Below are 144,179 nucleotides of genomic sequence, written 5' to 3'. Positions count from 1 at the left end.
AGGCGTCTGCCCTCAACTATGGCCAAGGGACGGTGCTAGCGGCCCTTCTGTCCATCAGGACAGCCCCTAAGGAAGGGGGCATGTTTGTGATCCAGGCAACCACGAGAGGGAGCTATTGTAAGTAAATATGCATCAGGTGGCAGGCGCTTTGCTATGTGGTGACCTCCTGGCTCTGCAGTTGAGCCCGTTCCCTGTGAAATGGAAATCAGGAAGACCGCAGCAGGGAAGGGGCAAAACTGAAATATGGCTTTAACAAGAGCATTCTACCAGGGAGGTGCACTTTGCATTTAAAGGTAGTCTGACTTGAGGTCAGAATCAATGTGACGATTCCTAACAGAATCCCGAGTAATGACATAAAGCCATGTCATTCTGCACCTTCACCCCCAATATTGATGATGGGATCTGGGTGGGCCCTGGCATTGGTGTTCAGGGAAAGCCCCTCGGTAGCCACTGAGGCAGGACACCAGACTCATAATCCTGCCACTGGTGTGACATTGGAGGGTGGCAGGGATCTATTTGGATTAGAAGATGATGACAAAGGAGAATTTGAGGTGACCCCAACAATTCAAGGCTCGGGGGAAGGGGACAGCACCATCTAATGGGATAAAGAAAGCAAAGGTGACACTGAGCTACAGTGATCTGGTTTGCTTTGGAGTCCTAGCAGGACATCTGGGCAGAGCCGGTCAGTGGGCTTTGGAGCCCATATAAGATAGGCAGGTTATTGTTCTAGAGCAGCGGTTCTCAACCTGTGGGTCGCGACCCCTTTGGCGGTCGAACGACCCTTTCACAGGGGTCGCCTAAGACCATCCTGCATATCAGATGTTTACATTACGATTCATAACAGTAGCAAAATTACAGTTATGAAGTAGCAACGAAAATAATTTTATGGTTGGGGGTCACAACATGAGGAACTGTATTTAAAGGACCAGAAGGTTGAGAACCACTGTTCTAGAGGCTATAATTTCCACGTGGCCAATAGCGTATGAATAGACTCCGTTCAGAATGAAATGAAAGTACTAAGATGATAATGAAGTCTAACTGGCACTTCAGCGGTACATCTAGATTCAGGTTTAACTAACCCCTCGAGGTGCTTCCATGATGGTTCCTTATTTAATCTTTACAATGACCTTGTCATGGAACTGAGCTGCAAGGCTCTACATCATGTGAATTACCTAAGGTCACACACACGTGGGGTGCAGACTGGGACTCTCCAGCCAGCTTTGTGGACTCCATGACATCGTTACCTCCTCATTGAAAAGCAAACAAAAGTGCCTATCCAAACAGCCAGAAAAGAGGGCAAAAAATGGATATTGCTATTGACACTGTGAAATGTAGATATCTAGCTTCTTAATGTTGTGTGGATAATAATTCTGCTTCTTAAACCTTGAGAATCCAAGTGAACTAGAGTTCAAAGACAACAGTCACAGCATGGGAGTTAGCGGAGTGTTTTGTTTTTAATTCCTCCATGTCATTGCTGCGTAGCCTGTGCGCAATTTCAGCTCAATATTTTATTTGGGGCTCAGCTCACTAAAACACAGGTTTTTCTTCTTTCCATTTTAATAATTCCACAGTGACCCCTGCCGGGAAGGAAGGACTGCGCAGCCCCGGCCCTGCAGGAGAGCGCCGCCTGGCGGTGGAGAGCGCGAGGCGCTGGTGGCACAGGCTGCGGACCCCTCCCTCCTTGTGGCTGCCCGTGTACAGGTGAGTGGCGCTCTCCCAGGACGATCTATACGCTCTCCGGCTCCCCTGCAGCCAGGTCCCAAGGCAGCACGACCTCGGCCGGTGAAGGGGACCCCGCATGTCCTTGTCGCTCCCGTTCTAGCTCCCTCTCCGCCGAGGCTTGCAGTCCCCAGCCCCCTCCTCCACGCCGCCTGCAGGACGCCGCCGGGGCTTCTCCGCGGCCGCGGACGCTCGCTCAGTGGGAAAGGAGCCTGAGCGGCCCCTGGCAGCACCGGGGACCGACCGCTTCCGCAGAAACGCCACCTGTTCTGCGGCTGCCTGTCCTCGCGGCAGGACAGCGACGGATGTGGGGCAGTTTGCACTGTGGGAAGTGGGGGCCGCTTGAATATAACGGGAGCTGAAGACCTGCCAGTTACGAGTTCGTGCGGCGGCAGCTCTGGAAACGGTGCCACAGACTGGAGGACAAGCAGCCTGGCCACAGCGCGTGGGGCCGGCGCCCCTGTCGCTGGGAATCCCTGCTCCTGGGAACGCTCTGCTTTCTGTGGGAGGAACTGGGGTCCCACGTGGTCTGTCAAATGCGGTGTTGCTTTTTAATCCCTTTTCTTCATGGTTGTTGGTATCCCTTGGCTCTCTGTTCAGCCTCTCTCTGATGTTGAAGTGCCCCCTAGTCCAGTGATGGCGAACCTTTTGAGCTCTGTGTGTCAGCATTTTGAAAAACCCTAACTTAACTCTGGTGCTGTGTCACATATAGAAATTTTTTGATATTTGCAACCATAGTAAAACAAAGACATATTTTTGATATTTATTTTATATATTTAAATGCCATTTAGCAAAGAAAAATCAACCCCCAAAATGAGTTCTTTTTGTGTGTCACCTCTGACACGCATGTCATAGTCTCTGTGCCCAAATATTTACTTGACCCAGAAATATCCCTATATTTACTTTGGTTTCTGCCCCATTTTAGGTGGCCGGCCCTTGGGAACACAATGGGGAACACATTTGTTAAATTCAGATCCCCGCGGCAGGAGAGTTTTATCAAGATAAATGGACGTTCATTTCTCTCTGGAATAGGCGCTGTGTGTATTGAGGCCCCACGAGCAGGAAAATGCAGCGTCTTGACCTGTGGTGACTTCACACTTAGGCACAAACCTTCCCCCAAGGTTATCCGATGATACAACTCGGCCTCATGCCACCCCCAACACCCCAACCCGTCAGTTCCCACCACCCTTTTATTTTACTTTATTTTTTTCACCAAACACATTTTATTTTTTAAATGATTTTGTTTTATTGTCTAAAGTTTTACATGTCTCCTTTTTCCCCACCCCAGCCATTCCCTCCCGGGCAAGCCCCCACCGCCCCAGTGTCCGTGCCCATTGGGGGGGCGGGTAGAGAGCACCCAAAGGACTTGTATGCGTGCATATCAGCATAACCCGCCACCCTTTAGGATGTGTCCCAAAAAGATGCCTTTGGAAAAGTCCTGGGTTTTCAAGAAAATGTTTCTTTATAGATGGAATGAGCCCTCTAGTGGCCGCTTTTGAAGTTACAGCCTCTAGTTTCATGAAGACAGTAGGTCCTTCCCATCCTTGACTTCTCTCTCTCGCCCTCATTTTTCACACCCACAGGCATCTTAAAGTCACCCTCTCGCCACCATCCCTCTGCTCATGGCCTGGTTGAGGTCTCAAGGTCCCAGCCTGAACAGCTGTGAGACCCTTATGGGCTCCAATTCCATACCGCGGATCCCAGAGGTCATTCTCCACATGATCTCACTCATTTTGGGATGTAATGAACAACATACGCTGATGAACAAAAATAGATGCAGAGACAGAGAAGCATCAAACCTCAGAGGCAAGGCAGGGAAGGGGGGGAGGGGGCAAGAGCTCAACCGAAGTACTTGTATGCCTGCATATGAGCATAACCAGTGGACACAGACAATAGGGGGGTGGGGGCATGTGCTGGGGGGTGGGAGTGGCCAGGGAGAGGTCAAGCGGGGGAGAAGGAGACATATGTATAACTTTCAACAATAAAAAATTAGAAGAAAAACTTGGAAGCAACCAAGATGTCTCCAGTAGGTGAATAGATTTTTAAAAGGCAAAACAGAAAATGGAATATTACTCAGTGCTAAGAAGAAATGAGCTAGCAATCCACGAAAAGACATGGGGGAAATTTAAATGCATATTACTCAATGGAAGAAGCCAGTCTGGAAAGCTAAATACTGTGTGACTGCAAGCATGTATATGACATTCTGGAAAAATTAAAACTATGGAGACAGTACACAGATCCTACCACCAGGGGTTAAGCAGGAGGGAGGGATGAACGGGAGCACTGAAGATTGTTAGGGCAGTGAAACCACTCTGTATCGTTCAATAATGGTGGGTTATACGTGTCACTATACGTTTATCCAGCCCACAGATCGCACGCCACCACGCGTGCACCCCAGCCCTGGCTGCTGTGGCTCAGTTGGTTGGGTGTCTTCCCACGCACCAAAAGGTCACTGATTCGGTTCCAATTCAGGGCACATGCCCGAGTTGCCCGCTCAATCCCCAGTAGAAGGCATCCTGGAGGCAGCTGATCAATGTTTCTATCTCTCCCTTCTTCTCTCTCTAAAATTAATAAAAACATTTTATTTTAAAAAAAGAAAAGAATGACCCCTAGTGTAGACTGTGGGTGCTGGGTGATGAGGATGCAACAATGTACATTTACAGTTGGAGCAAAGTGCCGCCCCTGGGTCAGACGTTGGAGCAAAGGGCCGCCCCAGGGTCAGACGTTGGAGCAAAGTGCCGCCCCTGGGTAAGACGTTGGAGCAAAGTGCCGCCCCGGGGTAAGACGTTGGAGCAAAGTGCCGCCCCAGGGTCAGACGTTGGAGCAAAGTGCCGCCCCTGGGTAAGACGTTGGAGCAAAGTGCCGCCCCTGGGTAAGACGTTGGAGCAAAGTGCCGCCCCTGGGTAAGACGTTGGAGCAAAGTGCCGCCCCGGGGTAAGACGTTGGAGCAAAGTGCCGCCCCAGGGTCAGACGTTGGAGCAAAGGGCCGCCCCTGGGTAAGACGTTGGAGCAAAGTGCCGCCCCTGGGTAAGACGTTGGAGCAAAGTGCCGCCCCTGGGTAAGACGTTGGAGCAAAGGGCCGCCCCTGGGTAAGACGTTGGGGCAAAGGGCCGCCCCGGGGTAAGACGTTGGAGCAAAGGGCCGCCCCTGGGTAAGACGTTGGAGCAAAGTGCCGCCCCTGGGTAAGACGTTGGAGCAAAGTGCCGCCCCGGGGTAAGACGTTGGAGCAAAGGGCCGCCCCGGGGTAAGACGTTGGAGCAAAGTGCCGCCCCGGGGTAAGACGTTGGAGCAAAGTGCCGCCCCTGGGTAAGACGTTGGAGCAAAGTGCCGCCCCGGGGTAAGACGTTGGAGCAAAGGGCCGCCCCGGGGTAAGACGTTGGAGCAAAGTGCCGCCCCGGGGTAAGACGTTGGAGCAAAGTGCCGCCCCTGGGTAAGACGTTGGAGCAAAGGGCCGCCCCGGGGTAAGACGTTGGAGCAAAGTGCCGCCCCGGGGTAAGACGTTGGGGCAAAGGGCCGCCCCGGGGTAAGACGTTGGAGCAAAGGGCCGCCCCGGGGTAAGACGTTGGAGCAAAGTGCCGCCCCGGGGTAAGACGTTGGAGCAAAGGGCCGCCCCGGGGTAAGACGTTGGAGCAAAGGGCCGCCCCGGGGTAAGACGTTGGAGCAAAGTGCCGCCCCGGGGTAAGACGTTGGAGCAAAGTGCCGCCCCGGGGTAAGACGTTGGAGCAAAGTGCCGCCCCTGGGTAAGACGTTGGAGCAAAGGGCCGCCCCGGGGTAAGACGTTGGAGCAAAGGGCCGCCCCGGGGTAAGACGTTGGGGCAAAGTGCCGCCCCTGGGTAAGACGTTGGAGCAAAGTGCCGCCCCGGGGTAAGACGTTGGAGCAAAGGGCCGCCCCGGGGCAAGACGTTGGGGCAAAGTGCCGCCCCTGGGTAAGACGTTGGGGCAAAGTGCCGCCCCTGGGTAAGACGTTGGAGCAAAGTGCCGCCCCGGGGTAAGACGTTGGAGCAAAGGGCCGCCCCGGGGTAAGACGTTGGGGCAAAGTGCCGCCCCTGGGTAAGACGTTGGAGCAAAGTGCCGCCCCTGGGTAAGACGTTGGAGCAAAGTGCCGCCCCGGGGTAAGACGTTGGGGCAAAGGGCCGCCCCGGGGTAAGACGTTGGGGCAAAGTGCCGCCCCTGGGTAAGACGTTGGAGCAAAGTGCCGCCCCGGGGTAAGACGTTGGAGCAAAGGGCCGCCCCGGGGTAAGACGTTGGGGCAAAGTGCTGCTCCGGGGTAAGACGTTGGAGCAAAGTGCCGCCCCGGGGTAAGACGTTGGGGCAAAGTGCTGCTCCGGGGTAAGATGTTGGAGCAAAGGGCCGCCCCGGGGCAAGACGTTGGAGCAAAGTGCCGCCCCGGGGTAAGACGTTGGGGCAAAGTGCTGCTCCGGGGTAAGATGTTGGAGCAAAGGGCCGCCCCGGGGCAAGACGTTGGAGCAAAGTGCTGCTCCGGGGTAAGATGTTGGAGCAAAGGGCCGCCCCGGGGCAAGACGTTGGAGCAAAGTGCCGCTCCGGGGTAAGACGTTGGAGCAAAGTGCCGCTCCGGGGTAAGACGTTGGAGCAAAGTGCTGCTCCGGGGTAAGATGTTGGAGCAAAGGGCCGCCCCGGGGCAAGACGTTGGGGCAAAGTGCCGCCCCTGGGTAAGACGTTGGAGCAAAGTGCCGCCCCGGGGTAAGACGTTGGAGCAAAGTGCCGCCCCGGGGTAAGATGTTGGAGCAAAGTGCTGCTCCGGGGTAAGACGTTGGAGCAAAGTGCCGCTCCGGGGTAAGACGTTGGAGCAAAGTGCTGCTCCGGGGTAAGATGTTGGAGCAAAGGGCCGCCCCGGGGCAAGACGTTGGGGCAAAGTGCCGCCCCTGGGTAAGACGTTGGAGCAAAGTGCCGCCCCGGGGTAAGACGTTGGAGCAAAGTGCCGCCCCGGGGTAAGATGTTGGAGCAAAGTGCTGCTCCGGGGTAAGACGTTGGAGCAAAGTGCCGCTCTGGTGTAAGATGTTGATAATAGGGGAGGCTATGCGTCAAGGGTTGGGGGACGAGGTATATAGGAAAGGAATTTCTGTAGCTCCTGCTTAATAATATTGCTGAGAACCTAAAAAATAAAGTCTGCTCTAAAAAAATAAAGTCTATGAAAAATGTTAGCTGTGGTTATTTGTTATCTAAAATCCCTCTAGCTTTAGATTCTGGTGTTACACGTAGCCAGTATGTATTTGTGGAGTGAAGTTAATGTTTCTGGAGCATTTGTGTTATCTTGGCCTCCGGTAGTGAATGTGCAGAGAAGTCATAATTCTACTACTGTGTTTAGCACGTCCATAGCACTTGCCCTGACGTTGCTTTTCCCTCAGCTGTTACATTTCTTGAGACTTTTCCACCCCACCCCCCACAATTGCTTTGTGTGCAGCTGATTACTATTATTATCCTTAATTTCCAACGGAGGAGACAGGCATGATGGGTCCTCATCTAGGAGGTGTTATTTGGGCATAAATAACACCTCAGGTCAAACAGGTGAGGTACAATTTGCATCTTGGCATTAAATTAGAACTAGACGCAGGAGAATGTTATTCCTGAAATAACAACCACCAAGTGGAAAAACCAGAGCGATCACAAGTGTTCCTGGACTTTCATAATAACTCAGCAATGAATTCAGACTTCGAGCCACGTGCTTATGGGTTGGACTGCTCTCAACCAGCAAGGCCCTGCGTCTCTGGGAGGTTCCTTGGGCTCAGTATCAGAGAACCTGGACCCTCCAGCTAACGCTGCACGGCCACAGCCATATAACCTTGACACATCCTTGAACCTTTCTAAACATCACTTCATCAGTTGTTGTTTGTTTGTTTGTTTTGTTTTTAATTTGTGGGGTGGAAATAACACTCTTTCTGATTTTTCCATCTCCAGGGCTAAGGAGAAAAAAAACATACATGTAGCATATGCAGATGAAAAGACAACTCCTATGGCTGTAACTAGATCAGTGCTTCTTTCTTCAGGTCTACACATACACAAAACTCAGCAACGGATAAACCTCCAGCCTTCAAGGAAGGGCCAAGACCCAGTGGTGTCAGAGGTAGACTCACTGAAGGCCACAGAGGCTACAGAATTACCCGAGATTTATTAGACCTCCATACGATGGTCACCATCATGGAGCACGGAAATGGAAAAGGCAAGCCCACTCAATGATTCAAAGGATTGAATACTTACTCAAAGCACATTCCTGCTGTTTAAATTATATTTCCACTAAACGCATTGTTAGCGCGAGGTTAGCTGTGACCGTTGGGTAACTCGGGCCCCATTCGCATGTGGAATAAGTTTTACGTCACTGACTCAGCAGAGCCCACTTTGATTAAGGTCGCCATCACCATTTGTGGGATAGTTTCGTGTTCTGAGCCTCACGCTGTGACGCACTGAGAATGGAAAATCATTCTTTCCAAAACCCACAGGTCCCATCTGTCCAAACTTGACAGGTACTTGATGGGTCCTCTTCAAGCGTCAGCATCATGAGGGGCCAGGGAAGAGGCGGAAGCTCGCCGGCTGGAGGAGGTGAGGGGCACGCTGCCGTGGGCGCTTGCATCAGGTTGGGAGAGAGGAGGACCGGGCAAAGGCAGGCACGTGCTGTCACTCAGGGGCCTTGCACCTCCGTTCATTTCTTACACGTCATGCTGTGGGCTCACGAGAGGTGAACTATGGAGAAAGCAGGAGGGGGTGTGTGGGAGTTTCCTATTCATCTTGGCAGCTGTTCTGTAAGTTTAGATTTCTTTCCAAATAAAATGTTAAAAACAAAAGCATGGTGCTTCATTCCCCATTCCCCTGCACAGCACCCAGGGTGATGCTGGGGCCGGATTCGATGGGGGGGGGGGGGAGGCGGGGATAGCTATGCTCCTTAAATGGAGGCAAAGGGTCAGATCTAACATGGCTGTTATTCCTACAAAACCTATATCCATATTGGTTTATACCAGAAATTCAACAACAACTGAGAATTGGTTTGAGGAGCCCCTACCAGCAACTCTTTTATCCCTAACCCTCCCTCCTCCCTCCACCACTTGGGAAAGGCGGGCTCCTCCATGAAATCATTGCTTGTTCCAATTTTTGTGTCAACCACTGCAAAGGCCCTCTCTCTCTCTCTCTCTCTCTCTCTCTCTCTCCCCCACATTGTTCTCGTGAAGTATGCCATTAGGGGCTCAGAATAATAAACCGCTGTCATAATTAGGCTCTGCAATGGATCTCCAAGACGCGCAGACACGGGAGAGGAGAAAGGCCCAGCAGGTCACGCCAGCCGTCTCCCTGCCAGCACAATTGGGCAGATCTGCTCTCAGGCTATAAACACTTAAACTATTCAGACAATTGCCTTGTATAATTTATAGTAAAACGTTTACCTTATTACTGGGTGATTCTTGAGGGTGGGAGGTGGGAAGTAAATCATGAGTAGCTTCCTAAAAACAAGTCCTCTCCTGTTTAGAATATATTTCCCATTCTGTGTGAAATAAGCCGAGCTTATTGTTATGCAAGAGTTGCCTCTCTGCATCTGATCATTTAACGTTTAGCCCTGACCCCAGCTGTCCCTCACATGATATTATAAATGTGGTTTGCAATAGTTCCAACTTCTTCGGGCTTAGATTTGAGCGTTGGTCTTGAACACAGTTGTAGGATATGATTCTGTCTTTGACCCAGACATCCAACCCCAAGTCTACATTCCCCGAGAGTGAAGCTAGAACGAACCCTGTAAGGCCTTCAGAGAACAGTCCTCAAGCTAGAGTACCTTGTCAGGCTGGGTGAGGCCCTTTCCGTCAGAACTGTGAAATGTCGGTGATGTGCCAGGACATGTAAATGCAGTAAAAATGGCAGCTACAACCATAACAATAACAAAAGCCACAAGTATTTTCACTGAAAAGAACTTGGAGGAAGTGTGAGGAGAATCACTGAAACGGAAGGGTTATTTCAGAGCCCAGAAATACATCCTTGGACTATGTGTTGATTATGTACAAAATGAAAACGTGGCTAATACAGGATGTCGTCAGATCAAGTCCAGTGACATGCGCGATGGCTGCGTCCTTCAAGGCCAGATGTTCACCTGTCACTCTGCCACGCCGGGCCCGGAGAGGCAGCCGGGAAAACAAAGTGTCCATATTCTCCATCTCTCTTGAGGTTTTTCTACTGGGCATGCACATTTTGCCTCTGCAATACATACAAATGCAGCTCTATGTACTCTGGGGAAAAAGAGCATCATAGCAAAGCTGTGCCCAGCCTTCCTTTACAAGTACTCTATTGCTTGAGCACATTGTGTCAGCAATCAGTCGTGGCAGAAACTCACATTCAGGAGCGTATCTTAGAACAAAAGTTCTGCCTTTGAAATTTTTCATCACTTGTCTTTGAACATGACTGCGTGGAAAATGTATGCAGACAGGGCTCTGTTTATAAATGGCCTGTGTTCCAAAAGTTTGTCCGTTGGTCAAAACTGAAATGTACTTCCCCAAAGCTCCAGTGTTGTAAACAATAGCTTACCTCCCCGGTAGCTCACCACAGCCCAGCCTGAGAGCTGGCATCTGCCTCCACCAGCTCTATACCCTGAAGGCCGACACCTGATGCTGAGCCACCAGTTCCGCCCGCCAGGCTACAGGCCCGCGATCCGGATTCGGAGTCCCGAGTCTGCAGGTGAGGATGGTCGTTTGCATGAAATGGTTGTCAATTTTTGATTATTCACTAAGTCTGAGGATTATGATGCTGAAAATAAGAGGTAAAGGTTCAGATGTATGAACTTAGCAACAGTAACAGGACATCATGTCGTTATAACAACAAATGGGAGGGGATTAGAAACCAAGTATCCTGGGAGAGACATAAACCCTTAGTCCGAACTGGGTGAACAGTAAGTTCTCAGCTGCTCCAGCTTCTCTGGAGGAAGAGGTGTGCAAGCAAAGTGAACATCCTTCTTGCTACTCTTCATCACTTTACAGATAATACGGACATTGCTCTGCTGGCCTGGGGGGAACTGTTTTGGTTGGTGTTGGGGTTGCCGAGAGTGTGGGCAGCCTCAGTCCAGATTAAATGGGGGGAGGGGGGGAGTGTTCCCACACAAGGCCAGGATGCTGGTTCCAGAGCTGGAGGCCAGGAGCCTCCAACGGCCACAGCAAAGCCTCCGGGTTTCACGAAGCCACTGGTATTGATGGGGCTCCCTTCCACTCTCCATGTGGGTGGCTTTCTGATCCGCCACCAGAAATCTGCATGTGCCTTCTGACTGTGGCGTCTGTCTCTCCTTCTTCCAGCTCCTTTGATCTGCCCACAGTGTAAATATTGGGAGGGCAGCCATTAGGGAAGAAGAGGGAGTCAGGAAGGAAGGAGAGAAAAGAACCCGACGGCCCAATTTCCCCCTGGGCTCTGGAGGTCAGAGTCGCGAGTAGGTGGGTAGACTGGATTGGCATCTGTGGGCCAAGTGCCTGGGGCACGAACTAGACACCTGCTTCCTGGGACGTGCAGGATCCAGTACTGGGGCGTTATTAGTACATTTCTTATGAAGTACTTCTTGATAAAGTGTTTGAAGTACTAAAAAAATGCTTAATCCAATACTGCTCAGTGTGAATGAACAACTCTGCCTGGCGAGAAACATTAGCAATCCCTTAAATTCTCTGCTGCAGTTGAAGGACCCACTTGCCAATTCTTGTACATTAAAAGAAAAAGACTAAATCCAGTATATTTGCTAACTTCTGCTCTGTCGCAGTGTAACTTCTGTTACACTGTGGGCAGATCGAAGGTGCTGGAAGAGCCCTGACCGGTTTTGCTCAGTGGTTAGAGCGTCGGCCTGTGGACTGAAGGGTCCCAGGTTCGATTCCGGTCAAGAGCATGTACCTTGGTTGCGGGCACATCCCCAGTAGGGGGTGTGCAGGAGGTAGCTAAATCGATGTTTCTCTCTCATCCATGTTTCTAACTATCTCTCTTCCTCTCCCTTCCTCTCTGTAAAAAATCAATAAAATATATATATTTTTTTTTAAAAAAAAAAGGTGCTGGAAGAAGGAGAGAGAGATGCCACAGTCAGAAGGAACATGCAGATTTCTGGCAGCTGGTCAGAAAGCCACCCGCATGGAAAGCAGAAGGGAGTCCCATCAATACCAGTGGCTTCGTGAGACCCGGAGGCTTTGCTGTGGCCGTTGGAGGCTCCTGGCCTCCAGCTCCGGAATATTTGTTTAATAAATGACGAGAATATTTGTTTAATATAAATTTTACCGGCTGCTTCAGTTTCTTCTACATCCGTAATTAAAGTAATCTTGCTCTGGGCCAAAACTTCACAGCAGCTTGACCCATTCACATCATTCAGTCATTCCTTTAGCCAATGTTTACTGAGTCACTACTGTGGAGACCCAGTCAAAGAGGGGCTATCAGCAGCATTCCCCTGACCTTGGCCATCACTCCTGAAACTTTGACTGACAGGTCATCCTGTACCAGAACCAGTGGGGATGTCAAAATCAAGACCAGTTTTCCTGTTAGCTTTTTTTTTTTTTCAAAGATAACATGTGAAAACCTGGGAAGTGAACTGGCTACCTTGTTTTCCAAGCTCTCTAAAAGACTTTTTTAATTTTACAGATAAAATAATTAAGTAATGTCTTTCCTAAGAGTATGACATATATCAGCCATGAGGGAAAGTTGTGTCCTCACCACCACTTCCCTGTACCGACTAGCAATGCTAGTAGTTGACTCTACAGGGAACTCCATTACACATGACCTGAGACACAGTTAATATCTCAGTCACTTGTAAGGTAGGAATTTGATTTTTCTTCTCTGGTTAACAGCTGCACAGAGTCATATTCCAAAACATTTCACTTCTCTGATCCTAAAACCACAAGCCATGTTATCCAGTGTGTGAATTAGCCAGGTCTTTTTGGCAGTTGCTTGCTTGTTTTCCATGAATATTCTGTGAAATATAAATATTGTGTGATAATGAAGGTGAGGCTTAAATCTGCTATTCTGATGCTCAACACTCAACTGCACTTCCCAACCTTGTCTGGGGCTTCTTAGGTGGGGGAAATTTTTTTTTTTTTTCAAGAAACAACCTTCTAAGATCAATGACACACAAAGTACTTCATTCAAAAAGAGGAGAGGAAAGCAAAGAAAAAAGATCAGACTGGAGGGCCTTGAAGCTAGAATTTTTGTTGTTGTTGTTAATCCTCACCTGAGGATATTTTCCCATTGATTTTCAGAATGAGTGGAAGGGAGGAGGAGAGACAGACAGAGAGAGAGAGAGAGAGAGACATTGATTGGTTGCCTCCTGCACACATCCCGACTGGGGCCAGGGATTAAGCCCACAACCGAGGCACCTTCCCTTGGCCAGAATCGAACCCAAGACCCTTTAGTCAATGGGCCAATGCTCCATCCACTGAGCCAAACCAGCCAGGCTGAAATTTTTATACTGTAATTTTACTTTTATCTTAGGTTATTTTCCAAGATCAGAAATAGGTAACAAAACAAATTGAGATTGAGGTTTCGAGTGCAGTATCTGGTATGTCTTGATTTTCCTTAAACAGGAAGCTGAGTGTTCCCATCCTCCCAGTGAATGGCCTTCTGACAGTCACTGGGACTTCTCTAGGTAGAAAGAAAACTCATGCCCTCAGATATAAGCAAGACATCTCCTTCTGAGATACTCACCTAGGTAAGCAAGTCAGGGAGCACTTCACTTCATGGCAAGATGGAGCCTTCATAGGCAGTGCACCCTGACACGCTGAGTCTGCTGTCACTTTCTATCCTACTAACCTTTTTTCTCAGACCTATCTTTCAACTGTGTTCACTCCCCGGAGTCTTCATATACTTATTTATAAGCAATATATTTGACCTATGCAAGGTGATTTGCCAAACTTTCTGTAACCCCAAGACTCAAGGTTGGAGCTAGGACATGGAAAATGTACAATAGAATTTTTGTTTGTTTTTGTCGAAGTTAATGTAATGAGAGTTTTCTACATTCTGGGCATTTTCCAATATGTGACCTTCTTTAAAGTGAGGCAGGTCCCACTATCCCTCCATGCACACATTGGCATCTCCATGAATCTGCTCTAGTCATGGTCCTTCCTCGCATCACTAACTGCTCTGGACAGAACATTTTCAAAATCCACAACTAGCTCTCATTTTTCCCGGTCTTACAAATTTTTTCTCTGGCCCCCACAATCTCTGCTACCCAGATCCATGACCCTTCGCTGTCCTTCAAAGACAGTCTTCTTCTAGAAATTACACAACAAGCTTCCTCCACTTTCTTGCCTCTTATTAACTGCTCCAGCCAATAAAAGCTGACTTCTGTTCCCACCAATATGCCAAGACTTCTGTTGTCATTATCACAAATGACCTCCAAGTTTCCATAGCAAAGCTCTTCTTCCCTTCCCTGTTAGTCATCATCTCAGCAGAGTTGGTAAAGATCAAAACTCAGTCCGTGCTCAAAACATCCTCATCTCTTCATATTACATTTCCCATCACTCCTTCTCTGTGTTTGGTCTCTCTTCAGGCTCAGACCTATCAATGTTGGGTGTTTCCGTGCAGAGAAAGTTACTCTCTCTAGCCACCTTCATAGGAAGCTAGATATTAATAAAGGAAGGAAAGGAACTCAGACATTAAGAAGCCTAACAAACTGCCGAAACCGGTTTGGCTCAGTGGATAGAGCGTCGGCCTGCGGACTGAAAGGTCCCAAGTTCGATTCCGGTCAAGGGCATGTACCTGGGTTGTGGGCACTTCCCCAGTAGGAGATGTGCAGGAGGCAGCTGATCGGTGTTTCTCTCTCATCGATGTTTCTAACTCTCTATCTCTCTCCCTTCATCTCTGTAAAAAAAAAAAAAAATCAATAAAATATATTAAAAAAAAAAAAAAAAAAAAGAAGCCTAACAAACTTGAAGCTGAATCCAACACTGGGCCTGCTTCACTAGGAAGCTACAGCTTCACACACTCCCCAGGGAACCACCTGTCCATTGGCAGGTGACTGGGGGGAGGGATCCTATATAATAAAAGCCTAATATGCTAAGTATCTGGTAGTCCAGTCGGCCATTCAACCAATCAAAGTGTAATATGCTAATGATATGCTAAGGCCTCTCAACTGCTCACTATGATGTGCACTGACCACCAGGGGGCAGATGCTCCAACCGGTAGGTTAGCTTGCTGCTGGGGTCCAGCTGATCAGGACTGAAAGAGGCAGGCTGGACATGCCCTGGAGCCCTTCCACAGTCCCTCCCCCGTTGGCCAACCTCCCACATCCCTCCTCAGCCCTGATCATGCACTGGGTGGGGTTCCTCAGTCTGGCTTGCGTCCTCTCACAATCCCGGCTGAGGGACACCTCCCACACCCCTCACAGCCCCCACACCTCTACCCCCAAGTGCACAAGTTTTGTGCACTGGGCCTCTAGTAGGACAATAACAGGGAAGTCCTCTGCTGCGGCATGCCCAGTAGAAGCCAAGAGGGCGGGGATATGCTTCTTTTGGAAGCCTGCACAGTAGGAACTAGATGGCGCCCAGGAGGGGCGGAGCCTAGCCTGGGAAAGGGTCCGATTGGATAAGGGACACAGAACCTGAGAGATCTAGGAAATGGATTGGTTGGGGAAATGCCCATCAGGAGCTTGTGAAGGATTGGGAAGTTGATTGGTTGGTTAGAGAAAGCGCCCGCCCTTCCTTTCCCAGCCTCGGGTGGTGGAACCAGGCTTTGCTGGGAGCCCTGGCACCCTCCCTGGCTCCTCGCAGTCCCTCCTCAGCTGGCCACTGGCACAGAAGGAGCTGACCACGGGTCAGGGGCTGGGCGGGACCGAGCCCATGACAGGTCGTTGGACGCTGGCTTCCCTGATGATGATGGGGGCGGGGGCATTCGTCACGGCGGAAACCGGGGGGAGGCGCCCAGGCAGTCCCCCCACTTCGGCCCCCTCCCCACTCGCTTTCGCCCAGCGTCTGCAGTAAACCTCGCCCGCTCCAGGTTCCCAGAATGCTTTCTCGGGGCTCCATGAAAGCAATCCACTCCCCGCAAGCCTGCTCTTCCTATGGCCGTAGATTTGGGGAGTCCGAAATGTGCCTCCTCTCAGATTGCTCCGGGCCATAGCCATTGTCTCCAGTGGTTGGACTTGGACATTCGATAGGCGTCGCAGACCTGTCAGCAGGTGAACCAGGCCCCTCCTCCCCAGCCTGTCCCTCCCCTCTCAGTCCTGTCTTCTCCATCCGTCCTTCTGCTCAAGCCAGAAAGTCTGGGAGTGAGTTCCGATTTGTCCCTGCCTTCATCCCATATCCAATCCACCAGCAAGTTCCTTCAACTTTTTTCTTTGAAAGATACTATAATGGCGCGAGGGCTCCTAGTAATTGGGCCTTTCTTCTCCAGCTTCATCAGAGACCACCCCCTTCAATGTACAGCCACGCCAGCCTCCCTTCTGCTCCTGGGACAGGTCCCTTCCTTTCTCCCTTCAGGCCTTCTCGCCCGGCCCCTCCTGAAGAGCTCTCACTGCCATCTCCACCCAGACGGCCCCTGCATATCTGTTATGTGTCAGAATACGTTCCTGCAATTCAGAATTTTCCCCTTACCAAGGACTTACCTGACTACCCATCAATCATATTTTATCTGTCATTATGTCTCATTTATTTTACCTTAGAGTATTTGTCCCCAGTTATAAATTCAGTTCTCTTTTGTTTAGTTATTTATTGTCCACATTCCTTCCTTGACCCTTAGCTTAAAGAATGAAAATACCATTTCAGTCTTGTTTAGTAAAATATACCCAATATACAGCACCATTTGTGACACAATTACTATTGTTGAATAAATGAGTCAATATTTTAGGTGAAGACACTGAGCCACCATGAGGGGGAACAGCTTATCAAGTTATGTTTACAATCCAGGCTCAGAATGCAGGTCTCAGACCAGGCTTACGCCTTTCCCACAGCACAGGGTCTTCCCTAAGGTGGCACAAATAAGGACTTAATCTTCTGCATGGGGATTAAAGAAATGTATCAATCAAGGCATGTTGCTTTAGAAAGGAATTCTTTTATACAAAATGTATAACTATTAAAATATGCATCAACAATTATCAGTTGGTAAGTATTAGTTGCTAGAAGATGCTCAAAGACAGGGCCATTGCCAGTGGGCATTCATAGCATAAGACATGCCCAGTCCATTGCACTTGCATCACCATGTGTGCCCTGCATACAGAGAGGCCCTGACAGCAGTCACTGAGTCTCCTGCACCCAGCCACCCCTGGGACAGGCATGCACTAGCATCAGCATGAAATTTGGCCCTTTTCAGCCAACCTTTTCAGCCAACCTTCAGAGCCCAGGCATGGCTGAGACAGACAGATATTTGCAAATGTGTACATGCATATGTAATTGAAATGCAGGCGTTTCCTATATACATGCATATATATAATAGATGTGAAAACGATCATGTATGTTCAGATGTGTATCTTTTAACAATTACATATATACAGTTTTAGCCAAATCTTTATATAGATAGGCACGCATGTCACATAGTACATACATGTAAACATACATAGGCATTTGGGTATATGTGTACACACACACATACACACACAAAGACTAATCCAACTTTTTGTTTTACATCTCTCCAAATATTTGCATGCATCCATTCAGTTCTTGAGAAAAAAGTTTTCTTCTATTTGGGCGGGGGGGGGGGGGGGGGGGGAGATTAAGACAATCTAATCTAATAAAAGAGAAACATGCAAATTGACCACACCTCCACTATGCCCCAAGCCACACCCTCTGGCCAATCAGAGCAACTATATGCAAACTAAACCAACCAACATGGTGGCCGGCAACCATGGCGCTGGATCAAGCAGGAGGCTTGGTTGCCCCGGCGATGGAGAAGCCAAGCTTCCCGCCTGCCCTGGCCAACTGTGGCCTCTGCTAAAAGCAATAAAGTTTTAATTATAGAAGATAAATAAATCCCAGATACCTGCTTCCAGCCAGCCTCCCTGGGAGCTTGGGTGGCTGTGGGCCGTGGCCAGCCTGCAAACAGCCATTAGCCCCTCACATAGGCTGGCCAGGCACCCCAATAGGGAACCCCAAACTGAAAGGGCTGTGGCCAGCCTGCAAACAGCCATCAGCACCTCACCCAGGCTGGCCAGGCACCCCAGCGGGACCCCCACCCTGATCCGGGACACCCTTCAGGGCAAACCAGCCAGCCCCCACCCATGCACCAGGCCTCTATCCTATATAATAAAGGGGTAATATGCAAATTGACCCTAACAGCAGAACGACTGGGAATGACTGGTCACTATGACACACACTGACCACCAGGGGGCAGACGATAAATGCAGGAGCTGCACCCTGGTGATTAGTGCGCTCCCACAGAGGGAGTTCTGCTCAGCCACAAGCCAGGCTGACGGCTGCCAGCACAGCGGTGGTGGTGGGAGCCTCTCCTGCCTCCTCAGCAGCGCTAAGGATGTCCGACTGCAGATTAGGCCTGCTCCCCGCTGGCAAGTGGACATCCCCCGAGGGCCCACGGACTGCCAGAGGGATGTCTGACCGCCAGCTTAGGCCCGATCCCTCAGGGAGCGGGCCTAAGTCAGCAGGTGGTCATCCCCCGAGGGGTCCCAGACTGCGAGAGGACACAGGCTGAGGGACCCCCTGGAGTGTACAAATTTTTGTGCACCGTGCCTCTAGTTCTATATAAAAACAGGCTAATATGCAAATAGACCGAAAGGTGGAACAACCACAACTGAACAACCAATCACTATGACATTCGCTGACCACCGGGGGCCATGCGCGGAACATGGCGGGAGTCAGCTGTGGCAGGATGGTGGAGCAGGTGAGCGGGGGCGCCAGATCAAGGCAGGGTGCCAGTCACTGTCATTGGGGCAAGCCTCTGGTGGTTACTGAAAATTCTTTTCTCCAGCGCACTGCGGTCCCACTCAGCACTCGCACCTGCTGCCGACAGTGGCCCCACTCGTACCCACAGCCGGCACTTGCACCTGCTGCTGGCTCCCGGCACTGGTTGCAATCATTCGGCGCTGTCAGCAGGTGCGAGCCGTGGCTGGCAGCCCCAATCGCCCCTTAGGGTTTCTACACCTCCCTCTGCTCCTGAGGGGTGATAGGGGCTGGCAGCCACCTCTCCCACCTGCTGTTGATGACGGCCCCGCTTGCATCCGCTGCTGGTGCCAAAACCACCTCTCACACCCACTGCCAGCACCAGTTCCGCTTGCACCACAGCCAGTGCTGGAGCCACCGCTCACACCCGCTGCCGGCACCCGGTGCCGGTCCCAATCGCTTGGTACTGTCCGTGGGTGTGAGTGGCAGCTGCCAGCCCTGATCACCCCTGAGGGCTTCTGCACCTCCCCGTCCTCCTGAGGGGCGATCGGGGCAGCAGCAGCCACTTGCACCCGCTGCTGGAGCCAGCCCCAATCTCACCACGCCATCAGTGGGTGCGAACGGGGCTGGCGCCATCAGTGCATGGAAGTGGTGTCAGCAGGAGCAGGGCACAGAGGATGGGCCGAGACCCACCCCTGTGTTCATTGCAGCCTCGCGGCCCACAGTTCTTTTCACGGTGCACAAATTTGTGCACGGACCTCTAATATATATACATATACTAGAGCCCCAGTGCACAAAAATTTGTACACTCCAGGGGGTCCCTCAGCCCGGCCTGTGTCCTCTCGCAGTCTGGGACCCTTCAGGGGATATCCACCTGTTGGCTTAGGCCTGCTCCTGGGGGATCAGGCCTAAGCTGGCAGTCAGACATCCCTCTGACAGTCCAGGAGTCCTTGGGGGATGTCCACTTGCCAGCGGGGAGCAGACCTAAGCTGCAGTTGGACATCTTTAGCGCTGCTGAGGATGCGAGAGAGGCTCCCACTACCACTGCTGTGCTGGCAGCTGGCAGCCTTGCTTGTGGCTGAGCAGAGCTCCCCCTGTGGGAGCGCACTAACCACCAGGGGGCAGCTCCTGCATTTATCGTCTGCCCCCTGGTGGTCAGTGTGTGTCATAGTGACCAGTTATTCCCAGTCGTTCTGCTGTTAGGGTCAATTTGCATATTACCCTTTTATTATATAGACTAGAGTCCTGGTGTATGGGTGGGGGCCAGCTGGTTTGCCCTGAAGGGTGTCCTGGATCAGGGTGGGGGTCCTGCTGGGGTGCCTGGCCATCCTGGGTGAGGTGCTGATGGCTGTTTGCAGGCTGGCCACAGACCCTTAAGGGTGAGAGTCCCCACTGGGGTGCCTGGCCAGCCTGGGTGAGGGGCTGATGGCTGTTTGCAGGCTGGTCAAGTCCCCCAGTGGGGACCCTCACCCCATGGGGGTTTGGCCAGCCTGGGTAAGGGGCTGATGGCTGTTTGCAGGCTGGCCACAGCCCCTTCAGGGTGAGAGGCCCTACTGGAGTGCCTGGCCAGCCTGGGTCAGGGGCTGAGGGCCATTTTCAGGCTGGCCACACCCCCTTCAGGGTGGGGGTCCCCACTGGGGTGCCTGGCCAGTCTGGGTGAGGGGCTGATGGCTGTTTTCAGGCTGGCCAAGCCCTCTGGCAACAGAAGCTCCCAGCCTATCCTTTTTTTTCTTTTTTTTATTCTGGGATTTATTTATCTTCTATAATTGAAACTTTGTAGCCTTGAGCGGAGCCCAGGTCTGGTCAGGGCAGGCAGGAAGCTTGGCTTCCTCCATCACCAGGGGTAACCCAAGCCTCCTGCTGGCTCCAGCGCCATGGCCCCAGCAGCTGGAAGCAGGCATGTGGGATTTATTTATCTTCCATAATTGAAACTTTGTAGCCTTGAGTGGAGCTGAGGGCCGGCAAGGCAGGAGGGAAGTTTGGCTTCCTCCATTGCCTCCAAGCCTCCTGCTTCCTCCAGCTCTATGGTCGCCGGCATCTTAGTTGGGTTAATTTGCATATTTGCTCCTGATTGGCTGGGGGGCATGGCTTGTGGGCGTGGCTTGTTGGTGTAGCGGAGGTACGGTCAATTTACATGTTTCTCTTTTATTAGATTAGACTAGAGGCCCGGTGCACAAAATTTGTGCACTCGGGGGGGAGGGGGGGCCCTCAGCCTGGCCTGTGCCCTCTCGCAGTCTGGGACCCCTTTGGGGATGTCCACCTGCTGGCTTAGGCCCACTCCCTGAGGGATTAGGCCTAAGCTGGCGGTCAGACATCCCTCTGGCAGTCCGTGGGCCCTCGGGGGATGTCCACTTGCCAGCGGGGAGCAGGCCTAAGCTGCAGTAGGACATCCTTAGCACTGCTGAGGAGGCAGGAGGGGCTCCCACCACCACCGCTGTGCTGGCAGCCGTCAGCCTGGCTTGTGGCTGAGCAGAGCTCCCCCTGTGGGAGCGCACTAACAACCAGGGGGCAGCTCCTGCATTTATCGTCTGCCTCCTGGTGGTCAGTGTGTATCATAGTGACCAGTGATTCCCAGTTGCTCTGCTGTTAGGGTCAATTTGCATATTACCCTTTTATTATATAGGACTAGAGGCCCGGTGCACAAAAATTTGTGCACTCGGAGGGGGGGTCCCCCAGCCCAGCCTGTGCTCTCTCACAGTCTGGGACCCCTCGGGAGATAACGACCTGCTGGCTTAGGCCCTGCTCCCGGGTGGCAGAGGGCACGCCCAATCCCTAGGTGCAGCCCCTGGTCAGGCTCAGAGCAGGGCCGATTTGGGAGTTGGGGTGCCGCCCCCTGTCATGCACAGAGCAAGGCGGATTGGGAGGTTGCGATGCCACCCTCAGTCACGCTCAGGGTAGGGCCGATTGGGGGATTGGGGCACCGCCCCCTGTCACACTCAAGGCAGGGTCGATGGGGAGGTTGTGGCGCCACCCCCTGTCATGCACAGAGCAGGGTGGATCAGGGGGTTGGGGCGCTGCACCCTGTCACACTCAGGGCAGGGCCAATGTGGAGGTTACGGCTCTATCCTGTCACACACAGAGCAAGGCCCGTGGAGGGGGGTTGGGGCGCTACCCCCTGTCATTCACAGAGCAGGGCCAATCAGGGGGTTGGGGCGCTGCCCCCTGTCACTCACAGAGCAGGGCCCATCAGGGGTGTTGGGGCTCTGTACCCTGTCACACACAGAGCAGGGTCGATCAGGGGGTTGGGGAGCTCCCCCCTGTCACATACAGAGCAGGGCCTATCAGGGGGTTGAGGAGCTCCCCCCTTTCACTCACAGAGTAGGGCCGATAGGGGAGTTGGGGCACCGCCCCCTGTCACACACAGAGCAAGGCCCATGGAGGGGGGTTGGGGCGCCACCCTCTATCACCCACAGAGCAGGGCTGATCAGGGGGTTGGGGTGCCGCCACTGTCTCACTCAGGGCAGGGCCGATGGAGAGGTTATGGCTCTACCCTGTCACACACAGAGCAGGGCCGATCAGGGGGTTGGTGCACTGCACCCTGTCAAACACAGAGCCGCAGGGCGATCAGGGGATTGGGGAGCTCCCCCCTATCAGGCACAGAGCAGGGCTGATCACGGGGTTGGGGCGCCTTCCCCTGTCACGAACAGAGCAGGGCGGATGGGGAGGTTGTGGCCCCGCCCCCTGTCACACACAGAGCCGCAGGGCGATCAGGGGGTTTGGGCGCTGCCCCCTGTCACGCTGATCTCGGTGCCGGGAGCCTCACTGCTCCGCTGATCCCGGTGCCGGGAGGCATATTACCCTTTTACTATATAGAATAGAGGCCTGGTGCACGGTTGGGGGCTGGCTGGTTTTCCCTGAAGGGTGTCCTGGATCAGGGTAGGGGTCCCACTGGGGTGCCTGGCCAAGTCTGGGTGAGGGGCTGAGGGCCGTTTTCAGGCTGGCGGGTGACTGAAGCTCCCAACTGCTCCTTTTTTTCTTTTTTTTTTTTCTATTCTGGGCCAGCTTTAGCTCTGAGGCCTCACTGCTGGAAGCAGGTTTCTGGCCTTTGTTTACCCTTCTGTATTTGATACAATGTTGCGGTCCATCTGGCTGAAGCCCGGCTGACTGAAAGCCGGTTTCTAGGGTTTTGTTTAGCTTCTATATTTGCAACATAGTTGCTTAGAGTTGAGGCTGAGAGGCCGGCAAGTCAGGCGGGGAATGTTGGAGTTTGCCATCACTGGAGCAAGCAAGCCTCCCTGCTCGCTTCAGTGCATGGCTGCTGGCCGCCATCTTGGCTGACAGTTAATTTGCATAAGGATATGCTGATTAGCCAGTGGGAAGGGTAGCGGTTGTATGCTAATTACCATGTTTCTCTTTTATTAGTGTAGATAGAGGCCTGGTGCATGGGTGGGGGCCGGCTGGTTTGCCTGAAGGGTGTCCTGGATCAGGGTGGGGGTCCTGCTGGGGTGCCTGGCCAGCCTGGTTGAGGGGCTGAGGGCCGTTTTCAACTGGCCACACCCTCTTCAGTGTGGGGGTCCCTGCTGGGGTGCTTGGCCAGCCTGGGTGGGGGCTGAGGGCCTTTTTCAGGCTGGCCACACCCCCTTCAAGGAGGGGGTTCCTGCTGGGGTGTCTGGCCAGCCTGGCTGAGTGGCTGATGGATGTTTGCAGGCTGGCCACAGCCCCTTCAGGGTGGGGGTCCCTGCTGGGGTGCCTGGCCAGCCTGTGAGGGGCTGATGGCTGTTTGCAGGCTGCCAAGCCCCCCAGTGGGGACCCTCACCCCTTGAGTGTGTGGCCATTCTAGGTGAGGGGCTGATGGCTGTTTGAAGGCTAGTCTCAGCCCCTTCAGGGTGCGGGTCCCCGCTGGGGTGCCTGGCCATCCTTGGTGATGGGCTTATGGCTGTTTGCAGGCTGGCCCCAGCCCCCAGCCACCCAAACTCCCAGGGAGGCTGGCTGGAAGCAGGTATCTGGGATTTATTTATCTTCTATAATTGAAACTTTGTTGCCTTTTGCGGAGGCCACTTCTGACCAGGCGGGAAGCTTGGCTTCCTCCATCACCGGGGCAACCAAGCCTCCTGCTTGCTCCAGCTATGTGGCTGCCGGCCACCATCTTGGTTGGGTTAATTTGCATATAATCGCTCTGATTGTTTGGTGGGCATGTCTTGGGTGTAGCGAAGTTATGGTCAATTACCATCTTTGTCTTTTATTAGTGTAGATATATTTTATTCATATTAAAGAGGTGATATGCAAATTAACCCTCGTGCCCTCTCAAGATGGCTGCCTATGACCAGGCTGGCAGGGGGGTTAGTGAGAAATGACCAAATGCCTGAACAAGCAGGATGCGTGGGGTGACTAGGCCAGCAGCGGGGTTAGTGTGGAATGACCAAACGACTGAACAGCAGGCTGTGTGGGGAGACCAGGCTGGCCGGGGGGCCGTGAGGGGCAACCAGGCCAGCAGGGGCACAGTTAGGGGTGACCAGGCTGGCAGAAGGGGCAGTAAGAATTGACCAGGTCAGTGAGGGGGCAATTAGGGGTGACAAGGCTGGCAGAGGGGGGCAGTTGGGGGTGACCAGGCTGTCGGGGGACCAGTTAGGGGCAACCAGGCTGGCAGGGGGGGGGCAGTTGGGGGCAACCAGGCTGGCAGGGGGGGGCAGTAGGAGGTGACCAGGCCAGCAGGGAGAGGGCAGTTAGGGGTTACCAGGCTGGTGGGGAGGGTGCAGTTGGGGGCGACCAGGCCAACAGGGGGGCATTTGGGGGTGATTAGGCCAGCATGGGGTCAGTTAGGGGCAATCAGGCCAGCACACAGAGGCAGTGAGGGGCAATCAGGCCGGTAGGGGGGGGGGCAGTTAGGGATGACCAGGCAGGCAGGCAGGTGAGCAATTAGGAGCCAGCAGTCCAGGATTGTGAGAGGGATGTCTGACTGCTGGTTTAGGCCAGGATCGGCCTAAACTGGCATTCGGACATCCCCCAAGGGGTCCCGGATTGGAGAGGGTGCAGGCTGGGCTAAGAGGACACCCCCCCACCCCATGCACAAATTTCGTGCACTGGGCCTCTAGTGTGTGTGTGTATATATATATATATATATATATATACACACACACACATATACATATATATATATATGTGTGTGTGTGTGTATTTACATACATAAAATCATATATATATGGCTAATATGCAAAGTGACCCCTCAGGAGTTCAACAGGGAGACCAGTTCAATTGCTCACTATGACATGCACTGACCACCAGGGGGCAGCACGGAATGAAGGAAGGCCCAGGTCAGCAGCCAGCAACCGGGGAAAGAAGGCCCCAGCCAGCAGCCAGAAGGCCCTAAGCAGCCCTGATTGCTGGCCAGGCCTAGGGACCCTACCCGTGCGTGAATTTCGTGCACCAGGCCTCTAGTATATCAATATTTCTTATAGTGTCTTTGTATACACTACACCAAAATATGAGGCAGTAAGCATTATTCTTTATATATCACTCTTTTAAAATCTATGTTGTTTAAATACCTATTTGTTTAGATATTTTTCAATGTCAATGCTATCTGCAAGCATTGGTGAATTTTTAAACAGTGGCAGGTTTTTTTTTTTAGACTGAATGGAAAAAGAAATGCTAAAAAAAAGAAAAAAGAACTGCCATATAAAGGGAGAGCCATCTTCATTTTCAGTGAATATGTCACAATAACTCCTGGACTCCCAGAAGAATGACAATATTAACTTCTAACTCATGCCAGTGAGTCTCCCCCTCCCTGAGTGATGTACATAACACTCAGGGGCAGTGCCAGACAGAATTACTCCACCCATGCTTATTTCATAAGCCAGTTTAAACTATCTCTGCCATTTGTGAGAACCAGAAAAATCATCATTACTTACAGAATTCAAAATCATTCTAATTTATTTATAGACGAGGGGCCCAGTGCACAAATTTGTGCACCTTGAAAGGAACTGTGGGCCATGAGGCTGTGGTGGGCACAGGGGCGGGTCTTGGCCCATCCTCCATGCCCCTGCCTGGCCCCTCCTGCCATAGCTCCTTGTCCCCTGTCTGCTGGCAGCCCTACTCCCACCACCACTCCCACGTGCTGATGGCACCAGCCCCACTTGCACCCGCTGACAGCGCAGAGAGACTGGGACCAGCACCAGTAGCAGGTGCAAGTGGTGGCTGCTGTCCCAATACCTTCTCAGGAACAGGGGGAGGTGGAGAACCCCTCAGGGATGATCAGGGCCAGCAGCCGCTGCTCAAATCCACTGACAGTTCTGAGTGATTAGGACCAGCGTCGGGCGCCCGCAGCAGGTTCAAGCAGTGGCTCCGGCACCAGCTGTGGGTGCGAGCAGAGCTGGCACCGGCAGTGGGTGTGAGCAGGGCTGGCGCTGGTAGCAGGTGCGAGTGCCAGGCAGGACCACAGCAGGACTGCGGCATGCAGTAGCAAAGAATTTTCAGTAACCACCAGAGGCTCGCCTCGATGACAGCGACCAGCACCCCAACTTGGCTTGGCACCCCTACTCACCTGCTCCACCATCTCGCCATGGCCGACACCCGCTATGTTCCACACTCTGCCACCTGCTGCCGATGCCAGCCATGTTCCACGCGCACCCCCTGGTGGTCAGCGCACGTCATAGCTACCTACTGTTCAGTTGTTCCGCCGTTCGGTCTATTTGCATATTAGCCTTTTATTATATAGGATATCTTTAGATAAATTACATGTATACATACATATATACAAAATAGAATTATTAGATATATCATGTGATTTTTACATATCCCTAACAACATTCACCCGTCCAATTGCCCCTTCCATTTTTCACAGTCATAGCTATACATTGGTGAGAAAATGGCCCTTCAAAGGCCAGAGTGGGACTCTTGGTAGTCCTTCTTCATGGCCATTTAAACGTGTTCTCTCTATGCCTCCCAGCTGACAGACAGGTCCAGGCTGGTTTTAACACTCCTGAAGACAGCTGCTAGCACTGGCCTTGGCTTGCTAGTTCCGAAACTCTGCACTCTAACTGAACATTTTTCTCTTTCCTCTTTCTCTGCATCCAACTTGAATATTCCTTCACTTAGTTTATGCTTTTTATAATGTGTGTGAGGTTAAACATTTCTCCACCCTCCTTGGTTTTTAACATATCTAATATATTGTCTTCTTAAGTTTTTGTTGGAATTTTTCTACCTACACTTGATCACTACTGAGCAAATGTCTCAATATATTTAATTCCTTCAATCAACCAAAATTCAGTTTCTATTATCATCTCTTTTGTGTGAGTCCCCAAATGGCTGATGGAGTCCCACCAAAGTCAAACTGGGGACCTGTCTCCTTACCCATTAATTTATTTCTTTCCATAGAACCCCAATACTACTGTTCTTCCCCCACCATGCTACACACCTGCACATGCATGTCCAGTTTCCTTTTACCATCACCCACACCTGCCCAACCCTCTGAGCTTGAGTCTCTTTGTAAGCATAGTGAGGTCACTGTCATGAACATATAAGTTGAGGTATGTGTTGACCTGAGTAAACCATCCTTGGTGGTCAAACAGCAAAAATGGCACTCAGGGAACACAGCTGTCTTACTGTCACCCAAGGGAAATGGATTTTTAAAAATTTGCTTATCTAAAATAAAATAAATCTGCTTACCTAAAAAAATAAGTTAAATTTTTGCTTATCTCAGATATATTCATTTCCATCATTTGCTTTATCTCTTTCTACCCAGATTTATAATTGTAACACACACCAACATTCACATTCACACTTGTGTTGATGATAGATGATAGAGATAAATGATAATTACCAAATATTGACACCTCCATCACCATATACCCTCGTAATTATAATATTCAAATTCAATAAAGATATTTCACAGATTAGTCATAAAAGTGACTAAATGACCAGTAAGAGCGAACTTACAGATTTCTCGTCCTACCTCAACCTCCACAAATAACACCATTCAGGTGGTTCTCTGTGTGGTTTCCCCCCAGTTCCTGCTGCCTGACCAAACTAACCCACCAACCAAACTAACCCACCAACCAAACTAACCCATGACCAAACTAACCCACCAACCAAACTAATCCACCAACCAAACTAATCCACCAACCAAACTAACCCACCAACCAAACTAATCCACCAACCAAACTAATCCACCAACCAAACTAACCCACGACCAAACTAACCCACCAACCAAACTAATCCACCAACCAAACTAACCCACGACCAAACTAACCCACCAACCAAACTAATCCACCAACCAAACTAACCCACGACCAAACTAACCCACCAACCAAACTAACCCACGACCAAACTAACCCACCAACCAAACTAACCCACGACCAAACTAACCCACTGAACACCATATAAGGAGATCGCAGCTCTCACCAAGTCCAAGGGCATGATTCCCTCCCTCTTACTTCACTTCTAGAATGGCCACACACAAAAAATATCTTATTTGTCAGATTGAAAGTTTATGATGTAAAATCAAACACTCTTAAGATTTTAGCACTTTGGAATCTTCAAAATTAATCAATACATCCAATAGGAACTATACTATCCCAAATCAGACATAAGACCATTACAAGAGTATACCATATATTTCTTCTATTTTTAAGTATATTTTCTACAACAGCAAACACAGCTCACCTCCTTCCTTCCGTGATTGCTGGTGGTAGATCAGGAAATGCATTGGAGTTAATGAGATTGATGCATTTCAACCACAGATACTTCCGAAATGTGGTGTGTGTAAAAGTGTCATGCACATCAGATATTCAGCCCATTGCCTTGTGATAAATATATGGTAGCCGCATAAGTACATTAGAAAGTGAGGGTAACCATCTGAAATTTATAAATGTTCAAACCTTTAATGAAAACAGCTTATATGTGAAATCTAAATGACATGTAATACACCAGAAAAGGGCTCTATTCCAAAATTCTACAGAAAGGAATTGCACTTACAGACGATATGAACTAATAAATACATCTAGCATTGTCTGGAGAACTTACTGGCATGCCATAATGTCATATCACAGCCAATATGCATAGAACCCATAATTATTTTTATAATCATCAAGCCAAAGGCAAGGAACTAAGTGAAGCAATATCAAAGTAAAACAAAAGGCAAATGAAACTACACAGAATTGTTTATAATATAATTAAAATGGCTTGAGAAACCAGCTAAAATCCTGAAGTTTTGTTGTACTTTTGTTTCTTTGGTGTGTTTTTTTACTACATGCAAGTCCTAACTGTCCCCAAACACTACAGTGACACTCATTATTCTATAGATATCTCAGACCCTTGCCATTCCTCTGGAAACCGCTCCCACGGAGACAAGGTTAGTGGAAAACACAAGATGTGTGGTGAAGACTGGGCAGTGTCTTCATCATGGGCAGCCGATGGGAGGCGCAGCCCCTCCATCCCACAGCATCTCTGTGCAGTCACGCAGTCTGCTGAGCCTTGCCCTGCCTCCACAGCAGCGTGGAGGTAAATGCTGCCCCTGGGCCAGAGTCACTGCCATGCTCCCTCCACGCCTCATGCCTTCACTAGCACACCCTCCCACGGGGAGGTCTCCAAAATTCGAGAACGAGGCTTCTCAGATGGGTTTGATTTCATTCACAATCTGTACCAAGCATCTTTGATATGCAAAATGTCTATGCTTGGCAATAATACAGGATCATCCCCTCCCACTCTTCAAAGACATTAAAGGAAATAGAAAATTTGTAAGTGTTAAAATAGTTGTTGTAAAGATGAAAAATCTGAGGAACAATAACTAAGGAATCAAATGATCAGAAGAACTACAACCCATACAATTTTGGAAAAGTTACAGTTTCATAGTCTTTAATAAAGTGAATCGATTATCATCCTCATATAGAAGTATTTTGTGCATATTAAAAGCACATTTCATCAATAAATTTTCATAAGCTGAACATATTAACAATATAATTTTAAATGGGAATTTTTAAATATCAAAAAGAATTATGTAGTAAGCTAAGGTTCTTGGTTTTTGTTTTATTTTCAACACTATTAAATATACAATTAACCCACTTTAAGTTCTGAAAATCCGATCTGCATTGTATGTATTTTGGTGTACAGATTTGCTACTTTTAAATATAGCTCAAGGTTATGTAAGCATGCGCAGTTACATTCTAAAGTCATGTGACCAAATGACTGTTGATGAGAACACGGGGAAGTGGACGTTCTCGGTTTTGCGTGGCCTTTTATTGTAATTATATAATTATTATTATAACTGATACGTTTGTGTGGCTCCTGCTACAAGAACAACTGCTATCTATTTTTAAATAATGAATAACTTGCTCAAAGGAGTCAGTGAACGTAGACATGGATATGTACATGTGGGGAGAAGAAATGGAGTAAATTCTCTGATACTTGTTTTTCATTCTTAATCAATTTCCAAAGATGTTTTTAAATAGCAACAGAAATGAATGCCAAGAAGAAGGCTTCGTTCGAGTCAAATCTTGATTGCCCCAGAGCATGGTATTATGCTGCTGCTATTCTGCCTTTAATGTTTGCAACCTGCATGAACTCTGGCAAGTACAATGAAGGAGACCTTGTTACCTGCTCCCTGAAGAACCAGGTTCTGGGTCGCACTTAAAAGATGAAAATATGTTGGGGTCCAGAGAGATTCCAGAACCTTCTTATTAGAGAAAATCACAAGTGAAATGGCTAATTCAAATAGCAACTAAAAAGTTACATCAACTAATTCCCTGCTAGGATCACTGGAGCAAATAACAATAAAATATGCTGTTTTCAAACTTCTCAAGAAAACGCCAGTGGCAACAGTGTGGTTAGTGGTGTAGCTGAATATGTCGCCCAACAACTAGGAATAGTAACCCAGAGAGCAAAGAAAAGAACACCCCTGCTGGGGCCAGGAAAAATGACCAGCCATACAGGACAGAAGGCGTGAAATCCAAGCAGTCTTTCATTCTCGTGTTTGTGTAGCTTTCCATGTCAGCCACTGCCTGGACCCAGATGACGTACAGTATCACCACCAGGGAAAACAGGATGCCTGCAGGACAGAAGGAAAGACCATTAGCCTTGCTGAAGATGTTTTCCCAAGAGCACTCACCAATCGTTTGCCTAATAATGCCTCTAAAAGTATAATTCTAGCTAAATCACCTTCTTTGTGTCAGACTCTTTGTTATGTACTTTATATGCAGCTCTATTGTGTTTAATTGTCAAAGCACTGAGATGAGGGATATAGAGTAGGAGCCAGGACAAGGCAACAGCTGACATGGAGGTGCTGAGAACTTGCGTGTGCCAGGCACTGTATTAGGAGCTTGTGAGCATAAGAGTCAAAGATCCCTGCCTGGTGGAATTGATTCTAACATTTACCCATCTTTACTGATGCCTGGTTTTGGACAAGCACTGTAACACATTATTTCTTTCATTATGTAATAAACTGATAAAATAGGTACTATTAACCCAGTTTTCAGCATGTGCAAACATAGTAATTTTATGCTCAGGTCTTTCTGACTAATATTGTTATATTATTATAACACAGATAACTAGAGCTAAATTTAAATATGGCCATGAAAATAAAAGCCAACATTAAGTACCAGACAAGAAAGAGATGAAAACACTAATGTAAAAGAATATATATTCATCTTTAAAATTAAAATATATATGTTGATGATTGGTTACAGCATAAAGATATACTGCCTTCTAATTTATAAGTTCTGTATAAATTCTGGAAATTAATCAGATGTCCTCCCATTCAGTGGGTTGTCTTTTCATTTTGTTGATGGTTTCCTTTGCTGTGCAAAAACTTTTTAGTTTGATGTAGTCCTATTTGTTTGTTTTCTTTTGTTTCTATTGCCTGAGGCGATATATGAGAAAAAATATTGCTATGATAAATGTCCATGATTTTACTACCTATGTTTTCTTCTAGGATATTTATGGTTTTTCGTCTAACATTAAAGTCTTTAATCCATTCCGAGTTTATTCTTTTACATGGTATAAAATAGTCTAGTTTTGGTTTTTTTGCACATATTTGTCCAATTTTCCCCACACCATTTATTGAATAGACTATCTTTACCCCATTGTATGTTTTTGCCTCCTCAGTCAAATATTAATTGATATAACATCCTGGGTTTACTTCTGGTCTTTCTGTTTGGTTCTATTGATTTATATATCTGTTTCTATGCCAGTGCCATGCTGTTTTGATGACTATGGCCTTGTAGTATAGTTTGATATCAGGTAGCATGATTTCTCCTATTTTGTTCTTCTTTATCAAGATTGCTGTGGCTATTTGGGGTCTTTTGTGTTTCCATATAAATTATTTGAATATTTGCTCTAGTTCTGTGGAATAATGCCAGTGGTATCTTGATAGTAATTGTGTTGAATCTATAGATTGCTTTGGGTGGTATGGACATTTTAATGACGTTAATTCTTCCTATCCATGAGGACAGTAGATGCTTCCACTTATTTGTATCTTCTTCAATTTTTTTCTTAAGTGTCCTATAATTTTCCAAGTATAGGTCTTTTACATTCTTCGTTATATTTATTCTTAGGCATTTTTTAAGCAATTGTAAATGGATTTTTTTTTAGATTAACTTTTTATAATACGTTATTGGTGTATAAAAATGCAACTGATTTCTGGATATTTATTTTGTATCCAGGTACTTTACTGAATTCATTTATCAGTTCTACTAGAAGTGGAATTGCTGAGTCATAAGACAGTTCCATTTTTAATTTTTTGAGTAAACTCCATACTGCTTTCCACAGTGGCTGCACCAGTCTACATCCCCACCAACAGCGCATTCCCACCAATAGTTCCCTTTTCTCCACATCCTCGCCAACACTTGTTTGTTGATTTATTGATGATAGCCATTCTGACAGGTTTGAGGTGATATCTTATTGTGGTTTTAATTTTCATTTACCTGATGATTAGTAATTTGAACACATCTATTGGCTAGCTGTATGTTTTCTTTGGAAAGGTGTCTATTCTGGTCCTTTGCCCATTTTTTTTTATTGGATTGGGGACACAGATTGGTGCAGCCACTATGGAAAATAGTATGCAGTTACCTGAGAAAAATAAAAAATGGAGCTACCTTATGACCCTAGCAATTCCACTTCTGGGAATATGTCCAAAGAAACTCAAAACCCTAATTCAAAAGAATATGTGCACCCCTATGTTCACTGAAGCACTATTTACAATAACCAAGATTTGGAAGCAGCCCAAGTACCCATCAGTACATGAGTGGATAAAAAAGCTGCGGTACATTTACACAGTGGAATACTACTCAGCAGTAAAAAAGAAGGAAATCTTACCTTTGCTACAGCATGGATGGACCTGGAGAGTATTATGCTAAGTGAAAATAGCCAGTCAGAGAAAGACAAGCACTAAATGATTTCACTTATATGTGGAATTTAATGAACAAAATCAAGTAACCAACAGTGATGACAGATTCATGGATACAGAGAACAAACTGACAGCTATCGGAGGATGGGTTTGGGGGCTGGGTGAGAAGGGTGAAGGGATTAAGCAAAGAAAAAAAAATAAAATAAAAACTCATGGACACAGACAACAGTATAGTGACTGCCAGAGGGAAGAGGGGGAGTTAGAAAAGGGTAAAAGGGGATAAAGGGTGATGGAAGGGGACTTGACTTGCGGTGGTGAACACACAATACAATACACAGATGATGTGTTGTAGAATTGTATACCTGAAACCTATGTAATTTTATTAACTAACTAGAGGTCGATGGCATGGATTTGTACAATGGTGGGGTCCCTCAGCCTCACCCCTTGGGGGACATAGCAGTGTGCGAAGCGGCAGGCTGCCGGGGAGGAGCCCGAGCCAGGGCCAGGCACCACTCTGCTCCCGCTCATCCCAGCCCCACTGCACCTGCTGCCACGGCTTGGTAGTGCTGCTGCAGAGGAGCCAGCCATGAGCCCTGCTTCTGGCTGTGCAGCGCTCCTGCTGTGGGAGCGCACTGACCACCAGGGGGCAGCTCCTGCATTGAGCCTCTACCCCCTGGTGGTCAGTGCGCATCATAGCTACCGGTTGACCAGTCAAGTGGTCAACCGGTTGCTTAGGCTTTTATATATATAGATATCACCCTCAATAAATTCAAAAAGGAAAAAAAGAAAGAAACATTGTCTTGTAGAAATGAGGGATGGGACTGAAAATAAAAGAGTCAGTGGAAGAGAAAACCACAGGTTTGAGATCAGGAGCATATTAAGCAAAGAAAGGGATTAATGAAGAAGGGAAGGAGTGATGGAGAGAGGGAGGGGAAAGAAGGGAGGCAAGAAGGAAAGGAAGGAAGGAAAGGAAAGGAAAGAGAAGGGAAGGGAAGGGAAGGGAATGGAAGGGAAGGGAAGGGAAGGAAAGGAAAGGAAAGGAAAGGGGAGGAAGGAAGGAAGGAAGGAAGGAAGGAAGGAAAATGTTTAATTACTGATTGGAAGATAACATCACAATTTATCAACAATTTCAATGTAACTTTAATCCACCTGTTCAAAAATGCTGTTGGAATTACGAGAGTAGAGAAAATACTATAGCGTTGCACAGTTGATCTTAAGAAATATGACAGAAGAGCTTCGTGAACGCTAGAATTGGAGACTATCACTAAGCACATACTTTTCCACGTGACTGTGACTGTAGTAACAGGAGGGAGAGGACCACATTGGGCTACCAATTCAGGAGCATGAACTAAGCTGATTCACTAGTGAGTGAGTGACAGGTCCCACACACAAACCACACATCCTGAGGAATTCAAATTTGTCATGAAGGAAAAAATACTTGAGGTGACTTGCTATTTGTCCAAAAGTTCAAGCCAAACATGTCAAGGAACTATTTACTCTTTGATTTAACAAACTGACCCATCAGGTATAAAATCTCCATGTTCTAAATGCTAGTGTGTTCAAAAGGGAACCAGAACTTTGGCCAGGAGCAGAGACGGAGGCATACTGGCAGGAGAGGATCACTTTTAAGAGCCATCTCCTGCAGTATTTAGGAGGTCCTCTCTCTCTTTCTTGGGTCATCAATTTCATAACCGATCTTAACAAGTAAACAGAAAAGAAGGGCCCATGAATATGTCAAGATGTCTCAGTATCAGAGCTTAACCTTTCTCATAATCGTGATGGGAGCCACAGAGATGGGAGCCACTCAGCATGCTTCACTGATAAGAAGCACCCTTCACACTGTGGTCTGTAATATAAATGCAAACGCTGGCATGCAGAATAGGGCAATCTAACCACTGAACAACATCACATCACGAAAACAGGAGTCACAGCCTGAGAGCAAGCTCTGGCAAAGCCACCTCAGATCCTGGCAACAACATGGCCAGGCCATGCGTCGTTTGGCAACTCTGTGCGTTTCAATGCATTTTTTTTTTTCAGCAAATGTGGAGACGGTGTTCTCTGCTGATGTAAAGGTTGACTCAGTGATTTATATACTATTTGCAAACCTTTGTTATTAGTTTGCATTGAGCCTCTACCCCCTGGTGGTCAGTGCGCATCATAGCTACCGGTTGACCAGTCAAGTGTGTTGACATGGTTTTTATCTTCATTGCATCAGGTGAATCTCCTGTGCTTGCAGATATTTTTATAAAAAATAAAATTGCCTCTGTGAAAAATTAGTAGCCTGATATACATTGTTTCAAAAGTTGCAAAATCCACTTCCTAATTTAGAGTGTTTAAAAAATGTATTGCTGGAAATCGTGTAGATGGTTCTTTTTTTTTTTTTTTTAAATATATTTTATTGATTTTTTACAGAGAGGAAGGGAGAGAGATAGAGAGTTAGAAACATCGATGAGAGAGAAACATTGATCAGCTGCCTCCTGCACATCTCCTACTGGGGATGTGCCCGCAACCCAGGTACATGCCCTTGACCGGAATCGAACCTGGGACCTTTCAGTCCGCAGGCCGACGCTCTATCCACTGAGCCAAACCGGTTTCGGCAGATGGTTCTTAATAAGGAAGAATTACTGATATTTCAATACTGCTGTTATTACAAGAGCAATTACATCCTGGAGGAAATGAATAATAGGTGTTTCTATCACTATAACATTTAACCTGTTCACTGACTGAAGACATAAACCATTTAGTTCTGTTTCACATCAGTTTTTATTATAGCTTATGCCTGGGGAAAAACAGTGTTCCCATGCCCATTGAAGTGTCAGAGTATTCCACCTGCTGTGTACGTGCGCATGCACACAGACACAGAGAGAAGTAAAATGAACTAACAAGCGTGGGGAAGTGTTTACACCAAGGCCAGTGGTGTAGCTGATAGAGCAGCAAGAACTTATGACAGGGTTCTGCACGAGGAATGTGGCCAAGAGAGCAGTCAGGGGACTGTTAGTACAGGCAAACCGATCAAATGAATAAATACATTGAGTTCATTGGAGCCAGGTTTTTCACTGCCTAAAAAAGGAGTTACAAATTTAAAATGGGGAAAGCTAGAATGAACCCTATGGTGTTTATTTGGGATTGAATATATCTGTGAATTTATGAAGATAGACAGAGGGGTAAATATAAAGTAAAAGTGTGTGTGTACTAAAACATACCTGTGTGTATATATCTAGATACATTTCCTGACTCTGTTCCCTGAGAGGATCTGGAATCAACAACACCCCAGTAGCACAGTGCACACTAAGTGTCCAGATCTTGGCTTCTAAATACCAGGAACCAGGATATGAATTCAAGTTGGAACAGAAAGTACAAGGGGAATCTGGAATATCTTGCTTTACCAAAAATAGAGATGTGCTCAAAGAATGATGGGGGTGTTTCAGGAGCCAGATTGATGGAGCTTCCCATAGCCAATTCTGAGACAATTTGTTATCAAACAAATAATAACAGTGGCACATTATATATCATTGAATAAAATAAGATCCATGAACCCACAGTGATATAAGTAAAAGAGTGAGTAAATGAGTGGGGAGAGGGGAAAGCTTTTCCTTATGAAATTGAAGGAAGAGTTAAATTTGAAATCCCCACTTGGCATTTATTTAAGTATAATTCAGGCAAGAAACAAAAATGGATGTTAAAACTAGTGGATGAAAATTAGACGAGTAATAAATATTTACACAGGCTCTGAGTTTCTTCACACAAAACACTTAATAATTGTAAAGAGAAAAATAGTAACTTTATGCTAAAGAAACCTAGCAAATACCACCTTCATCAAGTGATCAAAATTAACATCACCAGTGACGTGACAAATTGATGTCATCTCTTCATGAGATGCAATGGAAAGAACACAGCATCCCTACTATGATACTACAGCCAAAACAATGAGCCTAAATCCAGTCATGAGGATATAGCAGACAAACCGATTCAAGAACATTATAGAAAAGCATGGGCCTGTACTCTTCTAAAGAGTCAAGGTCATGAAGGGCAAAGAAGGACTTCTTCTGGTGTGATGGAGAATCAAATGACATAGCACCTAAATGCAAAGCATGTTCCAGGACTGGATCCTTTGGTTATAAAAGACATTATTAAGATAGCTAGTAAAACTCCAACGGGTCTTAGCAAAGGGACTTACAATGTCTATGTAAATCAGAAAACATTTCCAAATAAGAATATGAACAGCTCAAGAATAAGAGTGTGGTGGCAGCCTGTGGCCTATGTTGGGAGAGAGTATATGTGTTCAAACACCTAGTCCAGTGATGGCAAACCTTTTGAGCTCGGCGTGTCAGCATTTTGAAAAACCCTAACTTAACTCTGGTGCCGTGTCACATATAGAAATTTTTTGATATTTGCAACCATAGTAAAACAAAGACTTATATTTTTGATATTTATTTTATATATTTAAATGCCATTTAACAAAAAAAAATCAACCAAAAAAAATGAGTTCGCGTGTCACCTCTGACATGCGTGTCATAGGTTCGCCATCACTGACCTAGAAAGATACATCTGGCACCCCCCTCACCTGCTCCACCATCCCACCACTGCTGATGCCTGCCATGTTCCAGGCATGTCCCCTGGTGGTCAGCACATGTCATAGTGACTGGTTGTTTGGTTGTTCTGGTTGTTCCTCCGTTCAGTCTATTTGCATATTAGCCTTTTATTATATAGGACTAGAGGCCCTGTGCATGAAATTCGTGCACAGGTGGGAGTGTCCCTCAGCCTGACCTGCACCCTCTCCAATCGAGGACCCCTTGGGAGATGTCTGACTGCCGTCGGACATCCCTCTCACAATCTCGGACTGCTGGCTCCTAACTACTCATCTGCCTGCCTGCCTGATAGCCCCCTAACTGCTCCCCTTGCCAGCCTGATTGATGCCTAACAGCTCCCCTGCCAGCCCAATCACCCCCAACTGCCCTCCCCTGCCAGCCTGATCTCGCCCCCAACTGCCCTCTTCTGCTGGCCAGATGGCCCCCAAGTGCCCTCCCCTGCTGATCGATGTCCCCCAACTGTCCTCCCCTGCCAACCTGATCTTGCCCCCAACTGCCCTCTTCTGCTGGGCAGATGGCCCCCAAGTGTCCTCCCCTGCTGGCCAGATGGCCCCCAACTGCCCTCTCCTGTCAGCCTGATCACCCCAACTGCCCTCCCCTGCTGGCCTGATCTCACCCCCAACTGCCCTACCCTGCCAGCCTGATCTCACCCCCAACTGCCCTCCTCTGCAGGCCTGTTCTTGCCCCCAACTGCCCTCCCCTGCTGGCCTGATGGCCCCCAACTACCCTTCCCTGCAGGCCTGGTCGCCCCCAACTGCCCTCCCCTGCTGGCCTGATCTCACCCCCAACTGCCCTACCCTGCCAGCCTGATCTCGCCCCCAAATGCCCTCCCCTATAGGCCTGGTCACCCCCAACTGCCCCCCTGCTGGCCTGGTCTCCCCCAACTGCTCCCCTGTCAGCTTGTTGCCCCTAACTCCCCCCGCCCCTGCTGGCCTGGTTGCCCCTAACTGCCCCCCGCATTGGCCTGGTCGCCCCACGCAGCCTGCTGTTCAGTCGTTTGGTCGTCCCTCACTAACCCCCCTGCTGGCCTTGTCACCCCACGCAGCCTGCTGTTCGGTTGTCCATCCAGTTGTTTCGGTCATGACTGCCCTTGGCTTTTTATATATTAGGATACGTTTAAAGTAGTCTTGTATATATCATTTCTTTCATTAAAAATTTAGCTCTAAGGCCCTAGCTGGTTTGGCTCAGTGGATAGAGCATCAGCCTGCGGACCAAAGGGTCCAGGGTTCTATTCCAGTCAAGGGCACGTACCTGGGTTGCAGTCTCCTCTCCAGCCCGGGCCGTCAGGGTTTGTGCAGGAGGCAACCAATTGCTGTGTTTCTCTCATATCAATGTTTCTTTCTGTCTTTCCCTCTCTCTTCCACTCTCTCTAAAAATCAATGGAAAAATATCCTTGGGTGAGAATTAACAAAAAAACAAAAACAAAAAATAGCTCTAGGAACATAAGCTAGAACCTCTTAAAAATAATTAAAATCATGTTTTTGTAGTAGTTCTTTTTTCTTTAAATTAATATGCTATTGCTTTTTCTTATAATTATGCTCAGTTTTACATATCATATTTCAGAAATCATAAAACTAATACATAATGGCCAAACATAAGCATTCTTGGCTTATCTCCATTCTTTATTTTCTCAGAATCACTTTTCCATTAATTTATCTTCAATTTTCTAAGATAGTTTACATAGTTACATATAGTTTATATAGTTATAATTTCATAACTGTATATTTTCATTACATCTATCTGATTCTCAAATATTCATTGCTGCCCATACTTCATCATATTACTTTCCAAATATATTAAATGCCTCTTCCCTTTCATTTTCTGGGATCATATTTTTATTTAATCACCAAAACTCTATAATATCTATCAGATTTCTCAATATTCATTATTTTCTTAGATTGGCATAATAATTTTAGGCATTAAATATCCTAAACAATCAATTCTCTGTACCCTCTTGAGAAACAATTAGTGATAGAAAATGATCACAAGGGTTTATCCATCTCTACAAGTGCTGAGGGATTTGATCTGAAATGCAGAGCTCATTTAATGCCAAGAAAGTGTTTAGTCTCAACAACTGAGTTTCAGGAAAGAGAAGTGGTTGGAGATCACAGGCCTGCGTTCCAGCTGCCCTGGTTCTAGGTTCACTCTCTGGAAAGTTGACACTTTATTGGCTGACTAACCTTAAACAAGTTTTTTACTTCTTTCTCTATTTTTTACTGGAAAAGTAGAGATAACACAAGTTCCTGCCATAGCAAGCAGCCATGAAGAATTATTGGAGGTAAAGCCCTCACAGGCACCTGGAACCCGTGGTCAGCACTGGCCAGGGTTATATCCATCGTTGTTATTAAGTGAATGGCTAGCAAATAGTGTCCTCTACAATGTCTCAAAGCTTCAGAACTTCTCATTTCTGACTGGCCTGTTTCAGGACTGGCCAACAGGTAACTTGCCACTCTGTCTTCCAGTTCTGAGGGAAGTGAGGGGAAAATTGCTTCAATAGCTTCTGCCACCGTCTTACTGGAATTGCCCACCAGGGGGAAGCAGTCCCCTCACGGGCCCATTAGGGAACACTTCGGGGAAATAGCACCAGGTGACTCCAGACTTGAGCTTATTTGTATTAAGGACATTCTGTTTCAAATGTCCAGTCAAGCAAGCCTCCTGCCCTCCTCAGCAGCCCTGTGTGGGCAGCCGCCACTCCTCCCAGGACTCTGCACATGTCAACCTGATCACACAGATGGATCTGTTCCTATGCGTTTCTCTTTGTACATGAGAAAGTGTAAAGAAAAAAAAGTTCTCAGAAAAGCATAACAAAATTTCATAAAGAAACCAACATGCTTTAGCCACTCACTAATAGTTTGTTTGTTTGTTTGAGCAAAGTGACTATTTGGGGGAAGGGTGTGGAATGAAAAAGAATATTTACAAAGAAATGAACTCCCTTACAGTACTGAGTAAATAGATGTGAACGATACACATACTTTGGAAAAGGAAAAGGGAGCAAGTGGACACTCATTAGGACAAACCTAATCCCAAACCGGAGGTCCTATTTATAACCAGAAAGAATCTCTCCTTACACATCTGAGACTCCCTCTCAGGGTGAGATGAATTATGTCCCATAATAACATGGCATGAAAGGAAAAGATTCATTCGCCAGGCCTGTCGCTCTGGCTCTCAGGAAAACGGCGCAGACACATTTTTAAAAGGGGGTAGGGAACACTTATTCAAGTTGGAAACTCAACTTTTTCCAGAAAAGTTTCCCCAAAGCTGGCCTTTCACTCGCCAGACTCCCAGGGCAGGAGCTGGGCCCTGACCCAGGGTGCCTCCCAGGGCCACAGACCTGCCCCAGGGGGCCGAGGCCTCGCGCTCTCCTCTCTGGGAAACCAGCTCCTCTTCCTCACGGCACGCCCTCCATGCCAAAGCCTTCATCGGGGCTAAGATGCTGAGACTCCTAGACCTGCGCTTGGAGGTCCCTTGTCCCTTCCGCAGCCTTGCCCGGGACCTGCTCCCCCCTTAGTGCCAGACCGCCCCATGGGCACCCCATGGGAACCCGGGCAGGACAAGTCTGCGTCCACCAGTCTGTTACACACATTTCAACTGAGAGCGTTGTGAGGAAAAATAAACTTGCAAGGATGCATCTGATTAAGAAAATAATAAGGCTTTAAAATGTTTCTGTGAAGCCCTAACCGGTTTGGCTCAGTGGATAGAGCAGGGGTGGGCAAACTTTTTGACTCGAGGGCCACAATGGGTTCTTAAACTGGACCGGAGGGCCGGAACAAAAGCATGGATGGAGTGTCTGTGTGAACTAATATAAATTCAAAGTAAACATCATCACATAAAAAGGTACGGTTTTTTTTTTTTTTTTTTTAGTTTTATTCATTTCAAACGGGCCGGATCCGGCCCGCGGGCCGTAGTTTGCCCACGGCTGGGATAGAGCGTTGGCCCGTGGACTGAAAGGTCCCAGGTTCGATTCCGGTCAAGGGCATGTACCTTGGTTGCAGACTCCATCCCCAGTAGGGGTTGTGCAGGAGGCAGCTGATCAATGTTTCTAACTCTCAATCCCTCTCTCTTCCTCTCCGTAAAAATCAATAAAATATGTTTTAAAATAAAATAAAAAATATTTCTGTGAATAAAAACCCTTCACAGCTCCTTCCTCTTTAATATGAACCAAGGGTGACTTATTCCGCACTTACATTATATAAAATGTCAGGTGAAGGACATTAAAATTCCCCATGAAAATCTGAAAGAAGGCTGCCCACATTATAATAGAATATATGTAACATATAACATGTAGTATATGTCATAATAGAATATATAATATAATAATATATTGTATACAAAACAATAACTTTCCAGAACAAATCCCTAAGTGTAGCAGCTGGGGGCATGGAGTGCTGGCATAGCAGGCCAGTTCCCATCCCAAGAGGGGCCAGCTCCGGGCATGTGGGTGCGGGCCGCATGGGGGGGGGCAGGTGCCAGGCCTATGACTGAGCAGCACAGCCCCCGCCCCACCACTCGACAGGCCACGCAATGGGAGATTCTACTGTGAGAAGTGAATCTGCTGACATATAAGCACCCAGAGCGCTTATCCATCACCCTTTCTTCCCACCTCGCACCTCCAAGGAGCCAGAGCTGCGAATACAATGTCCAGCCCTACGCGTCGGTGACTATTCTGTTCCTACTAGTGAACCAGTGCATGATATTTGTGCACATTAAAAGGGAATTAATTAGAGGAAATATTTTAATATTGCTATTTGCCCTTTCTCTATAATAGAAGTGTCAGAGATGAAAGAAAATTGGTAAAATGTATATGAAAACCTTCCTCCTGTCAGTCTTGGGTGCGCCACTGGAACCAGAATCAAGTCCCTGCCCACCCACGTGCACCTCGAAATCATGCCTGGCCAGCCCCACGCCCGTCAAGCCCTGCCAGGTGGGGGGTGTGGCCTCAGGTCGCCTGGCCCAGTGCTGGGGCAGGGGGCGCAGCCTGAGGTCCCCTGTCAAGCCCCAAATGGCGGTGGATATGGCCTCAGCTTCCCCGGCCTGGTGCCGGGGCGGGGGCGTGGCCTCAGGTCCTTCAGCCTGGTGCCAGGGCAGGGGGCATGGCCTGAGATCCCCTACCCCAGCCCAGGGCCATGCAGCCTCAGGTCCCTGCTGATTGCTCATTAAGGCTCATTACGGAAACTCTGCCTTCACTGTTGGCGCAGCCATCTTGTGTTACCAAATCCCTGCCTCCACTGTGGGCTCAGCCATCTTGACTGTTATAGCATGACAGTCAATTTGCATATTCTCTCTTTATTAGATAAGGTTGGGAAGCTATGCTTGGGATTTCTCAGGAAAACTCCTTCCCGCACACATCCTGGCCAGAACCCCTGGCCTTAGGCCTGTTGTCCTCACTCCTGCCCCTGGGCTGCCGGCAGGGAGCCTGTGTATAGCCATCTCACCTGAGAGAGGAGAGGGCAGGTAGGGAGTATGTGTGTAACCATCTCACTGAGAGAGGAGAGGGCAGGTGGGGAGTATGTGTGTAACCACCTCACTGAGAGAGGAGAGGGCAGGTGGGCAGGTGTGGAGAGGCACTGTCAGGTGGGAGTGCTGCCCTGGCCTCTGCCTCAGGCCTCAGCCTGGGCCTCCGAAGTTCTCTCCTGGCCCTTCCTGCTCTCAGGTGTCCCCACATCCAGTTGCCTGAGGCCAGGTCCTGCTTTGCCTGGAGGAGGACGGGCGCCTCTGAGCCGAGCTTTCTCAGCCACAGGAAAGGGAACCGGGGTGACAGGGCCCTGGGCTTCTGAGAGCCTTTAGGGCAGGGGCGTGTATCAGCCACCACCCCTATCTCACCGGGTGCAGGGGAAAGCGCTTACTGAGGAGCTGCTACCAACCCATGGGGCTTTTGAAAGAAAACGGACACAAACCACAAATCGGATTTACTTCTGAGTCAGAACCACCTGCAGATAGAATTTCCTGTTCCCTTCGGAGCACGCACTGCTTTCTCACCAGGTGCACCTGCCTTTCCAGCGCCCGTCCGCCCAGAGGGGCAGAGCACCGCAGGAGGGTGTGTTCCTGTCCCAGGCCCAGCACTGCCAGTTCACCGCCTTGCTCCTGCCTCCGGGGACATGACCCAGGAACAGCTGTCTGGGGAAGGACAGCAGGCGGGGCAGCGGCCAGGCCCGCCTTCACTCCACCACCTTCAAGGGTTTGATGACGCTGCGGAGCCCCTAGAATAGGGGCTGCTGTACCCCTGACTCACAAGATGCCTGTGCAGCCTCACCCACCTGAAGGTCCAGCAGGGATTTAGGGGGAACCGGCTCCTCCTTCAGCAGAACTTGATCCCAGCGTATATTGGGGAAGAAGTGATTTCCGGCGTGGATGTCAGGTGTACCCCGATACGATGCTGGTCAATAACATTTCTAGTGCCCTGGCTGATATCCATGCCAGCATCCAGACCATGCCAGCATCCGACCATCCCTTCTTGTTCACTTAGAAGTTTTATGATGAACACCAGTTCCTACATAGATGTCTCTTTGCCTGGGCACTAGAAATAGCAGCTCTATAGTCACGTTCTCCTCAAACTAATGCTTTGCAATGCAGTGTGTGGCCTGTCCCGTGGCGGGGTTGGGGATCTACCCTTTCTGCGCTTTCTGCATCTTTCCTGTGGCCTCCAGGATCACAGGGTCAGGAGAAGACAAGGTCACCCCTTGGTATGTAAGAGTTCTCCAGAAGGCCACATGGAAGCCAACTTCAGCATAAAGGGGATAAGTCCAGATGGGAGGAGACTTGAATTGGTGGTGAACACACAATATAATATATAGATGATGTATTAGGGAATTTAAAAAAAAATTAAAATGCAAAAAAATCACCAATTGTTTAAGCATTGTGGTTGGAGGGGATCAGAGGGGGGTGAGACTGATGGAAATAGAGGCTTGGCTTCAAGAATGCCCTGGCAATTCCATGCACGCAGTCAGACGGAACTCCCTGGGAATACAGGCCTGGCCCGCCTGCCTGAGGGGGTATCTGCCCAGTGCAGGGAGTGGCAGGCCACGCCCTCGGAGCCTTGCTCTGAACCTGTTTCCAGAGCAAGAGGAATACCATGGACCCACCCCTCGCAGCTGCTGTAGCACCGTGTCCAGCCACACGTGGAATGCCCCCCACAACCTTCTTGCTGATGCCAAAGAGCCGTCCTGCGTGTGCACGCCCAGCAGTGCCATCTGGACGCTGGTTCTGCCCTGTCCTGAGGCCATCTGTCCAAATAAAGAGCGTGTCCAATCCTGTCCATGGCATTGACAAGGCAGCCACGGCAACCCGTTCCAGGCCGCACCTGTTCCTCACCGCCTGCCCGAGGACAGCGGGTGCCACCAGGCAGCCTGGGAGACTCGGCTAGGCCGGAATGACAAAGCAAGGCCTAAAACTAAAGATATTTTGGAATACTAGGTACATGGAATGGAACCTCTTCATTTCTAAAATTTAAAAATCTGACCAAGGGAAGCATTATAAATTCACTTTAACTCAGTAAATGGCTATACGCATGGTTAGGTATTAAATGTGGTACAGAAAAAAATTTGACTGAGCAATAATCCTAGTGATTATTTCATATTTTCTTCATCTTTGTATAACATAGCATGTAAATTTCCATCTTCAACTTTGAGAAAAAAATAAGTTAACTTTCATATTATGTGGGAATGGTAATAACAGAGAATTGAAATATTTTAAAAATTCTTCTGTCAATAATTATACAAGTTTAAGGATGATTTACTGGCCCACAGCTGTTTAAAAGTTTGTGTTTTGTGATGGAAATTGCAACTATAAAGTAAACTTTAGTTACTCCCGAGTACACCATTTTCCTGTCTGAACTGGTAAGATGAACAGTAATATTGTACCTCATCCAAGAGAACGCCTCCCTCTGTTCTTGGGAAACCAGCAGTCCTACATAAACAATAAGGAATTGGGCCAGGAAGGAAATAAAATTCTTAAAGGAAGTGCCCTCATAATTGTAGTTTGGTGGCTTGCAGAATGGGCTCCCAGAACACCTCTGGACTCTGGGGTCTTTGCATGAAGACCCGGGCAGGGAGGATCTCAGCCCCATACCCACATACAAGGAAAGATTCACTGAAAATGAAAATACACTGTCACAGGCACATGAATACATATCAAATGCCTCTGCAGGGTTTTTGGCCAACTGTAATTCTTTTTTAAAAATTGTATTAAAGTCTAGTTGGTACACAATATTATATTAGTTTCAGGTGTACAATATAGTGATTACATAGTTATATACCTTATGAAGTGATCACCCTGAAAAGTCTAGTTGGATGTACTACTTTTTCACACAATTATCAAATGGCTAAATTGTTTTCAAAAACACTAAACATAAACACACACACACACACACACACACACACACACACACTTCCCTAAGACCATACTCGAGACCAGAACATTTCTGTGTTTAAATCATTTGTGCTACCCTAGTTGGTTTGGTTTAGTGGATAGAGTGTCAGCTTGCAGACTGGAGGGTTTGGTTCCTATCAAGGGTACATGCCCAGATTGTGGGTTCTATCCCCAGTAGGGGGTGTGCAGGAGGCAGCTGATCAATGATTCTCTCTCATCATTGATGTTTCCATCTCTCTTTCCCTCTCCCTTCCTCTCTGAAATCAATAAAAATATATTTTAAAAAATTAATAAGTAAATAAATTGTGCTGCCCATGTGTTAGTACTAACCTATTTCTATTACACATTACCTTTATTGAGAAAGATTCAAAAAGAAAATCAACGAATGAGAAGAAAGAAATATTTACATATTTTAGGTGGGAGCTGTTATTTCTGGGAAGACCAGGGAACATGTGTACCTTAACTAGGCCTTTGAATGAAATGAGGATAGAATGTGGTTGGGAGAGAAAAAACAGCTAATAAAGAAGATCCCAAGTCATAAGGAGCTCTGTCTTAAGGAATTATGATTTAAAGCAGGGAAATGACATGCCAGATACAAAGACCACATATTGTGACTCCACTTATATAAAGTGTCCAGAAAAGGCCACCTATAGAGACAGAAAGTCGATTAGTGCTCCCTGGGGGTTGGGGGGAGGAGAGGAGAGGATGAGGTTTCTTTGTGGGCTAATAAAAATATCCCAGAATCAGATTCTGATGATATTTGAACTACTCTGTAAATGTATCGAAATACTTTAAAATGGCAAATTTTATAATATGTGAATTGTATCTTAATTATATCTTAGTTTAAATGGGTAAATCTGGGCTCTTGATACAGGCTTTTGAAGACCAGTGAAGAACAGAGTTGAAATGAAATAAGTTAAACAGGTGCTTGACCTCACAGAGTTTGTTTTTGAGCTCCCGGAGCAGAGGATCCATATGTGACCATTCCATTTATCCCCTCCGCAGAATTAAGCACAATATTATGTAAAATGCGTGCTTAAAGAAGCTATTAGATTAAATCATGGCCAGCCTCCTGCACTGTCTGCCATGGTGATAAATAAAAACAAGCTCTCCTCCCACTCCTTCCCTTCGCCGTCACTGCGTTCTCTTGTAGAAACACCCTGTCCTCTGTCTAATGGGACAGCGTAGCGTGGTCATGAAAAGCTCAGTCTAAGTCACACTGACATTGGTCTAATTTCCTAGAATTGTCATCTTCACAAACAACCTTGAGCTCATGTTTTCAAGTTAGTGTTCTGGCTTTTACTTCCTAATTAAATGAAAGGGGCATAAAATTCACAAGACTTGACTATTCAGTTATTTTTTATTTGTACTATGATCATTTCGGTAGGAATTAGAAAGACTAGTTGGAAAGCTGACTAAAATACCTGTAAGTTTTACAGTGAGGAGGGTTGTTTAGATAATGCACACAGATCACACTGAGAAAACCGAATGCGGACTTTGTAGGCGATGCTTCTCTCCCGAGGGCAATCGGGCATGAGAGCATCATGATGCGGCTGCCCTTGTCAGAGCACACAGAGGACTTCACCTGTGTCCTAAGGTTACAAAGACAGGAAATTAATAGGGTGAATATGTTCAAAGGCTCTCAGAGCACAGATTCCCCTCAACTGTCTCTTTCATATGATGTGGACACAATGAGCCAAGACTGCCATGCTGATCAGCTGTGTTTGCACATGGAAAATGCCAAGTCCCTAGAAAAGTGTCTGAGGCACAGGTAGAACTTAGACAGATTACACATGAATATAATTGTATCCCTACTGCTGGAGGCCTGATACCTGAAACTATAAATGGCCAATATATAACACAGAGAAAACCCAGGGCTGGAAAGCACACCCATAGCACTTACATACCTGCAGCAATATATGAGCTCCCGCCGGCCTTATAGAGAATGTGGCTGGCGAAGGGGGCTGCACAGATGATCAGGAAACTCGCGGTCACGACAGCGACTACCCCCAGGAGCATGAAGACAGCCCAGAAACCACGGTAAACTGAAGATCCCAGGAGAAAAGGAGAAAAGAAAAACACACTTAGACTGTGAATGAACAGATTGTGGCGGGCGAGTTTCTTGCCTCTTCATTTTTCTAATTGCAGCCATAGCACTGCCAGGTGGGACCAGGTTGTGGATCCTAGCTTCTCTTTAAGTGGAAACCTCACCAGGTGACTTTGGACTCAGTGAAGTCAGCCTTAACTCAACTCATGCTCAGGGTGTGCACCACACACATGCTTAGTAGACTTTGGGAGCTCAGTTTCCTGACCAGATGTTCTGCTTTAGAAGTGGGAACACCCTCAGTTCTAAAAAGTTCTCTTGAGTGAGTACCCATTGGGTCACCTATAGGTGCTTCAGACCAAGTGTACAAAAGACATGAAAGGAATTTGCGTGTATAAACACCACCAGTTACATCTTGCTAAGATAATTTTTATAATAAAAATAACAAGCAAAGTCAAAAAGAAAACTTTTGTAAACAGATTGAGATTTTAAATTAGATATATCTAAGATTTATTACTTTCTATCAATCTTTGTTCTTAAAAAGGTTCAAAATGAGAAGTTATAGTGATCTTTTATTTAAGGACCAGCAAGGTTGAATTAATGGATACAGCTGGTAGAAAATAGATTGTGGTTTTGGTTATATGTTCATAGTAATCAAATAAAGAGGAATCCTAATGATCAATTTTGAATGGAATAATTACCAATCTGTTAAACAAATGTATCATTTCCCAAAGGCTAAAACACAAAAATAAATTCCTTTTGGTGTAAACAAGGGAAAGCTCTGTGAATCATACTAAAATTATAATTTGTATGCAAACATAAAAACATTATAATGAAGCAAAGAATGTTTTTTCTCAACAAGCCCACCTGGCAAAGAAAAACATATGTCAATCAACTGGAATCTTAGAGAAAAATGCATGGGAAGATGGGAATTTGAAGAGTCATGCAGCTAAATGGGAAAAGAAGGCTGGGGTTTTTGTGTGAATAACTCAGCCTTGAAGACAGGAATAACAAGTGGAATTTACCTCAAAACCAATGCTGTTGATTTTTGTTCACTTTATGTGCCTCATCATATCACATGGCAGGTTCCGTGGAAAGTGTGAAGGGTAAAAACATTAATGAGAGGAGCCCATTCTGCCCCTCCCCTGATCACACTAAAACTGGACAATCATGGCAAAGACCAAGCTGAGGACTCCAGAAAGCAAACGATAGCAAGTGGTATAAGGAAGGAACTCGAATCTGTAGCTGAGGTCAACTCAGCTGCAAAGACTCGCCTGAATTTTTCCTTTTTTTCTCCTTCTGAACTTGGCCTGGAGGTGAGCTAAGTTGGGAACTTTGTAAAAGGTGCAAACAGGAAAAAAATACCCTAATTAAGTCATCATTCTGCTTATAAGAAGCAGAATGAAGGGCCCCTACAGGCCAAAGTATAGGGAAAATGCCCATGTCCACTTATCTCCTTGTGTTCTCTCAGTCCTGCCTCAAAATGAAATCTGCACTGCTTCCTCAGTGGAGTCATGGACATTTATGATCCCAAATGATGATTTAATCCTCCAGATAGTTTACTTTCACATCTATTGTGCAAAAAGTGGGGGGATTATGGTATGTGTTTTCTCTTTTCCCTCCTGCTTTGCACTGTGGTGTAACTATATGAAACTGTGCCACAGTAAAGGAAGCCAAAACTCTGAACGAGCCCAGACTTTCTTGTCAAAAAAACTGGGTAAGGGAGTCCTAGAAGCCAGAAGATGTGGGGACAATCCCACAGACATAAGAGAACTGAGATGAGAATCTCTAATCTGTGTTTGAAGCTACTCAAGTAATGAGCTCACACCTCAAGTTACCCATATGTGGAAAATGCCCAAAGAAGTATAACAAAGCTTTAAGAACTGAATTACAGTTCTTGGGTGATAAAGTCACCCAAGCACCAGAGCTAGCCCTGAGGGGTGCATGCCCCCTTGACCTATATAGCATAAAAATAACTGAAAATTGAATTGACATTGAAACCAGCATCATAGAAGAAATGAAAAGACCATGCAGGTCAATTGCCTATTCCAACAACAAATCAATATTTGCCAGAGAATTTTAACAGTATGCCTAGTCTGACAATGTAATTTTCAAAAGTCCAAATACAGTCCAAAATTACATGATATACTAACAACCATGAAAATTTGACCAATCCTCAAAGGAAGAAGCAATCAGCAGATGCCAACCCAAAGCTTCAGATGTGTGAATTAGTGGACAGACTTTAAAATAGCTATTGGAACCACTTTCTATAAGCTAAAGTGAACACTCTTGAAATGAACAAAAAGGTAGAAATTCTTAGCAGATAAATAGAGTCTATGAAAAAGAACTAAATTGAATTTTAGAATTGAAAAATAAAATATCTGTAATTAAATATCCATTATGCAAGCTCCAGGGCTGAATGGAGATGAGAGAGGAAAGAGCAGGTGAACTTGAAGAATGAGCAATATAAATTATCCAATCTGAATAACAGAAAGAAAAGAGATTGAAAACAAAAATGACTAGATAGAGTTTCAGAGAATTGTGGGACCATATCAAATGATCTCATATTTGTGTCATGGAGTCCCTAAAGCAGAGGCAAAAGATGTCAGTGCAAAAAAGAATATTTTAAAAAAGAATCCCTAAAACTTTCCAAATTTGGTGAAAAATAAATTTACAGGTTCAAGAAACTCAACAAATTCCAAAGAGGATAAATTAAAAACCCAGTGATCCCACTTCTAGGAATATATCCCAAGAAACCAGAAACACCAATCACTAAGAGTATATGCATCCCTATGTTCATAGCAGCACAATTTACCATAGCTAAGATTTGGAAACAGCCTAAGTGCCCATCAACAGATGAATGGATTAGAAAACTATGGTACATCTACACAATGGAATACTATGCTGCTGTAAAAAAGAAGGAATTCTTACCATTTGCAACAGCATGGATGGAACTGGAGAGCATTATGCTAAGTGAAATAAGCCAGTCATTGAAAGAAAAATGCCACATGATCTCAGTCATTTATGGATAATAAATACCATTATAAAATGATGAACAAAAATAGATACAGAGGCAGAGCAGCATCGAACAGACTGTCAAACTACAGCGGGAAGGCCAGGGAGGGTTGGGGGTGGTAAGAGATCAACCGAAGGACTTGTATGCATGCATATAAGCATAACCAATGGACACAAGACACTGGGGGTGGGGAGGGTAGGAGAGGCTAGGGGAAGGTCAAGGGGGAAAGAAAGGAAACATATGTACTACTCTTTGTAATATTTTAAGCAATAAAACAAAATAAAATAAAATAAATGCAGCCCAGACACATCATAAAATTACTGAAAACCACGGACAAAGAAAAAGTCTTAAAAGCCGCAAGACTGGGGGTGAGATGGGGATGCCAATATTAAATGTATGGACCAACAGTCCCAAGGACTGAAAGTGTCCCGAGAAAGGGTGGCAGCCAGAAGCCATCTTTAAGATGCCAGAAGAAAAGACCTATCAACCTAAAAGTCTGCTTCTAGTAAAAATGCCTTTGAGTGATGAAAGAGAAAGAAAGTCATTTCTCAAGTAGGAAAATGGGATTTATCACAGCAGACCTGCTCTCCAAAGATGTGTGAAAGGAATTTCTTCAGGTTGAAGGGAAATGACACCAGAGTTTACTTGAAACTTCCAGAATGAAGTAAGCGATAACAGAAAAGGTGAGTATCTGCATAAATATTTTCCTCATCTTAATTTATTTAAAATATATTGACTTTTGAAATATAAAAATACACTGTGAGCATAACACAGGAAAGAAATATAGGTTTGGAGTCAGAGTAATATAGTGTTTGCCATTTATACATGTATGTAACCTTGAACTAGCCAGGTCCAAAAGAACCATGGAGCCAGGGTCACATGCAAGCAGGATGGAGGGATTATGAATCAGGCTACAGAGAAGACAGAAAAAGCAGAGAGACTGTAAGAAAGAGAGAAAACACCTGGAGAAGGAGACTGAGAGAGAGCCAGACAGAAAGAGGGATAAATGTTCCCCAGAGCTGCTGTCACCACTGACAATGCTAGCTCCTGTCCCTTCATTTGCTCTAACAAAATAGCCTGGCTTTTCCTTCTGCATCCCCGGAAAAGGCAGGAGCAACGGATTTGTGTTTAAGGGAAAGGGGATCTGGCTGTCTGAATACACAGAAATAGCTTCCAAGGGAGAGTCCTTATTGCGGTCACCAACAGCACGCTTTTCTTTCCTGCCTGTGCTTCAGCATTCAAAGTTGCTCAACTTCAAGACTATTTCGAAATGTCTTGGAACATCCTGTTTCTTAGCTAATGATTTCACCTAGTTTGCATATGTGGCACACTTTGATTCCAGAATTAAATGTTCAATTATAATGAAGAATCATCATGTGGAATTGAGTAGAGTCCTTTCACTGGGTGAAGTAAAACTGAGGCCTTCAGACAATTTTCCACATGAAGAGGATTGTATGATATTGGAGCCTCTCCCCTTACTAATTTTTACTTTGATGGAGATCAGTTTTCTAATATAGAAAACAATATTATTCACCTAAGTTTATAGTAAGGATTGAGGAAATATATAAAAAGTAGCATGCAGTAAGACTTCAAATATGTTTGCTGTTATTATTACATATCTGGTATTATTACGTATCTGTTATTATTACATATCTGCAGTTGGCACTTAAAAAAATCTATCTATTAATCTCATGGAGCTGGAATGGGAACAAGCTTTCAGTACTAATATATAGAACTGTAAATTTCAGTGGGAAGGATGTTTTTGTTTGGCTAGGATGTTTTTGTGGTTTATATTTTTTAAGATTCCTAGGTCTTAAATGTGTCTCAGAGAACACTTAGTCTGTTTCCTTGTTCGTTATATGAGCCATTAAAACAGAAAAGCTTTCTCTTTGAAAGTTTGGACTGTGCCAAGTGAAAACATATCTAAAATCCATCTGTGCTATTAAATACAAGTCAATGCTTACCTTGAGCAGTATTGAATTTCTATTAGTTCCTATTAGAGAACATGAAGCAAGATTTATAATGCAAGTGGGTTTACATGAACTCTATATCATCACCATTTGGATTAATCAAAAGAAAGTCTCATTTGAATCTGTGGAAGGCAAGAATTAATGGCTATTTCCAAAGAAATGAAGTTCTGTTGATTCTAGATAAAGTGGTGGTGACTTGACTTAACAAAGTGTTCCTTGGTCAAGTGTGTAAACACAGAAAAAAAGGCACCTACCAGGAAGAGCTGCTGGTGGCTAACTGGGCTCAAATTTTAAAAAAACGGAGCCCAGCAGCCATTTCTGCACAGAGGCCTCTCAGGCAAGGTGCACCTCATGGAAAAACCTGTGCAGAACTGCCTGGGCTGACCAGCAGACCTTGGGCGAGGGATGAATGATTACTCTAACACACTCGCTGTGAAAGAGGGCTAAGGGACTGCCTTCGGCACATCCCTTTTCTCGGAATGTCCTCCTTACAAACTTTTCAACCAAGTCTCCTGTGCTCCCCAACACTGAACTGCCTACCTGCCCTGTGTTTCTGTCATCTGAGTCAGCACTAATAAAGGTTTCCTACAATCCTATTTCAACCATTAGGATTGAGTCTTTCCCCATCCAATCAGAGTTGCACAACCCTGACCAATCAGAGTGGTTCTATTCTGACCCAGTGCCTTTTGGACCAATCAAACTTGAGGATTTGGAGTCCTCATTTGCATGAAGACAGACCAATCAAGGACCAAGGACAGGGACATTAGTCCATATAAACTGCCTTTCCAAGGAGTACACTTTCCCTTTTCACTAAAGACTAAAGAGTGTGGTTCCTTGGCTGAGCTGAAACACTAAAGATGCCTCAGCAGAGCAGAGCTGTCTAGAGGGAGAGGGCCTGGCCCCAGGACTGCCTCACAGCTGTGCTGTATCAAAATTGAGCTGCTCTGCACTGAATAAAGCTTCCTTCTTTACAGCACCCCAAATTGGAGATTCCTGTACATGTTGAATTGGCACCAATGACCATAGATTGACAAGTGTAATGAGGAGGATGACTAGTAATTAGTCAAACAACAGATGCTATAGAAATGGTTCTCCCAGTGTCCTCAGTTTATTTTCCTGAGTAAATTTTTAACTGACAGTATTACTTTTACCAATTTGCTTAGTAATTTCATTCTAGTAGATCTAGAATCATCAGCTCAGAGTATGCTGAAATTTCCTAACAATATATTCCATGTAAATATTTCATTTCATATTATTATAATATTTTCACTTCTATGAAGTATTTTCTAGTTTTCACTTGAGGACTATCCTGCTGCTTTTCTTCAGTAGAAAAAGACATCAAGTCATTGAGATGGTCTAGTTTGTTAAGTACGAGTGTATACAGAATGCAAAGCTATGTTCCTGACGTCTCTGTTTTTTGTTTGTTTTTTTAATCCTCATCCAAAGATGTTTATTGATTTTTTTAAAGAGAGAAGGAGAGTGAGAGAGAGAGAGTGAAAAGTAGATGGGAGAAAGAAACATTGATTGGTCGCCTCCTTACACACACTGACCAGGGATCTAACCCGCAACAACCTAGGTATGTGCCCCAACTGGAATGTAACCCACAACCTTTCGGTGTGCAGGACAATGCTCCAAACAACTGAGCCACCCAGCCAGGGCCTGATGTCACAGTTTTATTTATAAAAAGTACATTACATATAGAGTATTAACTTCATTGCAAATTCAAATATCAGATTCAAATATATATCAAAGGAACTCATATCTGGAGTATATCTAAAAGGTTAAATTCCAAAGAGGCATAAATAGGACATGTAGGGAGACATCCATTAAAAATCCTTCAGGCAGGAAACATAAAAACCATCCAAACCCAGCTCTTTTTTAAAAAAAATATATTTTATTGATTTTTTACAGAGAGGAAGGGAGAGAGATAGAGAGCTAGAAACATCGATCAGCTGCCTCCTGCACATCTCCTACTGGGGATGTGCCCGCAACCCAGGTACATGCCCTTGACCAGAATCGAACCTGGGACCTTTCAGTCCACAGGCCGATGCTCTATCCACTGAGCCAAACCGGCTTCGGCCAAACCCAGCTCTTGTGGCTCAGTGGTTGAGCATTGACCTATGAGCCAGATCACATGCCCAGGTTGTGAGCTCAATCCCCAGTATGGGGATATGCAGGAGGCAGTTGATCAATGATTCTCTCTCATCAGTGATGTTTCTATCTCTCTCTCTCCCTCTCCCTTCCTCTCTGAAAACAATAAAATATGGATATTTAAAAGTCATCCAAACCTTCAGGACAGTGGAGGCCATGAAATAGAGTGGACTAGTAATTATGCACATTAATATGTGTGCCTGAGTGTGTGTGCTTTTGTGCCTGTGTGCAGACCAAGATGGAAAGCTAATGCCAGAATTGGCATCTGGTCTTAGTTTCATGTAAAGGGTTAGAAAAATAAAGCCCTACCGTATTTATTTTTCCAGTAGGAATGTAACATACAAGCAGACACTAACACCTCATTAATGTAGACAGTGGCAAAAGCAGTGGGAGTTTTAGCTGTGGATTGTTTGAGAGTAAGTTCCATTCCCAACCATTCACATGCAGACAATATCTCCAACTAGTGTGTCTCCAGGGACAAGGGCAGGTGGCCAGCTTGCTTGAGCCTTGGGGGCACTGCTGACGCCTGAAGCCACCTAACTTAGCAGATACACCTCCAGTCTCTCTGGGTGCCAGGAACAACACTGCCACGTCAGATATACACAGCCTGCCTCTCAGAAGCCAGTCCAGTGAGGGAAAGCAGCCGTTTAACCCTGGATGTCAGGCGCCCTGGCAGAGGAACGCAGAGGAGCCTTAGCCCAAGGCTGCAGCGCAGAGGCCAGGCCTGGGGCTGGGAGGGCGGAGCTGGGCTTAGTCCGCCTCGCCTCAGGCGATGGCATCCCAGCACAGGACCCGGGAAGCGAAAGTGGTCCCTGCAGCTGTTCCCAGGTCGGTGAGGGGAATGGGGAACCTAGACAGGTAGTCAAGGCCTTCTGCCCATACTGCATCACTCAGGCCTCCAGGTGTGTGGAAGGTCAGCCCTCAGAAACGAGTGTGAGCACCACAGCCTCGTCCACATGGGAACAGCATCCTTGGGCTGCGTGGAGGATGGACTGGCGGACAAGCGCCCGCAGGGACGTGTTAGGCAGCTATGGCAGCAGCCCCTGGAGCTGCAGAGGCACCGCCTGGAGAGAAACAGCTCTAGGGGCACTGCTGTCCCGGGTGCTGAGAACCCAGCAAGAGTGAACCGTTTGTTCTGTTAGGATATTAACAAATGCCTGCTTTCATAAGATCATAATTTACCCAACAGACCTTTCATACACAGTCAAGTAAAAATGTCAACCCAAATGATCACAATTCCAAATTCAGAGTTTTTTGATAAATTATTCTGTGTGGGTATAAAATGTAAATATATTTGCAGTTTAAAGATACACTGATGTCACTCATTTAGCAAAGCTCGTGTCCTGTCCTGCCTCAGACAGCTCACCAGCTGGTTCATGAAGCTAATGACCTGCGCTCACTGCTCAGGCGCGAACCCCCTCCCCACACCCGCCCACCAGGCAGCGGGAGCGCACCAGCCCGCCCTGCGCCGCCCCACAGCTGGCCTTGGCAGCGCTGCCGGCTCTAAAAGTGCAGCGATGCCCACCCAAAGCAGAGGGAAGACTGCGGGCGTGGGCATGCCCGTGTCCCAGCTCCGTGACTGGGGACCTGCCAAGCCACGTGCCCTGCACAGTCCCCGGTTTCCGGGGAGGAAAGAGCGAGGAGGGAGGGGCAGGACGGAGGCTAGTCACCTCCCCGCAGAGAACACTGGCAGCGAGGGAGCAATGAGCGAGGAGGTGCCGGCAGGCTCGGCCTTCACCTTCCCGTTGGGCGGTCCCTGAAGCGGCTAGGGGTTTCTTCACAGGGTGAGAGCTTCCCAGGTGTGGGAGGAAAGCCAGCGTCAGACCTCCTTTGCCCGCCTGACGGCGTTGGAGCGAGGAAGGAGGCCTGCCAGGTGCCTCGGGCGCCTGGGCAAAGGGGGGGGTGGCGGGGGAGAGCAGGGGCTGCCCCCCAGGAGTGGGGGGTGGGGATGCGCCGGACAGCGGCAGCGCTGCATCCTCAAGGTCGCAGTCTAGAGGCGGGAGGTCTCCGAGTGAGGGGCAGCGGGTCAGAATCTGCCCTCCCAGCACATGTCACTCTGGCATAAGAATTCCTTTAATCTGCTCTAGAAAAAATCAGAGCAACTGAGAATCGACACGTGCAGAAGGAAACCTTCTAGGAGTTTTCCTTCGCTGACCACAAGCAGGAACTTCAGAGAAATGAGACCTGCCACACATTCCCTCTTCCTGGGGGGCTTGGCATGAGGAAGACAGACAGCACCAAGAAGGGTCTGCACATAGCCCTTATACAATAGCCCTGATATGCTAGCCCTTGTATGATAGCCCTTATACGATAGCCCTTATATGATAGCCCTTATACGATAGCCCTTGCATGATAGCTCTTATATGAAAGCCCTTATACAATAGCCTTATATAATAGCCTTATACAATATTCCTTATACAAGAGCCCTACTCATGCATTCACTTCCACATACTCCCTAGTCACCTTCTCATAGTTTACTGCCCCAGACCAAACTCCTTTCCCTTTGTCTTGTCACATCTCCACATTTATTATTTTTTTGTTAAAAAGGTATTAAAAATCTCGGGCCTAAGTGCTTCCTCCCTTTGTATTTGTAACAACTGCAAGGCCCCAGTCACTGAATCCCTTCCTCACAGAGCTGTTGTGTACAGAGCCGCTCGGATCCTGGCACAGGGCAAGGTGAGCACCCAGGCTTACCCTCCAGCTCCCAGGTCCTCCCGAGGCCTGCTGCCTGGACTCGGGGCTCCCACCCCTGCCTCAGCGTCAGAGCCACTTGGTGGGCTTTAACACCATTCCCAAACCAGGGTTCCAAACCAGACATCCCAGTGAGAATCTCTGAGGGGGGTGCCAGCAACCGTGTGGTTGAAGCCTCCAGGAGAGCAGGCTGTGCCGACCAAGACGCAGGGCAGCCCAGCCTCCCTGAGCTCCTGGTTTCATTGAGAAGTGCGGTACCTATGCCGTGGCCCAGACTTTACAGGGCATCTCCCTCTGTCCTCACGGCAATCCCTGGTGTGTATGTTACAAATGAGGCTCCGAGAAGTTAGGTGAAATTCAAACATTAAAAAGAGCCAGGAAATGGCAAGGCAAAACTTGAACTCGGGGCTCTCTGCGCTCAGCCTCAGACACCTGGAGTGTCTGTGTTTGCTGTGCTTTCAAATAAATTGTCGCTGCTCCATCTAAGTGCTCTAGGCTCACACCCTCCGCCCTGGCTGCTCCTGCCTCATCCTCCAGAAATGCTAACGGACCCTGATAGTTGCTGGGGGAAATGCTGTCACCGTGCTTGGCCCTGTGCGATGTTCTTTCCCGGCTGCAATAAACAGCCTCTCCTTGTCCTTCAACCTCTAATGGCACCTCCCTGAAGGGACATAGTGCAGCTACCCCGTCATCTCCACCAAGAGGCAGCAGAGTGTGGAATCAGTAGGAATATAGACTCAAGAGCTAGAACACCTCTCACCAGGTGTGTGACCTTGTGTAAGTTATCCCTGCCTCACTTTAACCTCCCATAAAATGTGATCACACCTATCGTATAGTGCTGCTAAGGGGCTCACAAGTTAACACAGGTCAGCACTGAGCAGAACATCTGGTCTCTGACTCAGTCAGTGTTCCTGACACACGCCAGCCACCGGACTAGCACTCTGTACTGTCTTCCTTCCTTTCATCTCCACCTCACTTCTTGACTATGAATTCCTTAAGGCAAACACTCAGTCTTATTCATCTGTCTAACCCCAGGGGAAGCTCTATGCTCAATAAAATGTGAATGAGTGAATAATCAGTAATGTATCACTCAGTTCCCACTGAAATCTCAAGGTATACAGCCAAAGTCGGTGGAATACTTAATAGCTATGGAACAGAATGAAGTTAACTCATTCAAAACAAATGCATCACGATCTTGACCTCATGCAACTATTGTAACAGTTGGAGAGCCTTTATCATTTAATCTCTACCAGGGAAAACCAGGTGCTTGGAAGAACTGAGGAATCGGTGATGAGATGCTGTCACCAAGGTACCAAGTCAGAGAGCTGAGGCCTGACCATGCTCCTGAATAACCAGCACAGGGGAGCAAGCCGAGAAGATCAGGAATTTCAGTTAAGTGTTCCTGCCCAGCTCTGAAAATGCCAGAAGAGAGACACATTTCCCCATCCACCGGCTCCCTCTGAAAAAATCTTACCTGTCCCCGGGGAGCCCTGTTATCCTTTGTATCAACCAATGGAAAGGACATTTGGAGGATGCTTTATCCAATGCTTCTTTAACATTAGATTTAAACCTGCTCACCCACAGCTTTTTTAGACACAATTGAAAATAAACATTGCAAAGTCTTGCTCACTGAGCTGTAAGTATTCTGTGTGAGTCTTCATTTTTATACCAGGATTTGTCTCTGTAAGTTTCTAACAACCTAGAAATCACATTTCTTCAGGGGATTTTATGCTGTTTTATAGCAACCTCCATCCAGGTTGCATTCCTTCTTGAGGGACAAGACCAAAAGTAGGTTCTACCACTTCTGCATCAGAAGAGCTAGTTTAGAAATTCCATGGCCTAGAATGATTTGGTATTTCCCCCTCTGCTTATCATAAAACACCCAACAAAAGAATGATTGACAACTAAATTGAATTCCACTCTTTCATCCACCTATATTCAAATTTGTGATTGATTGAAAAACAATCTACCTTATGTCAGGCACTGTGCTAGGTATGCACTTATTGTTGATATGACATAGACAAGTACAATGTGCGCCATCAACAGTCTAATAGGAGAGGAATAATAAATCAGATGACTATAGCTACGCCAAGTGCAAGGAGAAAACTATGTATATTACCCAAGAACAGAGAAAGAGTACTTGACCCAATCTTGGCATGCTACTAAGGCTTCTTGGAGGAGGTGATTCTTAAAAGGGAGAACAGAAATGTAGGAAATGAGGCAGAGAGGAGAAAGCACAGCAGGGAAGCCATGGAGGGCAGTGGCATGTGTGGGCGGCGGACAGCAGAAAGCGTTAGTGTTAGAGGAAGTGGCCAGAGGGGGAAGGTCATGGCGGTCCTCGTAAGTCGTTTCCATTGGAACAATCCCCCCACGCTGTATGAAACTTTCCTATAAATCACGAATCACAATAACTGAAATTCATATTGGCTTTTATCCACGTGGAGCTTCAATCTATCAATATTCAAACCATTGGCAACATGTTTGCAGTCCGGGTTATTTTTGGGGGGGAAGGGGGGTATTTCAGTGAGAAAGAAATACAAATAGAAAGCAGAAAAACACATATTCCATTTTTTCTTATAGAAGTTTATATTTCCTAATATATTTTTAAAGGGGTAAAATACTATGAGATAAAGCCACCAAAATAATCTGACAGTTCTTCACAGTAAATGCCCTGCCTTGTGAGGACAATGAAATGGGCAAAGAAGCCTTATCTAAGAATTGGAATGAAAAAGAAAGGAACCAAACACGTTTCTAGGAAGAAAATAAAGGTATTACGATGAGAGTAACCATCAGCTGCTGGGGCGAGAGGGCCGTACCAGCAAGTAATGGCCTGTCCCTGGCGGCGACTGCCTTGAAGAATGCTCGGCCAGCTCCTGCATAATGTGGGTGTGAGCCCCGCACGCAAGGAGTGCTAGCTCAGCCCATGTAAGATGAGTGTCTCATGGGGACAGACAAGATCGCTGGGACACAGCTGGCATCTCTGGCAGGGCAAGCATGCCTCGTTTATTCCAGAACAAACGTTCTCACTTCGCTTATTCACAACAGATTGAGAGTCATGATTTCCCACTTTTCAGGAAACGTGATCCTTGGTGCTCAAAGTCAGTATTCACCAAGCACAGTACCTAAAGCCTTCCCGGGCCCTTCCATGAACTTGGCCTCTTCCAGGAATTAGTCTGAAAAAATAGGTAGAAATGCCTCCTGGCAGCCTTGAGGTCGCACTGACCTGCCAGTGATTTGCTGTGTGTTCTTGGGAAGTGAGTCATGTAAATAGCCTTCCTAAGTCTCTGCTTGTTTCTTGACACACAGGGAGAACCACAAGTCCCAGAAGGTCCTGCTAACTCTCCTGGTGAGAGTCCCAGCAAGTGGTGGGCGATATTTCCCTCTGACCATGAACGGAACTTCCAGGTCTCTTCTCGCAAGGAGCAGCCTTCTAACACTGCCCATTTTAATGAAAGTCACTGAAAAGATCAAAAACAGCATTCCCATAGCTACTCTGTACATGGTCGAGTGGCTTATTTGTTTTTGCTGTTGTTTTAATCCTCACCTGAGAATATGTTTTATTGGTTTTTAGAGAGAGAGGAAGGGGGAGAGAGAGAGAGAAAGAGAAACATCGATGTGAGAGAGAACATCGATCAGTTACCGCCCATACATGCTCCTATTGGGCTCAAACCTGCAACCTAAGTACGTGCCCTGTCCAGAATTGAACCTGCAACATTTTGGTGTACAGGATGATGCTCCAACCAACTGAACCACCCGGCTGGAGCATGATTTGGTTTTATTTATTTATTTGCAGTGACAGGACACCTCTTTAGCTACTCAACATAAGGTGTTACAGCAAATACCAGCCCCATTGCATGATAACAGCTATTGCTCTGGAAACAAGTTAACATTTTGACTTCCATAAAATGTTTTGCTCCCCTTAACAACACTGAACCAACACTTTGTTGATGTGAATAATAGACTTGGCTACTCCAAGACTGGAAGCAATGAATTTGAGTGCTAGGAAGAACACTATTAAAATCTATCATATTTTTAAAATAACTATATTTAAAAGTCACTTTAATTTTAGTTCCATACCCCCAAACTAGTTTGTAAAGAGTAATAAATAGTAAAAGAAAAACTTATATTGACTCATCATACCAAAACTAAATAGTAAAATAAAAGGACTTACCAATTCTCCTCTAATTAACAAGTAGATTTTGTTTAAAAGTATATATTGCTTGTTAGGTACATGAAACAATTTCCCCTATAGTGTAATCAAGAAGGTGATTGGAAATGCAGGCAGCTCACTACAAAGCTCGATCTTTGCGTTGAGAAACCTAGACAATCTCAGATTCATCAGCTTTCAACTGGTGGCAATAAACTCTAGCTCACAGTGCTGTCACCGAGATCCAAGGGGGCAATATGTGTACAGCAGGTGGGCCTGCACAGTGACTGCTCACAATAGGAGCTGGCATATGCGCCCATCAATCCACTCAATTTGTAATAAAAATGAAGTAAGCCACTTTGTTGTGACATGAGTGATTTTGTAAGATCAAAAATAAAATGTCTCCTTTTAGACAGTTGCCAATAGGTTAGTAGGTTTCGATCCAAAAGCTTACATTCCATATTCACAGGGTGTCTTCCACTTAACATGTCCCAAAACCACCTCTTTAAAGTCAGCCTTCCCCGTCTCTAATTATAGCAACTCCATCCGCCAGTGGGTAAGGATAAAAAAGGGTCATCACTGCCTGTTCTTTCCCTCACACCCTACACCCAGCCCATTAGCAAGTCTGGCCAACTGATCTTTAGAATGTGACCAGGTCCTGTGAGCTTCTGCCTCCAGGAAGATGAAGCCGCCACACTTTCCCTATTGTTTCTTTTATTCACAACCGAAAGCCCTGGAGATTATCCATGAAATAAAGAGAAGATCCGAATGATGAAGAGAAGGGGCAGACCAATTAGGGACCTTGGAACCCAAGGAATGACATGGTGGTGAGTTACCTGGGATTTCTTTTGGCCTCATTTATCTCGTACTGAAGTTAGAGGAGTCAGACACTGATACCAAAAACCTGGTTTACTTAGACCAACCACCAGGAAAAGGGCAGCATATCAACACAGAAAACATTTATGTGATAACTGCTCACTGCAGTCAAACACCACCGGAGAAAACTTCAACAAAGTCTGAGTGGAGGGTCTAGTTCCACCCTCAGTAGACCATAGGGAACATGCCAGCACCCCCTGCAGGGGTGGTGTCAGAAAAGGAAGGGGGTGGGACTTTCATCACCACCAGGTATCAGTGGAAATGAAAAGCCAGCAACTAAGAAATGCCAACAATCACAGACCCCCCAAAAAAGCCCCAATAAAACTATTTAACCAAAAGATTAAGGGGTCACCAAACAAGGCAGAAAACTTTTAGAAAATAACTACTCTATACCGGTAAAACATTACATAATAAAGCAGTGGCCCTCAATTGCACTCAGATCAGCAAAGACCTAGAGCAGAGGCTAGACTTCAACCCTTGATAGGCTATAACAAGGTGCCCCCTACACCACCACCAAACATGCACACAAGGATATTGCAGAAAAGGCTGAATAAGGAATCAGGACTTTCATCTATGCAGGGGTAATGAAGCCACCATTCACAGAAACAGTAGAAACCACGTGCAGAGCTGGACTTCCATACCTACAAAATGTAAATGAGGCACCCCTGCCCTATTGGGGGTTTCTGAGGAAGCCTCATAGAGAGTGAAAACGTTCACCACCACCCAGTAGTAATGGGGCCACTCCTGGATACTCACCATGTCAGTGGAAGCCATAGTAGAAGCTGTAATGATCCAAGCCTCAGCCTACTGGCCAGGATGGTATCAATGGAACCATAGTAGGAAGCCAAAATTCTCATCATTACCCAGCAGTACCAAGAAGGGCTCCGCATCCTGGCTGGTTTGACTCAACTGTTAGAACATCAAACCACAGCCTGAAGGGTTGTGGGTTTGATTCCCAGTCCAGGGCACATACCTCCATTGCAGGTCCAATCTCTGGCCTTGGTCAGGACATGTGCTGGAGGCAACCAATCAATAAGTCTCTCATACGTTGATGTGTCTCTCTTCCTCCCTCCCTTCCTTCCACTCTCTCTAAAAATCAATGGAAAAAAATAGCTTCAGGTGAGGATTAAAAAAGAGGAAGAAGTGTGCCGTGCCAGCATGGCCAAGGGTGAACCTAAGGAGAGGTGGTGAAGGATTGAAGAAAAGACAGACAAGAGAATACAGCTGGGGCTCGGTGGATCTCCCGTGTCTGGATGAGGACACGAAAGACCCAGCCTGCAAGCTGATGCTTTCTTTTATAGTCTGATTAAAACAAGGGTAGCCATGACTGGTTTGGCTCAGTGAATGGAGCATCAGTCTGCGGACTGAAGGGTCCCGGGTTTGATTCCGGTCAGGGGCATGTACCTTGGTTGCGGGCACATCCCCAGTGGAGGGTGTACAGGAGGCAGCTGATCGATGTTTCACTCTCACCGATGTTTCTAACTCTCTATCTCTCTCCCTTCCTCTCTGTAAAAAAATCAATAAAATATATTTTTTAAAAAAACAAGGGTAGATGAACATGTATACAAATGTTCTTGTTTTGGCAACACTTGCTGCACCTCCCGCAGCCCATTAGCTACTTAGGAAGGAATTAGGGAGGGCTACAAGGTCAGGCTTCATTATGCTAGGAGAGCTCTGCCCTCCAGGCTGGGCCTTGTTTGTGGCCCTGCCACAGGTCAGCCCGAGGCTTGACCCTGGAGCCGCTCCCTACAAGGAAGAAGAAGGGTTTCTCCTCATGTCAACACAGATAAAGTGGGGAACCTGGAATTCCACTCCCACCTGATTTTTAATGTCCACTCTTCCTAGGATCAGTATCAAAAAAGCCAACCAAAACAGAAGTCCCAGAGTCTTATAGCATAATACCCCCCAAGTTCCAAGTTTTAATTGAAAAATAAAAGACTATTCATACAAAGAGTGAAAAAATGTCAACTTCAATGAAAAAGATTATGCAACACATGCCAACAAATAGAGTAGAAGTGTTAGTATTATTTAACAAAAATTGTAAATAATCTATGACAAAATGTCTCAAAGAGAAAGATGAACATACTTGAACTAAATTGAAGAAAAAGTCTTGGCACATAAACAGAAAATATAAAGAAGACCCAAAAGGAAAATTTAGAAATGAAAAAATATAATAACCAAAAATAAAAACTCAGTTGGTGTTCTGAATAGTGGGATGGAGTGAAGAATGGAGATATACTAAAAAATACTACATAAATCAAAATTAAATAAAATTCCAAAATAACAAACAAACAAGTAACTTATTATAAGAGAGGAGAAAGAACATGGAAAAGTAAAAGCAGAATAAAGAGAAAACAAAAAATAAAATGGCAGGGTAAAGTCCTAACATATCAACTATGAAATCAAATGTAAATGGTGATGATACACTAATTAAAGAAAAAATTTTGCTTTAATGTATATGTACCTAACAAGAGGGTATCAAACTACGTGAGGCTAAAACTGATAGAACTGCAAGTGATAGCATTATAATTAGCTAATCTATAATAATAAAAGCATAATATGCTAATTAGACCGGACATCCTTCCAGAGGACCTTCCAGACGAAGCCGGGGCTGCGAGGGAAGCCCGGGTCCCGGGTACCTGTAGGCAGCCAGAGGGAAGGCCGGGTTCCAGGTGCCAGAGGGAAGCTGGTGCCAGCAGCGGAGGAAGGAATGCCTACTCTTGCATGAATTTCATGAATCAGGCCTCTAGTCTATACTAATAAAAGGGTAATATGCTAATTCGACCGGGAGACCTTCCAGACATCCTCCAGACAAAGCCATGGTGGCAAGGCTGAGGGAGAGGCAGTTAGGGGAGATCAGGCTAAGAGGGGAGGGCAGTTGGGGGTGATAAGGCCAGTGGGGGGGGGGGGGGCAGTTGTGGGTAAGCAAGCCAGAGGGGGGGGGGGGGCAGTTGGGGGCAAGCAGGCCAGCAGTCGGACATCCCCTGAGGGGTCCCAGATTGGAGAGGGTGCAGGCCGGGCTGAGGGACACCACCCCCCCATGCACGAATTTCATGCACCAGGCCACTAGTTATAAATAATAGAAAAGGAGTAAAAGGAAAAGCCAGACATTATAGGCATGTCATTTGGGCAGCTTCACCAGGAAGCTGCAACTTTGCACTCCCCAGGAAATCACTGGCCTATTCCTTGCAAAACAATGGGGAAAAGGATCCAACGAAGGGAAGATAGATGCATGCCCAGTAAAGTTGGGGTGACACAGGGAAGGTGCTTGCCTATCAGTCACACCTGGGAACAAAGATCATTATCCAGAATGGGTGTGGCCATTGTAAAAGCATGAAAATTTGGGACTACATAAGCTCCTAACAAAAGAAAGTTGTTCTCTTGTAGCTCTTGTTGCTTTTGTTACTCTTGTGCTCTTGGCTCATTCTTGACTTCCTCGCATTTGCCTGTTTCCTCCATAGCCATGTGGCCCTGTGGCCCCCACATGCAATGGACTGCAGTACTACAGAGGGGGACACAAACGATGCTAGCCTGATGTTGGATTGTACTCTGCTCCTCCATGGAAAGGAAACTGGCCACAGGCTCTGAATTTAGCTCTACTGAAGCCACAGCTACACTTATTCTATGACTGGACAAAGGGAAATGGGAATTTGAAAATTCAGGGGTTTGATTTGACAGAAGTAAAGCTTTCTATAATATTGCATCCTTCTGTACAAGTTTCAAAAAATTATTTTTCTTGGGATATCACAAAAAATTCAACCCCACTAGCAACTGGAGGAGAGGAGGAACTCTTCCCTCCATTAACAAAGGAGAAAAACTGAATTTGTTATTGATGGAAGTGGGAAGTCCTGCTCCCCACCTGTTGTTCATGGCAGTGGAATTCTTGTGATATCCCAAGAAAAATAATTTTCTGAGACTTGCACAGTAGTATGAAATATTGTAGAAAGCTTTATTTTTGTGAAATTAAACTGCTGCATTTCCAAGGCCCCCTCTCCCTCAGTCCCGCATAGAAGTATAGCTGGGGCTTCAGTGGAGCTAAAATCAGAGTCGGTGTCCAGAGTTTTCATTCTGCATTGGAGCAGTGTCCAATCAAGCATCAGGCCACCTTGGTTTGCGTTCGCCACTGCAGACCACCAGCCCATTCCCTGTGGTGTCTGCAGGGACACAGGGCTATGGAGGAAACATGGGAGAATGCAAGGAAGCAAAAAAAAAGAGAGCCCCATGAGCCCAAAGCCAAGAGCAACAAGAGAGAGAATTCCTTCATTTGGGGGATTATGTACCCCCCAATTTTTATGGACTTGCAGTGGCCCCACCCATTCTGCCAGCCAACTCTTTCCCCTGATTTGACTGACAGGCAAAAATACCTTCACTTTGTCACCCCAACTTCGCTGGGCATGCATCTATCTCCCCTTTTTTGGACCCCTTCCCCCAGTGATCTGCAGGGAATGGGCCAGTGTTCCTTGGGGAGTGCAAAATTGCAGCTTCCTGGTGAAGCTGCCCAAATGACACACCTATGTCTGATGTCCCCCCTTGCTCTTTACCTATTATAGTAACTAGCTAATTATAATGGTATCAAGTTCACTATCATAGCTGGAGACTTTAACACCTCTTTATCAGAAATGGAGAGATTCATAAGGCATAAAATCAGTAAGGAAATAGCTGGACTCAGTAACACCATCAATGAATTATAGATAACTGACATTTATGCACTACTTCACTCAACAAAAGCAGAATATACATTTTTCTCAAGCTTGCATGGAACATTCACTAATGTAGACCACATTCTGGGCCATAAAGCACACCTTAACAAATTTAAAAAATAAGAGATCAAACAATGTCAGCTCTTAGACCACAGTAGAATTAAATTAGAAATCAATAACAGAAAGATAACTGGAAAACCCAAAAATATGTGGAGTTAAAAACACACTTCTACATAGCACATAAGTCAAAGAGAAAATCTCAAGATACCTTTAAAATATTTTCAACTAAATGAAAATAAAAACAGAACTCATCAAAATGTGTGGAATGCAAGGAAAGCAGTGGTTAGAGGAAATTTATAGCACTGGATGTATACATTAGAAAAGAAGAGAGATCTAACACCAATAACTTTATTTTCTACCTCAAGAAATTAGAAAAAGTAGAGCACAATAAATGCAAAATGAACATAGCAAATAAATTATATTAATTAGAGCAAAAAACATTGAAATTGAAAACAGAAAATCAATAGAGAAAATCAACATATTGGAAAGAATTTTTTGAATGATCAAAAAAATTTATTGTTCTCTAACCAGGCTAAAAAATAAAGAACACAGATTACTGATATTAGAAATGAAAGAGGTGATATCACTACATGTGATTAAAAGGGTAATTAAGGAATACTATGGAATACTCTATGCCCACATATTTGATAATGTAGATAAAATGAACTAATTCCTTGAAAGACAAAATCCACCAAAACTCAACTAAGAAGAAATGGACAGTGTAAATTTAGGCTGAGATATATTGAATAAACTGAATCTATTGTTAATAACCTTCCCTTCCCCCCCCCCCCGCCCCAAAAAAGTACCAGATCTAGATGGGTTCACTGGTGAATTACACTAAACATTTAAGGAAGAAATTATACCAATTCTCTATAATATTTCAGAGGCTAGAAGAAGAGAAAACAATTACACACCATGATCAATAGAGATTTGTCCTAGGCATATAACATACAAAAGGCTGTTTCAACATACAAAAATCAATTAATGTAAACATTACATCAACAGGCTAAGTAAAACAATCACAAGATTCTTATCAATACATGTAGAAAAAGCTTCTGAAAAAGTTCAACAACCATTCATAATAAAAAACTCAGGAAACTAGAAATAGATGGGAAATTCATCAAATTGCTAATGCATATATACAAACACTCTACAGCTAATATCATACTAAATAGTAAGAAACTTGAAGCTTTTCCACTAAGATCAGGAACAAAGCAAGGATGTCCCCTATTATCATTACATTTCAACATCACACTGGAAGTCCTTGATAATAAAATTAGACAAGAAAAAGGAATAAAAGCAATATAGATTCTGAGAAAATAAAACTATTTTTATTCAGTTGATGATGTGATCTTCTATGTAGAAAATCTTTTAAAATCAATGCAAAAAAACTCAGGGAACCGATAATAGCAAGGTTGAAGGATACATGGTTAATATACAAAAGTCAATTGATTTTCTATACATCAGTATTGAACAAATGGAATTTGAAAACACAATACCATTTATATTAGCACAAAACTAAAAATTCCTAGAAACAATATAGGAGAAAACCTGGATGCCCATGGGTATAGTGATGGCTTTTAGATATAACACTAAAGGAACAGTCCGTGAAAGAAATAATAGATAAGCTGGGCTTTGTTAAAATTTAAAATTCTTCTCTACAAAAGACAATGTCAAAGAGAATAAGAAGATAAGCTACAGGCTAGGACAAATATTTGCAAAAGATACATCTGATAAAGGGCTACGATCCAAAATATGCCAAGAACCCTTAAAAATCCTACCTATTAAAGAGGGAATATGCTAATTGACCCTCACACCATCACAAAGATAGCAGTGCCCACAGCCAATAAGGAGGGAATATGGTAATTGCCTGTCACGCCCTCAAAGATGGCAGTGCCCACAGCCACAAGATGGTGGAGCCCAGTCCCCTCAACCCTGTCAGGTGGCAGGCATGCAGCAAGGCCAGGCCTGCCTTGCCACGTGCCTGCCTCTGGAGTCCCCGAGTCCTCTCAGGCCCTCAGCCACCCAGGGCCGGCCCGAGGTGCAGGCTGTTGGCTGCCCAGCCACCCAGGGCCAGCCCGAGGTACAGGCTGTTGGCTGCCCAGCCACCCAGGGCCAGCCTGAGGCTCAGGTAATCAGGGCCAGCCAAGGCTTGTGCTGCCGGCAGTGGCAGCAGCAGAGGTGTGATGGGGGCATTGCCTTCCCCTAATCGCCGGGTCACCTCCCACCCCTGAGGGCTCCCAGACTGTGAGAGGGGGCAGGCCGGACTAAGGGACCCTCCCTCCAGTGCATGAATTTTCATGCACCAGGCCTCTAGTAAAAAAAATTTTTAAAAAACAGCCCAATTAAAAAATGGCCAAAGATCTTATTTAACAGACACCTCACCAGAGAAGATATAAAGATGGAAAATAAGCATATGAAAAGATGCTCCACATCATATGCCATCAGGGATGATCCTACAATCACTATCCTTGGTATTCACCCAAAGGAGTTGCAGACTTGTGAACTTCAGGCTACACAAAAACCTGCACACATATGTTTATGCAGCTTTATCCATAATCAACAAAACTTAAAACAACCAAGTTGTCCTTCATTAGATTAATGGATAAATAAGCTGTGTACAACCAGTCAATGAAACATTATTCAGTGCTAAAAAGAAATGAGCTAACAAGCCCTGAGAAGACAGGGAGATTACTTAAATGCATCTTAAAAGACAAAATACCATCAATATGCCATCCTGGAAAAGGCAAAACTATGGAAACAGTAAAAAGTACAGTGGTTGAGGCAGAGGGGAGGTGTCAATAGGCAGAGCACAAAGGATTGTTAAGGTGGTAAAACCACTAGGATGCTGTAATAATGGATTCATATCGTTATACATTTGTCCACACCCACAAGGCCAAGAGGGAGCCCTAAGGTAAAATATAAATGTTGGGTGATTATAATGTATCAGTGTAGGTTCATCAAGTATAACAGATGTACCAGTCCGGTTTGGGATTGATCATAGGGAGACCTGCATGTGTGAGGGCAGGGAATATATGAGAAATCTCTGTGCCTTCCTCTCAATTTTTCTGTGAGCCTAAAAGTGCTTTTATTTTTTTTTCTAACTTTATTGTTAAAAGTATTACATATGGACCCTTCTCCCCACCACTGACCTCTTCTAGCCAACCCCTGCCCCCCCAACCCCACTGTCTGTGTCCATTGGTTATGCTTATATACATGCATACAAGTCTTCTGGATGATCTCTTACCTGTCATCACCTTCCCCTGCCTTCTCTCTGAGGTTTGACGGTCTGTTCGATGCTTCTATATGTCTTGACCTATTTTTGTTTATCAGTTTAGGTTGTTTATTATATTCTATAAATGAGTGAGATCATGTGATATTTACCTTTCTCCAACTGGCTTATTTCACTTAGCATAATACTCTCCAGGTCCATCCATGCTGTTGCAAATGCTAAGAGTTTTCTTTTTTACAGCATCATAGTATTCCATTGTGTAGATGTACCACAGTTTTTAATCCACTCATCTACTGATGGGCACTTAGGCTGTTTCCAAATCTTAGCAATTGTAAATTTTGCTGCTATGAACATAGGGGTGCATATATTCTTAGTGATTGGTGTTTCTGATTTCTTGGGATATAGTCCTAGAAATGGGATTACTGGGTCAAATGGGAGTTCCATTTTTAATTTTTTGAGGAAATTCAATACTGTTTTCCACAGTGGCTGCACCAGTCTGCATTCCTATTAGCAGTGTAATAGGGTTCCCTTCTTTCCACATCCTCACCAGCACTTGTTGTTTGTTGATTTGTTGATGATAGCCATTCTGATAGGTGTGATTTGATACCTCATTTTCATTTTGATTTGCATCTCTCTGATGATCAGTGACTTTGAGCATTTTTTATATGTCTCTTGGCCTTCCTTATGTCCATTTTGGAGAAGTGTCTAGTAGGTCATTTGCCCATTTTTCAATTGGATTGTTTGTCTTCCTGTTGATAAGTTTTATGAGTTCCCTATATATATATTTTGGATATTAACCCCTTATCGGATGTATCATTGGCAAATATGTTCTCCCATGCGGTGGGCTCTCTTATCATTTTGCTGATGGTTTCTTTTGCTGTGCAGAAGCCCTTTATTTATTTATTTATTTTTTTAAATATCAAATACTTTATTTTTTTTTCTTTTTTTCTTTTTTTTTTTAAATCTTTATTGTTCAGATTACATTTGTTCCTCTTTTTTCCCCCCATAACTCCCCTCCTCCCAGTTCTCGCCCCACCCTCCGCCCTCACTCCCCACCCACTGTCCTCATCCATAGGTGCACGATTTTTGTCCAGTCTCTTCCCGCATCTCCCATTCCCCTTCCCCCCCCAAGAATAGTCAGTCCATTCCCTTTCTATGTCCCTGATTCATTATAATCACCAGTTCATTCTGTAAATCAGATTATTTATTCACTTGATTCTTAGATTCACTTGTTGATAGATGCATGTTTGTTGTTCACTATTTGTATCTTTACCTTTTTCTTCTTCCTCTTCTTAAAGGATACCTTTCAGCATTTTGTATAATACTGGTTTAGTGGTGATGAACTCCTTTAGCTTTTCCTTATCTGTGAAGCTCTTTATCTGACCTTCAATTCTGAATGATAGCTTTGCTGGATAAAGTAATCTTGGTTGTAGGTTCTTGGTATTCAGCACTTTGAATATTTCTTGCCACTCCCTTCTGGCCTGCAAAGTTTCTGTTGAGAAATCAGCTGACAGTCGTATGGGTATTCCCTTGTAGGTAACTGAGTTTCTTTCTCTTGCTGCTTTTAAGATTCTCTCTTTGTCTTTTGCTCTTGGCATTTTAATGATGATGTGTCTTGGTGTGGTCCTCTTTGGATTCCTTTTGTTTGGGGTTCTCTGCGCTTCCTGGACCTGTAAGTCTATTTCTTTCACCAGGTGGGGGAAGTTTTCTGTCATTATTTCTTCAAATAGGTTTTCAATATCTTGCTCTCTCTCATCTTCTGGTACCCCTATAATTCTGATGTTGGTACGTTTGAAGCTGTCCCAGAGGCTCCTTACACTATCTTCGTATTTTTGGGTTCTTTTTTCATTTTGCTTTTCTGGTTGGGTGTTTCTCGCTTCTTCGCATTTCAAAACTTTGACTTGATTCTTGCCCTCCTCTGGTCTGCTGTTGGGAGTCTGTATAATATTCTTTATTTCAGTCAGTGTATGCTTACTTTCTAGATGGTCCTTTATCACACCATCGAGGGTCTCATTAGATTTCCTGTACATCTCATCAAGTTTATCGACAGACTCTAGAAGCCTCTTGAGAGACCTCAAAAGTGTGGTTCTGAACTCAATATCCTCCCTTGATAGTTTTGTCCTGTTTCTTTGTCTCCGCATTTTTTACGCTTTCTTGGTACACCCCCTAGTAGTCTTTGTGCGCAGTCTTGTTGTAGTTAAGCCCTGATTGTTGTAGTTAATACTAGAGGGATTTGACCACCAGGCTGACCGGCTGTGAGAATCAGCTGTGTGGAAAACTTCTGTCCTCTGAGGAGGTGCTAATCTAGCCTTTGCCTGAGGCGATCCAGCAAATGGCTCTGCACAGGGCTTGGGCGGGGCGGGATCAACAGGGGGGGTGGAGGGAGCAGTTATGGCTGCTCTCAGTCCCGGTCCTAGAGGCTCTGCTTCTCAGAACCCCAGCCGCCACTGCAAACCTTGGAGAGAAGGCTGCCCTCAGATTCCAACTGATGCCGGACAATCCCGCTTCTCCCGTCTGAGTCTGAGTCCCTAGAGACTCACCCGGATCTGGAGCCCAGAGTCTGAGACTCCCTCCTGATTGAAAACGACAACTGCGCCCTCAGCCACCAGCCCGCTTTGCGCGCGCACCTCGGTACCTTTATATTTTCCACACTGCGCCTCTTCTGAGCTTCGGTATGCTGTTCTCTTTCCTTCTAGTTGAAGAGTCTCTCCTCAGCCAGCTGTCCTGTGGTTCTGGGTGATGTCTGTTCCGTCTTTTAGTTGTATTTTTGAAGTGGTTGTTTGCAGTAGCAGTCTCCGGTGTTTACCTATGCTGCCATCTTGGTTATCCGACTCTGCAGAAGCCCTTTATTTTGACGTAGTCCCATTTGATTATTTTCTCCTTAGTTTCCTTTGCCTTAGGAGATGTATCCATAAACATATTGCTATGAGAGATGTCTAAGATTTTGCTGCCTATGGTTTCTTCTAATATTTTTGTTGTTTCACAACTTACATTTAAGTCTTTTATCCATTTTGCATTTATACGTCCAGCAAACAAAAGCCCTGGTCCGTACAGCTTCACAGAGGAATTTTATGAAACATTTAAAGGACACCTATCCTCCTCAAACTATTCCAAAAAATTCAAGAGGAAGGAACACTTCCAAGCTCTTTTAATTAGGCCAGCATTAACCTAATTCCAAAACCCAATAAAGAAACTACAAAGAAAGAGAATTAAGGCCAATATCCCTGATAAACATAGATGCTAAAATCCTCAACAAAATATTAGGAAATCTGATCCAACAATACGTTATAAAGATCATACTCTGTAAAAAGTGAGATTTATTCTGGGGATGCAAGGCTGGTACAATATTCACAAATCAATAAGTATGATATAGCACATTAACAGATTGCAGGACAAAAATTACATGATCATATCAATTGATGCAGAAAAAGCATTTGAAAAAAAATTTAACATCCTTTTATGACAAAAACTCTCAGCAAAGTGGGAATAGAGGAATCATACCTCAACATAATAAAAGCAATATATGACAAACCTACAGCCAACATCATACTCAATGTGTAAAACTAAAACCATTTCCCCTAAAAACAGGAACAAGACAGGGATACCCACTTTCATCACTCTGGCTAAAGATAGGACTGGAAGTCCTAGCCATAGCGATCAGACAAGAAGAAGAAATAAAAGGCATCCACATTGGAAAGGAGGAAGTAAAACTGTCATTATTCACAAATGACATGATATTGTACATAGAAAACCCTAAAGACTCCATCAAAAAACTATTATGTTTAATAAATGAATTTGGCAACCTAGCAGTATACAAAATTAACACCCAGAAATCTATGGCATTTTTATACATCAATAATGAACTCTCAGAAAGAGAAACTAAAAAAAATCCCATTTACCATTGCAACAAAAAAATTAAGATACTTAGGAATAAACTTAACCAAGGAAATAAAGGACTTGTACTCAGAAAATTGCAGGACATTGAAAAAAGAGATGGAGAAAGATATAAACAAGTGGAAGAATATACCATGTCCATGGATTGGTAGAATCAACATCATTAAAATGCCCACACTATCCAAAGCAATCTATAGATTCAATCCAATCTCCGTTAAAGTACCAATGGCATAGTTCACAGATCTAGAACAAACACTCTAAAAATACAAATGGAACCAAAAAAGACCCTCAATAGCTTCAGCAATCTTGAGAAAGAAAATCAAAATTAGAGGAATCACAATACTAGATTTCAAGTTATGCTACAAAGCCACTGTACTCAACACAGCCTGGTACTGGCACAAAAGCAGACATATAGACAATGGAACAGAACAGAGATCCCAGAAATTGACCCAAGCCATTATGCTCAACTAATATTTGACAAAGGAGGCAAGAGCATACAGTGGAGTAAAGGCAATCTCTTCAATAAATGATGTTGGGAAAATTGGACAAGCTTATGCAAAAAAATGAAACTAGACCACGAACTTACACTATACACAAGAATAAAACCTAAACCTGCTTTTTAAAAATTATCTTAAAATTTAAAAAAGAGAAGCTTAGCAGATTTAATTTAAAATTCATCCAATTATATGCTATCTATATGACACTTCAAAGCAAAAACTGATAGAACAAAAAGAGAAATAGATAAATCCACAATTATTTTGGAGACTTCAATAGATGTAGAAAGTATACCACCTCTAACAACTAATAGAACAGTAGTCAGGAAACCAGCGGGACACAGAAGCACTCAGCAGCGCCATATGCAATGACACTGACACTCCTGGAGCATCCCAGCTCCACCAGCTCCACAGAACATGCAGCCCAGCAGAACACATCCCGACCAGGAAGCAAACCTCATTAAATTTAAAATAGCAAATCACATAGAGTATGGTCTGTGATCACAATGGAATCAAACTAAAAAGTAATAACAGAAAGATTAAAGAAAAATTCCTAAGCTCTTGGAAACTAAACAATACACTTCTAAATAATCTATGAGTCATAGAAGAAATCTCAAGAAGAATTTAAAAACACATTAAATTAAAATAAAAACGAAACATATCATAAGTGTGGGAAACTGCTAAAGCAGTGCTGAGAGTGAAATCTATACCAGTAAATGCTTAGAATAGAAAAGAGAAAAAATCAATAATCTAATCTTTTATCTCAAGAAACTATAAAAAGAAGACAAAGCTAAAGCAAGCAGAAAGAAGTAAATATTAAATATAAGTGCAGAAATTTATGAAATTCAGAAAAGAAAACTAATAAAAAACAAGTGGGATCTTTGAAATGTTCCATAAAGTGAACAGCTTCTAACAATATTGACACAGAACATGTAAGAAACAAATGACCAATATCAGGAATGAAACAAGGGATATCATCACAGATAGTACATATATAAAAGGATAATAAGAGAATATTGTGAACAATCCTATAGATATAAATTTGACAACTTAGATAACATGGGTCAATTCTAGAAAACTATCACAACTCACTTAATATTAAATAGATAGTTTTAAAAGCCCTGTAACTATTGAGGACATTGAATTTATAATTTTAAAGTCCCTGAAAGTTAAATTTCCTGGCCCAGATGGTTTCACTGGTGTATTCCAACAGACATTTACATTTAAAGAAGAATTAGCACCTTCTTGAAAATAGAAGAAAAGAGGAAACTTCCTGTCAGAGCACTACCAGAGCACAGGTGCTCTGAGTCCTATATTCTTCTGAATTCTGCTCGACTACGCCAACTGTTAGGATAGATTCCTTCTCAAACCCTGCCCATTGCACTAACTGTGGGGGCTGAGCCCCTCTGCCAGGGGCTGGACTTCCTTGGACACCGGGTGGTAGATGGAGAAGCCATGAGAAGCTGTGGGAGTATATAAGAAAGCCTTTATTGCAGAAGCCAGTAGCCATAGAGCCATCAGACAAAACAGTCCTTCACAGCAAAGTCCCATACGGGTAGCCGCACACGGGCTAATAAACGAACACATCTTTCCCATCAAGCAGTAGCTGTCTCTGTACCCACAGCCGTTATCTGAGCAGCTGCACGCTGCCTCTGGACCTACCGCTTCACATAGCAGCAGCACCTGAGCCCTCCCTTAGAGCTACAGCCCCAGTAGCTTCTCCAGCCTCTCTCACCTCTCCCTGAATTTTCCCCACATAATAGCTTCACATGGTAGCTGGTCAGTAACGTATTATACCACTTACACAAAAGAGGCCAGTTGCCAACAGTGACATCAATCATTTGGGTTATAGAAGGGCACAGTGTACAGTGAGATCATTGTGTCCTTGCACCTGTGTATTGCATCTTAGCCTTGAACATTTTGATTAAGAGTCCCATGTTCAGAGTGGCCTTGGTCATCCGGTGTACCACCAACAAGGCCTTTCACACTCCATTGCTTTGACTACCCGGTGACTCTGGCATGGTTCCTACACTTCCCAATTCACTTTATAAAACCAGTATCACTCTGATACCAGACCCAAAGATAGTACAAAAAAGAAAAAATACAGACCAATATCCCTCAGAAATACAGATGCAAAAATTCTTAACAAAAATAAACAAATAGAATTCAGCAATGTATAAAAAGAATTATGCCGAAACCGGTTTGGCTCAGTGGATAGAGCGTCGGCCTGCGGACTGAAAGGTCCTAGGTTCGATTCCGGGCAAGGGCATGTACCTGGGGTTGCGGGCACATCCCCAGTAGGAGATGTGCAGGAGGCGGCTGATCGATGTTTCTCTCTCATCGATGTTTCTAACTCTCTATCTCTCTCCCTTCCTCTATGTAAAAAATCAATAAAATATATTTTTTTAAAAAAGAATTATACATCATGACCATGTGAGATTTATTCCAGGGATAAATCGCAACTTTAATATTTGAAAATCAATAAATGTCGTATACAATATTAATATGCTAAAGAAAAATAATCTTATGATCATATATCAATTGATGCAGAAAAACATTTAACAAAAGTCAACATATATTCATAACAAAACCTCACAGAAAACTAGAGGAAACCTCTTCAATTTAATTTAAAAATCTGTAAAAATCCTACAACAAACAACCTACTTAATGAAAAAAAGGACTGAGTGATTTTGAAGACCAGAAACAAGGCAAGGATGTTTGTTCTCACAGCTGCTACTCAAAATGGCACTGGAAGTTACACCTAGGTCAGTATGACAAGAAATAAAATAAAAGGCATGTTTAAAAAAAGCAAGGAAGAAATAAAACTATCCCCATATGCCAATGGCATGACTATCTATGCAGAAAATCCCAAGTAATCTACAAAAATAAAAAATAAAATAAACACAAACTTCCTAGAAATACCAAGTGAATTCAGCAAGGTCTCAGAATACAAGATAAAAATCAATTATATTTCTAGCTCCAATAAACAAATGCAAACCACAATTAAAAATACAATACCAGCCCTAGATGGTTTGGCTCAGTATATAGAGCATTGGCCTGTGGACTGGAGGGTCCCAGGTTCGATTCCAGTCAAGGGCAAGTACCTTGGTTGCAGGTTCTCTGGCCCTGGTTGGGGTGCATGCAGGAGACAACCAATTGATGTGTCTCTCGCACATCAGTATTTTTCTCTGTTTCTCCCTCTCCTTTCCACTCCCTCTAAAAATCAATGGTAAAATAATCTCAGGTGAGATTAACTAAAAAAAGGAAAAAGACATAAAAATAAAGACTTTATAACAACAACAAAAAACAACAATACCAGTTATAATTGGTCAAAAAATGAGATGTAAATCTAACAAAGCACATTAAGCCTTGTGTGTTAAAAACTACAAAATGCTGATGAAAGAAAATAACTAAGATCTAAATAAACTGAAAGCTATATTACATTCATGGATTGGAAGACTCAACATAATAAAAATATTAATTCCCCCCAAATTGATATGCAAATAATTCTATAATCCAAAAAAAATTTCAAGATATAAGCAAGACTACTCTAAAATTTATATGGAAAAGAAAAGGATCTAGAATAGTTAGAATTATTTTATTTTATTATTTTTTTTAATATATATTTTATTGATTTTTTACAGAGAGGAAGGGAGAGAGATAGAGAGTTAGAAACATCGATGAGAGAGAAACATTGACCAGCTGCCTCCTGCACATCTCCCACTGGAGGTGTGCCCGCAACCAGGGTACATGCCCTTGACCGGAATCGAACCTGGGACCCCTCAGTCCGCAGGCCGACGCTCTATCCACTGAGCCAAACCGGTTTTGGCATAGTTAGAATAATTTTAAAAGAGAGGAACCTTGTGGGAGAAATCGTTCAACCCAATTTCAGGACATACAGCTAAAGTGATCCAGATGGTGTGGGCTTGGCAGTGGGACAGACACATAGGTCAAAGAGACAGAATACATAATCCCGAAATAATCCCACACAAGTATGACCAACAATATTTTGACATAGGTGCACAGCAATTCAATGGAGAAAAGATTATTTCTTCAACAAATAAGGCTAGAGCAATGGGATGTACATTTGAAAAATAATATGTCATACCTTATACAAAAAGCAACTCAAAATGGTTCATAGATTTAAATCTAATATATCAAGCTATAAGACTTTTGGAAGAAAACAGGAGAAAATCTGCAGGCCCTGAGGCTTGGTCCTGCAGATAAGGCACCAAAGGTCTGATTCATAAAATTCCATAAATTGGACTTGAACAAAATTTAAAACTTTTATTATGTGAAAGACCTTAGGGTGATGAAAATACAAGTTGCAGAGTGGGAGAAAATATTTGGAAACCATATATCTAATAATGACTCAGCTAGAATATATAAGGAACTCTCCAACTCACAGCAGCGAAATTTACTTATAAAATATGTGAATAATTATTGAAACTGGGTGATGACAATACATGGGTTGACTATACTCGTTTCTGCATTCCTATAAATGTTGAAAATGCCTATAACAAAATAGTTTCCAACAAAGTAGGACATAAATGGAATCTAGGGCTGCTATGGTAAGGTATATAATAGCCAGGACAGAGGAGTTTTTGTTTTTGTTTTGTTATCTTGTGTTACAGGTGTTGTCCATTTGATTATTTCCTTACTAGTTGTTAAATAATAATAATAATAATAATAATAATAATAATAAAACAACACACATTTCAGAATCAGACAAATGTCCCCATTCTGATATCCTTACCTTAGTCACCTAAGGTAAAGCTGACCTCCTGGGCTCCCTGATCCCACCCTTGCCTCTCTATAGCCTGCGAAGATTCGTGTACCATATACATCGGGTCTCTCCTCACAGCCCCCCCCCCCTCAATCCCTCTCCAGGTAAGAGCGGTCCCTACACTGGCCCACCTCTGCTGGCGCCTCTGTCTCTATAACCATCTCCTCTGCTCCATCCTCGCTCACTCTTCTGCTGCACACACTTCTCCTCTGCTCTTTGCACACCTCAGGTGTCCCAGCCTCCAGGCCTGGCCTCTGGTCTCCCTCTTGGGAACACTCCTCTCCTGGACACCAGATGGCTCGCTCCCTCGCCTCCATGTCTCCACTCAGATGTTTCTTCCTTACAGGCATGCGTCCCTCTGAGCACATTAAGGGGCTCTATCGCCCCTCTCATGCCACCCCAGGCCCTGAGTCTCCACCTCGGTCCATGTTTCCTGTTTCAGCAGAGCACTAGTCATTTCCCACGTACTAATTTACATTGCTCTGTCTCTCTCCTCTCACTCAATGTCAGCTCCACAGCACAGAGTTGTCCTTCCCTTTTGCTCCTTGCTGGTCCCCAAAACCTAGAAAAGTGTCTGGCACATAGTATGTGTTCAATAAATATTTGTTGAATAAATTTTAATCAATATTACCAGATAAACAGTGGTAAATCTTGGCCAGTAGAGAGGGTAATGTTAACTATCTTGTACTAGGGTGGTGATGATCATGATCATAATAAAGAACATGATTTTTGAAGTCCTTCATTTTTGCCAAATACTTGATATCACACACACACACACATACACACACACACACACACACACACTTCACAGAGCAGGAAGCATTCACCAGGGAGAAGCCATGATGAATCCGCGTGCCCTGAGCACAGCTTACTTTCAGTGCTCTAAATCGGTGCACTGTCCTAAAAATAGCTGACACTTACTGGACACCAACTGCACGGCCACCGCTCTGCTAAGCCTTTGCATTATTATCTCTTTTCATTTTAACAACTGGGTGAGATTGAGACTATACTCATCTTCCTTCCACAAATGAATGCAGTGAACTTCCCGGAGCTCAGGAAGCCAGGCCAGGCCGTGGCTCCAGGTCACGGCACAGACGCTGGACTGGACGGGCTCAGAGCCCCACGAAGCCTCCCAGGGCCCCGGGCCTGTGCTCACCACTCCCACCGCGCCCGTCTAGTCCCAAAGGAGAAACCGGGGAACTGTGAAGGCTCAGCCCAGCTATTTTCAACCCTTTTCATCTCATGGCACATAAACTAATGCCTAAAACTGCAGCACACCAAAAAATGTGGTTTTTGCCCATCTGAAAAAAAAAGGTGTAATTTTTTACTCATTCACACACAACAGCTATTGATGCATTGGCTGTTGTCATTTTTCTAAATTTGACAATCTAAAGGAAAAGAGGTCAGTGCCTCAACTACATAGTCAGGAATTGCATGTTTTAAAAATCTTTGTGGCACACAGGTTGAAAATCGCTCGCTTAGCTGGATGGCAGCACCCATTTAACCCAGGGCCAGCCAGCCACAAATGGACAGCGCCTTTTCCATGAGGCCGCCTTAGTCACCCTACTTAAAACTGGCACCCTCTCCACACACACTCCATTCTTTCCTATTTCTCTGCAAGGATTTGACTGACATTTTATTTTCTGTCTCCCCACTATAATGAAAATTCGATGAGGGCAAGAATTTAGGGCTGACTCTGAAGCGCCCAATAACAGTGGTATTCCATATTTTTTTCATTTCATTTAATTAATACTCTCTTCTAAAAAAGATCCAGAGCTTAGAGCAGAAGCAATAATATTTAAAGAAAAGAGAGGCTTAGGCCTCTCCTTTATGGTTTGGATATTCTGCATGAAAAAAGGCAGAAGGAAACTAACCCATTATCTAGGTGTTTTGTTGTCCAGAACTAGAGCTGAGCACAGAGTGGAGACAGTGGAAGTATACCAGTAATTCTGGGGAAGAGCTTGGGCCCTGGGTCAGAAGTGCTAGGAGTAAAAGTCTAGAATGCCCAAGTGGTTCTCATCAGAGGTAATTTGTGCCCACTCGCCCCAGGACATTTGGCAATGTTTGGGGACATTTTGATTGTCATGATTAAGGGGTGCTACTGGCATCTAGTGAGTAGAGGCCAGGGATGCTGCTAACCAACCTCAGGGCCCAGGACAGTCCCACGCACATAATGACATGGCCCCAAATATCACTACTGCCGAGGCTGAGGAACCCTGGTCTGGAGCACCACGAGGTGCCCTATCACTAGGGGAGATGTTTCCTGCTGAGCTGGCCATCGCCTTCACAGATGGACAGAGGCTGGGCCCGTCTTCCATGAAGGAAGGCAGTCCGCACCGTCCTAAGTGAGCACGCAGCCTTGTTTACAGAAGGCGAGCGTCTCCTTTATTGGGAGGGTGTTACATAAACTGCCAACCAATCCTTAGACGCCCATGAATAAATTGTAGAAAACACAAAATAACTGCCTCTGAATAACTGATGTTTAACCATAGCTTTGATGTTGGGACTGAAAAGCCAGCTGTGCCCTCGTGAACTGCAGCCCTGGGAAGCGGGTGAGCGCTCCAGCCTGGAGGCGAGAAGCCTGCGCTGGGACCAGGCTTCTGACTGGTGTGTCCGTGGCCGTGGCCACGTGACCCGAATGTCTGACGAGCAGGAGGAAATTAAGTGGGTGGTATGGCATTTCTAAGGTATTTGACATTTCTGACCCCCCAGAAAAAGACTGAAATGTATTTTCCATTACAGATTGCAAGGTATGTCTTACTCTACTAAAGCTGAGTGGAGTAAAGTACTTAAAACTATTTGGTAAATTTAAGACAGTTTCCAGATTCCCTATATCTGAATATTAAAAAATGATAACACCCAGCTACCCCAGTGTAATGATCTGGAAGCAAAAGGCCATCCCAACAAAATTAGATATGTCTCCTCAATTATTTACATATTTATATTAATTTTAGACTCAAATTTTAATTCATTTCTGTGCAGTTTAAAACTGTGTAGTTTTATGTTTCATTTTTCTATTTGATCTTATTGTGCCTTGCACAGTAGAGCAAGATGTGTATGTGTGCATATGTGATGATTCTATAAGGACTTCCACTCTGTGCTGCTGTGCTCTTTCGGTAGCTATTCCAAGTCCAAATGTTGACTAATTGCAAAGGTCTCACATTTCTCACTGCCCAGTCCCTGAGCGCCCCAGTGTGAGGTTTCACATTCCCAGCATTCTGTGGCTCTGCCCCTTAAGATCACTGCTTTCTGACCTCTGCTCTTGGGAGAAGAGAAGGAAGAGGACACCGGGGGCAGGGCTTGGCTCTCGGGAAGGTCCTCAGCAACAGAGTGTGCAGGAAAATGGAATGGCTTCCTGGGGAGGAAGGGCGTTACCAAGACGGCAGGCCCTCCAGTCCAGTCCAAGTAACTGGCAGTGAGCAGGAGTGGGACACAGAGCGGAGGGTCTGGAAGTCTCAGGCCACCAGCAGGGCATGTGGGTTGTCATGCCCATGAGTGGAAGGACGTGGGCCTCCATGGCTGAGCCTTTGGTGGGAGGAGCCATCAGGGGCCACAGAACTTTTGCCTGATCATTCTGTTCTGATCTCCATTCACGTGCATTTGGCACTGAGGACAGCATCTTCTTCCCAAGACTGCCCCCTCCAGCAGCCCCTCCGACAGCGCACCAGCCTGCGCACCAGCCTGCTTCTCAAGCTTCATTCTCTTCCTCTTCGGGGGCCACCTTCTTTCTTTTCTTCTCCCACTAAGAACTGTTGACATTTCACTGCGTTCTTTCCTATTATTTTTCTTAAAGATTATATCTGATGTCAGAAACCACTCCTGAAATTCCTCACCAGTATCTGCTGCGCTAATTAATGTCTCTCAGGAAATTTGCACATCAAGCTACTTGCTAAATTATTTCAAACTCGTGTTCCCCCATCAACCCAAATTGAATATATCGAAATCCAAAAGTATCCTCATCCTCCACTCAAAGCATCCTCGGCCTCTTGTCTCATGCTCTGTCCTCCTTACAACTCGCTTAGTTGAAGTCACCCACAGTTCTGTGCCCCTTGGCAAACCAGCTGCTAGTGTGGCACAGTACCGACAACAACAAACCCACTCCGTCTCCTGATTCAGCATTCACACTTCCGGAAATATATCATCCAAACAATTAACACAGATTATGAAAAATGTTGCATGCATGTAATTATTTTTAATATGGAGGTAGCATCTAACATTTAAAATATAAGAAACTGTTAGGTAAAAACATGGAGAAATGTGTGCTACCTTAAAAATAGAAAAGTGAGATATATGTTTGTATTCCCAATGATTGAAACTATATACAATATGCATATAGAAAGAAATACACTAAAATAATATTTATTGCTTGGAAAGTGAGCATATTACCTTTTATTGTATATTGTTTAAACTGAATTACACCTTCTTCAAAAGGAAATTTCTTTACCATCCAAGATTCCTCCAGGTTTCTATTGGTTAGCTATTAAGTTTTGTACATTTACTCTTTACGTATCATTTAGGTGCATTAGTTTATGTTCGCCTTTGCTGTTCCGCCCTCGTTGGAGCTCTGATAGAGTCCCCTGAGGAAGATGCGCTCACTCCCTCCCAGACCTGCGCCCTTTCCTGCCCTACTCTAGCGGCTAGCAAGCCAAGTCCATGCCCCAGCTTAACAGACCATGGGACAGCGCTCTAATGAAGAAGCACTGGGGGGATAAGGACACATATGTAATGCCTTAATTAATAAAGGAAAAAAACACACAAAGGGATTGGGAAAAAAAGAAAGCATTGGCAGAAATCTACTGGAGGGTTCTAGGGACACTGCTGCTCTTCTGAAGGTGGAAGAACATGACGATGACTGTCCACCTGCCGAGGACGGTGGGAGAAAAGGCTGAAAGGGCCTGGATCCCTGACAGTATCATTATGGCAGCTGCTCTGAACTTGTTGTGGGAGAAAAGTAGTCCTTATATTGTAGCTTTTGTCTGTTTTCTCTTGCTTACAGCTTACTGTGTTGCTGACAAATATCTTGCCTAGCTGCCTTCCTGATTCTAGTCTCACATTATTCACTTCACCCTACATTTATTGCTTAAGAGTGAAGGAAAAGAAGACCAGGGAGAATAGTAAATAAATAAACACTGACAATAGAAGCAAAGGGAAAGCTGACATATGAAAACAACTTGGGAGACATTAAAATTAAAACCATATGAATTAAAAATTTGAAGAATCACTGAGGTCCATTTAGTAAAGTTTTTTAAAATCCCCGCATATTTCAATAGTTACTTAGGGCAGTGGTTGGCAAACTCATTAGTCAACAGAGCCAAATATCAACAGTACAATGATTGAAATTTCTTTTGAGAGCCAAATTTTTTAAACTTAAACTATATAGGTAGGTACATTGTTATTAACTTAATTAGGGTACTCCTAAGCTGGCCTTTGCTAAAAACGTCCTCAATCTGATTGAGGTACATTCACTGAGGTCGACCCCTTCCAACTCTCCCATCCACACTCATCTTGTATACTTGTTTCATCTATCTCCTTTCTTTCATCCTCTCTATATGTCCAAACCCTAAAATTAACTTAATAAACTTTACTTACAGTTTTAAGTCAACTTCGCACTGTACATGCGCTCCCGCACGTGGTATTTTGTGGAAAAGCCACACTCAAGAGGCCAAAGAGCCACATGTGGCTCGCGAGCCGCAGTTTGCCGACCACTGACTTAGGGTATTACTACTAGTTCCACAGTACAGTATAGTAATGAAGACTCCCAAGAAATAGTCACTCTACAAAAATATGCAGCCTTCACTGGATAAAATGGTGAGCCAAACATAAGACTTTGCTATAGGAGCTTAGAGGAGCTTAGAGTTAAACTGGGAAGAAAATAAATGAACAAAATAATTACACAATAAATAATTAAAATTTGTGCTATGAATGATCAAATTAAAAGATAAGTTTTATAAAGGAGAACTGGTCTAGTACAAGTATTAGTGGGTAGAGGCTGCTGGCAAGGAAGGCTTCCTTAGAAAACTAAGGACAAACCTGCATTGTTAGAGAAATGAAGGGTCAATGAGAGCAATAGCACTTGGGGGGAAGGGCTGGCACATATGAAGGCCTTGGGCAGGAGGATGAATACTGCTTCTGAGGAACTCAAGGTTATGGTAGCCAGCCTGCGTGTGTGTTCCAACTCAGCAAGAAAAGATGAAACTAGGTTCAATATATTCTGCTTAAGAGAAAAGCCAAGTATGAAATTAGCTTTTAAAATGTTCCACTTCAAAAAATAAAATCAAAATAGTTAACTGCTGAGAATACTATCTGTAATTTTTGCATTGTCATATTTTTTTCAAATATTTAAGCATCTACTAAGCAACAGGCACTATATTAATTTCTGGGAATATAAATGTGAGAGTACAGTCTGTGCCTTAGGGATTGCAATAGGTAAGGAGGAAACTGAGGTTAACAAGAAATAAGTTAAGTGTAATGAGGACTGTTGTGGAGGTGTGGTCAAAGGTTGGGGTGGGGCAGGGCAGGGGGAGGGGGACATCCAAAAGAAATGATTAGTTCATTCAGGGGTTGAGTTATCTAAAAAATGCATCTATGTTCATCACACCATTATCAAATGAAACTAAATAAATGAACTGTGACTGAGTTTAAGCATGAGACAAATCAGAAAATCTAAATTTGGACAGATATCAAAGGCAATGGAATTGTCTAACGGACTTCCAAGTACACAATCCTACCTCAGACACAATACTTAGAATTAGATCACTCCCTGTAGGCTTGGGCAGCCATTCAAATAAATAGATTTGAGCATAAATGAATTTTAGTTAATACATTTGATATTAAAAAAATAAAGGAAACACTGAATTAGACTTGATTATATACAGGTCAGGATCAGAGAGGAAGGTAGGGAAAACCAACATGAGTTTAATGAGATGAAACTAAAAGACTTACACTTAAAATGTTAAGCATTAAAATTAGCCTTCTTATTCACTATAGCTTCTAAGATTACCAGTATACAAAATCCAGACACTTGAACCTTTGATCAGCTCTGGCAATGATCAGCTGTCAAGATAGTCACGTGGTTTCTCTGAATCAGTCTTAGTCTCCATATTCGGAAATAGAAGAACTTCATCAGTAGCTCCAATGATTCTAAAGCAGTCCTTCCAGAAAAATCATACACCCCTATATTGTGTTCACTGATTTCAGTTTGGCTAAGTGTAACTGTAAAAACCCGGGAAAATACAAGGCCATTTCACCAATAATTTGCCAGACAGGATATATCAGATTTTACAAATGATAAACGGTCATGTATAATGCCTGATGTTATAAAGCACACGAAGGTCCAGTGAAGACCCGGGGACTGGGAACCCCTTCTTGCAGGCAGGTAGAAACCTCATGAAATCCATGCCCTTATCTTGGATAAAGAAATTAATAAAAAATCACCCAAATATGATGTCAGATATTGAATGATATAATGAAGATAAATGATATGTGATTATACTGTCTCAGTTGTAGGACATACCTCTTCCCATCTCAGTCATTTTTTACTGAAAGTATTTGATAAAATTGCTTAAAGTGAATGAGCCAAAGAGGAGTTTGATATTTTTTTTAAAAAATTGGAATATGGTTTTGTTACTAGATCCAAAAAATGACACAGTAATTATATGCAGTGCTACATAATAATTCTAATTGTAATTGCAGTATAATTACTTTGACATGCATTTACTATCCATCTCCATCGTAATTATTATGCATGGATTATGTCACCTGTTTTTCAAGTTCTCCACTATCTTCTGGAGGGGCAGACTTTTCAATTATGTAGATTCACTTTAAAACATAATGCCTACAATACTACCTCATCTCAGGAGCTCAACATATAAATATCAACAATAACAATACTAATATTTGTGCAAATAGGTAATGTTCTGGAAAACCAACCCAATACTATTTCTTAGTTTATTTAATAAAAGTAAGAATGTCGGGAAAGGAATGCCTTTTTTGTAACTTTTTGTAACTTAAAATGGTTTACTCTACTCCTTTCTACGCCATCTCTTCTCTTAGCAGTGAGAAGGTCCACATAACACAGGATGCAGGAGGTTCCAACAAATGTGAATGAGATTCCTCATGCAGTTTTTGTTTGTTTGTTTTTTAGAGAGACAGAAGGAAGAGGGAGAGAAAGAGAAAAGTCAACGTGAGAGTGAAACATCGTTCAGCTGCCTCCTGCACAACCCCTACCCGGGATCACATAACCTGGGCATGTGCCCTGACCAGGAATTGAACCGGCAATCTTTTGGTTCACAGGACAAGGTCCAACCCTCTGAGCCACACTGGCCAGGCACCTCATGCAGTTTTTAATGGGAAAGAGTATCCACGCCACACACATTTGCTAGATCAACAGTCACAATCCTTTCAACTATATTGTGGCCAGCAACCGTGGTGGACAAGCACAGCTGTGGACCAGTTCGCCGCTTTTCCTATGTAGACCCCAATCCGCTCCATAAAATGTCATGTTAATATTGTGATAACACCAAATGCTACAACCTTTGACAAACTGTAAAAAAATTGTAATGTATGGAAATACATAATTTTATAGAAAGATAAAAATAGATGAATAATGGAAGTTCTATGATGGTTAATTTTATGTGTCAACTTGGTTAGATATGATGCCCAGTTGTTTGGTCAAACACTCGTTTAGATGTTGCTATAAAGGTGCTAGCTAGATCTGATACCATTTATAATCAATAGACTACAAGTAAAGCAGATTATCCTCCATAATGAGGGTGGGCCTCATCCAATCAGTTGAAGGCTTTAAGAACAAGGACTGAGGTTTTCTGAAGAAGGAATTCTCTTCAATGCTGAAACAAATTTTACCAGAGTTTCCAGCCTTCAGACTCAAGACAGCAATACTGACTCATCTGACTCTCCAAGCCTACGGCTTTCCCTACAGATTTCAGATTTGCCACCATCTACAATGGCATAAGCCAAGTCCTTAAAGTCCCTTCCTCAATATCTCTTTCTTATATTGATTCTCTGGAGAATCTTTTCTTTTCTTTTTTTAAATCCTCACCTGAGGATATTTTTCCATTGATTTTTAGAGAGAGTGGAAGAGAGAGGAAGAGAAATATTGGTTGCCTCCTGCATGAGCCCTGACCAGGGCCCAGGCCAGGGAGGAGCCTGCAACCGAGGTACCTGCCCTTGACCAAAATCGAACTTGGTACCCTTTGGTCTGCAGGCTGATGCTCTATCCACTGAGCCAAACCGGCTAGGACTCTCTGCAGTGGTTCTCAACCTTCTGGCCCTTTAAATACAGTTCCTCATGTTGTGACCCAACCATAAAATTATTTTCGTTGCTACTTCATAACTGTAATGTTGAGACTGTTATGAATCGTAATGTAAATATCTGATATGCAGGATGGTCTTAGGCGGCCCCTGTGAAAGGGTCGTTCGACCGCCAAAGGGGTTGTGACCCACAGGTTGAGACCTGCTGCTCTAGAGAATCTTGACTAATATTTGTTTATTCAGAATATTAAATATATTATGTATTCTCTTTGAAAAACAAATATTTTTGGCTCTGTTTATGACATTATCAAGTTCTGTACCAACTCTTAGTTTTTGTTTTTGGTTTGTTTGTTTTTTAACTTGAGAGACATTTATTTATTTTCCAACATCATGAGTCATGGATATTAGCAATTAAATCTTTTATCTCCTCGGGAAAACACAGCATTCTTAAGTGACAGTTACAACATATGGAGAACTTCAATCCTTAGTCACAGTGTTAAGAGCTCCTGGTTTTGGTTCCACAAGCTCTCTCTGAAATGACCTACCAACCCTTCGTTTTTATAAAGCTTGGGATGAGCACTCTTTATTTAAAACTTCATGAAACCAGCTGAGAATAAAGTTGACATATTGAGCTTATGTACTTTCTATAAAACTAGATTTACATACTACATATTATGTACTTTCCATAGAGCCTATGTTCATCTACTTTTCATAGAACAAATAGTATGAAAACACACACACACACAAAGCTAGATGATCATAACTCCCAGTTAATGACACCTGGCTATTCCTCAGTGGGTTGTCACATGTAACCAAGTGCATTCACCTTGCAGGAATACAGTAATAAAATCAGATTCTTGTGAGTAGCAATTGCAAAAAAAAAAATGCTCTAAAAGCAGAGTGCACACTACAGTTTTTTCTGTTGTAGAGCTAGTAGCTCAGTCAAACCCTTACAAAACAGTTCTTCCTAACAAACATTACTATTTCCATACCAGAAAACATACTTTTAGAAAGTTATTTTTATAAGTGGCAAGTAAATTATAGTAGCTTAACTTTTAGACCAACGTTATATTCTATTAGGGTTATAAACAGTGTTTAAAATGCTATCCTATTCTTCTGTATGTAAAGGTGTTAAATTATGTGTAACAGCCCACAACAATGCTGTGGTGGTATCCACCCAGCAGCAGGTCTTCACCAAGACACTCTGTGGATAGAGGTACTTACCGACGGCAGAGTCATAGGCAGTGGCATTGTGCTCGCCTCTCATGAAAGGGTACGGCGACAGGTAAGCATGTGTGCAGGTCTTGGATGCTGGCTGATTGCCTAGGAAGGAGAGCAGAACAATGGTATGGTATTGAGCACCTGAGTGAGCACCGTTCCTAAAGAAGATACATAGAGAGTCTGGGGTTGTATCAGCTAAATAAAACTGTAGGGAGATCAACAAAGTCAGAGAACTGCTGAGTGAAGGGGGAGACTTCCTAAAACCTCATATAAAGAAGCACAAGGAACCTGGAGCCTGGACGCACCCCAAGCATCTGACCCATGACATAACTCAATGCAGACAAGGCCTTTCTTGTATCACCTTAAAATCAAAGGCACTACCGCTCACTTATTTTCAGGGCCATATCTTCAGTTCCTAACATAATGCCTGGCACATAGTTATTTAAAAAAACAATTGTTATGAACGTCTAAAAAGCTTAGATTTAACCTTGATCAGTTCCAATCAATATAAAATTTACTCTATGACTTGTTTCTAGGGAAAAGATGGAAATAATAGATCACGTGACTTAATAATTCAAATACATTTTTAGCATTTGAAGAAACCACAAGAAAGAACTTTTATGCTTGAAAACTTGAAGACTTCATTGTGTACATTTTAAGGGGGGAGGGGTGGAATGCTCTTCCTTTCTCTAAGTCCTTGGCAAAATCTTCCTCTTGCGCAGTCTTATTCACTCCATTTGACCACAGTCTAAATAAGTTTTGACACACTGCATGCTTATTTTCCTCCCTGACATGACTATAAGATAGTCTGTCAAATCTTTCTCTCAAAATGCCATTTACACATGCTGTTCCTTTTACATATGCTGACTTGCTATCAGCTTGCTTAAGTCTTCCACATATTTTTATTATCTATTCCATCATCTTGTGTAAATATCATACTTGGGTTTATCACAGTAATATTTCATAAGGAAACTAATAATTTCAACCCACAATAAGCTTTAGGGTAATAGACAGTTCTTTTCTTTGTTTGATGCAATAAGATAAAGGCTAACTGTTTTCAGTAAATTTATTTTTGAAGATTAATACAATATAAGGAATAAAGTTGAAAGAATGCATCACATTTTTAAGAGGCTGCTCAACTTCAAAAAAAACCTTAACGTTTTTATGAGAGAATTCAAACATCAAAAATAAGGCATTTCTTGCTATTGCCCACAAACCTGGTTGAAGCCCAAATTGAGCAAACTTTCATCTGCCAGAGATGGTAATTAAGTTTCATTATTTAAAAAGAGGTTTTTTTAACTTTTAAAACAATACATTTCTATTTCTGGATATTTTTAAAAAGAAAGACTTTTATTTGCAATATAACAAAGGACATTCAAAAATACTATAAATGATACCTCTTTGTTAGTTAGGGTTGGTGTATTTTAAATATAAACAAGGGAACAGCAGATAAAGATCTAAACTATTTATATGTTGGAATAAAATAATGATTGCTATAGCCATTTCTACCTACTGAACCTTTTGAAGATACCTATCGAAATTCTACAACTAAGAATCCAATCCTATTTTGTTAATGACATGTATGTACTAAATAAGAAGCTGCTCGTTTTCATTTTAAAGACAAAGGAGAAGGTAAAACAAAAGCGCACTTACCGTACCAGAACTTCCAGAGATCGGGCTGGTTTTCTTCCGCAATCCCATTGAACCAGCATCTCCAGAAGAACCCCTCGTGGTGGAAAGTCACGTTCTCTATCTGCACAGAACACAAACAGGGCACAAGGAACACAATCTGAATTCTCACGTCCAGAAAACTTTGTAAACAATAAATTTCATTTCAATAATTATGGTCAGTAGCTTTCTTTTCTACACATCTCTTCTATGAAGAAATAGACACTTCCCTACTATTCTCCAATTTCAAGAGAAATCAAAAGGCTATCCTCACCAAATACACAAATAGTTGGAAAAAGAAACGCACATTCTGTTCACCTGAACACTTCCCCACTTCGGTCACAAGAAGCCAATAGTCCGATCCAAATGCCACCAAAAAGAGTAAAACCCCTAAAGCACCAAAGAGAGCCCCAAAGAAGATGGCGATGTTTAGTCTCATTTTCAACTCACTGGTTTCCCTTTAAACAAAACAAGAAATTTTAAAATGGCAAACACCTAGCTGCTCAACAAAAAAAAGAATAAAGATTTCTGAGAAGGCAGAATCGTCTTGAGAAGCCTCTCCTAGCTCATGTTTTGGTGGCTTCTCACTCACAACCAGCCGGTGGATTGTATTCCCTTTGCTCACCCCTGGAGGGACTCCAGCCCAGCAGCTGAGAATGACCAGCTATTTTAGGAAACTGATTGAGGAGCTCTCTCTCTCCCATGGGAATCAAAAAATAGCTGACCTTCCCCTGACTGTAGAGAGGGGCATCATGAGCTGGAATGATCATTATTGGTGTTGGGTAATCCATAGGAGTGGAAGGAAGATGGAATGGTACAGTGCTTGACAGTATTGGCCCAGTCCTAAGTGTCTGACAAGCTCCTCTTAGTCTTGAGTGGCCATTACAACCCCAAAGACATTTAAGACTCTCTTTGAAGAGCTATAACAGCTATAAAGAAACACAAAGACTTCTCTTGAATACAACTGACGTTGTAATTAATTTCTTAATTCATTTTGGATATTTTGGGGATATAAAATAATTTGTGGGTCAAATGGTCTAACATAAAACTGAATACAGTTCAGGTTTATAACCTAGACATTTAGATGTGTACTTAAAAGATCCAAGAATATGGTCACATAAACTGTTTAAAGTATTAAAATGTACTCATAGATAGAGAGTGGACAAACAGCTCTGAGGGAAGGGGTATTAAGGGGTGGATGGAGGGATTGAACAAAAAAGAAAGAGAAAGAACTCATGGACACAGACAACAGTGTGGTGATTGGAGAAAGGAGTGGGGTAGGTAGAGGTGGAAGAGGGGGATAAATGCTGATGGAAAATAAAATAAGATGTACTTCTATGCAGCACACAGTATTGACATAAAAACAGCATTTTCCACAGCAGCTCCCAGATCTCATACAAGTCATTTCAAATAATCATCCCCAAAGTGGACTGATGAAAAAGAATTCTCAAAAATATGTTTTCTGGATTAGGATAAAAGGATCTTGTCCTCTCTTTCTTTAGCCTTCTTCATTATAAGTATTCAATTTCCTCAAAAGATGAGCCATGCTTGATACCCATACAAGCCACCTAATAGCAATGAACTACACTTTCTCCATGCCTTGTCTCTATGGTTTGTTTGTTTTCTTTTCATGTCTGAATATGCCAGAGAATATTTTTAGGTATTTGTATAACATTTTTAAACTTGTACTGTCCCTATGGCTAGTGGTTTTATATTCTCAATGGTAACGTGGCACTGCATCTTCTAAGAGGCATCTGAATTATACTGGCTTCCTTCACCACTTCTGTTTGGCATCTTTGGGTATATATTTGGTAAGAAGACACAAAGATGACTCCTCAGTAAGGATGTGGGGCCTTGGCCAGCTCCAGCTATATGCAACCGGAGGTGCTCAGAGATCATGAATGGAATTCTAAGTCACAGAACCAGTGACGGTGAAGGTTAAATGGAATTTGAGAGTTCATCTCAGCTGATCCCTCATCTAATACCTAAATCTCCTTTAAAAGACTCCCCACGTCATCAAGCCATGCCATTTCCAGCATGTCGGATTTAGGACATCAGTAATGTCCACACAGCTCTGCCTTAATTCTGCCAAAAGCTGTTTCCCTAAAGTTAATTGCCCCTATTCTGTCCTCTGATTGCACATGACAGGACTTCCTGATATTTTGAGGAAGTAATCATCTCATGCCTCCTACAAGTGCAACCCCTATGCCTCCCCTAAATATAGGTCTTTTTTTCTTCTAAAGTAAACATCCTATTCCTTTAAGCATCCCTTAGATCGACACAACTCCAAATTTCCTTGCTGCTCTGCTTCTTTGCTACAACTGTCAAGATCAAAGTGAACAGAGTGAAATATCCTGAGTACAGTCTATGGCCTTCATACCACCACTTTCCTTATTTGGATGCTGTGTAACAGCCTCCTAAAGGTGTCCAAACGCTGATCCTAAACACAGTCACATAATCCGTGAACACGATTCCTTCTATGTGATGTCCTGGGCCATCCAGGTAGGCCCCATCTAAATGCATGAATCCTTAAAAGAAGACAGTCTGCCTGGCCGGTGTGGCCCAGTGGTTGAGCGTCAGCCCGTGAACCAGGAGGTCACGGTTCCACTCCCTGTCAGGGCACATGCCTGGGTTGTGGGCTGAATCCCCAGCAGGGGGCGTGCAGGAGGCAGCCAATCAATGATTCTCTCTCATCAGTGACGTTTCTATCCCTCTCTCTTCCTCTCTCTGAAATCAAAATTTTTTTATAAAAAGAAGACAATCTTTCCAGACAGAATGGTCGGAGAAATAAATGTAATCAGAAAGGGTCAGAGAGTTGCTGTTTTGAAGAGGGGGAAGGAGGCCACAGCCAAGGAATGTGGGGCTTCTAGAAGCTGGAAGAGGAGAGAAGACAGCTTTTCCCCGAGAGCCTCAGGAAGGAATGCCAACATCTCAATGTGGGGGATTTCTGACATTTGGACGTACAGGGTCTTAAGTTTGTGTTGTAAGCCACTATCTTTGTGTTAATTTGATATACCAGCAATAGGAAATGAATATAAATGCTATTCTATAATTAATGCAATATCAGATCAAGTTAAGGTGTTTTTTTTTGGGGGGGGGGGGGGCGGGAATAAATTTGCAAAAAGTACTTTTGAGAACTTGTGAGGGCCCAGGCCTTTATCAGATTTTAAGGTTACAATACACAGTCCTTGACCTTGAGGAGTTCCTGAGTTAGGTGACAGAAATGGTTCCTTAGAGTTAAGTACATAGGGGTTGTAATGCTGGCCTTCTGGCCCCAGACACATTCTCCTCTCACCTCACACGTCTCCCAGGATTAGTGTGACGTGTTGGTGGTTGTGCAGTGTGGTGGTAGGTGACATCTTTGCTATTGGGAGAGAAAGGAGAATCTTTTTAGGAAAATTTTTATTTATTTTATTTCTATCTCAATGGTTTGTCATAAAAATGTATGAGATTTCATATTAATACATACATATCACACTAATCCTGGGAGACGTGTGAGGTGAGCAGGAGAATGTGTCTGGTGCCAGAAGGCCATCATTACAACCTCTATAAAACTTTGTTATTGTTACAATTCATCTCAATTTTTGTCTTTGTCACACACACACACACACACTATATATATATAATCTTCTGGACTAGAGTCATCAATGACTAAGACTTTCTCACCATATCCTAAAATGTATAAGCATCATTATTAAAAATGTATATTAAACCAGTTATTAATGTGACCTATCTAATTATTTCCAACCATTCAAGCATGTGCCCCTATTTGAGAAAAATATAATGCAATACTTTTACATCATAAAACTGAAATCTCTTAGCTCAGTCATCCCCAGTGCTTCTTATAGTACTTGACACACAACAGGAACTAAAATAAATTAAAAATCGATGTGTATTAGGACTCTTGGCTGAGATGCAAATGCATGACCTCCTGAGCTACCCAACCAGAGATGGCCTCCATCTGGCCTGCCTGCTCTTCGTGAAACTTGGAGAGATGGAACTTATCAGGGTGTGTGCTTCCTCCGCAGATGCCCACAAACCATCTTTTTAAAAATCTATTCTATACTCTTATGAAAAAATGAAATAAAACTTATAATCCAAGGATCAAAAAGTATCTTCTTCAGAAAATGAGATCCTTTGCCAGTCATTTGAAACTCTTCTAACGTTCCATGATTCTCAAATATTTCTACCAGCCATTCAGCGTCTCTCCCCTGTGCTCTCTCAGCAGCCTAGAAAGTTGTCTGCGCAGCAGAAAAATTGTTAAACAGCTGTGTTCTCGTGATCTCTACAAATCTGGGCACAGGTTCCCTTTTCACTTTCTTCCTCCTTCTAGTGGAAGGCCAGGAGATGAGGAGACAGCCACACCTGGCACCAACCTCAATGCACAAGAATCCTATAATGAAACAACTCCACTGCTACTGCGCGTACCTATCCCTTATGTGAATATTGGACCCACTTTCATGTTGATATGACTGTCACGCTGACTCTGCCAGGCCACAAGCATAAGCATGGTGTCTCCGGGTCCCGCCTGCGGGAGCGCTGGACTATCAAAAATGTAAACCAGCCGAAACCGATTTGGCTCAGTGGATAGAGCGTCGGCCTGCAGACTGAAAGGTCCCAGGTTCGATTCCGGTCAAGGGCATGTACCTGGGTTGCGGGCACATCCCCAGTAGGAGATGTGCAGGAGGCGGCTGATCGATGTTTCTCTCTCATCGATGTTTCTAACTCTCTATCTCTCTCCCTTCCTCTCTGTAAAAAATCAATAAAATATATTAAAAAAAATGTAAACCAAGATGAATAATAGTAACTAATACTCCTGCGCACCCACCATGTGGCAGACACCAGAGTAAGCACATTAAATACTTTAAATACAACTAAGTCTTCAATAGGCAGAGTATGAAAGGACCAGTTTTTCAGTAGGTGTCCATTCTCTTGGTCAGAAATTTTAACATATAAAAGTCTTGATCATAGGAGTTAAAGATTTCCTTGGTCACATGAAGAAGTCCAGAGGTTTTATTCTTTTTATGGCCAAGTAATATTCCACTGCATTTATGTATCATTGTGTTATCTAATCATCTATCGATGGACACTTAGGCTGCTTCCATATCTTGGCTATTGTAAATAATGCCACAATGAACAAAGGGGTGCATATATCTTTTTTAATTAATGTTTTAGATCTCCTCAGATACATATCCAGAAGTGGGATTGCTGGGTCATATGGTAGTTTTAATTTTTAAGAAACCTCTACACTGTGTTCCATAGTGACTTCACCAATTTGCAATCCCACCAACTGTGCATGAGGGTTTCTTTCTCTCCACATCCTTGCCAACACTTTTGTTTATTGATTTATTGATGATAGCCATTATGAGATTTTACCATTTGCAACAACAAGAATGAACCTAAAGTTATTATGCTACGTGAAAGAAGACAAAGACAGGCACTCTATCATTTCATATGTGAAATCTAAAAACAAAACAAACAAAACAGAAACAAACCCATAAATGTACAGAATAATCTGATGGTGCCAGGTGGGTACCAGACTTAGCAGGGGAATCAGAGAGTAAGTTATTGTTAACTGTCATTGAAAAGGGTTTTAAATTTTAAAAAAAAAAAAAAGGCCAAAGGTAAGCAGAGAGAGATCTGCATGGACCCTCACTGCCAAAGGTAATCCCCAATACTTTATGTGTTATGTTCTACGTTTATGTCCTCAATGTTAGTCATGGCTCCGCCACAGCTTTCAACCTTGAGTTCCCTGTACCCCCAAAGCTAAATGAAGAGGCAAGGAGCTGAGTGGGGACGTGGGAGTGACCCTCCAGGACAGTGTGAACCGGGGCCAAGAATAGGAACTGCAGGCACCAGCTCCCTTGCCACATCCCCCCCTCCTCCCATGAACAATCTTTCAGAATGAGGATTTCGAGGAATTAAGAAAACCGTTTTCTTCCCAGATGAGTAATCTTGGGCAAATTGCTCAACCCCATGAGCCTTCTTTTATAGGGAAAATGGGAGCAATGCTCCAGAGGGCGATTGGGGCTATCAGGTAAGAGGAAAAGTGCCAAATAGGTTGATGCGTCATACATTGGGCTTCTTTCTCTCCTGCCGTTAGTTGAAGATCATTCTTGATGAAAAAGTTTTAAAAGGAATAAAATAAAATAAAAGTCCCTATGCTAACATTCCAGATCTGACTCGGGTTTAGTTTATTTCACAGAATAACTTCTCACCAAGTGCCACGTTCACATAATCACCCTCCCTCTCCAAACCTGTGCCTAATTCTGCTCCCCTGTGATTAGAAGCCGTTCTCTCCCACCTCTCTGGCAAACTCCTCATTAACCCTTTCAACAAATACTTACCAAGCCCTACTGTGTGCTGCACGTCCCAGGGCTGAGTTTCAACAAGACTGTATTATGCAACCTGTAGCGCTTTTCCGTGTTTGTTTAATTCTGTGCTTGATCTCTAGGCAGTTTCTGAATCCCTGCTTCATGGGGAAAAAATAAGTCAAGAAATGCTTGGTTCATTAGCCAATTAATTTAATAATGAACGAACAAGTGAATCTTCCCATTCTTCTTCAAGATGTTACTGGGATGCTAGTCCCTTCATTACAGCGCCCCCTGTGCAGATGAGTAGGAAAGTTCTGAATGCTAGAGAAGTGTTCCCATAGGACACTGCTGTCACTTTTCACCTCAGAGACACTGTCAGTTCATCAATGTTCATCACTTGCCCATTCTGAGACAGCGTGCTGTGTCCCAGAGCAGAGACAGGGCATGAGATGTGCTCTAACCTTAACCAGCTTATATTCTCAGGGCACTGTGAGTGCTTCTCTCTACTTTGGTACCTAGAAAGCTAGAGGCCAATGGATAAAAGGCAACGGCCCCTCCTCAACCCCGACTTCCTTCGTTTCCTTCCCGGGTGCCCCTGACTTTCTCTCATATACACCTTTTAACCTGTTAATTTAGTATGCATTTATGTAAGCTCCTTCAAATACTTTTGAGAACAACATGAAAATTAAACAATGAAGCAAAACAGACATTTTGTGACATCAGATATTGGAAGGTGCGTGTCCAGCTAAAAATGCTGGTCTCATTTTGTTATGTCATCGGAAAGATCCTTGAGTGGTTTAGTCATCCCTCCCTTCCCCTCATCCTGCTATTTCTCCTCTCGCTCCCTCATCTGAGATCCTCCTGACTTCCTGCAAGCTTCCCTTTTGGAGTCACTTGTCACTTAGAGAAATGGTGGCCAAAATGTTTCTACTTAACTGTTTAATTAAAACAAAGTTTAAAAGTGAATCTTTTAAAATCTATACATGAAGATCATTAGCATTTCAGAATACCGGAGTAAATTCCCCCTTGTTCTTGTTACATGTTAGGTGAAACTTGACCACCAAAGGCTGAATGACTGTAAGTAATGAAAGGCTTTGCTTGTTTTAATCTAATGTCCTTTTATTTAGTTAACTGTGTGTGTATGTGCTTTCCCCCCTAAGGTCATAATTTCTATCCTGATATTGCAATAGTCTTAATTATCTCAAAATATCTAATGAAACTATTTAAACATTCTCAAAACAAAATTCAGTTCACTTTAGCTTAAAAAAATACAAGAGCATCAAACAATGCTGAACAAATTTGTAAGCAAATGTAGAAATCAAACTCCCAATACTTTTACAGAATAGGAATCATTTTCCAGAAAACTAGAATGGGTTTTTGGAGATTTTAGGGTAGATTCTTTTTCATCATGAAGTAATGTATTATAGATCCACAATACGTATATCTGCCACTTCAACATCTAAAATCTCTGAAAACCAAAAGCTTTAGGCAAAGCAGCCCCGACTGGCATAGCATGTGGGTAAATTATAGTGTGAGCTTTCATTTGTTTGATTGCTGAATATGAACATGTTTGACTACAGGGCCCCCCAAGTTCAACTGGGAGTGTTAGGCAATGCACAGTATGTGCATATAGTTACTTTTCCGAAATCCCAAAATTCTGAGTTCCAAACACATCTGTCCTAAAGGCTACACTTAAGGGAGCATGGTCCTGTAGTCCTACATACAAGATGGTAGACTGAGTGATGGCCCTAAAATCAATGGTTTCCCCATGATCATCATTAAAACGAATTTTTACTCCCAGAGAACCATCACCATACGTTCCTACCATCACCATGTGTCTCTACCACTCTAATGAACTTGTTAATCTCTGGCATTATAGTTCTTGTGTATCATCCTCCGTGCTACCTCCCTCATCAATATGACAATAGGACCACAATGTACAACGTTAAAAGATTATTCACAGCCTCCTCATCTTACACATAGTACAGGAACAACAAACATACTCTATACCAGCAATAACTCTAAGTGATTCTGTTTTTGTTTATGGCTACATAACACCTAGCACAATGCTTTAGGTAGGTGCTCAGTAAAAACTTAGCAGATCAAATATTCTTACTGCCTTGAATTGAATTGGGTTGAACACTGCCATCTGCTGGCCACAGGTAAAATTTGCATTCCATGGACTACTGTGATCAGTTGTTAGGATTTTGATATAAAGCAACACTGTAGTAGAGGATTTGTTATTTTCACAGAATTAGATGCTTTACAGCTTTAATTAAGATGGTGCCAAAAAAGTATCCAGGCCCTGAGGAATAACTTACACTGAACACACTGTTACAAGATCCAGAGACTCACTCACCTCATTAATTAGGCAGTTTACAGTCCATTCAATTGAGAGCTACGCACATGAGTAACGCACACAGAGCAGTTATATTTCAAAAATGTCCTTCACTTTGAAAAAGGTTTGCTGCCCAACTCTGGGTTCAGTTCCATAAGAAACTCTTATTAGCGCATTTACGTGCATTGACTCCTGAAAGGGCCCTAATTTGCGATCAACCTACAATAAAACATTTCAAAAACAAAACTGGAAACCAAATTGGAAATTCTTTGATTCATAGAACCAGAAATGGAAAAATATGTAACTTGTAGGAATGTAGTTATTATGTAAATAAATAGACATTTTAAACAATTATAATTTTGATTTAATTCACTCATTCCTTTGTTTGTTGTAATTCTTTCTGAGGGGATATATATCATTCCATCCGCCAGGAGCCACATAAATGGAAAGGTCTCCTTCTCCTGCCCCTTGGTGGTGAAAGTGCTTTCCATTAACCTGAGTGCAAGAACTTAAACCTTAATTTAAAGAAAGACATTTTTATTTCACTTCAGCTCTGGGGTATGCTACCTTCTCCTTAAACACCTTTGCCACTAGGCCTTTTTTGTTGATAAAGATGAAGATAGACTTTTAATTTCCATTCCCAACTACTTTCCCAAGGAGAGAGGCTCAAGGGAGCCAGGTCAGGTCCTGTGCCCCAAAGGAAAGACAATTAATCAAGAGAAAGAAATTGGGGGGGGGGGGGGGAGGTGAGGAGACACATTCCTGGACCTCACTGTCGCAGGTCTGCAGGTCTCCGTGAGGAGAAAATAGCTGGTGTTTGTGTGAAAATGCAAACAGAAGCAGTAGGTGGAAAGGGAGAGGCCCTTGTCTGCAGGACTGGGAAGGTGCCACCACAGCTCCTGCACCGATGGCTCCAGCCTTCTCTTCTTGTTCTGCTCTGCCGGGTCCTTTAGCTCTGTCTAAGGTAGTTGCACATGTGGTATGGTGTAAGTGCTTAAAAATTCGGACATCTGAGGATACTCTAGTAATTCACAGCTAAATACCAAATATGACAGCAGCAACAAAACAATAACGCCCAGCACGTAGAGCACTCGCTTTGTCCAAGGCAGTATTCTAGGTGCTTTGGGTTTATTAACTCATTCAGCCTCCACGATAACCCACTGCAGTAAGTGCTACACTTTCCCCATTTTATCAGTGAGGAAACAGGCAATGCTGAAGCTCTCTGTGGCAAGGTTTCTTATTATGGACTGCTTTGCATACCACAAAATTCATATCTTCAATCCCTAACCCCCAACGTGATTGTCTTTGGAAATAGGGCCCATTGGAAGGGGATTCAGGGTAAGTGAAGACTTGAGGCTGGGCCTCATGTGTCACCCCAGAACATGGAACTAAAGCCAGGGGTCAGAAGCTCTAGGCCAGTGGTTCTCAACCTTCTGGCCCTTTAAATACAGTTCCTCATGTTGTGACCCAGCCATAAAATTATTTTCGTTGCTACTTCATAACTGTAATGTTGCGACTGTTATGAATCATAATGTAAATATCTGATATGCAGGATGGTCTTAGGCAACCCCTGTGAAAGGGTCGTTTGACCGCCAAAGGGGTCGTGACCCACAGGTTGAGAACTGCTGCTCTAGGCAGATTTCAGTTCTACTTCAGTTGTCAAAGAATTATTACAATGTGAAAAAATAAGATTTCCATTTTTATCTTGGAGGTGTAGAAAGCTGCAAAGAGCATTCTGCCCAAATTTTCTACAAACAAAATGCTAGACAAACTTCAAATTAATGACTTTTCTTGAACCCATGAGAGAATTGAGTTCTCAGGTAAACACCAACCTACTTGAATTGCTGGGGGAAACAAGGGCCTGTAGGGAGAAACAGGACCCAAGTGTTTGCTAACCCATAGTGGGAAAAGCTGAATGGCCTATAAGCTCCTATGGATATTCAGCTAAAAATTCCTAATGATTTCTTATAGGCCACATGTGTCTAGTGTGAAGACCCATTAAAGGCGTTCCATTAAAGGGTTTTGCACCAACTTGCTTTTCTTCAACAAAACCTAGCAAGTGCTTACTGAGAAGACAGGAGAACCTTGAGAATCACCTTCCATGTCGTTACTGACTGGGGGAGCAGAAAAGTAGCTACTGCCAAATTCTGCCTACCTATCTCCCCTATGGAACAAAAGCCGTAATCTGTATAGTGAAGAATAACAAAATTGTCTCAGTGTGGAAAGCCTTTGTAGCTGAGTAAGACAAGAGGTTAGAAAAGAGGAGTGTGGAGAGAGAGAGAAAGGGTGGGGAAAGGAAAGAAGGAAGGAACTTTCCCCTGAGAGAGAAGCAGGGATATGGTTTAGAGCATCCAGAATTTTAAAGTAGTAAAACTACTCTCTATGATACCATATGGTGGACACATGTCATTATCATTTGTCCAAACTCACGGAATGTACAACACCAAGAGTGGTCCCTAATATAGGCCGCAGATGGGGTGATAATGTGTGAATGTAGGTTCATCCATTATAACAAATGTACCACTATGTTGGGGATGTTGATAATGGGGCACATGTAGAGTCAGGGGGGATATGAAAACTCTCTGTACTTTATGCTCAATTTGTCTGTGAACCTCAAGCTCTTAAAAAAATAAAGGATATTAAGCAAGCAAATAAACAAAAAAATGCTTTCTACCTAAGAGAGGAACTGGAATATCTGATGTCACTACAACTGAAAAAGGGTTTGGAGCACTTGCGAAGGCCACACCCCAAGACTCGGGTTCCCAGTGCCTGTGTGAGATGGTGCCTGTCTAAGACTGTGCCTGGCTGAGACGTAGATCAGAGAATGCTCTCCTCCCAGCCAACCATCACCCGCTCACAAGTGTCAGGTAGAAATAACAATCGACTATACCTAGAACTGCAGGAGGAAGACTGTCTCTGACTCACAGTGCAAAGAGGTGACCCAAAGCCAAGAGGGAGCAGATACAATTAAAAAATGATCTGATAGACCAGCCCACACCTTAAAAACAAGGTGGAAAGGGCAGTGTTTCTTAACCTCATTACTACAGACATTATGTAAAGGATGATTCTCTGTTGTGAAGGATAGGGTGCTGTCCTATGAATTGTACAGTGTTTAGCAGTATCTCTAATCTCTACTCACCAGATGCTAGTAGCACACCTCTAGTTGTGACAATCAAAAATGTCTTAGGCCAGCATGGAGGGACCTGGGAACCTGCTAAGTAAAATAAGCCAGTCAGAGAAAGGTAAGTACCACATGATCTCACTCATATGTGGAATCTAATGAGCAAAATAAACTGTTGTACAAAAAGGATCCAAAGACAAAGAAGCATGGAACAGACTGTCAGATCCCAAATGGAAGGCAGGAGTAGATGGATTGGTGGGAAGAGATCATCCAAAGAACTTGTATGTATACATGCATAACCCATGGACACAGACAATAAGGTGGTGGAGGCCTGGGGCAAGGGGCAGGGGAATGATATAAGGGATCAAGGGGAGAAAAAAAAAGGGACATATATAATACTTTCAACAATAAAGATGTTTTTAAAATGTCTTAGGAAAGAGGAGGGTTCAAGATGACAGCTAAACTTTCCCCTCCCACACACACCCCAAATATACATCCACATATAGAACAATTCCTCCTTAGACACATGGAGGGATGATTGAACAGCTCTTGCAAAATAGACAAAAGAGAGACTGCATAGAGAAGGTTGAGTAACCATGGGAGCTCTCTGGGATTTGTGGGCACTCTTCAGAATGAGGCATATGGAGGTACCAATGAGCACCACTGTTTACATTCCCCCTCTACCTACATAAAGCGAGCCAGCCATTTCCAGGTGCTCTGGCCGATGTGCAAGGTCACTGCAGTGCATTCCCAGCTGACTGGTTAGAGCCAGCTCTGACCTGGACAGCAAGGCACCTTTGTGCACATGCACACTAGGCTGCATGGCCCAGAGCCCACTTTGGCCCCAGTCAGCTGGACTGATAGGGCACCACCACACACTCATATGCATTAGGCTGCCCTCTCCCAAGCCTGCTGGTACCCCAGGTGCCACACACACACCCCAGCTCCAACCAGCCTGCCAAAACCACTGAGCACAAACAGTCTACACAGAGGTCATTTCTACACAAAGCCATTTTTTCAAGATTGGGTGAGACAGCTACTTATCAATTCATAGAAACAAACACAGAGAGCAAAACAAAATGAGAAGACTGAAGCATATGTTTCAAATGAAGGAACACTAAAAAAACAAACAGGAAAAAGCCTCATGACATGAAAATAAGTATTTTTTTATAAAGAATTCAAACCAACAGTCACAAGGATGCTCACTCAACTTGACAATAGAATAGAGGACCTCAGTGAAAACTTCAGCAAAGAGTTAGAAAATGTAATAAAGAACCAATTAGCACTCTACCTAATACATAGAAACAAACACAAGGAAGCAGACAAAATATGGAGACAAAGAAACATGTCACAAATGAAAGAACAGAAGAAATCTCCAGAAAAAGAACTAAATGAAATGGTAGCAAGCAAACCACTAGATATAGAGTTCAACAATGGTTATAAAGATGCTCAAGGGACTTAATGAGGGATTCAAGGAACTCAGTGAAAATGCCAATGAACGTAGTGAGAATTTCAAGGAAATTAATAAGAACATCAAAGACATGAAAAAGTACCAGTCAGAAATGAAGGACACACTAACTGAAATGAAGAATAGTTTACAGGGAATCAACAGTAGAGTAGAGGATGCTGAGAATCAAATCATCAGTTTGGAATATGAGGAAGAAAAAAAAAAACCCAACCAGAAGAGCAAAAAGAATCCAAAAATATGAAGATAATGTAAGGAGCCTTGGGACAACTTCAATCATAGTACCAACATTCGCATCATGGGGATGCCAGAAGGAGAAGAAAGGGAGCAAGAAAGTGAAAACCTGTATGAAGAAATAATGACAGAAAACTTCCCCTACCTGGTGAAAGAAATAGACATACAAGTACAGGAAGCACAGAAAGTCCCAAACAAGATGACCCTAAAGAGGCCCACACCAAAACACGTCATAATTAAAATACCAAAGGTTAACGACAAAGGGAGAATCTTAAAAGCAGCAAGAGAAAAGCAGTTAGTTACCTACAGGGGAGCACCCATATGACTGTCAGCTGATTTCTCAATAGAAATTTTGCAGGCCAGAAGGGAGTAGCAAGAAATATTCAAAGTGATGAAAAGCAAAGACCTGCAACCAAGATTACTCTACCCAGCAAAGATGCTATTTAGAATTGAAGGTCAGATAAAGAGCTTCCCAGACAAGGAAAAGCTAAAGGAGTTTATCACCATCAAACCAGTATTACATTAAATGATGAAGGGTCAGAAGAAGAAAGAGGAGGAGGAGGGGGAGGAGGAAAAATATGAACAATAAAATGGCAATAAATACATGTCTATCAACAATTGAATCTTAAAATCAAAATAAACAAACAAGGAATCTAAAAAACAAAATACACTGATGACAGAGTGGATCCAGAGACTCGGAAGCATGGAACAGAGTGCAGAATCTCAGAGGGAAGGCAGGGGAGGGTGGGTGGGTGGGAGGTAATCAACCAAAGACCTTGTATGCATAACCCATGGACCCAGACAATAGGGTGCTGAAGGCCTGGGGGGGGGGGCGGGGGGGGGGCTAGAAGGGGTCAATGGAGAAAAACAGGACATATGTACATATGTAAAACTTTCAACAATAAAGATTTATATATAAAAAACTAACACAAAACCAAAATAAACTGATGAATAAAATAGAACTAGAGGCATGGAAACATGGAACAGACTAACCTCAGAGGGAAGGGAGGAGAGGGGGTGGGAAGAGATCAACCAAAGAATTTATATGCATATGTGCATTACACATGGACACAGACAATAGGATGGTGAAGGCCTGGAGAGGGGCGGGATCTGGGTTGAGGAGGGCAATAGGGGATGGGGGGTGGGGGGTGCAGAAAAGCCGGGGATATCTGTAATACTCTCAAGAGTAAAGATGAATAAAAATTTAAATACAAACTGAAGAACCAATTGGGTGGGGCGGTGGCCCTGGCTTTCTGCAGTGGTGGAGGCTGTGGCAGGAGCAGGGACATGGCCTTCAGGTCCTAGGGAAGCAGCCAGGCGCCTGAAAGTGAGGGGCGCTTCTCAAGGGATTGCTGCTTGAGGAACTAACAGCAAGACCGAAGGACCCTGGCCTCTGGGGTGGGGATGGGCAGGGCAGCACCAGGAAGGAGGCCTGGGCCAGGGCAGGGACCTCGGCACATGCTCTGCTGACCCAGACTGCGTTCAAAGCAGCACCCTGTTGTGCCGGGCCCTGGAGGACTGCACGGCGGCAGCAGCCCTGCAGCCCCTTATGAAGCTGCAGGTGGGGCTGTGACGATGGCCAGAGGGACCTGCGCCTCGATGGGAAGCGGAAGGGCAGAACCTAAGGTCAGGAGTATTTTGGTCTCCACAGCAGAGTTTTGTGACACCCACAGGGCGTACTGGTTTCTTCTCTCAGGGTTGGAGCCTGGTTCCTCTCCCCTGGCGGCGGGGTTGGGCCCCCCCCTCATGGAAGCGAGGCTGCTTGGAGCCCATGTGTTCAATGTTGTGACTGGGGTCAAGGGCTCCCCTGCTGCAGGAGAGGAGGGCCGCCCCCACCTCTGCTCATGAACCACCAGGACCCTGGACTACTCCAGTCTGGACCATCTCAACCTGCTGGCAGCCAGCCACCCCAAAGGCCTAGAAGGCTGGAATGTACTGGCCTTCCCTTAGAGCAGGGGGAGGGGCACAGCCTTGGTGGCCCTGCAGTGATGGAGAGGCCCAATGAAGCCATGAGCAGAGGCCCAAGTGGGGAGCCGCTCCTGCCCACCCACGTGCTTTCTCCTGACCTTGAGAGAGGGCTGGCCTAGACTCCTGCGGCTGTCCCCTCTGCAGCAATGCCCGGATGCCTTCTGCACCCAGGGTCGGAACAGGCAGGCTAGCTGTGGCTAGGCCGCCAGTGGGCTGGGAGAGGAGTGGCCACGGTGACAGCGGACACCCGCTGCCCACCGGCCGGTGGTCCAGCCTCCCAGGGCTTCGCGCCGGGAAGCGCGCCCTGCGGCGGGTGTGGCTCCTCTCCCTGGCCTTCCTGCTGGCGCTCATCGCGTCACTGCTCTTCCCCGACTCCCACCACAGCGTGGCCACTCTGCCCTACGTGGGGGCACCCACGGGTGCAGCTGGCGCCCGGACACGCTGGCCCACAGCGCCCCGGCCAGGAGGGGCTCAGTAGCTAGACCTGTGCTGCTGCCGCTGTGTGGGCCAGGCCGGCGCTGCCTATGGGTTTGGCGGCTGCTCGGAGGGTGAGCTTTCCCCTGTCCAAGGCCAGAGAACGTGGGTCTGCCCCCTGATGTCAGAGCTGGTGTTACAGTAATAAGTTTAGTTAGTATAAGATAGTATAATCAAATTTCATTTCTTTATTAGAGTGAATTTTAAACTTTACTTAGAAGTGAAACTTAACTTGTGTGTGTGTGAGACCCTGATAAGTAACTTGTAATGCCCTGCAAGCTAACTCCTGACCAATAACTCCCAGCATGTTAACTCCTGATAAGAAACTTGCAACCTCCTGCGTGTGCATCCTGATAAGCCCAGAAGGCCACCGGAACACACTGGCAAGAGACACTGAAGAAGCCTGTTATAGTAATAAGTTTAGTTAGCATAAAGTAAACTCCATTTTTGTATTAGCATAAGTTAGCATAAAGTAGGCTCACTTTTTATTAGCATAAGTTAGCATAAGTAGACCCCATTTTATTCTTAGACCAAAACTTGTAAACAACTCCAAAAATAAGATGTATGTATGATTGATAAGCTGTGAACATGGTCACAACTTTCCTGCCTGAGTGTATACCTAGATAACAGGGCAGCACCCGTGTATGGCACCCGATATGAGACACTGAAGACACCAAGCTTCAAGGATTTAAGGAGAGCAAATCTGCTGAGGTTCAGACGCTTGTCTGCCCTCCACAGACAGGACGCTCTCCTCCCCCCTGGAAACTGCCGAACTGGGAAACTGCCATTCTTGCTCTGCCTGAGCCCAAACTGCCAGAGGTGCCTCTCTTCGAGTCAAGAGACCGAGCTCATTGCTGCAGCGTATTTCTGACGACCTCCGTGTGTCTCCTCTGTCGGCGAGTGTCTCCGGGTGGCCTGCCAAGGACTGAAACCCATCAGCTCTCTGGTAAATAAACCTGTGTGATTTCTTGCATTGTTTATCTCCTGTGTGTCTCTCTCTCTCTTCTTAGTTTTTGGTTAAGCTCGGCCATATTAATTAATAGTAAGTACCCTCTGACGTTTGTATTGGTATATCCAAATGAAACGCTTTGGGTCACCTGTGCTTACGTTCCTATAGATAATTGGAACAGCTGGTGGCTGGCGTTGCAGCCCCAGGTCAAGCCACTGCAGACAGTGTGGGGCGAGCAGCCACGTCTGGGGACCGACAGGAGTGCTGGCGCCGGCGGGGTGGAGGTGGGGAACGACGGCCAGAGGCGACGAGCACAGCTTCATCACGGGGTGAATCGGCGCGACCGTGGGCTTTGCGCGGGAGGCTGGCAGCTGAACGCCCACCACCTCCCGTGCCCGGCGAGTGCCAAGAACCTGCCCGCGACGTCAGCTGTGCGCGGGTGCCCTCCGAGCCCGGGACCTGCCGCAATCGCCAGCGCTGTGCCCACGGGGCAGACCCAGCCCCACGCCCCAGGAAGGCCTTCCTTCCAGTGGACAAAGGTCCAGACCTACAGCCCGCCTTCGTCAGGTGCATCCACGCAGGTGCGCCCGCACCGCGCAGTCCCCTTCCGCAGGGCGGCCCGCGTCCGGAGGTGAAGGTGTCCGGGTGGGGCCGGCCGCCGGGGCCACGGGCACCACTCCCGGGAGGACGGCCGGGCGGCGTGCGGACGCCGACCTGTGGGCGCACGTCCTCCACAGGCCGGCACGGCGGGCGGGCGGGAGGCCGAGAAAGCTCCGAGCGCGCAGTCTCCGAGACGCCGGCTGCTGTCTGGACCAATCACGCTGCAGCCTAGGCCAGCGCCGAGGTTTCCTGCCAATCACAAGACGCTGGGGCCTGGCACCAATCAACGCTGCAGTCGGGCGGAGCCTGTGTGTCTCTCAGCCAATCATGCCGCTCAACTCCGTGAGTCACCTCCGACTGTGGGCTGTCTCCTCCAATCAGTGGCCGTCAGAGGCAAACTCTCGGGGGTAGGATTTTGTTTCTTGCTTTTTACGGCGCGGAGGTGGCTTCTAGCCCGAGAAGGACCTTCCTGGCCCCGTCGAGCTGTTACGGTCGCTGGCGGCCCGACCCCGCCAGGCACCCCCGCCCCTAAGAAACCACCCGGAAGGAAACGGAGGCGAGGGCCGGCGCCGGGCTCGGCTTCCCTCCGGTCCGGGCCGGTCCGGTGGCCGCGGTGGCCGGCCGAGGAGGATCCAGAGCCTCCCCGCTGCTCCTGCCCCCGCGGGACTGCAGGCCCCGCGTTCCTTTCCGGGCGAGGCGTGATGGGTGAGTGTCCACCCACCAAGAGGTGCCCTCCGCCCGCTCCACCTTGGCCGCCCTGTAGGATGGCCTTTCTGGCCCGGGCGTGGAGGGCTCCCCAGGAGGCGGACTGTGTTCACCCCTGCTCGGGCAGAACCGCCAGGGCCCGCCTCTGGGACTGAGGGAATGGCGGGGACAGGGAAGCCCCGCACAGCAAGCGTGAAGGGCTGCTCACTCCCTTGTGCCCTCGGCCCTCCTCTTCACTCACCTTCAGTGTCTCCTGAGAGCCTGGCCGGTCTACCTGCTCTGGGGTCGGTTGGGGCACTGCTGCTTTACTTGTTCTCTCTCTCTCTCTCTCTCTCTCTCTTTCTCTCTCTCTCTCCTCTCTCATACACACACACACCCCTTTGGCTGGCTCAAGATATAGGGAGCCACACGTGGGAAAAAAGACTGGAGAGGGGAACCCGACACCATCACCACAGAGAAGTAGGACTGCTCTTGCTTGGGAGTGCAGTTTGCTTTGGGCGCATAATGTAGTCAGCCTGAAGCTACCAGGTTCTTTAAAAATTCTAAGCTGGCCGTGGAAATAGCTGGCAGCCTCGCCCAGGAGGAGTCGCTTGCACTTCTGCATGTCTCCTCCCTGCCCCTGAGTCCTTCCCACCCCCCACCCCCACCTCCTGTACTAATTAACTTTCCATTTCCAGCTCTGGAATAGGCGAGGAAGCTGGCAGCCAGGGATTACAACTGGAAGCTACTTGCATGAGCTAAACCCAGCTCAGTCCCTACAGGAAGCTGCTGATGGCATTTACCCTTCAAGGTTGGGGACGTTTAGGAGGGAAAGAGCTTCTGTGAAGCTTCCAAACACTAAAAGGACCCCACTGTCCAGCAGTGACCACACAAATACACCCTCCTCAGTGAGCTGGCACCAAGCAGCCTCCTGGCCATTGGAGTAGCTCCTGCAGCTGGCTGGGGGAACAGATCCAGGGGAGTTTGGGGAGGCACTTGGCACACCCCAAAATTTAATATATTGAGAATTTAGTTTGAGACTGTTTCTTCCTCATTGCAAAAGTAGGTGGAATGAAAAATGGGGTGGATTTGGGGGGCCTTTGGTGGATTGCCTCTCAGAGCCTCCCCCAAATATTAGAGAGCCAAGGCACCAGCAGCCATTCTTGCTGGTCTCATCTCAATGCTTCCTGAGTGGCTGTTCTGAGTGTTTAAAGCATGAAAAAAAAAAATAGTTATGCCAAACAGCACTGAACAAAACAATTATTTCTTTTTTTGTTTTGTTTAAAACAATAAATACCCATTCTAAAAGAGGTAGGTCCAGCCCAGATCTCTTTTTCTGCAATAGTTTTTTTATTTTTATTTTCTTTTTTATTGAATTTACTAGAGGCCTGGTGCACGAAATTCGTGCACTCGGGGAGGGGAGGTCCTCTCTAAGTCCAGGAGCCCTTAGGCCAACTCCCCGCATCAGTTGGACATCCCCAGTGCTGCTGCCACTGCCGCTGCGCTCGCCAGCCATGAGCCCGGCTTCTGGCTGAGCAGTGCTTCCCCCGTGGGAGTGCACTGACCACTAGAGTGCAGCTCCTGTGTTGAGCATCTGCCCCCTGGTGGTCAGTGCGTGTCATAGAGAGACCGGTCCTTCGACCGTTTGGTCGATTTGCATATTAGCCTTTTATTATATAGGATTGGGGTGACATTGGTTAATAAAATTATATATGTTTCAGGTGTATAAGTCTATAATACATCATCTGAATATTGTATCTTGTTTTCTTATTTAAACAAATGTGTTTTTCTTTGCTTTTTTATGAACTAAAAAGAATGAAAACACTAAAAAAAAGAATCAGAGGTAAAAAATATAATAACTGAAATGAAAAATAAACTAGAAGCAATCAATAGCAGATTAGATTATACAGAAGAACATATTAGCAACCTGGAAGATAGAGTAGTGGAAATCACTAAAACAGAACAGCAAAAAGGTGAAAGAATAATAATGAAAATGAGGGCAGTTCAAGGGACTGCTGGGACAACATCAAAAAACTAACATTCACATTATAGGCATTCCAGAAAAAAAAAAAGAACAAAAGGGGCAGGGGTAGACAGTTTAATTGAAGAAATAATGGTTGAAAACTTTCCCAACCCGGGTAAGAAAACCCAGGTCCAGGATGCACAGAGAGTTCCAAACAAGAGGAATCCAACAAGACTCAAACCAAGACATATTGCAATTAAAATGGCAAAAGGTAAAGAGACCATCTTAAAGGGAGCAAGAGAAAAACATCTAGTCAAAAACAAAGGAAACCCCATAAGGCTTTCAGCTGATTTCTCTACAGAAACTTTATAGGCCAGAAGGGAGTGGCGGGTTATATTTAAAGTGCTGAAAGAAAGGAACCTACAACCTAGAATACTCTGTTCAGAACTGAAGGAGAGAGAAAGAGTTCCACAGATTAGCAAAACTCAAGGAGTTCATCACCACTAAACTGGCTTTACAAAAACATGCTTAGGGTTTTCAGCGGAAAAGGTCATAACCAGAAATAAGAGAATATATGAGACAATTCTGTTTGCTCCACATCCACCCAACAGGTATCATCAGGCTCTGAAGGTAGATTGCCACAGCAGCTATTCCAGTGATTCCCTTCATAACTGGACTAACTGTTGGTGCTGTTCTTGCCATGTGCCACTGCCCTTTGGCAAGAGTGAGTCCAGAGTTTCTCTGGCCAGGAGCCTTCCCTGAGTGCTTACCTTGGTGGAGCTTGTTATTACCAAGGCTGGGTTTTCTCTGGCGCCAGTTATTTACCAGGACTCACAGTTTCCTTACGGCTGGTAAAATACCTGCTCGTTTGGGAAATCATAGTATCTGTACCATGGGCCCTCAGATCACTCACATCCAAACATTACTTTTTACCCAACCAATGAATGCACTAAATACCTGCTTCAGTACTGGCAGGCTGCCATCCAGACAAAGTGTACCATTTTCTGTTCCTGCTCAATGGGAACATGCCTTGGCTACAATCAATGAAAATCTTTTCAGTTTTTTCCAGGCTGGTACTGGAAGTGGTATTTTGTGCTTATTTATATTGATCTGACTTTTAGTGAGGTTGAACTTTTTTATATATAGAGAGAGAGTATATCCACCTCTTGTATTTCTTCTTTTGTGAATTGGCTGTTCATTTATTTGACTCATTTTTCTGTTTGGAGACTTTTGTTGATTAATTTTTATAACAGTTTTACTAAGATTTTCACTTACTGTACAATTCATCCTTTGAAAATATACAATTCAGTGGTTTTTAGTATATTCACAGAGTTCTGCAACCATCACAATATCTACTTCCAAAGCATTTTCATTATCCCAAATAGAAACCCACTGCCCATTAGGAGTCACTCTGTCTCCACCAGCCAGAAAAACACTTTCTATCTTTATGGATTCATCTATTCTGGGCATTTCATATAAATGGAATCAGGAAAGAAAGAAAAAAGAAAATACATGAAAAGAAAAACCTCACCAGTAAAGGCAAATCTATCTATCTATATAAAAAGCCAATAACCAGAATGACCGGTCACTATGATGCCCACTGTGGGCAGCGAATCTGCCCAATGGGGGATGGGCCCGGCACGCCAACCCCCCGAGGCCCTTCCCCCCAGCAGCTTTGCCCCCGATCGGCCCGCCCCACCCTGATTGGCCCACAGCCCCTCCCCCCAGCCAGCCCCACTCCTGGTTGCCCCTCCACCCCAATAGGGGGCGGGGCTGGCCGGACAACCTCCTGCAGCCCCTCCCCCTGGACAGCCCCACCCCCGATCGGCCCCCTCCCACACCAATTGGGGGTGGGGCTGGTCAGCCAAACTCCCATGGCCCCTCCCCCAGCTGCTGACCCCCAATCGCTCCCCCCCCAATTGCCTGAGGCCCCTCCCCCCAGCCAGCCCAGCCCTGATCAGGCCCAATCAAGATGGGCCAGCTGGCCAACCTCCCGCCATTTCCTTCTCCCAACAGGCCCGGCCCTGATCTGCCCTGATTGGGGCTGGCCAGCCAGACCCCACCTGTGCACGAATTCGTGCACTGGCCTCTCGTATATGAAAACCACAGTGAATCAGACACTTAAAAGACTAGTATGGAGATTAAAAGACAAAGGAGCAAAACCAATAACTACAATAAGTAGCTAGGGGATACATAAAACAAAAACATCTAAAATATAACATTAGAAACATCTTTTAATTCAGTAGAACCTTTGCTGTGCCATCTGGTGGACACACTGCCCTCTTGGGATCAAAGTCCTCAAAATGAGAGGCCAACATTACCAAAATGGAAAGCAAGTGTATAATAATAAAAGCATAATATGCTAATTAGACTGGATGGCCGAACAGCGGAACGATCATCTGGACAACCTTCTGGACAAAGCTGGGGCTGCGAGGGCTAAGCCCCTTGCACGAATTTTGTGCATCTGACCTCTAGTGTTCTATAAAAGAGTTATCCTATATAATAAAAGAGAAACATGCAAATTAGCCGTCCCTCTGCTATACTCAAGCCACGCCCACTGGCCAATTCGAGTGATTATGCAAATTATCTGACAAAGATGGCAGTTAATTTGCATACACAGGTGTCAAGCACCCCAGGAGGCGACGGTGGCCATGGCCATGGGCTCCCAGGACCTTCCCCGGCCCCAGGAGGTGAGGCCGTAGCCAAACCCGCGGGCTCCCAGGACTTTCGCCAGTTGGGGAGGCGCAGCCGCCCGTGCCTAGCCATGCCCGCAGACTCCCAGGACCTTTTCAGTGGAGAGCAGGAGGTTTGGAGGACTTGGCAGAGCAGGAGACCACTGGACATAGAGCAGAGTGAGAGAGAGGGCAGCTTGGAGGGTGCAGCTCCCTCTGTCACCCCAGCTTCCTCATCACAGCTGTGGAAACTGACAGCAGGGAGGAGGAAGTCCCAACCCCACAGAATCAGCCAGAATCAGCCATTGGTCAGACAGCTCTCAGCGGCCTAATAGCCAGGACTCACATTCACCTGCATCTCAGACCATGACAGCAGAGAGGTGGGACTATGTCTAAAGAACAACTGTTGATACAATGTAGCTCTGCAGCCGAAAGATGCCGGCATTATCAACAGAAAGTGTCTGCAGAGCAGCATGCGTCTGATCTTGAAAGAAAGTGGCGCCTGTGACAGGATGTATGTGAACATCAGCTACTGGAAAAATGTCACTCTGATGCCGAAAAACACCGGTGTTATCAACAGAAAATGTCTAAAGACCTTTGAAGTTGAAAGAAGGCTGTGGCGACGACAGAATACGTCGAGCGAACAGTCATCAACAAGTACTACCAATACTGGTAGGAGCTGCCTTCTCAGCGAAAATGGAGTACATGAGGATGCAATCCTTGAACATAGTTGTGGTGAAATGACTGTTCGATGTGAATTATGCCTATCACTAAATTTCTTGGATGAAAAACCATCCAATGGGAAATTTACTCAATGTTGTAGCAAAGGGAAAGTCTGTCCAAATGATATACATTTTCCAGATTACCCGGCGTATTTAAAAAGATTAATGACAAACGTAGATTCTGACAGTAAAAATTTCATGGAAAATATTTGTTCCATAAATAGTTCTTTTGCTTTTGCTTCCATGGGTTCAAATATTGCATCACCATCAGGATATGGGCCATACTGTTTTAGAATACATGGACCAGTTTATCACCGTACTGGAACTTTATATCCTTCGGATGGTGTTTCTCAGAAGTTTGCTTAACTCTATATTTTGGATACAGCTGAAGTTACAAGTAGAAGATTAGCAATGTCAGAAACCAGGGCTGCTCAGAAAGACTCATGATCAACATCAACAACCTCATGCATGAAATCAATGAATTAACAAAATCGTACAAGATGCTACATGAGGTAGAAAAGGAAGCCCAATCTGAAGCAGCAGCAAAAGGTATTGCTCCCACAGAAGTAACAATGGTGATTTAATACAATCGTAACAGTGACCTGGGTAGATATAATTCTCCCCGTGTAACCAAGGTTGCTGTCATATTCAGAAACAAAGATGGAGAACCTCCTTTTGAAAGGGACTTGCTCATTCATTGTAAACCAGAACCCAATAATCCAAATGCCACTAACATGAAACAAATCAATATCCTGTTTCCTACATTAGATGCAATGACATATCCTATTCTTTTTCCACATGGTGAAAAAGGCTGGGAAACAGATATTGCATTAAGACTCAGAGATAACAGTGTAATCGACAATAATACTAGACAAAATGTAAGGACACGAGTCACACAAATGCAGTATTGTGGATTTCATCTCTTTGTGCGGGACACGTTCAATCCTATTTTAAATGCAGGAAAATTAACTCAACAGTTTATCGTGGATTCATATTAAAAAATGGAGGCCAACCAGATAAATTTCATCAAAGCAAACCAATCTAAGTTGAGAGTTGAAAAGTATAGTGGTTTGATGGATTATCTCACATCTAGATCTGAAAAGGACAGTGTGCCAATTGGTAAGATGATAATACTTCCATCATCTTTTGAGGGTAGTCCCAGAAATATGCAGTAGCAATATCAGGATGCTATGGCAATTGTAACAAGATATGGCAAGCCCAATTTTTTAAAAAATATATATATTTTATTGATTTTTTACAGAGAGGAAGGGAGAGGGATAGAGAGTTAGAAACATCAATGAGAGAGAAACATCAATCAGCTGCCTCCTGCAAACTCCCCACTGGGGATGTGCCCACAACCAAGGTACATGCCCTTGACCGGAATCGAACCGGGGACCCTTGAGTCCGCAGGCCGATGCTCTATCCACTGAGCCAAACTGGTTAGGGCAAGCCCGATTTATTCATAACCATGACATGCAACCCCAAATGGGCAGATATTGCAAACAATTTACAACGCTGGCAAAAGTTGAAAACAGACCTGACTTGGTAGCCATATTTTTTAATATTAAGCTGAATGCTCTTTTAAATGATATCTGTAAATTCCATTTATTTGGCAAAGTAATAGCTAAAATTCATGTCATTGAATTTCAGAAACACAGACTGCCTCATACTCACATATTATTGATATTAGATAGTGAGTCCAAATTACATTCCTCTAATTAATTCCCTTTCAATGTGCATGAATTTCATGCACTGGGCTACTAGTCTATATATAAAAGGCTAATATGCAAAGTGTCCCCTTGGGAGTTCGACTGGGAGTTCAATCACTCGCTATGATGTGCGCTGACCACCAGGGGGCAGTGCGGAATGAAGGAAGGCCCCAGCCAGCAGCTGGCAGCCGGGGGAGGCCCTGATTGGCCCTGATTGCCAGCCAGGCCTAGGGACCCTACCCATGCACAAATTTCATGCATCAGGCCTCTAGTTCTATCTAATAAAAGAGTAGTATGCAAATTAACCACCACTCCATCACAAAGATGGTGGTGCCCAGTCCCCTCAGCCCACCACTGATGTGTCCAGGCCTGTTGGCCAGGCAGGTGGCGGGGGAGGCAGGGGGAGGGACTGAGTGGTGAGGCTGCTGGAGTGTCTGGGCCTGTCATCCAGCCTGGGGCTGCAGGGGCAAGTAGCAAGGCACAATCCGCCCACTCTGGCGGCCAATCCAGCCTCACTGCTCCACTGCCGATGGAGTGTCTGGAAGCAGGGGACACGGGAGCAGAGCCAAGGCGGCAGACACGGGAGGGAGCGAGGCAACAGAGAAGGGCAGGCTTCGCTCCCTTCTTTGCTTCGCTCTGGCCGCAGGAAGCCCTATTCTTGCAGGAATCTTCCTGTAACAGGCCTCTAGTTAGGTATAATAGTGAGAGAATCCACTACCACTTTTACCATTTGATTCCCAAATTATATCTCCTGGACATGGGGGAGACAGCACCATATAATGGTCTCTAATTCAGAGAATATGCCATGTGCTTTAAGACAGAACTCTATTCTTTTAGGGTGTTATCTCCCATTTAGCACTGTAACTGAGCTTGCAGGAAGTCATTTCTCCATTTAACTAAGCCAGCCTCTTCTGAGTGATGTGTGATGTGATAAGATCAGTTAATTCAATAAGGGTGATCTCATTGCTTTATTTCCTTTGCAGTGAAATGAGTACATTGATCAGAAGCAATGCTATGTTAAAATGCCATAGGGGTAGATCAGTGATTTTGTGAGTCTATGAATGTTTTTGTCAGAAATATTAGGAATAGCCCTGACCGGTTTGGCTCAGTGGATAGAGCGTTGGCCTGCGGACTGATGAGTCCCAGGTTCGATTCCGGTCAAGGGCATGTACCTTGGTTACTTTGGTAGTTGAATCGATGTTTCTAACTCTCTATCCCTCTCCCTTCTTCTCTGTTAAAAAAATAAACACAATATACTTTTAAAAAAAGAAATATTAGGAATAGAGAAGGCAAATATATATGCAGAATATTTATTTATTCTAGTAAGGATGAATCTCTGCCCCTTCCATAATAACCTCCCATTAAGTTGCTTCCCTAGAGACTGGTGAAGCAGGAACTAAATGTTGGTCTCTGCTGTTGGTAGATTAGACATTAAGCTGTATCATTGATAAAAGTAAGGCCATGCTGTTGAGTCCATGTATAGCTGTCATCTCTGCCGCCACAGCTATTTTGTTCATGGACCCACTGAAGAAACCCTGGTGTGGGTGGGGATATCCAAAGAGCACATCATTTTGTCCACCTGGTTATTAAGAGCCTCCTCTGCAGTAGATACCTATTGGCAAACATCCCCAGGGGACAAAAGTAGCTTCTACATCCTGTGTCCTTTTTAAAAAATATGCATATATGTTTTTATTGATTTTAGAGAGAGGAAGGGAGAAGAAAGAAAAACATCAATGATGAGAGAGAATCATTTGATCGGCTGCTTCCTATATGCCCCCTACTGGAGATCAAGCCTGTAACCCAGGCATATGCCCTGACAGGGAATCACTTCCTGGTTCATGGGTCCTGTGCCCCTTTGAGACATCCATCCACATATCTCTTCTCCAGACTTCTTTGTTATTAATCTTCCAAGTCTGTTAGATATAGCCTGTTAGGTACTGGCCATGAGTAATGTAATTTATTTTTGGCCACCTCTCACTCCAGACAAAGTGAACAACCAAAATACCACTTAGGGTTCCAACCAAAGGTAAGACTTTCCTTCACCGCTATCCTTCAGAGTCACCCCTATGTCAAACTAGTGATATTAGGTGACACCAGAATATCATGCAGATCTATTTGTACACCAGACTCAAGGATTTCCTTCTGCAGTCAAGTGGCTGTAAGGAACGTCCCAAGAGGCCGAAAGACCTCCGAGGTCTGTACTGACTGTATATTAGCAGAGCCTTTCAAGTCTTTCAGTGACTGCCTGCTCCCTGGAGCACACTGAGAGTTCACCGGCTACTTCTCTAGGAGCCGCAGTCGGTGGTTTGGACAGGTCTTGAAGAACACTAGCACCCGCTCAAGGCATCTACCCCAGATGTGGAAATCTCAGCATGGCAGGCCTGACAAACTCGACCAAAAGTAACCACCCTGGATGATCAGATCTTAAATTCCTAACTGGAGTCTATCTCTCCCTTCCACTTTTTATCCAATCCTAGAGCTTCCCACCCCACCTCACCCCCACCCCCTCCTCTGGCTGCCTTAATCTACCACCAGTGGATTTCATGCACCCTCCTTACATCTCCTTTGATTCTAATGTATAAAATAAACTGCAGAATTGCCATTTTGCAGGGCTTTTTCTCAAATCCATTGAGATTTTGCTTCTAGGTATGTCCACAAAATTGGACTCAAACTCTTATAAAAACTTTTCTACAAGTTTGGTCACTCTCTCCTTGACAACTCCGTACTCTAAGCTGGAGCTTATCACAACTCCCTCCCACCCTCCAAACGTTGGCACAATAGGGTCTTGACCAGGAGAAAACAGCATCACCAGCACCATCACAAAAACTGGCGGCCGTCAGGGGCCTTGGCGCACGCGGAGGGGGGAGGGGAGGAGGAGGAGGGGAGGAGGGGAGGAGGGGGAGGAGGAGGGGGAGGGGAGGGGAGGGGGCGTGCCCACTTCCAGCCTGGCCTGGGGCCAACCACGCCCTTGGGCTGAGCCCAGCCCGCAGCGCCCCTCTGCGCAGGCGCACGTCCGCGTCCGTGTCCGCTGGGGGCGGGGCTAGCGGGGCGGGGCGGGGCGGCGCCGAGCTGCGAGCTCCGAGCTCCGAGCTCGCGGGGGCTTTGGAGGCGTCCTCTCGCGTTCCCGTCCGCATGGAGCTGGGGGCCTCCGGGTCCTGGGCTCGCCTGCGGGATCGCCCAGGGAACACCGCGGCCGAGCGGCAGGAGCCCAGGACGGGGGCCGAGGCGGGGGGCCCCGGCCCCGGTGCGTCGCGAGCCCCCCTCTTCCTGCGCTGTCTCTACCTGGTGGGCTTCCTGGTGAGTGCGGCCGCCCGTGCAGACTGCTGACCTGATCAGGTGCTTTCTCTGGAAGCTCCGGGGGTTGTGTTAGCCTCAGAGGGCACCAGGTTAGACCTCTGTCTGGGAGTTTTGGCTGAGAAACATTTCAGAGCCAAGGTTCAGATAGAAGCACACACACAACTTTATTTTAATGAGTAGCCACAGGCCCGGGAGGAAAGGTCGGGAAGCGGCCTGAACCTATGACCAGCGATGTGATAGGGCAGGGAGTCCTAACCGCTGGGCCAGTGACCTGCTAGGAGCGGACCAGGCCACGGGGGCAGGTCCCACCTGTGAGACTGGCCCTTCGCGGCGCCCCTGGCGACCTTCCCCCCAGGCTCCTGACTGTCCCTGCTGCGCACCTAGATCCGCCGGTGCCGGTGCTGCCTCCCTACCAATCAGGCCTCCTGCTTCCCCATCACCCCTGCATTCTGACTTGGCCCCAGCATTGATGGCCCTGGAGCTTTCCCTGGGCCCGGGCCGCCCTGGTGGTGAAGACCCCCGAGCCTCAGGTGTGGCTCTGGACCTCGCCTCCGCAGAGGTTGAGCCCAGGTGTTCACTGACGTGGCAGGTGCCAGGCGTGCGAGGTGGAGAGCAGGCTTCCTGGGCAAGCCTGGGAGAGCCCACTGCAGGGGCTGCCTCGGGAGCGGAACACACAGGTCTTTTTACCATCCAGGGCCGGGGAGTTGCTGTTGATGAGCCCACTTGGCACGTTTCCATCAGGGTTCCTGGTACACCGGATGTTTACAAGTGCAAGTCACCGTGAATTATACACTTCTCCCTTTTGACAGACTGTTTACATGTTGTGGGGTGCAGGGCTTTGTCACAACCCGTGTGTGTGTTCTGGTTTAATAGGACAGTTAACAATGACCATGTCTAATGGACAGCTTAGAAAGCCGAGTATATGGTAAGGTAAATTCATTCATCCACCCACGCATTTATTGTTCGTGGGATTCCTGGATACCTGCAGTGTGTTAGGTGTGTGGGCTCCCATTGCTGTGTGTACAACCTGTGCCTGGGAGAGTTTTCACCCTTACTGGGAAGCTTGTGTTGGCAGTTTGGGATCACTATCTGTAGGAAGCCCAGATCCACCTTTTCACGCCTGTTTCCAAGTTTAGACGGTTCAGTTGCCCTGGTTATGAGCTAACCCGGCTTGGGACAGAGACCCAGTAGGATTTTCTCGTATGGTCTCGTCAACAAAAGGTGCCTCACTGGAGTTCAGACCTGAGTCACACTGAGCTGGTTGAGGAGCCAGAGACTGTTCAGTCTGCCTCCCTCACCAGTGCGAGATGCTCCACAGCCCCAGATGCTCCACAGCCCCAAAGGCTGAAGGCTGAGGTTGAATTCACAGTTGTTAAGACAATGGAAGCATATTTCCCACATTGCTGTGAGCACAGAGCTGAGAGCCCTCAGGGGGCAGCTTTTCCCAGGGATCCCAGCCTCCCACTAATATTGCAGCCACCTGCAGGCTGAATGCCTTTGAGCTCAGAGCCTGGCCCTTCTTCTGACCCAGTGTCTCTCTTAGCTGAGACTGAGGATGCAGGCACCTCTTCCCCTGCCAGTCCAGTCACCCAAAATCCAGAACCAGGGAGTGTGAGTGGCTCTTCAAATCTGGAAAGGGGGCTGGCCGCCATCCACCTTCTGGTAGGAGATGGGGGCCCCGGCTACTGCTCCCCTATCTCAGATAGCATTCCGATCTGGTCCTGCCAGGTGGGCAGGATTCGGACCCTCATCTAGAAAGTCCACACCGGAATTCAGAGAATTTTGGAAACCAACATGACCTAGAATTCAACATAGTTTGAGATTGTTCCTGACGGTTGGCCTTGGGATTCAGATTTGCAATCAGAGCTCCTCATATGCTGTCCACATGGTGAGCCTGATCTGGCAGACCTGATGTAAAAGCTTAATTTTAATAATTAACTCAAGAGCATCATCAGGTCTCTAATATCTTCAGGGGGAGATGTAAGATTTCCCCAAAGTTAAAAGTCGGGATTTTTTAAATGGAAAGTGTTAACATAATATATGCAACTTGAAGCACCTAATGGCTGTTAGGTAACAGCTAAGGAATATTATACATATCTTAGTTATGATTTTTAATACAGAGATGTGAAGACCCCTAAGACTTTTGGGAAAATGATTTCCATTTGGGAGAGGAAACGAACAAGTTAATTCATTTGCGCAGATGTTCTGTTTTCAGCTCTCTGTCTGCTAGGTTTTAGCTGGTGTAGAAAGGGAGTCTAAGATGAGGTCCTTCGTGGTCAGCACCCTAAGGTGCTGCTGGGACCTCCGATTTCAGTCTCTTCTTCCCTCCAGGTGCTGGGAGATTTGTATTTCATTTCATCACCTTTAGTCAGGTGAGGATTCATTTTTAAAGATCCCCAAACTCTGTGATGTAGTCGCTGGTTTGCACTGAGAGGTGGTGCCCTGTGGAGGGTGAAGTGGCCCCTCCTCTCCTGGTTTCCAGGACCCAGCTTTGAAGTTGCCTTTTCTGTTAAACTGGAAGACAGTGTTAGAGCAGCACTTCCTCAGAGAAGGAGTGGCAGCCAGCCTCCTTAGGAAAAGATGATATTTTTCAGGCTCACAAAGTACTAAAATAATATGATCACCATTGTTGCTTATGAGTCTGTGTCTTTATATCTATCTTCCATAGATGTCGGCCTACCTACTGAAATACTTCTCTCCCAGTACGTATTTAGAATAACCATTTCAATATTAAATATAAACAGTACTGAGAATATTTTTGGAAAACATATTTTGTTGGATAATTGAGTTTCCTTGTACTAAAGATCCAGAAAATGTATTTTGAGTCTTAATGATATAAAACATCAGTAGGCTGATGGGACAAAGCTGACAGTGAAGCCCCCCCCAAATTTGGCTCAGACTCAAAAGAAATTTTAAGTGCATTAGTTTCCCCTTACCGGTAGCTTTGCTTTCCATGATTTCAGTTATCTGTGGTCAATGTTAGTCCACAAAATTTAAGTGGAAAAATCCAGAAGTAAGTTGCACGCAGTTTAAAACCTCCCGCCACCCCTCTTCATCCAGGCCTAGCCGTGAATCATCCCATTGTCTTGTGTATCCCCGCTGGACACTGCACCTTTCCGTTAGTCACTTGGTAGCCTTCTCGGTTATCAGAATGACACAGTGCTTATGTTCAGGTCTCTGTCATAATGGCCCAGTGCTAGGTCACAATGCCCACATCTCTCCTCACTTCATCTCCTCACATAGGCATTGCACCATCTCAGCAGCAGCACAGGAAGAAGGGTGAGTACAGAGCAATCAGATGTTTATAGAGCAACAACATCACATAACCTTCATTACAATGTATTGTTATCGTTGTTCTGCTTTATTAGTTATTGTTGTTCATCTCTTACTGGGCCTAATTTAAAAATTAAACTTGATCATAGGAATGCATGGATAGGAAAACATATCTACTAGTAAGTGTGGGCACTCTGGTTTCAGGCCCTCTTGGTACGCACCCCCCATGGATAAGAGAGGACTACTATAATCTTAAAATCAAAATAGTGTATCATAGTTCTGGTAGTGTAGGTTTATGAGCTATTTAAGGTCACTGGATATTATATTTATATGGCCATCTAAAGTTGTAACCATGGGAAGAACACTGAAAAGTGTATTGGGAAGTTTATGTTTCTATAATTAGATGAATATACTGCTATCAAGAGAGGCAGGGAGTGAGAGATGAATTATTGGCTGAAAAAAATATATTATTTCAAGTATTTCTGTTTAGGATTACAAGAAAAGAAATTCAGGCTGACTGTAAAAGACACTATGTGTGCTATGTGTTTTTTTTCCTCTCCTAAACCAGTTGTAGCGAGTAACCAAGTGAAGTAGGAATGAGAACGACATTTAAAGGAAAAATTAACAATCTGTTAAAAAAAGAAGGATCAGTACTTACTCTCAGAACTGAAGAGAAAATATGTTTGAACTTGTATTGTGTGTCAGCTCTTCAGTTGCTGTCTCAGTGTGCATCATGTTTCTGCCAGGCAGGTAGAAACCCTCATTTTTCACAGGTGACCGCCGTGATGCTTGGTAGCGTTAAATAACTTCCCCGGGACACAGGCTTCTTAGAAAGCGGTGGAGCTGGAACTGAGAACGGTCTTTCTGATCCCAGAGCGCGCGCACTCTCTGTGACGTAGCTGCAGAGTGTGGCCTTTCATTAATCCACCAGCCTCTTGCTTCACCGCGACTTTCTTTTCAGGCTGTAAACCACAGATCAGTTACCTTCCCTAACTGCAGGAGGAAATGCGTATTATTAAGTATGTGCTGCTTTGTCAAGAAATACACATCACCCCTACCTCCTTTCTCACTTGACTGCTCACAAAAATTGTTTTGTTTTCTTATTGGAGAGACTTCTGGTAGCACATCCTTCTTGAATATTGAAGATCAGTTACAGAGATGCTAAAGTTAACACGGACGCTAGGTCAGGGTGGCCCGCGTATTTACGGGAGCCTCTGCTACAGCATATTGTATTTGGATCCTGATAACTTGGCCCTGATGAGCATAGCACATATGGAATGCACTTACGGTTTCTTATTTGCTCAGTTTTAGTTGGCGGTTTTATTTGGAAAATCAGTGTGTAGTTAGGATCACCACTTTAAACACACCTAGACTGTTTCTCATTAGAGTTAACCAGTGCTTTGTTGTTCAGGATCTGTTTGGTGTCAGCATGGTAGTGCCTTTATTGAGCCTTCACGTCAAGTCTCTTGGAGCAAGTCCCACCGTTGCCGGAATAGCAGGTGAGTGAAGGTACTGCACATTTTCAGAGCGCAGCATTTTACATCCCTGGACTGAGCACCTGAAAGCAGATCAGTCTCATAGCTAAATGCTGCCCAAAATTAAATTGAAAATGCTATGAAGTGAATTTCAGATGTTTCACTCATCTTGTCCTAGAGAAGCTTTGAGACATGCAGAAAGGGGGCGTGGGGTGAGCCTTCCCAAAGCAGCTGCAGGCTTCCCGCGCCAGCGCCAGCACACGCGAGTGCTGTGAGGTGTTGCCACCTGTGCGCCGGTCTCCAGCCAGGAGTCACTGATGCTCCAGAGAGGCAGGAGCTAGCAGAGCTTTGACTGCTAATGAAAAATTAAGACTTCTAGTCCTTGATCATTCACAAGCTCAATAAGCAGGTGTTTGGGGGCAGTTTTGAACATAATATTCAGTAAGCGCTGGCCCATGCCAGCATTGTATTTCCCTCAGAAAGGGTATCTGGAATTATACTGGACCAGCTGGCAGCACAAGGGTTTTATTTACGAGACATGTTATGTGATATAATGGAGGTCAAAGCACTCTATAAACTTTGTAAGTTCTTCATAAAATGAAGGCATCCTGAGAAAACAATGTGTGTGCATGTGTTGATGTTAACATTGAAGACGTGGTAGACTGACGACCAGGATTCGGTTCTGCTCCCCTGGGCTCTGCATCGTCTCCAGGGAACCTCACACGGAGGAAGGACTGTCTCAAGGTCCTAAGGGAACTTGCCTTTAGTCTCTCTTCTGCTTACTTTTCATTTTATTTTGAAGACCTTTTATTAATAATTAGATTACTTACACTCTTCCAATTGAAAAAAAATGTGGAGTAATTTCTTTTTTAAAATGATCTTTGTTTTCCTAATGTTTTTCTGTTAATTTCTGTGCAGTCGTTATCCCATTGTCCAGTTCTGTAGCTTATTTTGCTCTTGGTGTTGATGTTTTTTGCAGGCTCCTCCTACGGCATCTTGCAGCTCTTTTCTAGCACACTGGTGGTAAGTTACCTTCCGTCTGGCAATGTGTCTTGCAAGCAGGCTCTGCCCTCTGAGTGTACGCAGTGCGGCTGCTGCGAAGTCGGGGCTGGAGGCTTCCAGAAGTGGACGTGCAGATGACTGGGAGATCCCTGCGTTAGATCAGACGGTCCCTCAGGCACCTCTCTTCCTCACTGGACAGCCGCGAAGACCTAGGCGTACCAGAGTCGATGGCTTCTGGAAGGAGCACATTGAGTCAGAACGAGAGCCCACTTTTACACTGTACCATGTCCTTCCCATGATTCCCTGCTGACCTTTTTTTTTTTTTCGGAGCAGGCCAATTTTAATTAAGTATTTTGTAAGGTATAGACTCCCAGGTGGGGTTTTCATCCTCACCAAACTCATTCTCATATGCAACTGGGAAGCAGAGTGAGAATTCAAGATCTCCATTAGCTTCAGCTTCTCTTATCGCCCTTTGAAATTTAGACATGGAGCTCATAGGAGCCGCAGGACCTGGTTTAGGCTTCCTTTCTAATTTAGGGAGCCTGTTTTGAATGGGAGGGCCTCTCTCTACTGACTGGAAAGGACCAATGGTCATGTTTATGATATTTATTCTCCTTCCGATCAGTAGGCATAGCTAAATTGCTCTTAGATTGAGCTGGAGACAATAATGATGTGTCCTCTCTAGGTGGAGCCGAGGTACTATTTAAAGTTTGAGAAAGTTCAACTGTTTCTGCCTCTGGTGCCAAGGTGTCACGAATTGAATTCCACAGGGAAAGGGTATCTGCCGGGACCTTCTCAGATCCATGGTAGCTGTAATAGTTCTTTAATTGCTCTCCTACTTTAGTCCAAGTTTCTAAATTAACTGTTCGATCCTCAGGAAGCCATTGACATACATCTTCTATAAAACTGTCTGTCTGGGGGTAACCTTAACTCCTCTGCTAGCAAGCATATGCGTTAAAAGATTAATACAGAGTCTTTTTTCTTTAGACTCAGTATGACCCATCTTGTCAATCTAAGTTCTGTACTAACTACCCACTTACCCTACTTATCCTCTATAGGGGGGGTCTGCAGCACCCTACAGTGCAGTCCTATCCGTCCCAAGTACGGGGGGACTTACCTAAGAGTCTCTGTTCGGGCGCCAGATGTTGGGGTCCCCAAAGGTGTGGACGGAGTCGGCGAAGAAGGAATGACACGGAGACAGCCTTCAGTTGATCAGCAGCCTAGCCAGGATCTCTAGCCAAGTTCTGGTTAGGATCTCCAGCCAAGTTCTGGCTAGGATCTCCAGCCAAGTTCTGGTTAGGATCTCCAGCAAAGTTCTGGTCAGGATCTCCAGCCAAGTTCTGGTTAGGAACTCCAGCAAAGTTCTGGTCAGGATCTCCAGCCAAGTTCTGGTTAGGAACTCCAGCAAAGTTCTGGTCCCTGCTGACTTTTGACTGGGAAAGAAAATGGTTATTACCAATTTTAGCATTTGTTTCAATTAATTGACAGTAATCAAATCCAGTCATGCTTCTAGGATTCTGTTTGAAGTTGTGCGTCTTGAACTGTGCGGTTTATTAATTCTAAAACTGAAGGTACAGACAGCCATTTGGAGGGTCGAAGTCTGTCTACAGCGTGGGGTGGAAAGAGCTAGAGCTGCACATGTCACACCCACTGCCCACTCGTTGTTTGAATTTCGGAATTCTTAGCTGAGCTTCCCCTTCTCCTTTCTGAGCCGCCCTGGCCTTAGCCTCGGTGTCCAGTGGTCCAGGAAGGCCAGGCAAAACCGCCAGGCTAGTCCACAGACTGGCCAGCTGTGACCTTGGTTAGTGAACACGGAGTATGGAACCATGCTTCCCAAGAGCGGCTTACACGTAAAATGTGTTTTAAAAAAGAAAAGAAATTTGGTCCGATTTTGTAATGAATTCTTTGGTAAGTAAATGGCTACTCCCTGATTTATCTTATTTTCAAGTCTTTCATAGATTAAATTTGTAAAACAATAACAATTTTATTCTCATTTAACCTTTACAATGACCCAGCAAAGTGTTCATCTCCCTTTATCATACAAGAGGAAATGAAGACTCACAAACCTGAGATAATTTGAGAAAGTGACCTCATCTCGTCCCCAGACTTTAAGCCTGGGTTCTTTTCTCCCTAAAAGTCTTAGACTTAAAGATCCAAAAAAGTAAAAAGATAACCGGCCTCAGGTTGCACAGGGGACGTGGGCTTGCTTGTGGGCAGCACTGGTCCCCGTGAAGGAATTTGCATGTGCTTAGTGAGCAGCTTTTCTTTTACCTGGAAACTCACTGCCCAGACACTTGCTAGTGCGTATGTTAGAGCCTGGTGGGGGGGGGGGGGGGGGGGCGGGGGGGGGGGGGCGGGCGGCGGGGAGAACAGGGGAAGTGAGTGGTAAGGTAAGCAGCCAGTGCCCCCTGCTGGCGCTGATGGTCTGAGTGAAGGCGGGCTTGTTGGAGCCCTGGCAGTGGGAGCAGTTGGTGACTGAAACTTGATCACAGCCATGGCCCAACCCTCTTTCTCAAGTAAGCCTTTGCTTTATCCTATTCGTGCTTACAAAGCACATTTCATAAACCTTCTAGCCGTAATGTCTGTGCAGAAACTCCTTAGAAATCATTCACGTGAAATGCCAAATAAACATTTTCTTGTCAACCAGTGTTTTATAAATCTTTAATAAGTTTTTTAGAAACATTTTAATTTGAAAAAGAAGTCCTTATGAAGAAAATTATGTGTCAGATTTGACTAATAATTTTAATAGATCTATTTTAATAAAAATGAGTAGCGTCTATTAAGTACTTAAGTCAGACCCTGTGCTGAGCACTTGATTGCGTTCAGCCCTCATCCTAACTGCTCTCAGCCACATCGAGGAGGCCCTGCGTCTTTGATGACGGATTTTACATAAAGCACCGAGCCAGTGTGGAGGGGAAAGACCTCCAGGGCAGACACTACTACTGTTCCTAATTTACAGATGGAGCCAGGGCTCGCCATGTGCTGCCATGTGGAATGTGTCTGGCATGTGGTAAGAGTTCAGGGTTGCATCCAGACAGCCTTGCGCAGGGCCCTGGTGTTCCCGCCAGATCACAGCACTGCCCTGTGAGTGCAGGAGGAAAGTGTGGACAATTTCTAAATCCATTGAAATGAGAACTAGGGAAAAAGTTGACGGTATTTAGAATATTTACCCTTGAATTTTTTATAATGGAATTTTATAACCACGTATGGCCTCTTTTTGTAAAAAGATGTTTTGTGTGTTTTTTCAGAAAAATATAAACACATAAATATAAATATAAAAGTGGAGGAAGGGCAGGAACAGAGGTGGCTGCTGCTGGCAAGACAGAGAGGCAGGCTCCGGTGTGGGTGTCGCGGCTACTTGGAGAGGGTGGGGGTGTCGTTGAGCAGCCTGAGGGGTAAGGAAGCAGGAGGCTATAGACCACCTTCCAGCCAGCGCCAGGCCACGTGGCCGGAGCCCTGCCCTTGACGTTTCTCCGACAGAGCTCTGCTGCTCTGAGAGTGTTCAGTGATTTTCATTCTGCCACTTCTTTCAAACAAAGCCTCACCAGAACCTGGGTACATAAGCCGGCTCAGCCTGGCAGCGCTGTAGCCGGGCTGGGCTCCTCCGTCAGGCGTGTGACTCTCTGCACAGAACTTCCAACGTGTGAAGAGGAAAGCGTGCAGCTGACCGCCAGGCTGTCAAGCGTCTGAGGGGCTGCAGGAGACCAGCGTGCATCGTCTTGCCCAGCTCTCCTTCCTAGCAGCGGCTCAGCCTCCCACGTGGTGGGCAGTCCTCAGCAGGAGAGAGGAAGGAGGAAGAGGAGACTGCCAGTACCCTCCCCCACCTCTAAAGAACTTTCTCAGAAGCCTCACCAATGGCTTCTGGTTGCATCTCTGAAGGCCAGGCCTCCAGCTACAGGGAGTTGTATTTTGGTTTAGTTGTTGCTGTGAGACTGAACACAGGGAAGTGAAGGATGAGCTGGGAAGGTGGCCCTTTGCTCCTGAGGCATCTGTGACCCTCCCCGCCTCGCGCCCCTCCCCCCCCCCAGACTCCACATCAAACTAAAAAGCCTCTGCACAGCAGAAAGAAACAACTGTGATGGAAAAGGCCACTCCACTCGGATGGAAACAAATATTTGTAAGCCATATATCTGATAAGGATTAATATTCAAAATATATACAGACCTTATACAACTGAATAGCAGAAAAAGAAATAATCCAATGAAGAAGTTGGCAAAGGATCTGAATAAATGGTAAAGGCGTTCAACATCACTAATCATTAGGGAAATGCAAATCAAAACTGCAAGGAGACATCACTGCACACCTGTTAGGATGGCTGTCACCTAAAACACAAGGCAGGTGATGGTGAGGATGTGGAGGAAAGGAAACCCGCGGCACTGTTGGTGGGAATGCAGATTGATGCAGTCACCATGGGAAACGGTATGGAGGTTGCTCAAGAAATTAAAAATAGAACACGTATATGACCCAGCAATTCTATTATATATCCGAAGGAAATGCAGTCACTGTGGAAGAGATCCCTTCACCCCCATGTTCACTGCAGCTATATTTACAACAGCCAAGACAGGGAACCAACTTTTGTCCATCAAGAGATGAATGGATGAAGAAAATGTGGTCTGTGTGCACACAGTGGGTGCTATTGGTCATGGAAGGAAGGGCATCCTGCCATCTGTGACCACATGATGGGTCTCAGGGCTTTCTGCTAAGTGAGGACGACCGAGGAAGACAACTGCTGTATGATCTCACTTACATGTTAACTCTAAAAGCAAAGTCATTTTTGAATGAGATTTTTAACAAAGATCAGATTTGTGATAAGCAAAGGCAGGCGTGAGCAAATTGAGTGAAGGTGTTCAAAAAGTACAAACTTCAGTTATAAGTAAGTACTAGGGATGTACTGTGCAGCATGGTGACTAGTTAACATTGCTGAATGATGTATTTGAAAGTTGTTATGAGGACATTCTAAAAGTTCTCATCACAAGGAAAAAACATTTTTTCATTTTTATTTATACCTATTTAAGATAATGGTTGTTAATTAAATTTATTATGGGAATCATTTTGCAGTATAAGTCATATGGGTTGACAAAATTAATAAGCCCCGGCCTGTGTTGCTAAATGGTTAAAGCATCACCTGCATACCAAAGGGTTGCAGGTTCGATTCTTAGTCAAGGATACATGCCTGGGTTCCAAGTTCGCTCCCCACCCTTAGGGCATGTGTGGGAAGTAACCAGTCGATGTGTCTCTCTCTGTTTCCCCCCATCCCCCTTTGCAATCCCTCCCTTCCACTCTCTCTGAAAAGCAATGGGAAAAATACCCTCAGGTGAAGATTAACAGACCAAAAAAATTAGTGATAAAATCTATGGTTGTCATGATGGTAGAAAATAGACACTCTTAAGCAAAAAAAAAAAAAAAAGGGGGGGGGGGGCGGCAAATTTATAATGGCATAATGTTTGAGATTTATTGTTAAATGGAAAAGCAAGTTACAATATACAGTATGCTATATTTTGTTAGAAATATCATTTGTAGATTTGGGGATTGTGAAGCATTTTTATATTTTTGTTTTTTAGTGTTTCCTAAATTTCTAAACTGAATATTGTTACTGAGGAGTTGAGATGTGTAAAGCGATAACGAAGATAAAAATGAGCCTTGGCTGGTGTGTCTGGTGGTTAGAGCATCCCCACTGAAGGGTCATGGGTTCAAATCCTGATGAAGGGCATGACCTGGGTTGCAGGTTCAAACCCCTGGGGTGTGCATGTTTGGTCCCCATTTAGGGCTCGTATGGGAGGCAGATGATTGATGTTTTCCTCCCTCCCTCCCTCCCTCCGTCTCTAAAAATCAATGAAACATCCTTGGGTGAGGATTTAGAAAGAAAAAAAAAAAGAGAGAAAGCTATGTTGTATTTTCCACTCAACTTGTGGAAGACCAAAGAAAATACTCTGACAAGTGGCATAATAGAATTGAGCATTTAAGGATCTTAGCCCAAATTCCCTGCTGGTTCCCACTGGCTTGCATTTGGGGGGCATTTCCAAGGTGGTGATTTTATGGTGAATCAAGGACGGTCTGTGTTTCTTGCTTCCTCAGGGCTGCTGGAGTGATGTGATTGGAAGACGGCTTTCCTTGCTGGTGTGCATTCTCTGCAGTGCCCTGGGTTATCTTATTCTTGGAGCCTCTACCAACATGCTCCTGTTTGTCCTTGCTAGAGTCTCTGTGGGTGAGTGCTTGCCCGTCTGTGTTTTCCTTCAAAATAAGTCACTTGTATGTATATGCATAGAGAAAACCTGTCCCTACTGGTCAGTGCCTCTGACTAGAGCTTACGTGTAGAGGGCATAATGGCGATACAAATTAGAGCTGTCACACCACCATCAGTCAGGCTCTGCTGACTTGTCCAGAGCTTCAGACCTCGTGTGTGATGGAGCCGGAGCCAGCGCCCCGTGTCTGTCACAGTGACAGCTCTGCTGCTGCGGCGGTGCCTCGCTCCTTCCTGTTCATCTCTTTCAAGCAGGATAATCTGTTAAATGTCTCCAACCAGCACTGACTGCTCTTCTGTCCCTCAGCGAGCTTATAGCTTTGAAGTTGGGCTTCCTGATTTCAAATGGATACTGACCACTGTAGCTTTCCTGCCGCCTCCTGTAAAGCTGGCCGTCGCTTTGTGGGGGAACGCTCAGGGGGTAGTTTTGTCTCCAGACTGCTCCCGAATGTTTCTTCCGTTTTGGAAATAGCTTTTGTTTTGTCCATCCATTAAAATATTTTTCCATTCTTTGAAATACTACCTGTGAGTGCTAGGTGTTGAGATGGGTAGGTCGTTACTCTCAGTTCCCTCTTTGCCCTTCTTGGTGACGAGAGCCCTGGACTTTCTGTTCCTTTCTCACCTTACTCAGAGAGCACTGACAGAGTCTGCTACCCTGATGGACAAGTCTTCTGTGTTCACCCTCCAAAATCCATGCTGAGTTGTTGTTTACTTAAGAAAATGGTTTATGAATGCCTTTGCTCTAAATGTGATCAGTCATTCCAATAAGCTCCACCATCACATAAAATCCAAATGACAGCTGTTTCATGTGCACCTGGTGTCCAAGTTATTTTATGTTCTTAGTTTGGTTGCACTGTGTCCTTGTACAGTATAATACACTCCACCATTCACTGGTAAGGCTGTTTAGAATTCAGAAGAAACAGATGAGAGATAAATAGTGTAACTGGAACCAAGATTTCATCACCTGCTGCCAAGAAAGCCAAATTTGTGAGACATGTGCTGGTGAAAAAGGAAAGTGGTCATTTCAACTGCTAGACACCTGAAAAGACGGGGAACTCTTGTCACAAAGCCCATTGCAACGTCTCAGTGCGGCCGAGGTTTTTATAAGGAGAGAGAGGGAAAGCAGAACAAAGAAATCAATACTACCACTCTTACAATACCACCAGTATTTGTTACAAAATGTGTAGAGATTTATGTGGAGGATGATAATGTTAATATAAACCAACCTGGTTTGAGTAGTGACATGCAACTGCTTCCTTCAGGGAGCTCACTGGAAACCAGTGCCCCATCCCTGTTAGGAGCAATCAGCCAGGCCTGCCAGCAGCATTTATTAGTAGGACCTACGATGCCTTAATCAAAATAGTGGGCAACCGAGGTCACCAGAATTCACCAGCCTGTTTATGAGTGTGTTTGTTCAATGTGTGGGTGCCAACAAGTCAAATACATCAGTAGAAGGAAAGTCATATCGCAGCTTTCAATTTGTATAGTTTTTCAATTTGTACAGTTTCACAAGCCTCTTGCTGGTAGAAAATCAGTGGTATCATCATATCTTTATGTTTTTACTCACTCCTTGTCATTCTGCTGTTTCTTTCCATAGCGCTTAACTTACAGAGATATGGAAGCTCTGTGAGGACAGGATATTTGTCTTTTTCCTGCCTTTCTGTTCTTTCTGTTCCTTGCATTACCCTCAGGGTCAAGGTTCATGCTGGACGTACAGTAGGCATGCAGAAAATGTTTAATCTGAGTTTATGAATAATGACAGATAACTTTATAGAAGCCACCATGAATTGTACTTGGATAGCGGAGATGACTGGAGACACTGGGATGTCCTGATGGGAGGTGGGGGGAAGCTGAGGATTCAGGAGCTTGGTTGCCAGGGACAGGGTGGCCAACCAGGATGGTGGGCTGAACCAGGAGTCCATCAGGGCAGCAGGGAACATGTGGCTTTAGAGGTTCAAAAGAAATGGATAAGAACTCCATCAGGGATAGTGGTGAAGTCCCTGCTTTTAATGTGGAAAATGTTACAGAATATGTTACTTGTCTCCTTGCAGGTATTTTTAAACATACACTCTCCATTTCAAGGGCTATGCTTTCTGATCTGGTTCCAGAGAAGGAGCGGCCATTAGTCATTGGACAATTAAATACAGCGTCTAGTGTGGGCTTCATCTTGGGCCCCATGGTCGGTGGCTATCTTAGTGAACTAGACGGTGGATTTTGTCTAACATGCTTCATCTGTTTTTCTGTCTTCATTCTCAATGCTGGTAAGTTGCCATCGAATCATGAAAAGCCTGGTTTATTCATTCATACTGATTGATCTACCTACTTTTATCTCCTTAGAATAATTTGTTTTTCTTAGAGTGTGTAGGTTCATTATTCAGAAATGAAAGATGTATCACCCCCTGTGCAGACCTCCCGTGGGCTCCATCCTGCTAAGGCCCTGCTCGTCTCCCAGCCTCACAGCCCTCCCCTGTTTTCCTCCAGGTGCTTCCCACACTGGCTTCCTGGTCGACCTCACACAAACCAGGCTTATTCCCACAGGACGGCATTGCCATGAGCTCTCTCTTCCACCTGCAGAGTTCTTTGCACGTTTCTTCACTGGCTCTTTCTTGTTATCACTCAAGTTTAAAATGTCTGCTTCCTCAGAGAAGCTTTCTTTGATCACTTTGTCTAAGGTAACTGTATTTGCTTATAGCTCTTCTGAAGTCGTATTACTAATGTGTTTTCTCCCCTCCCCCCAACACACACAGTTAGAAAGTCAGCTCCACAAGAGCTTGTATTTGCTCAGTGCCCAGAGAGGACAGGCACGTGCAGCCCGTGCTCAGTGATATTGGATGAATAGGAGAAGGCCCGCTGAACGGAGCCCCGTGGGTGCCCAGCCAGGTGCTTAAAGCCGAGAGGAGGAACCTCTCTGCCCAGAGACGGGTGCGTGGCCAACCCTGAGATAAACAGCTTTATTAACAAGAGGAGTCATGCTGTTCAGTTGTCCTAAATCTAATTATATTCTACTTTACTTGATATTCATTTTGAAGACTTCAGGCTGAGTGATGAATTCCATGCTGGGTTGGGATGTCAGCCTCAAGAACAAAGTTCATGAGCTTACTAATCTCAGTGCTCATGGGAATACTGCATGGTTTTCTGCCAGAAGTGTAACCTGTAACCTCAGCCAGGAGGAGAGGTCTGATGGATCAGTGCGAGTCTAGATGAAATGGCTTTAAGCACGAGACTGGTTGGTATGAATAGGTACCTTCCGATGTAAAGGAAGGTACCTACATGCGATCACTTGAAGTCAGAAGTGAGTGTATAAGCAAGGAGCATGAGTATGGCGTTCTGTTTTGGAGTTTTCAGTGATAGTGCTATTTAACGTTTTCCCTAACCTAAGCCTGGGAGTGGCCCTGAGTCAGTGAGCATGCATTCAGCTGCCAGTTTCCCAACTCCAGTCGCTTAAAGTAACAGGGATTTATTTTTCCCAATAAAGACCTGTGGGGTCACAGGCTGCAGCCGATGCAGAGACATGCAGGGGAGGAGGGAGAGTGAGGGGTTGGCACAGACAGTGCCCACAGAGACATGCAGGGAGGAGGGAGAGGGGACACAGTGTCCACAGAGACATGCAGGGAGGAGGGAGAGGGGACACAGTGCCCACAGAGACATGCAGGGAGGAGGGAGAGGGGACACAGACAGTGCCCTTAGAGACATGCAGGGAGGAGGGAGAGTGAGGAATGGTCACAGTGCCCACAGAGACATGCAGGGAGGAGGGAGAGGGGACACAGACAGTGTCCACAGAGACATGCAGGGAGGAGGGAGAGGGGACACAGTGCCCACAGAGACATGCAGGGAGGAGGGAGAGGGGACACAGAGACATGCAGGGAGGAGGGAGAGTGAGGAATGGTCACAGTGCCCACAGAGACATGCAGGGAGGAGGGAGAGTGAGGGGTGGTCACAGTGCCCACAGAGACATGCAGGGAGGAGGGAGAGTGAGGGGTGGTCACAGTGCCCACAGAGACATGCAGGGAGGAGGGAGAGTGCCCACAGAGACATGCAGGGAGGAGGGAGAGGGGACACAGTGCCCACAGAGACATGCAGGGAGGAGGGAGAGTGCCCACAGAGACATGCAGGGAGGAGGGAGAGTGAGGAATGGTCACAGTGCCCACAGAGACATGCAGGGAGAAGGGAGAGTGAGGGGTGGTCACAGTGCCCACAGAGACATGCAGGGAGGAGGGAGAGGGGACATAGACAGTGCCCACAGAGACATGCAGGGAGGAGGGAGAGGGGACACAGAGAGTGTTGCACAGTGCACTGGGCCTTCCAGGGCGGTGAGCAGAGTATGGCTGTCGTCTCAATCCATTTTGTCATCCTTTTGTCCTCAATGACGGCCATTTTCCTCAACCCGACCCCTCCTATGTCCTTGCTCTGATCTGCCACTTCCCTGACCATGACTGTTTTCTCCTGGGTCAGAACTCAGGCTCTGGTCTGAGATTGGGTGCCGTCCCCGCCCGGCCCCGTTCAGTGTGGGCCTCAGCTGGTTGTCTCCGTCTCCTCGTCGTCGGAGCTGGAGAAACAGCCCAGGTGGACGTGTTGTGAGAACGAGTGGAGGTTTGCACAGAAGCAGTTTACCCCCCTGCGGTGCACATGGTAACCACCCAGTAAATGCCAGTTGCTGTCATCCTCATTTTTATTATTATGTAATTAAACTTCTCTTTTAGTCCCTTAGCGACAGTTCTCTCACGTCTTATCAGGTTCTGTGAGCTGTCCAAGGAACTGTCATAAATGAGAGCGAGGGAAAGTCCAGGCCTGCTTTCTCATGTGACCAGCTTTCTGTCCTAAACTAGTGCCTGGCTAATAGGCCCCTTACACTGTGTTTGGAGAATGCACATGCGCAGGCAGAGCTTGGGCACAGCAGGAAGCAGCCCTGACCCGCGGCCACAGGCCGGTGGGACTTGTGCCGAAGGACTGAAAACCACAGGGATGAGTTAGGAAACGGGTCCTAGGTGGCGAGCTTGAGTTCAATTTTAAGAAAACTCAGGGCAGGGATTGGCACGAAGTCATTGTACTTGGATGGCATGGATCATAACAGCGGAGGCAAGACCGTGCCTGTCACCTGGGGGCAGAGGGCATTATCTGAGCAGGGACAGAGCTGCTGGGTAAGGGGTGTCATGGGCGATGGGAATGGTGCCTCCAGAGGTTGCGACGTGAGACTTGCCAAAGCACAGATCCTGCAGGTGCTTCCTGATGGGCCGTTGGTGCGGGAACCCCGGCCATGCCCTGCCAGGGCTGGCTGGCCTAGCACCCTCTGCCCCCCAGCATAGCGCTTACCCTGGAATCGAATTGCCTGTCTACATATCCGCACCCCCTTAGGTTTAAGTTCCTTGGGGACAGGGATTGTACAGGCCTTGCCTTGTGTGTGAATGTAGTGGCTAGCACAGGATTCAGCATTTAGAAGCCTGACTATTCAGTGTTGGGTGGGTGGTCAGATGGTGGATAGTCAGAGAATTAGCAAAGTAGTGAGGGAAGAACTTAAGTGTAAAGGCTAAGAATTTAGATATGAAATGGTGGGATATAGGAAGCCCTCATAGGCTCTTGAGCTGGGGAAAACATAGGCTCTTGAGGCATAGATTTTTCCTTAAGGCGAATTTCAGAATTCTGGTATTAATATGGAGTAGAAGTAGCTGTGGGAATGGTTAAAAACTGGATTCGAGAAGACAGATGAGTAAATCTGCTAATAAAAAACTGCAATATAACCTAATGCAGTCATTGCCTGTCCCCGCGGGAGGCGTGTGTGACCGTGAAGTCACCCACTTTAACACGCACATTTCAACAGGTCTCGTTTGGCTGTTTCCATGGAGTGAAGTGAATGTCCATAGTACAGAGAGCAGCCTGCGATTGGGTGAGAACCAGGCGCCTTTGGGCAAGACAGACTGTGCCATGCAGGAGGCGAGCCTCGGGCCTGGGAGCGTGGAGGGCGAGAAGGCCCGCGGGCCCTGGGCGGAGGGCGTGGCCGCGCTGCGGGGCCTGAAGAGCCTGGTGTTCTCTGAGATGTGGGACGTGTTTCTGGTGCGCTTGCTCATGGCCGTGGCGGTCATGCTGTACTACAGCAACTTTGTCTTGGCCCTCGAGGAGCGCTTCGGGGTGCGGCCCAAGGTGACGGGCTACCTCATCAGCTACAGCAGCGCCGTGGGGGTCCTGGCCGGCCTGGTCCTGGGGCCCGTCCTGCGGCTGTACAGGCACAACTCCCCCAGGCTGCTGCTGCACTCCAGCGCACTCACCTTCCTGCTGCTGCTGCTCTACTCCACGGCCCCCACCCTGGGCGCCGCAGTCGTCCCCGCCATGCTGCTGTCCTTCTCCACGGCCCTCGGCAGGACGTGCATCACAGACCTCCAGCTAGCTGCAGGCGGGGCCCAGGCCAGGGGCACCCTCATAGGCGTGGGGCAGTCAGTGACGGCCGTGGGCCGGGTCGTGGCCCCCCTCCTCTCCGGAGTTGCCCAGGAGTTCAGCCCTTGTGGCCCCCCCAGTCTGGGGGCGGCATTAGCGTTGGTGGCTGTTCTCATAATGTTGCTGAACAAACCTCGCTATGGTGGTGACGGGAGCGGCAGATTAAAACGTGAATAGAGTGGATTTGGACAACACGAGCGGAATCCGAGGGTGTGAGTGGGGAGAGGCCAGGTGAGAGGGTGCGTTGGGAAGGGTGAGTGTCCAAGTGGGACATTTCCATGCGGCTCCTCCAGGCCAGCCTCCAGCTCCGCGCCTAGGCCTGTGGGTCGATCAGAGCCCGTCAAGGGGAAGGAAAGCAGTGATGGGAGAAGAACCTGTGCAAGGGCAGAGGCCCACGGGTTTCCCTCAATAAAAGCAGACTGCGGTCAGCCGGGACACAGGCGCCTGTTCATTGTGTGAGCGAAGCGGGGCTTTTCTTCTGTCTGACCCTGGAGACTGAAGGAGCTGCTGAAAGCCGGTCTGTCATTCAAGTCAGAACAAGGTTATGGATGCTGGTTCCACCTGGGACCTGGTTAAGAGTCAGAGGCCAGCCTCACCCCTAGAGACTGGTCCGCCGCCCGGTGAGGCCAGACATCTGCTGCATTCGGTAAGTACCTCGTGCAGTTCCTCGTGGAGGCAGAGAAAGGAGCTCTGAGACAGGCTGGTTTTAGAGTAAAACCCAGAGAGACGTGGCTGCCTTTATTAGGCGCTAACTCTCCCCTTATTGGACTGCACTTCCCCAGCTCTCGGCACTGTAGCCCCTAACGTGGGTGCAGAATCAGAGTGGCAGGCGTCACTCCTTCTCGGGGGACTTAATTCTGCAGCGTCTTGTGTTGAAGGTCATTTCCTTTGTTTTGCTGTCACACCTGTGAACGGAAGAGCTGTTTTTCTCCAGGGACACGGTTTGGTGAGCCTTTTCCGGGGCCTAGACTGGGCTGCATTCCAAGATCAGTGCCCAAGGGGTGAGGGCCCAGGGGGGCTTGCAGGGCTCGGAGGAAGGCGCTGGTGGGCACTTCCTGTTTGGTTGACAGCAGTCACTAATGAAAATCAGGTAGGGCTCCCTCTCTTTCCTCACACAAATGACCCAAGTCAGTCTTCTTGTTCAGTCCACTAGGGTGTACAGTAAGTCCTGCTTCCACCCCCACGCACAGAGAACTGTGAATAAGGTTTTAACACACTTACTTTAGGACTTTATTATTATAGGTAAAGCAGAAAAATATTTCTGTAGGTTCAGAACTGGGATGTGGGGAAACTCAAATTTTTATGCTAAAGAACCAATTGGCATGTGAGGATTGTCCTTTCTCCTCCCTAACTGCAAGGGAAAGGTGAACTTTTCACTAAGTGTCGTCAGGCCGACCTGATGTGCAAGTGCCCGGTGCTGGAGGAGAGCGCACTGTGATGGGCAGTGGCCTCCCCTGGAGCGACCAGCTCGCCATGCAGGCTGGACGGGAAGGCGGTGACCAGCCAAGCGTTCTGTACTGAAGGAGGATTTCCCCAGAGATGGTCTTTTCTCCACTCTCAGAAGGAGCAAGTTTCTTAGAAGCTGAAAGATAGCCTCGCTTTTATTTTTAAAACCAAAGCACTTTATTTTTGAAGTTAAATACAAGCCTCTAAACTAATGAGGCTTTACAGGTACTCGGATCCATGGAAACACTGAAAACCAGAGACGGCCTTGGAGAGAGACTGCTGCACTGGGGATCAGAGTCTCGTTCACATGATGATTTTTAGATAAACATGGTCTTAGAGCTCCTCTTAAGTGGTCGAACGTGCTGCTGCTGTGAGGGTGTGTTCTGAGGACCAGCAGTGCCAGGGCCCCTGGAACGTGCCCGCCTCCGACCTGCGGGGCCTTCTGCAGGACGCCCACGGCTCTGTGTGCTCTGTGCGCCCTGTGAAAACCACTGCTGGGACCGACAGGGTTTGGATACGATGGAATATGACCTCAGGGAAATGAAATCTGCTCAGTTACAGTCCGTGTGGACTTGTTTAAATCCTTCGGAGTAACATCTGTAACCCTCCTACATGGAGTCGTACTTCAGAGGCGTGGGACCTCCTGCAGAGTTTATAAAGGAAGTGGCAGTGCTTCAGCCTGCAGCCACAGTGGTAGGTGCTGTGAGCAGGGGGCAGGACGGCCCTCTGCCCAGAGGCCTGAGCGAAATCCAGAGGGAGCATGAAGCCTGGCCCAGGGTACTGAGCGCGCTCTGTCTCGGCTCAGGCCTCCTGGACCAGGCCTGGCAGGTTAGGCCTGGGGCACATGGAGGAGCTGGAGGCAGTGGTCTCTGCCCCCTGCGCTGCGTGTTAGTCACGGGCGCCCAGGCCTGCCCTGCCCCGGGGACCGGGCTCTGAGGGCCGTGTCTATAACACACACAGGATGGAGAATGGCGGGTGGGTCTGAAGGGCTCCCCTACTCAGCGGGAGCTTCTCTGACAGGTGAGGGAGGGCCACTGAGGGTCCTGCCGGCTGCTCCATGGGCAGTGATGTTTAGAGATGCTCTGGCTGCAGCAGGAGGTGTGGAGGCCGAGAGGGAGCAGCCTGGTGTGGGGCAGGAGCCAGAGGTGGGCGCAGGTTGGGAGTAGGAGTGGGGGGGTCCTGGCCCTGGGAGAGGGAGGAGGGGCACGATCCGGAAGGCCGGTGACTCTAAGGGTGTGGCCTCGGGGGATTCTGGAAGCAGCGTGAGTGGCACCCCGGCGCCTGGTCTGGGCACAGCTCGGGGAGGTTAGAAAGGCCTGGTGAGTGTGGAGAGTCCTGCCGCCTGTGAGCCCTGGTAGAGGGCGTGGCGGGGCTGGGCTCTCTGGAGCTCAGAACACTAAGAAGACGTTTCCTCCTGAGGACACGTCCTGAGACACAGAGGTCTGAGGGCTGGGGCATTTCAGGCCGGTGGCTGAGAGAGGGAGCGGCTCGCTGAATGGACCCCCTGGGGCTCACGTGGCCTCTCGGACTCTTGAACTGGGCGCTGCACCCACAGGGAGGCGTGCGTGCGAGCAGCGCCCAGAGCTGGGAGCCGGCTCGGAAGGGCCTGGTGTGTATAAGGCACCAAGTTGAAAATCGGGCTTAGTTCTAAAAATAAATAAATAAATAAACCCTTTTTAGTCCTAAATTTCTTTTCCCTGGAGAATTTGCCAATTACATGACAATCATTTTCTTTATTAAAATCCCTTTAAAAATTGTAATGAAATGTTATTTATTCTAATTGTTACATTTTAGAAGCCATTCTTTTGTATTCTGTGTGTTTTAAAGCAGAATCCTGAAGTGCTTGAAAATTCCAACCCCCAGCGCACAGCTCAGAGGTAAACCACAAGCCTAATCTTTCACGGCCGCATGCAAGCACCAGATGTATACACAACCTGTAGTGCGGTCTACACCGCTGGCCAGCAGATGGGCTCAAGGTAACACATCATTTCACACTAGGAATTACTTTTAATTAATCAGTCACACAAATACTGACTGACTTTAAAACATTAATTTTCTCTAGATGTCTTGTTTTCCCAAACATATGGTCTAAACTCACCTTTTTATAGACAGTGTCTGTGAAAACAGTCACAAAATTTCTACTGTTTGCTGCTTCACTACATTGTAGGAAATAGTGCCAATTCTTATTTTGAAAATGGCTGCTCTCAGCTTGTTCCTGGGGGAAGAGAGCATAGAAACACGAAAGGAGGCGTGTTCCTACTGCTCACTCAATGGCATGGAAGTGGACTATAAGGATCTTGTTACAGCAAAGCACTGTATTTCGATCACCCTGGATTTAAAACATGCCGCATATTAATAAATAAAAACTCATTTTCCAAATCATACACTGCAGAGGACAAAAAAAAGGAATTAAAATACCTATTAATAGTTTAAATTTACCATATGGGATGAGAGATTATCTTTCTTCTGGCTTAGCAAAGAGTCTATTGTGTTTTGAATAGCTGGGACTCAGGTTCGCATGCAGACAGAATTACCTTTCCTGTGACAGCTCACCACCAAACCCACCCCGAGTTTGCTCAGTGTAACTGAAAACACCTTGTGGGAGCAAGTTCCTCCTCGATCCTGCTTGACTGCACCACTGTGGGAGCACAGGTCCTCGGAGGCCGGGCATTAGACGGAGAAGACATGAGCATATGTCCTAGGCATATGTAGAGGCTTTATTGCAGACCAAGTAGCCATTGCTAACAAGGAGCCATCAGACAAAACAGTTCTTCCAAGTAGCCTCACAAAGCAGCTGTAAACAGGAGCATCACAAAGCAGCCACGCCGAACAGGAGCTATCGGAGCAGCTTTGCACCAGCTCGTCAACAACACATCTTTAAACCAACTTAGACAAAAGAGGCTTCTTGCCAAGTAGTGAAACCAATGTCTGGGTTATAGAGAGCACACCTGCGCAGTGCGTACAGTACGATTGCTGTGTCCTTGCTTTTGCACCTGCGTAGGACAACTTGGCCTTGAATGTCTGGCGTACTCTGATTAGGGTTCCCACATGTGAAATACCCAAAGTAAACCTAATGCAATAAATGCGTTCTGCTGTGGACCAGGCCTGGCTCTGTGGGTCTGCGTCATGGCGGGCTTGCTCTGTATTGGGGTGGAGGCCCAGGCCAGGACATCCTGAAGGCCGACTTCTGATACTCAGTTCTTAGTGTGGGCACAGGGGAACTCTTGACTCCTGGCACACACTAGGGGACTCTGATTTTGGCACACACCAGCGGGGTCTCTGTTTCAGCGCGGCACAGGCAGGGTCCCTGATTCTAGGTGCACTGAGTGCCACACTGAGTGCCAGTGACTCTGATTCTGGGTGAGCGTGGCTCCTACCAACTCATGGCAGCCACACGTCTTGGTGTCAGAGCTCTTCAGTGACACTCAGGTGGTGCGAAGCTCCCACTGCACACGGCCCAGGTCCACACAACTTGACATTTGAACCTTCTGGTGATAGTCAAAATGGTGAGATGACACAATCCCTAGAGGAAAGAAAATGAGGAGTCACCAAGAAAGGAAATCAGTGAGGCAGAAGCATGCAACATGACAGAAAAAGAATTCAGAGTAATGGTCGTAAGGTTCATACACCAGATGGATGAGAAAATCAACAACCTATGCAAAAATCAGGAAGAAATCAAAAGTGATATAGCTACAATCAAAAACATCATGGAAGGTTTCAACAGTAGACTAGAAGAAGCAGAGGACCGAATTAGTTAGAAGATAAGGTAGAGAAACAAGCTCAATCTGAACAGCAACTGGAGAAAAAAATTAAAGCAGGAGGAGAGCCTACGGGAGCTTTGGGACAACATAAAATGAAGTAACATACGTATAATAGGGC

The 144,179-nt window shown here is 45.6% G+C and overlaps 2 protein-coding genes and 1 non-coding gene across 7 annotated transcripts; 1 reads left to right on the top strand and 2 right to left on the bottom strand.

The window, feature by feature from the left end:
* Positions 1-28,272: 28,272 nt before the first annotated feature.
* On the bottom strand, positions 28,273-92,516 carry TMEM182 (transmembrane protein 182). The gene is made up of 5 exons (XM_070429837.1): positions 92,235-92,516; positions 91,913-92,012; positions 90,263-90,361; positions 47,615-47,752; positions 28,273-30,459 (listed from the first exon to the last, which is right to left on the bottom strand). The coding sequence occupies exons 1-5, from the start codon at positions 92,364-92,366 to the stop codon at positions 30,239-30,241; spliced, it is 690 nt and encodes a 229-aa protein (XP_070285938.1). The 5' UTR covers positions 92,367-92,516; the 3' UTR covers positions 28,273-30,238.
* On the bottom strand, positions 89,455-89,581 carry LOC139020236 (small nucleolar RNA SNORA25). Its single transcript, XR_011473247.1, has one exon. It is a non-coding gene; the product is annotated as a small nucleolar RNA SNORA25 (small nucleolar RNA).
* A 17,345-nt stretch (positions 92,517-109,861) lies between the features above and the next one.
* MFSD9 (major facilitator superfamily domain containing 9) lies at positions 109,862-139,282 on the top strand. 5 transcript variants are annotated; one of them, XM_070429833.1, is made up of 6 exons: positions 109,862-110,095; positions 125,122-125,209; positions 126,165-126,208; positions 132,263-132,392; positions 134,480-134,689; positions 138,244-139,282. In XM_070429833.1, the coding sequence occupies exons 2-6, from the start codon at positions 125,140-125,142 to the stop codon at positions 139,029-139,031; spliced, it is 1,242 nt and encodes a 413-aa protein (XP_070285934.1). In that variant the 5' UTR covers positions 109,862-110,095; positions 125,122-125,139; the 3' UTR covers positions 139,032-139,282. The 5 variants fall into 5 exon arrangements, with proteins under 5 accessions (XP_070285934.1, XP_070285933.1, XP_070285937.1 ...); XM_070429832.1 differs by lacking the exon at positions 109,862-110,095 and adding an exon at positions 120,241-120,437; XM_070429834.1 differs by lacking the exon at positions 109,862-110,095 and adding an exon at positions 120,434-120,476.
* Positions 139,283-144,179: the final 4,897 nt, after the last annotated feature.

This window comes from Myotis yumanensis, unplaced genomic scaffold, assembly GCF_028538775.1.
Source record: "Myotis yumanensis isolate MYYU_CA2020_CCGP unplaced genomic scaffold, mMyoYum1.0.hap1 SCAF_11, whole genome shotgun sequence".
Classification (NCBI taxonomy): domain Eukaryota; kingdom Metazoa; phylum Chordata; class Mammalia; order Chiroptera; family Vespertilionidae; genus Myotis; species Myotis yumanensis.
The sequence above is the reverse complement of the archived record's forward strand: the minus strand, read 5'-3'. Positions and strand labels throughout refer to the sequence as shown.

Excerpts from the sequence above, each read along its gene's own strand:
- TMEM182 (XM_070429837.1), bottom strand. The coding sequence starts at position 92,366 with ATGAGACTAAACATCGCCATCTTCTTTGGGGCTCTCTTTGGTGCTTTA. Across the intron at positions 92,013-92,234 it reads AGTGTTCAGGTGAACAGAAT|ATAGAGAACGTGACTTTCCA; the intron begins GTGCGTTTCTTT and ends TGTTCTGTGCAG. Across the intron at positions 30,460-47,614 it reads GAGCTCATATATTGCTGCAG|GCATCCTGTTTTCCCTGGTG; the intron begins GTATGTAAGTGC and ends TCTGTCCTGCAG.
- MFSD9 (XM_070429832.1), top strand. The coding sequence starts at position 120,273 with ATGGAGCTGGGGGCCTCCGGGTCCTGGGCTCGCCTGCGGGATCGCCCA. Across the intron at positions 126,209-132,262 it reads TCTTTTCTAGCACACTGGTG|GGCTGCTGGAGTGATGTGAT; the intron begins GTAAGTTACCTT and ends TTGCTTCCTCAG. Across the intron at positions 132,393-134,479 it reads CCTTGCTAGAGTCTCTGTGG|GTATTTTTAAACATACACTC; the intron begins GTGAGTGCTTGC and ends GTCTCCTTGCAG.